Genomic DNA, 143401 nt, shown 5'->3' with positions numbered 1-143401 from the left:
AGGTGAATACAAAGCTGTTTCATAGTGTGAAAAAGGTAAAGAACAGTTTCAAAGTAAAGATTCTTCTTATAATGCATTCCCTTTTAGTCTAAAACACAATCTCTTGCCCTGCAACAGTGTTTAAGGTGATTACAAAGCTGTTTCATAGTGTGAAAAAGGTAAAGAACAGAGTTTCAAAGTAAAGATTCTTCTTATAATGCATTCCCTTTTAGTCTAAAATACAATCTCTTGCCCTGAAACAGTGTTTAAGGTGAATACAAAGCTGTTTCATAGTGTGAAAAAGGTAAAGAACAGAGTTTCTAAGTAAAGATTCTTCTAATAATGCATTCCGTTTTATTCTAAACACGATCTCTTGCCCTGCAACAGTGTTTAAGGTGAATACAAAGCTGTTTCATTGTGTGAAAAAGGTAAAGAACAGAGTTTCAAAGTAAAGATTCTTCTTATAATGCATTCCCTTTTAGTCTAAATCACAATATCTTGCCCTGCACCAGTGTTTAAGGTGAATACAAAGCTGTTTCATTGTGTGAAAAAGGTAAAGAACAGAGTTTCAAAGTAAAGATTCTTCTTATAACGCATTCCCTTTTAGTCTAAATCACAATCTGTTGCCCTGAAACAGTGTTTAAGGTGAATACAAAGCTGTTTCATAGTGTGAAAAAGGTAAAGAACAGAGTTTCAAAGTAAAGATTATTCCTATAATGCATTCCCTTTTAGTCTAAAATAAAATCTCTTGCCCTGAAACAGTGTTTAAGGTGAATACAAAGCTGTTTCATAGTGTGAAAAAGGTAAGGAACAGAGTTTCTAAGTAAAGATTCTTCTTATAATGCATTCCCTTTTAGTCTAAAACACATTCTCTTGCCCTGAAACAGAGATTAAGTTGAATATAAAGCTGTTTCATTGTTTGAAAAAGGTAAAGAACAGAGTTTCTAAGAAAAGATTCTTCTTATAATGCATTCCCTTTTAGTCTAAACACGATCTCTTGCCCTGCAACAGTGTTTAAGGTGACTACAAAGCTTTTCATTGTGTAAAAAAGGTAAAGAACAGAGTTTCTAAGAAAAGATTCTGCTTATAATGCATTCCCTTTTAGTCTAAAACACAATCTCTTGCCCTGAAACAGTGTTTAAGGTGAATACAAAGCTGTTTCATAGTGTGAAAAAGGTAAAGAACCGAGTTTCTAAGTAAAGATTCTTCTTATAATGCATTCCCTTTTAGTCTAAAACACAATCTCTTGCCCTGAAACAGTGTTTAAGGCGAATACAAAACTGTTTCATAATGTGAAAAAGGTAAAGAACAGAGTTTCAAAGTAAAGATTCTTCTTATAATGCATTCCCTTTTAGTCTAAAACACAATCTCTTGCCCTGAAACAGTGTTTAAGGTGAATACAAAGCTGTTTCATAGTTTGAAAAAGGTAAAGAACAGAGTTTCTAAGAAAAGATTCTTCTTATAATGCATTCCCTTTTAGTCTAAACACGATCTCTTGCCCTGCAACAGTGTTTAAGGTGAATACAAAGCTGTTTCATTGTGTAGAAAAGGTAAAGAACAGAGTTTCTAAGAAAAGATTCTTCTTATAATGCATTCCCTTTTAGTCTAAAACACAATCTCTTGCCCTGAAACAGTGTTTAAGGTGAATACAAAGCTGTTTCATAGTGTGAAAAAGGTAAAGAACAGATTTTCTAATTAAAGATTCTTCTTATAATGCATTCCCTTTTAGTCTAAAACACAATCTCTTGCCCTGAAACAGTGTTTAAGGTGAATACAAAGCTGTTTCATAGTGTGAAAAAGGTAAAGAACAGAGTTTCAAAGTAAAGATTCTTCTTATAATGCATTCCCTTTTAGTCTAAAACACAATCTCTTGCCCTGAAAAAGTGTTTAAGGTGAATACAAAGCTGTTTCATAGTGTGAAAAAGGTAAAGAACAGTTTCTAAGTAAAGATTATTCCTATAATGCATTCCCTTTTAGTCTAAAATACAATCTCTTGCCCTGAAACAGTGTTTAAGGTGAATACAAAGCTGTTTCATAGTGTGAAAAAGGTAAAGAAAAGAGTTTCTAAGTAAAGATTCTTTTTATAATGCATTCCCTTTTAGTCTAAAACACAATCTCTTGCCCTGAAACAGTGTTTAAGTTGAATATAAAGCTGTTTCATTGTTTGAAAAAGGTAAAGAACAGAGTTTCTAAGAAAAGATTCTTCTTATAATGCATTCCCTTTTAGTCTAAACACGATCTCTTGCCCTGCAACAGTGTTTAAGGTGAATACAAAGTTTTTCATTGTGTAAAAAAGGTAAAGAACAGAGTTTCTAAGAAAAAATTCTTCTTATAATGCATTCCCTTTTAGTCTAAAACACAATCTCTTGCCCTGCAACAGTGTTTAAGTTGAATACAAAGCTGTTTCATAGTGTGAAAAAGGTAAAGAAAAGAACAGTTTCTAAGTAAAGATTCTTCTTATAATGCATTCCCTTTTAGTCTAAAACACAATCTCTTGCCCTGAAACAGTGTTTAAGGTGAATACAAAGCTGTTTCATAGTGTGAAAAAGGTAAAGAACCGAGTTTCTAAGTAAAGATTCTTCTTATAATGCATTCCCTTTTAGTCTAAAACACAATCTCTTGCCCTGAAACAGTGTTTAAGGCGAATACAAAACTGTTTCATAATGTGAAAAAGGTAAAGAACAGAGTTTCAAAGTAAAGATTCTTCTTATAATGCATTCCCTTTTAGTCTAAAACACAATCTCTTGCCCTGAAACAGTGTTTAAGGTGAATACAAAGCTGTTTCATAGTTTGAAAAAGGTAAAGAACAGAGTTTCTAAGAAAAGATTCTTCTTATAATGCATTCCCTTTTAGTCTAAACACGATCTCTTGCCCTGCAACAGTGTTTAAGGTGAATACAAAGCTGTTTCATTGTGTAGAAAAGGTAAAGAACAGAGTTTCTAAGAAAAGATTCTTCTTATAATGCATTCCCTTTTAGTCTAAAACACAATCTCTTGCCCTGAAACAGTGTTTAAGGTGAATACAAAGCTGTTTCATAGTGTGAAAAAGGTAAAGAACAGATTTTCTAATTAAAGATTCTTCTTATAATGCATTCCCTTTTAGTCTAAAACACAATCTCTTGCCCTGAAACAGTGTTTAAGGTGAATACAAAGCTGTTTCATAGTGTGAAAAAGGTAAAGAACAGAGTTTCAAAGTAAAGATTCTTCTTATAATGCATTCCCTTTTAGTCTAAAACACAATCTCTTGCCCTGAAAAAGTGTTTAAGGTGAATACAAAGCTGTTTCATAGTGTGAAAAAGGTAAAGAACAGTTTCTAAGTAAAGATTATTCCTATAATGCATTCCCTTTTAGTCTAAAATACAATCTCTTGCCCTGAAACAGTGTTTAAGGTGAATACAAAGCTGTTTCATAGTGTGAAAAAGGTAAAGAAAAGAGTTTCTAAGTAAAGATTCTTTTTATAATGCATTCCCTTTTAGTCTAAAACACAATCTCTTGCCCTGAAACAGTGTTTAAGTTGAATATAAAGCTGTTTCATTGTTTGAAAAAGGTAAAGAACAGAGTTTCTAAGAAAAGATTCTTCTTATAATGCATTCCCTTTTAGTCTAAACACGATCTCTTGCCCTGCAACAGTGTTTAAGGTGAATACAAAGTTTTTCATTGTGTAAAAAAGGTAAAGAACAGAGTTTCTAAGAAAAAATTCTTCTTATAATGCATTCCCTTTTAGTCTAAAACACAATCTCTTGCCCTGCAACAGTGTTTAAGTTGAATACAAAGCTGTTTCATAGTGTGAAAAAGGTAAAGAAAAGAACAGTTTCTAAGTAAAGATTCTTCTTATAATGCATTCCCTTTTAGTCTAAAACACAATCTCTTGCCCTGAAACAGTGTTTAAGGTGAATACAAAGCTGTTTCATAGTGTGAAAAAGGTAAATAACAGTTTCTAAGTAAAGATTCTTCTTATAATGCATTCCCTGTTAGTTTAAAACACAATCTCTTGCCCTGCAACAGTGTTTAAGGTGAATACAAAGCTGTTTCATAGTGTGAAAAAAGGTAAAGAACAGAGTTTCTAAGTAAAGATTCTTCTAATAATGCATTCCCTTTTAGTCTAAAATACAATCTCTTGCCCTGAAACAGTGTTTAAGGTGAATACAAAGCTGTTTCATAGTGTGAAAAAGGTAAAGAACAGTTTCAAAGTAAAGATTCTTCTTATAATGCATTCCCTTTTAGTCTAAAACACAATCTCTTGCCCTGCAACAGTGTTTAAGGTGATTACAAAGCTGTTTCATAGTGTGAAAAAGGTAAAGAACAGAGTTTCAAAGTAAAGATTCTTCTTATAATGCATTCCCTTTTAGTCTAAAATACAATCTCTTGCCCTGAAACAGTGTTTAAGGTGAATACAAAGCTGTTTCATAGTGTGAAAAAGGTAAAGAACAGAGTTTCTAAGTAAAGATTCTTCTAATAATGCATTCCGTTTTATTCTAAACACGATCTCTTGCCCTGCAACAGTGTTTAAGGTGAATACAAAGCTGTTTCATTGTGTGAAAAAGGTAAAGAACAGAGTTTCAAAGTAAAGATTCTTCTTATAATGCATTCCCTTTTAGTCTAAATCACAATATCTTGCCCTGCACCAGTGTTTAAGGTGAATACAAAGCTGTTTCATTGTGTGAAAAAGGTAAAGAACAGAGTTTCAAAGTAAAGATTCTTCTTATAACGCATTCCCTTTTAGTCTAAATCACAATCTGTTGCCCTGAAACAGTGTTTAAGGTGAATACAAAGCTGTTTCATAGTGTGAAAAAGGTAAAGAACAGAGTTTCAAAGTAAAGATTATTCCTATAATGCATTCCCTTTTAGTCTAAAATAAAATCTCTTGCCCTGAAACAGTGTTTAAGGTGAATACAAAGCTGTTTCATAGTGTGAAAAAGGTAAGGAACAGAGTTTCTAAGTAAAGATTCTTCTTATAATGCATTCCCTTTTAGTCTAAAACACATTCTCTTGCCCTGAAACAGAGATTAAGTTGAATATAAAGCTGTTTCATTGTTTGAAAAAGGTAAAGAACAGAGTTTCTAAGAAAAGATTCTTCTTATAATGCATTCCCTTTTAGTCTAAACACGATCTCTTGCCCTGCAACAGTGTTTAAGGTGACTACAAAGCTTTTCATTGTGTAAAAAAGGTAAAGAACAGAGTTTCTAAGAAAAGATTCTGCTTATAATGCATTCCCTTTTAGTCTAAAACACAATCTCTTGCCCTGAAACAGTGTTTAAGGTGAATACAAAGCTGTTTCATAGTGTGAAAAAGGTAAAGAACCGAGTTTCTAAGTAAAGATTCTTCTTATAATGCATTCCCTTTTAGTCTAAAACACAATCTCTTGCCCTGAAACAGTGTTTAAGGCGAATACAAAACTGTTTCATAATGTGAAAAAGGTAAAGAACAGAGTTTCAAAGTAAAGATTCTTCTTATAATGCATTCCCTTTTAGTCTAAAACACAATCTCTTGCCCTGAAACAGTGTTTAAGGTGAATACAAAGCTGTTTCATAGTTTGAAAAAGGTAAAGAACAGAGTTTCTAAGAAAAGATTCTTCTTATAATGCATTCCCTTTTAGTCTAAACACGATCTCTTGCCCTGCAACAGTGTTTAAGGTGAATACAAAGCTGTTTCATTGTGTAGAAAAGGTAAAGAACAGAGTTTCTAAGAAAAGATTCTTCTTATAATGCATTCCCTTTTAGTCTAAAACACAATCTCTTGCCCTGAAACAGTGTTTAAGGTGAATACAAAGCTGTTTCATAGTGTGAAAAAGGTAAAGAACAGATTTTCTAATTAAAGATTCTTCTTATAATGCATTCCCTTTTAGTCTAAAACACAATCTCTTGCCCTGAAACAGTGTTTAAGGTGAATACAAAGCTGTTTCATAGTGTGAAAAAGGTAAAGAACAGAGTTTCAAAGTAAAGATTCTTCTTATAATGCATTCCCTTTTAGTCTAAAACACAATCTCTTGCCCTGAAAAAGTGTTTAAGGTGAATACAAAGCTGTTTCATAGTGTGAAAAAGGTAAAGAACAGTTTCTAAGTAAAGATTATTCCTATAATGCATTCCCTTTTAGTCTAAAATACAATCTCTTGCCCTGAAACAGTGTTTAAGGTGAATACAAAGCTGTTTCATAGTGTGAAAAAGGTAAAGAAAAGAGTTTCTAAGTAAAGATTCTTTTTATAATGCATTCCCTTTTAGTCTAAAACACAATCTCTTGCCCTGAAACAGTGTTTAAGTTGAATATAAAGCTGTTTCATTGTTTGAAAAAGGTAAAGAACAGAGTTTCTAAGAAAAGATTCTTCTTATAATGCATTCCCTTTTAGTCTAAACACGATCTCTTGCCCTGCAACAGTGTTTAAGGTGAATACAAAGTTTTTCATTGTGTAAAAAAGGTAAAGAACAGAGTTTCTAAGAAAAAATTCTTCTTATAATGCATTCCCTTTTAGTCTAAAACACAATCTCTTGCCCTGCAACAGTGTTTAAGTTGAATACAAAGCTGTTTCATAGTGTGAAAAAGGTAAAGAAAAGAACAGTTTCTAAGTAAAGATTCTTCTTATAATGCATTCCCTTTTAGTCTAAAACACAATCTCTTGCCCTGAAACAGTGTTTAAGGTGAATACAAAGCTGTTTCATAGTGTGAAAAAGGTAAATAACAGTTTCTAAGTAAAGATTCTTCTTATAATGCATTCCCTGTTAGTTTAAAACACAATCTCTTGCCCTGCAACAGTGTTTAAGGTGAATACAAAGCTGTTTCATAGTGTGAAAAAAGGTAAAGAACAGAGTTTCTAAGTAAAGATTCTTCTAATAATGCATTCCCTTTTAGTCTAAAATACAATCTCTTGCCCTGAAACAGTGTTTAAGGTGAATACAAAGCTGTTTCATAGTGTGAAAAAGGTAAAGAACAGTTTCAAAGTAAAGATTCTTCTTATAATGCATTCCCTTTTAGTCTAAAACACAATCTCTTGCCCTGCAACAGTGTTTAAGGTGATTACAAAGCTGTTTCATAGTGTGAAAAAGGTAAAGAACAGAGTTTCAAAGTAAAGATTCTTCTTATAATGCATTCCCTTTTAGTCTAAAATACAATCTCTTGCCCTGAAACAGTGTTTAAGGTGAATACAAAGCTGTTTCATAGTGTGAAAAAGGTAAAGAACAGAGTTTCTAAGTAAAGATTCTTCTAATAATGCATTCCGTTTTATTCTAAACACGATCTCTTGCCCTGCAACAGTGTTTAAGGTGAATACAAAGCTGTTTCATTGTGTGAAAAAGGTAAAGAACAGAGTTTCAAAGTAAAGATTCTTCTTATAATGCATTCCCTTTTAGTCTAAATCACAATATCTTGCCCTGCACCAGTGTTTAAGGTGAATACAAAGCTGTTTCATTGTGTGAAAAAGGTAAAGAACAGAGTTTCTAAGAAAAGATTCTTCTTATAATGCATTCCCTTTTAGTCTAAAACACGATCTCTTGCCCTGCAACAGTGTTTAAGGTGAATACAAAGTTTTTCATTGTGTAAAAAAGGTAAAGAACAGAGTTTCTAAGAAAAAATTCTTCTTATAATGCATTCCCTTTTAGTCTAAAACACAATCTCTTGCCCTGCAACAGTGTTTAAGTTGAATACAAAGCTGTTTCATAGTGTGAAAAAGGTAAAGAACAGTTTCTAAGTAAAGATTCTTCTTATAATGCATTCCCTTTTAGTCTAAAACACAATCTCTTGCCCTGAAACAGTGTTTAAGGTGAATACAAAGCTGTTTCATAGTGTGAAAAAAGGTAAAGAACAGAGTTTCTAAGTAAAGATTCTTCTAATAATGCATTCCCTTTTAGTCTAAAATACAATCTCTTGCCCTGAAACAGTGTTTAAGGTGAATACAAAGCTGTTTCATAGTGTGAAAAAGGTAAAGAACAGAGTTTCTAAGTAAAGATTCTTCTAATAATGCATTCCGTTTTATTCTAAACACGATCTCTTGCCCTGCAACAGTGTTTAAGGTGAATACAAAGCTGTTTCATTGTGTGAAAAAGGTAAAGAACAGAGTTTCAAAGTAAAGATTCTTCTTATAATGCATTCCCTTTTAGTCTAAATCACAATATCTTGCCCTGCACCAGTGTTTAAGGTGAATACAAAGCTGTTTCATTGTGTGAAAAAGGTAAAGAACAGAGTTTCAAAGTAAAGATTCTTCTTATAACGCATTCCCTTTTAGTCTAAATCACAATCTGTTGCCCTGAAACAGTGTTTAAGGTGAATACAAAGCTGTTTCATAGTGTGAAAAAGGTAAAGAACAGAGTTTCAAAGTAAAGATTATTCCTATAATGCATTCCCTTTTAGTCTAAAATAAAATCTCTTGCCCTGAAACAGTGTTTAAGGTGAATACAAAGCTGTTTCATAGTGTGAAAAAGGTAAGGAACAGAGTTTCTAAGTAAAGATTCTTCTTATAATGCATTCCCTTTTAGTCTAAAACACATTCTCTTGCCCTGAAACAGAGATTAAGTTGAATATAAAGCTGTTTCATTGTTTGAAAAAGGTAAAGAACAGAGTTTCTAAGTAAAGATTCTTCTTATAATGCATTCCCTTTTAGTCTAAACACGATCTCTTGCCCTGCAACAGTGTTTAAGGTGACTACAAAGCTTTTCATTGTGTAAAAAAGGTAAAGAACAGAGTTTCTAAGAAAAGATTCTGCTTATAATGCATTCCCTTTTAGTCTAAAACACAATCTCTTGCCCTGAAACAGTGTTTAAGGTGAATACAAAGCTGTTTCATAGTGTGAAAACGGTAAAGAACCGAGTTTCTAAGTAAAGATTCTTCTTATAATGCATTCCCTTTTAGTCTAAAACACAATCTCTTGCCCTGAAACAGTGTTTAAGGTGAATACAAAGCTGTTTCATAGTTTGAAAAAGGTAAAGAACAGAGTTTCTAAGAAAAGATTCTTCTTATAATGCATTCCCTTTTAGTCTAAACACGATCTCTTGCCCTGCAACAGTGTTTAAGGTGAATACAAAGCTGTTTCATTGTGTAGAAAAGGTAAAGAACAGAGTTTCTAAGAAAAGATTCTTCTTATAATGCATTCCCTTTTAGTCTAAAACACAATCTCTTGCCCTGAAACAGTGTTTAAGGTGAATACAAAGCTGTTTCATAGTGTGAAAAAGGTAAAGAACAGATTTTCTAATTAAAGATTCTTCTTATAATGCATTCCCTTTTAGTCTAAAACACAATCTCTTGCCCTGAAACAGTGTTTAAGGTGAATACAAAGCTGTTTCATAGTGTGAAAAAGGTAAAGAACAGAGTTTCAAAGTAAAGATTCTTCTTATAATGCATTCCCTTTTAGTCTAAAACACAATCTCTTGCCCTGAAAAAGTGTTTAAGGTGAATACAAAGCTGTTTCATAGTGTGAAAAAGGTAAAGAACAGTTTCTAAGTAAAGATTATTCCTATAATGCATTCCCTTTTAGTCTAAAATACAATCTCTTGCCCTGAAACAGTGTTTAAGGTGAATACAAAGCTGTTTCATAGTGTGAAAAAGGTAAAGAAAAGAGTTTCTAAGTAAAGATTCTTTTTATAATGCATTCCCTTTTAGTCTAAAACACAATCTCTTGCCCTGAAACAGTGTTTAAGTTGAATATAAAGCTGTTTCATTGTTTGAAAAAGGTAAAGAACAGAGTTTCTAAGAAAAGATTCTTCTTATAATGCATTCCCTTTTAGTCTAAACACGATCTCTTGCCCTGCAACAGTGTTTAAGGTGAATACAAAGTTTTTCATTGTGTAAAAAAGGTAAAGAACAGAGTTTCTAAGAAAAAATTCTTCTTATAATGCATTCCCTTTTAGTCTAAAACACAATCTCTTGCCCTGCAACAGTGTTTAAGTTGAATACAAAGCTGTTTCATAGTGTGAAAAAGGTAAAGAAAAGAACAGTTTCTAAGTAAAGATTCTTCTTATAATGCATTCCCTTTTAGTCTAAAACACAATCTCTTGCCCTGAAACAGTGTTTAAGGTGAATACAAAGCTGTTTCATAGTGTGAAAAAGGTAAATAACAGTTTCTAAGTAAAGATTCTTCTTATAATGCATTCCCTGTTAGTTTAAAACACAATCTCTTGCCCTGCAACAGTGTTTAAGGTGAATACAAAGCTGTTTCATAGTGTGAAAAAAGGTAAAGAACAGAGTTTCTAAGTAAAGATTCTTCTAATAATGCATTCCCTTTTAGTCTAAAATACAATCTCTTGCCCTGAAACAGTGTTTAAGGTGAATACAAAGCTGTTTCATAGTGTGAAAAAGGTAAAGAACAGTTTCAAAGTAAAGATTCTTCTTATAATGCATTCCCTTTTAGTCTAAAACACAATCTCTTGCCCTGCAACAGTGTTTAAGGTGATTACAAAGCTGTTTCATAGTGTGAAAAAGGTAAAGAACAGAGTTTCAAAGTAAAGATTCTTCTTATAATGCATTCCCTTTTAGTCTAAAATACAATCTCTTGCCCTGAAACAGTGTTTAAGGTGAATACAAAGCTGTTTCATAGTGTGAAAAAGGTAAAGAACAGAGTTTCTAAGTAAAGATTCTTCTAATAATGCATTCCGTTTTATTCTAAACACGATCTCTTGCCCTGCAACAGTGTTTAAGGTGAATACAAAGCTGTTTCATTGTGTGAAAAAGGTAAAGAACAGAGTTTCAAAGTAAAGATTCTTCTTATAATGCATTCCCTTTTAGTCTAAATCACAATATCTTGCCCTGAAACAGTGTTTAAGGTGAATACAAAGCTGTTTCATAGTGTGAAAACGGTAAAGAACCGAGTTTCTAAGTAAAGATTCTTCTTATAATGCATTCCCTTTTAGTCTAAAACACAATCTCTTGCCCTGAAACAGTGTTTAAGGCGAATACAAAACTGTTTCATAATGTGAAAAAGGTAAAGAACAGAGTTTCAAAGTAAAGATTCTTCTTATAATGCATTCCCTTTTAGTCTAAAACACAATCTCTTGCCCTGAAACAGTGTTTAAGGTGAATACAAAGCTGTTTCATAGTTTGAAAAAGGTAAAGAACAGAGTTTCTAAGAAAAGATTCTTCTTATAATGCATTCCCTTTTAGTCTAAACACGATCTCTTGCCCTGCAACAGTGTTTAAGGTGAATACAAAGCTGTTTCATTGTGTAGAAAAGGTAAAGAACAGAGTTTCTAAGAAAAGATTCTTCTTATAATGCATTCCCTTTTAGTCTAAAACACAATCTCTTGCCCTGAAACAGTGTTTAAGGTGAATACAAAGCTGTTTCATAGTGTGAAAAAGGTAAAGAACAGATTTTCTAATTAAAGATTCTTCTTATAATGCATTCCCTTTTAGTCTAAAACACAATCTCTTGCCCTGAAACAGTGTTTAAGGTGAATACAAAGCTGTTTCATAGTGTGAAAAAGGTAAAGAACAGAGTTTCAAAGTAAAGATTCTTCTTATAATGCATTCCCTTTTAGTCTAAAACACAATCTCTTGCCCTGAAAAAGTGTTTAAGGTGAATACAAAGCTGTTTCATAGTGTGAAAAAGGTAAAGAACAGTTTCTAAGTAAAGATTATTCCTATAATGCATTCCCTTTTAGTCTAAAATACAATCTCTTGCCCTGAAACAGTGTTTAAGGTGAATACAAAGCTGTTTCATAGTGTGAAAAAGGTAAAGAAAAGAGTTTCTAAGTAAAGATTCTTTTTATAATGCATTCCCTTTTAGTCTAAAACACAATCTCTTGCCCTGAAACAGTGTTTAAGTTGAATATAAAGCTGTTTCATTGTTTGAAAAAGGTAAAGAACAGAGTTTCTAAGAAAAGATTCTTCTTATAATGCATTCCCTTTTAGTCTAAACACGATCTCTTGCCCTGCAACAGTGTTTAAGGTGAATACAAAGTTTTTCATTGTGTAAAAAAGGTAAAGAACAGAGTTTCTAAGAAAAAATTCTTCTTATAATGCATTCCCTTTTAGTCTAAAACACAATCTCTTGCCCTGCAACAGTGTTTAAGTTGAATACAAAGCTGTTTCATAGTGTGAAAAAGGTAAAGAAAAGAACAGTTTCTAAGTAAAGATTCTTCTTATAATGCATTCCCTTTTAGTCTAAAACACAATCTCTTGCCCTGAAACAGTGTTTAAGGTGAATACAAAGCTGTTTCATAGTGTGAAAAAGGTAAATAACAGTTTCTAAGTAAAGATTCTTCTTATAATGCATTCCCTGTTAGTTTAAAACACAATCTCTTGCCCTGCAACAGTGTTTAAGGTGAATACAAAGCTGTTTCATAGTGTGAAAAAAGGTAAAGAACAGAGTTTCTAAGTAAAGATTCTTCTAATAATGCATTCCCTTTTAGTCTAAAATACAATCTCTTGCCCTGAAACAGTGTTTAAGGTGAATACAAAGCTGTTTCATAGTGTGAAAAAGGTAAAGAACAGTTTCAAAGTAAAGATTCTTCTTATAATGCATTCCCTTTTAGTCTAAAACACAATCTCTTGCCCTGCAACAGTGTTTAAGGTGATTACAAAGCTGTTTCATAGTGTGAAAAAGGTAAAGAACAGAGTTTCAAAGTAAAGATTCTTCTTATAATGCATTCCCTTTTAGTCTAAAATACAATCTCTTGCCCTGAAACAGTGTTTAAGGTGAATACAAAGCTGTTTCATAGTGTGAAAAAGGTAAAGAACAGAGTTTCTAAGTAAAGATTCTTCTAATAATGCATTCCGTTTTATTCTAAACACGATCTCTTGCCCTGCAACAGTGTTTAAGGTGAATACAAAGCTGTTTCATTGTGTGAAAAAGGTAAAGAACAGAGTTTCAAAGTAAAGATTCTTCTTATAATGCATTCCCTTTTAGTCTAAATCACAATATCTTGCCCTGCACCAGTGTTTAAGGTGAATACAAAGCTGTTTCATTGTGTGAAAAAGGTAAAGAACAGAGTTTCAAAGTAAAGATTCTTCTTATAACGCATTCCCTTTTAGTCTAAATCACAATCTGTTGCCCTGAAACAGTGTTTAAGGTGAATACAAAGCTGTTTCATAGTGTGAAAAAGGTAAAGAACAGAGTTTCAAAGTAAAGATTATTCCTATAATGCATTCCCTTTTAGTCTAAAATAAAATCTCTTGCCCTGAAACAGTGTTTAAGGTGAATACAAAGCTGTTTCATAGTGTGAAAAAGGTAAGGAACAGAGTTTCTAAGTAAAGATTCTTCTTATAATGCATTCCCTTTTAGTCTAAAACACATTCTCTTGCCCTGAAACAGAGATTAAGTTGAATATAAAGCTGTTTCATTGTTTGAAAAAGGTAAAGAACAGAGTTTCTAAGAAAAGATTCTTCTTATAATGCATTCCCTTTTAGTCTAAACACGATCTCTTGCCCTGCAACAGTGTTTAAGGTGACTACAAAGCTTTTCATTGTGTAAAAAAGGTAAAGAACAGAGTTTCTAAGAAAAGATTCTGCTTATAATGCATTCCCTTTTAGTCTAAAACACAATCTCTTGCCCTGAAACAGTGTTTAAGGTGAATACAAAGCTGTTTCATAGTGTGAAAAAGGTAAAGAACCGAGTTTCTAAGTAAAGATTCTTCTTATAATGCATTCCCTTTTAGTCTAAAACACAATCTCTTGCCCTGAAACAGTGTTTAAGGCGAATACAAAACTGTTTCATAATGTGAAAAAGGTAAAGAACAGAGTTTCAAAGTAAAGATTCTTCTTATAATGCATTCCCTTTTAGTCTAAAACACAATCTCTTGCCCTGAAACAGTGTTTAAGGTGAATACAAAGCTGTTTCATAGTTTGAAAAAGGTAAAGAACAGAGTTTCTAAGAAAAGATTCTTCTTATAATGCATTCCCTTTTAGTCTAAACACGATCTCTTGCCCTGCAACAGTGTTTAAGGTGATTACAAAGCTGTTTCATAGTGTGAAAAAGGTAAAGAACAGAGTTTCAAAGTAAAGATTCTTCTTATAATGCATTCCCTTTTAGTCTAAAATACAATCTCTTGCCCTGAAACAGTGTTTAAGGTGAATACAAAGCTGTTTCATAGTGTGAAAAAGGTAAAGAACAGAGTTTCTAAGTAAAGATTCTTCTAATAATGCATTCCGTTTTATTCTAAACACGATCTCTTGCCCTGCAACAGTGTTTAAGGTGAATACAAAGCTGTTTCATTGTGTGAAAAAGGTAAAGAACAGAGTTTCAAAGTAAAGATTCTTCTTATAATGCATTCCCTTTTAGTCTAAATCACAATATCTTGCCCTGCACCAGTGTTTAAGGTGAATACAAAGCTGTTTCATTGTGTGAAAAAGGTAAAGAACAGAGTTTCAAAGTAAAGATTCTTCTTATAACGCATTCCCTTTTAGTCTAAATCACAATCTGTTGCCCTGAAACAGTGTTTAAGGTGAATACAAAGCTGTTTCATAGTGTGAAAAAGGTAAAGAACAGAGTTTCAAAGTAAAGATTATTCCTATAATGCATTCCCTTTTAGTCTAAAATAAAATCTCTTGCCCTGAAACAGTGTTTAAGGTGAATACAAAGCTGTTTCATAGTGTGAAAAAGGTAAGGAACAGAGTTTCTAAGTAAAGATTCTTCTTATAATGCATTCCCTTTTAGTCTAAAACACATTCTCTTGCCCTGAAACAGAGATTAAGTTGAATATAAAGCTGTTTCATTGTTTGAAAAAGGTAAAGAACAGAGTTTCTAAGAAAAGATTCTTCTTATAATGCATTCCCTTTTAGTCTAAACACGATCTCTTGCCCTGCAACAGTGTTTAAGGTGACTACAAAGCTTTTCATTGTGTAAAAAAGGTAAAGAACAGAGTTTCTAAGAAAAGATTCTGCTTATAATGCATTCCCTTTTAGTCTAAAACACAATCTCTTGCCCTGAAACAGTGTTTAAGGTGAATACAAAGCTGTTTCATAGTGTGAAAAAGGTAAAGAACCGAGTTTCTAAGTAAAGATTCTTCTTATAATGCATTCCCTTTTAGTCTAAAACACAATCTCTTGCCCTGAAACAGTGTTTAAGGCGAATACAAAACTGTTTCATAATGTGAAAAAGGTAAAGAACAGAGTTTCAAAGTAAAGATTCTTCTTATAATGCATTCCCTTTTAGTCTAAAACACAATCTCTTGCCCTGAAACAGTGTTTAAGGTGAATACAAAGCTGTTTCATAGTTTGAAAAAGGTAAAGAACAGAGTTTCTAAGAAAAGATTCTTCTTATAATGCATTCCCTTTTAGTCTAAACACGATCTCTTGCCCTGCAACAGTGTTTAAGGTGAATACAAAGCTGTTTCATTGTGTAGAAAAGGTAAAGAACAGAGTTTCTAAGAAAAGATTCTTCTTATAATGCATTCCCTTTTAGTCTAAAACACAATCTCTTGCCCTGAAACAGTGTTTAAGGTGAATACAAAGCTGTTTCATAGTGTGAAAAAGGTAAAGAACAGATTTTCTAATTAAAGATTCTTCTTATAATGCATTCCCTTTTAGTCTAAAACACAATCTCTTGCCCTGAAACAGTGTTTAAGGTGAATACAAAGCTGTTTCATAGTGTGAAAAAGGTAAAGAACAGAGTTTCAAAGTAAAGATTCTTCTTATAATGCATTCCCTTTTAGTCTAAAACACAATCTCTTGCCCTGAAAAAGTGTTTAAGGTGAATACAAAGCTGTTTCATAGTGTGAAAAAGGTAAAGAACAGTTTCTAAGTAAAGATTATTCCTATAATGCATTCCCTTTTAGTCTAAAATACAATCTCTTGCCCTGAAACAGTGTTTAAGGTGAATACAAAGCTGTTTCATAGTGTGAAAAAGGTAAAGAAAAGAGTTTCTAAGTAAAGATTCTTTTTATAATGCATTCCCTTTTAGTCTAAAACACAATCTCTTGCCCTGAAACAGTGTTTAAGTTGAATATAAAGCTGTTTCATTGTTTGAAAAAGGTAAAGAACAGAGTTTCTAAGAAAAAATTCTTCTTATAATGCATTCCCTTTTAGTCTAAAACACAATCTCTTGCCCTGCAACAGTGTTTAAGTTGAATACAAAGCTGTTTCATAGTGTGAAAAAGGTAAAGAAAAGAACAGTTTCTAAGTAAAGATTCTTCTTATAATGCATTCCCTTTTAGTCTAAAACACAATCTCTTGCCCTGAAACAGTGTTTAAGGTGAATACAAAGCTGTTTCATAGTGTGAAAAAGGTAAATAACAGTTTCTAAGTAAAGATTCTTCTTATAATGCATTCCCTGTTAGTTTAAAACACAATCTCTTGCCCTGCAACAGTGTTTAAGGTGAATACAAAGCTGTTTCATAGTGTGAAAAAAGGTAAAGAACAGAGTTTCTAAGTAAAGATTCTTCTAATAATGCATTCCCTTTTAGTCTAAAATACAATCTCTTGCCCTGAAACAGTGTTTAAGGTGAATACAAAGCTGTTTCATAGTGTGAAAAAGGTAAAGAACAGTTTCAAAGTAAAGATTCTTCTTATAATGCATTCCCTTTTAGTCTAAAACACAATCTCTTGCCCTGCAACAGTGTTTAAGGTGATTACAAAGCTGTTTCATAGTGTGAAAAAGGTAAAGAACAGAGTTTCAAAGTAAAGATTCTTCTTATAATGCATTCCCTTTTAGTCTAAAATACAATCTCTTGCCCTGAAACAGTGTTTAAGGTGAATACAAAGCTGTTTCATAGTGTGAAAAAGGTAAAGAACAGAGTTTCTAAGTAAAGATTCTTCTAATAATGCATTCCGTTTTATTCTAAACACGATCTCTTGCCCTGCAACAGTGTTTAAGGTGAATACAAAGCTGTTTCATTGTGTGAAAAAGGTAAAGAACAGAGTTTCAAAGTAAAGATTCTTCTTATAATGCATTCCCTTTTAGTCTAAATCACAATATCTTGCCCTGCACCAGTGTTTAAGGTGAATACAAAGCTGTTTCATTGTGTGAAAAAGGTAAAGAACAGAGTTTCTAAGAAAAGATTCTGCTTATAATGCATTCCCTTTTAGTCTAAAACACAATCTCTTGCCCTGAAACAGTGTTTAAGGTGAATACAAAGCTGTTTCATAGTGTGAAAAAGGTAAAGAACCGAGTTTCTAAGTAAAGATTCTTCTTATAATGCATTCCCTTTTAGTCTAAAACACAATCTCTTGCCCTGAAACAGTGTTTAAGGCGAATACAAAACTGTTTCATAATGTGAAAAAGGTAAAGAACAGAGTTTCAAAGTAAAGATTCTTCTTATAATGCATTCCCTTTTAGTCTAAAACACAATCTCTTGCCCTGAAACTGTGTTTAAGGTGAATACAAAGCTGTTTCATAGTTTGAAAAAGGTAAAGAACAGAGTTTCTAAGAAAAGATTCTTCTTATAATGCATTCCCTTTTAGTCTAAACACGATCTCTTGCCCTGCAACAGTGTTTAAGGTGAATACAAAGCTGTTTCATTGTGTAGAAAAGGTAAAGAACAGAGTTTCTAAGAAAAGATTCTTCTTATAATGCATTCCCTTTTAGTCTAAAACACAATCTCTTGCCCTGAAACAGTGTTTAAGGTGAATACAAAGCTGTTTCATAGTGTGAAAAAGGTAAAGAACAGATTTTCTAATTAAAGATTCTTCTTATAATGCATTCCCTTTTAGTCTAAAACACAATCTCTTGCCCTGAAACAGTGTTTAAGGTGAATACAAAGCTGTTTCATAGTGTGAAAAAGGTAAAGAACAGAGTTTCAAAGTAAAGATTCTTCTTATAATGCATTCCCTTTTAGTCTAAAACACAATCTCTTGCCCTGAAAAAGTGTTTAAGGTGAATACAAAGCTGTTTCATAGTGTGAAAAAGGTAAAGAACAGTTTCTAAGTAAAGATTATTCCTATAATGCATTCCCTTTTAGTCTAAAATACAATCTCTTGCCCTGAAACAGTGTTTAAGGTGAATACAAAGCTGTTTCATAGTGTGAAAAAGGTAAAGAAAAGAGTTTCTAAGTAAAGATTCTTTTTATAATGCATTCCCTTTTAGTCTAAAACACAATCTCTTGCCCTGAAACAGTGTTTAAGTTGAATATAAAGCTGTTTCATTGTTTGAAAAAGGTAAAGAACAGAGTTTCTAAGAAAAGATTCTTCTTATAATGCATTCCCTTTTAGTCTAAACACGATCTCTTGCCCTGCAACAGTGTTTAAGGTGAATACAAAGTTTTTCATTGTGTAAAAAAGGTAAAGAACAGAGTTTCTAAGAAAAAATTCTTCTTATAATGCATTCCCTTTTAGTCTAAAACACAATCTCTTGCCCTGCAACAGTGTTTAAGTTGAATACAAAGCTGTTTCATAGTGTGAAAAAGGTAAAGAAAAGAACAGTTTCTAAGTAAAGATTCTTCTTATAATGCATTCCCTTTTAGTCTAAAACACAATCTCTTGCCCTGAAACAGTGTTTAAGGTGAATACAAAGCTGTTTCATAGTGTGAAAAAGGTAAATAACAGTTTCTAAGTAAAGATTCTTCTTATAATGCATTCCCTGTTAGTTTAAAACACAATCTCTTGCCCTGCAACAGTGTTTAAGGTGAATACAAAGCTGTTTCATAGTGTGAAAAAAGGTAAAGAACAGAGTTTCTAAGTAAAGATTCTTCTAATAATGCATTCCCTTTTAGTCTAAAATACAATCTCTTGCCCTGAAACAGTGTTTAAGGTGAATACAAAGCTGTTTCATAGTGTGAAAAAGGTAAAGAACAGTTTCAAAGTAAAGATTCTTCTTATAATGCATTCCCTTTTAGTCTAAAACACAATCTCTTGCCCTGCAACAGTGTTTAAGGTGATTACAAAGCTGTTTCATAGTGTGAAAAAGGTAAAGAACAGAGTTTCAAAGTAAAGATTCTTCTTATAATGCATTCCCTTTTAGTCTAAAATACAATCTCTTGCCCTGAAACAGTGTTTAAGGTGAATACAAAGCTGTTTCATAGTGTGAAAAAGGTAAAGAACAGAGTTTCTAAGAAAAAATTCTTCTTATAATGCATTCCCTTTTAGTCTAAAACACAATCTCTTGCCCTGCAACAGTGTTTAAGTTGAATACAAAGCTGTTTCATAGTGTGAAAAAGGTAAAGAACAGTTTCTAAGTAAAGATTCTTCTTATAATGCATTCCCTTTTAGTCTAAAACACAATCTCTTGCCCTGAAACAGTGTTTAAGGTGAATACAAAGCTGTTTCATAGTGTGAAAAAAGGTAAAGAACAGAGTTTCTAAGTAAAGATTCTTCTAATAATGCATTCCCTTTTAGTCTAAAATACAATCTCTTGCCCTGAAACAGTGTTTAAGGTGAATACAAAGCTGTTTCATAGTGTGAAAAAGGTAAAGAACAGAGTTTCTAAGTAAAGATTCTTCTAATAATGCATTCCGTTTTATTCTAAACACGATCTCTTGCCCTGCAACAGTGTTTAAGGTGAATACAAAGCTGTTTCATTGTGTGAAAAAGGTAAAGAACAGAGTTTCAAAGTAAAGATTCTTCTTATAATGCATTCCCTTTTAGTCTAAATCACAATATCTTGCCCTGCACCAGTGTTTAAGGTGAATACAAAGCTGTTTCATTGTGTGAAAAAGGTAAAGAACAGAGTTTCAAAGTAAAAATTCTTCTTATAACGCATTCCCTTTTAGTCTAAATCACAATCTGTTGCCCTGAAACAGTGTTTAAGGTGAATACAAAGCTGTTTCATAGTGTGAAAAAGGTAAAGAACAGAGTTTCAAAGTAAAGATTATTCCTATAATGCATTCCCTTTTAGTCTAAAATAAAATCACTTGCCCTGAAACAGTGTTTAAGGTGAATACAAAGCTGTTTCATAGTGTGAAAAAGGTAAGGAACAGAGTTTCTAAGAAAAGATTCTTCTTATAATGCATTCCCTTTTAGTCTAAAACACAATCTCTTGCCCTGAAACAGTGTTTAAGTTGAATATAAAGCTGTTTCATTGTTTGAAAAAGGTAAAGAACAGAGTTTCTAAGAAAAGATTCTTCTTATAATGCATTCCCTTTTAGTCTAAACACGATCTCTTGCCCTGCAACAGTGTTTAAGGTGAATACAAAGCTGTTTCATTGTGTAGAAAAGGTAAAGAACAGAGTTTCTAAGAAAAGATTCTTCTTATAATGCATTCCCTTTTAGTCTAAAACACAATCTCTTGCCCTGAAACAGTGTTTAAGGTGAATACAAAGCTGTTTCATAGTGTGAAAAAGGTAAAGAACAGATTTTCTAATTAAAGATTCTTCTTATAATGCATTCCCTTTTAGTCTAAAACACAATCTCTTGCCCTGCAACAGTGTTTAAGTTGAATACAAAGCTGTTTCATAGTGTGAAAAAGGTAAAGAAAAGAACAGTTTCTAAGTAAAGATTCTTCTTATAATGCATTCCCTTTTAGTCTAAAACACAATCTCTTGCCCTGAAACAGTGTTTAAGGTGAATACAAAGCTGTTTCATAGTGTGAAAAAGGTAAATAACAGTTTCTAAGTAAAGATTCTTCTTATAATGCATTCCCTGTTAGTCTAAAACACAATCTCTTGCCCTGCAACAGTGTTTAAGGTGAATACAAAGCTGTTTCATAGTGTGAAAAAAGGTAAAGAACACAGTTTCTAAGTAAAGATTCTTCTAATAATGCATTCCCTTTTAGTCTAAAATACAATCTCTTGCCCTGAAACAGTGTTTAAGGTGAATACAAAGCTGTTTCATAGTGTGAAAAAGGTAAAGAACAGTTTCAAAGTAAAGATTCTTCTTATAATGCATTCCCTTTTAGTCTAAAACACAATCTCTTGCCCTGCAACAGTGTTTAAGGTGATTACAAAGCTGTTTCATAGTGTGAAAAAGGTAAAGAACAGAGTTTCAAAGTAAAGATTCTTCTTATAATGCATTCCCTTTTAGTCTAAAATACAATCTCTTGCCCTGAAACAGTGTTTAAGGTGAATACAAAGCTGTTTCATAGTGTGAAAAAGGTAAAGAACAGAGTTTCTAAGAAAAAATTCTTCTTATAATGCATTCCCTTTTAGTCTAAAACACAATCTCTTGCCCTGAAACAGTGTTTAAGTTGAATACAAAGCTGTTTCATAGTGTGAAAAAGGTAAAGAACAGTTTCTAAGTAAAGATTCTTCTTATAATGCATTCCCTTTTAGTCTAAAACACAATCTCTTGCCCTGAAACAGTGTTTAAGGTGAATACAAAGCTGTTTCATAGTGTGAAAAAAGGTAAAGAACAGAGTTTCTAAGTAAAGATTCTTCTAATAATGCATTCCCTTTTAGTCTAAAATACAATCTCTTGCCCTGAAACAGTGTTTAAGGTGAATACAAAGCTGTTTCATAGTGTGAAAAAGGTAAAGAACAGAGTTTCTAAGTAAAGATTCTTCTAATAATGCATTCCGTTTTATTCTAAACACGATCTCTTGCCCTGAAACAGTGATTAAGTTGAATATAAAGCTGTTTCATTGTTTGAAAAAGGTAAAGAACAGAGTTTCTAAGAAAAGATTCTTCTTATAATGCATTCCCTTTTAGTCTAAACACGATCTCTTGCCCTGCAACAGTGTTTAAGGTGACTACAAAGCTTTTCATTGTGTAAAAAAGGTAAAGAACAGAGTTTCTAAGAAAAGATTCTGCTTATAATGCATTCCCTTTTAGTCTAAAACACAATCTCTTGCCCTGAAACAGTGTTTAAGGTGAATACAAAGCTGTTTCATAGTGTGAAAAAGGTAAAGAACCGAGTTTCTAAGTAAAGATTCTTCTTATAATGCATTCCCTTTTAGTCTAAAACACAATCTCTTGCCCTGAAACAGTGTTTAAGGCGAATACAAAACTGTTTCATAGTGTGAAAAAGGTAAAGAACAGAGTTTCAAAGTAAAGATTCTTCTTATAATGCATTCCCTTTTAGTCTAAAACACAATCTCTTGCCCTGAAACAGTGTTTAAGGTGAATACAAAGCTGTTTCATAGTTTGAAAAAGGTAAAGAACAGAGTTTCTAAGAAAAGATTCTTCTTATAATGCATTCCCTTTTAGTCTAAATCACAATCTCTTGCCCTGAAACAGTGTTTAAGGTGAATACAAAGCTGTTTCATAGTGTGAAAAGGGTAAAGAACAGTTTCAAAGTAAAGATTCTTCTTATAATGCATTCCCTTTTAGTCTAAAACACAATCTCTTGCCCTGCAACAGTGTTTAAGGTGATTACAAAGCTGTTTCATAGTGTGAAAAAGGTAAAGAACAGAGTTTCAAAGTAAAGATTCTTCTTATAATGCATTCCCTTTTAGTCTAAAACACAATCTCTTGCCCTGAAACAGTGTTTAAGGTGAATACAAAGCTGTTTCATAGTGTGAAAAAGGTAAAGAACAGAGTTTCTAAGTAAAGATTCTTCTTATAATGCATTCCCTTTTAGTCTAAAACACAATCTCTTGCCCTGAAAAAGTGTTTAAGGTGAATACAAAGCTGTTTCATAGTGTGAAAAAGGTAAAGAACAGTTTCTAAGTAAAGATTATTCCTATAATGCATTCCCTTTTAGTCTAAAATACAATCTCTTGCCCTGAAACAGTGTTTAAGGTGAATACAAAGCTGTTTCATAGTGTGAAAAAGGTAAAGAAAAGAGTTTCTAAGTAAAGATTCTTTTTATAATGCATTCCCTTTTAGTCTAAAACACAATCTCTTGCCCTGAAACAGTGTTTAAGTTGAATATAAAGCTGTTTCATTGTTTGAAAAAGGTAAAGAACAGAGTTTCTAAGAAAAAATTCTTCTTATAATGCATTCCCTTTTAGTCTAAAACACAATCTCTTGCCCTGCAACAGTGTTTAAGTTGAATACAAAGCTGTTTCATAGTGTGAAAAAGGTAAAGAACAGTTTCTAAGTAAAGATTCTTCTTATAATGCATTCCCTTTTAGTCTAAAACACAATCTCTTGCCCTGAAACAGTGTTTAAGGTGAATACAAAGCTGTTTCATAGTGTGAAAAAAGGTAAAGAACAGAGTTTCTAAGTAAAGATTCTTCTAATAATGCATTCCCTTTTAGTCTAAAATACAATCTCTTGCCCTGAAACAGTGTTTAAGGTGAATACAAAGCTGTTTCATAGTGTGAAAAAGGTAAAGAACAGAGTTTCTAAGTAAAGATTCTTCTAATAATGCATTCCGTTTTATTCTAAACACGATCTCTTGCCCTGCAACAGTGTTTAAGGTGAATACAAAGCTGTTTCATTGTGTGAAAAAGGTAAAGAACAGAGTTTCTAAGTAAAGATTCTTCTTATAACGCATTCCCTTTTAGTCTAAATCACAATCTGTTGCCCTGAAACAGTGTTTAAGGTGAATACAAAGCTGTTTCATAGTGTGAAAAAGGTAAAGAACAGAGTTTCAAAGTAAAGATTATTCCTATAATGCATTCCCTTTTAGTCTAAAATAAAATCTCTTGCCCTGAAACAGTGTTTAAGGTGAATACAAAGCTGTTTCATAGTGTGAAAAAGGTAAGGAACAGAGTTTCTAAGTAAAGATTCTTCTTATAATGCATTCCCTTTTAGTCTAAAACACATTCTCTTGCCCTGCAACAGTGTTTAAGGTGACTACAAAGCTTTTCATTGTGTAAAAAAGGTAAAGAACAGAGTTTCAAAGTAAAGATTCTTCTTATAATGCATTCCCTTTTAGTCTAAATCACAATCTCTTGCCCTGAAACAGTGTTTAAGGTGAATACAAAGCTGTTTCATAGTGTGAAAAAGGTAAAGAACAGTTTCAAAGTAAAGATTCTTCTTATAATGCATTCCCTTTTAGACTAAAACACAATCTCTTGCCCTGCAACAGTGTTTAAGGTGATTACAAAGCTGTTTCATAGTGTGAAAAAGGTAAAGAACAGAGTTTCAAAGTAAAGATTATTCCTATAATGCATTCCCTTTTAGTCTAAAATAAAATCTCTTGCCCTGAAACAGTGTTTAAGGTGAATACAAAGCTGTTTCATAGTGTGAAAAAGGTAAGGAACAGAGTTTCTAAGTAAAGATTCTTCTTATAATGCATTCCCTTTTAGTCTAAAACACATTCTCTTGCCCTGAAACAGTGATTAAGTTGAATATAAAGCTGTTTCATTGTTTGAAAAAGGTAAAGAACAGAGTTTCTAAGAAAAGATTCTTCTTATAATGCATTCCCTTTTAGTCTAAACACGATCTCTTGCCCTGCAACAGTGTTTAAGGTGACTACAAAGCTTTTCATTGTGTAAAAAAGGTAAAGAACAGAGTTTCTAAGAAAAGATTCTGCTTATAATGCATTCCCTTTTAGTCTAAAACACAATCTCTTGCCCTGAAACAGTGTTTAAGGTGAATACAAAGCTGTTTCATAGTGTGAAAAAGGTAAAGAACCGAGTTTCTAAGTAAAGATTCTTCTTATAATGCATTCCCTTTTAGTCTAAAACACAATCTCTTGCCCTGAAACAGTGTTTAAGGCGAATACAAAACTGTTTCATAGTGTGAAAAAGGTAAAGAACAGAGTTTCAAAGTAAAGATTCTTCTTATAATGCATTCCCTTTTAGTCTAAAACACAATCTCTTGCCCTGAAACAGTGTTTAAGGTGAATACAAAGCTGTTTCATAGTTTGAAAAAGGTAAAGAACAGAGTTTCTAAGAAAAGATTCTTCTTATAATGCATTCCCTTTTAGTCTAAACACGATCTCTTGCCCTGCAACAGTGTTTAAGGTGAATACAAAGCTGTTTCATTGTGTAGAAAAGGTAAAGAACAGAGTTTCTAAGAAAAGATTCTTCTTATAATGCATTCCCTTTTAGTCTAAAACACAATCTCTTGCCCTGAAACAGTGTTTAAGGTGAATACAAAGCTGTTTCATAGTGTGAAAAAGGTAAAGAACAGATTTTCTAATTAAAGATTCTTCTTATAATGCATTCCCTTTTAGTCTAAAACACAATCTCTTGCCCTGAAACAGTGTTTAAGGTGAATACAAAGCTGTTTCATAGTGTGAAAAAGGTAAAGAACAGAGTTTCAAAGTAAAGATTCTTCTTATAATGCATTCCCTTTTAGTCTAAACATGATCTCTAGCCCTGAAACAGTGTTTAAGGTGAATACAAAGCTGTTTCATAGTGTGAAAAAGGTAAAGAACAGAGTTTCTAAGTAAAGATTCTTCTTATAATGCATTCCCTTTTAGTCTAAAACACAATCTCTTGCCCTGAAACAGTGTTTAAGGTGAATACAAAGCTGTTTCATAGTGTGAAAAAGGTAAAGAACAGAGTTTCAAAGTAAAGATTCTTCTTATAATGCATTCCCTTTTAGTCTAAAACACAATCTCTTGCCCTGAAACAGTGTTTAAGGTGAATACAAAGCTGTTTCATAGTGTGAAAAAGGTAAAGAACAGAGTTTCTAAGTAAAGATTCTTCTAATAATGCATTCCCTTTTAGTCTAAACACGATATCTTGCCCTGCAACAGTGTTTAAGGTGAATACAAAGCTGTTTCATTGTGTGAAAAAGGTAAAGAACAGAGTTTCAAAGTAAAGATTCTTCTTATAATGCATTCCCTTTTAGTCTAAATCACAATCTCTTGCCCTGAAACAGTGTTTAAGGTGAATACAAAGCTGTTTCATAGTGTGAAAAAGGTAAAGAACAGTTTCAAAGTAAAGATTCTTCTTATAATGCATTCCCTTTTAGTCTAAAACACAATCTCTTGCCCTGCAACAGTGTTTAAGGTGATTACAAAGCTGTTTCATAGTGTGAAAAAGGTAAAGAACAGAGTTTCAAAGTAAAGATTCTTCTTATAATGCATTCCCTTTTAGTCTAAAACACAATCTCTTGCCCTGAAACAGTGTTTAAGGTGAATACAAAGCTGTTTCATAGTGTGAAAAAGGTAAAGAACAGAGTTTCTAAGTAAAGATTCTTCTTATAATGCATTCCCTTTTAGTCTAAACACGATCTCTTGCCCTGCAACAGTGTTTAAGGTGAATACAAAGTTTTTCATTGTGTAAAAAAGGTAAAGAACAGAGTTTCTAAGAAAAAAGTCTTCTTATAATGCATTCCCTTTTAGTCTAAAACACAATCTCTTGCCCTGCAACAGTGTTTAAGTTGAATACAAAGCTGTTTCATAGTGTGAAAAAGGTAAAGAAAAGAACAGTTTCTAAGTAAAGATTCTTCTTATAATGCATTCCCTTTTAGTCTAAAACACAATCTCTTGCCCTGAAACAGTGTTTAAGGTGAATACAAAGCTGTTTCATAGTGTGAAAAAGGTAAATAACAGTTTCTAAGTAAAGATTCTTCTTATAATGCATTCCCTGTTAGTCTAAAACACAATCTCTTGCCCTGCAACAGTGTTTAAGGTGAATACAAAGCTGTTTCATAGTGTGAAAAAAGGTAAAGAACAGAGTTTCTAAGTAAAGATTCTTCTAATAATGCATTCCCTTTTAGTCTAAAATACAATCTCTTGCCCTGAAACAGTGTTTAAGGTGAATACAAAGCTGTTTCATAGTGTGAAAAAGGTAAAGAACAGTTTCAAAGTAAAGATTCTTCTTATAATGCATTCCCTTTTAGTCTAAAACACAATCTCTTGCCCTGCAACAGTGTTTAAGGTGATTACAAAGCTGTTTCATAGTGTGAAAAAGGTAAAGAACAGAGTTTCAAAGTAAAGATTCTTCTTATAATGCATTCCCTTTTAGTCTAAAATACAATCTCTTGCCCTGAAACAGTGTTTAAGGTGAATACAAAGCTGTTTCATAGTGTGAAAAAGGTAAAGAACAGAGTTTCTAAGAAAAAATTCTTCTTATAATGCATTCCCTTTTAGTCTAAAACACAATCTCTTGCCCTGCAACAGTGTTTAAGGTGAATACAAAGCTGTTTCATAGTGTGAAAAAAGGTAAAGAACAGAGTTTCTAAGTAAAGATTCTTCTAATAATGCATTCCCTTTTAGTCTAAAATACAATCTCTTGCCCTGAAACAGTGTTTAAGGTGAATACAAAGCTGTTTCATAGTGTGAAAAAGGTAAAGAACAGAGTTTCAAAGTAAAGATTATTCCTATAATGCATTCCCTTTTAGTCTAAAATAAAATCTCTTGCCCTGAAACAGTGTTTAAGGTGAATACAAAGCTGTTTCATAGTGTGAAAAAGGTAAGGAACAGAGTTTCTAAGTAAAGATTCTTCTTATAATGCATTCCCTTTTAGTCTAAAACACATTCTCTTGCCCTGAAACAGTGATTAAGTTGAATATAAAGCTGTTTCATTGTTTGAAAAAGGTAAAGAACAGAGTTTCTAAGAAAAGATTCTTCTTATAATGCATTCCCTTTTAGTCTAAAACACAATCTCTTGCCCTGAAACAGTGTTTAAGGTGAATACAAAGCTGTTTCATAGTTTGAAAAAGGTAAAGAACAGAGTTTCTAAGAAAAGATTCTTCTTATAATGCATTCCCTTTTAGTCTAAACACGATCTCTTGCCCTGCAACAGTGTTTAAGGTGAATACAAAGCTGTTTCATTGTGTAGAAAAGGTAAAGAACAGAGTTTCTAAGAAAAGATTCTTCTTATAATGCATTCCCTTTTAGTCTAAAACACAATCTCTTGCCCTGAAACAGTGTTTAAGGTGAATACAAAGCTGTTTCATAGTGTGAAAAAGGTAAAGAACAGATTTTCTAATTAAAGATTCTTCTTATAATGCATTCCCTTTTAGTCTAAAACACAATCTCTTGCCCTGAAACAGTGTTTAAGGTGAATACAAAGCTGTTTCATAGTGTGAAAAAGGTAAAGAACAGAGTTTCAAAGTAAAGATTCTTCTTATAATGCATTCCCTTTTAGTCTAAACATGATCTCTAGCCCTGAAACAGTGTTTAAGTTGAATACAAAGCTGTTTCATAGTGTGAAAAAGGTAAAGAACAGAGTTTCTAAGTAAAGATTCTTCTTATAATGCATTCCCTTTTAGTCTAAACATGATCTCTAGCCCTGAAACAGTGTTTAAGTTGAATACAAAGCTGTTTCATAGTGTGAAAAAGGTAAAGAACAGAGTTTCTAAGTAAAGATTCTTCTTATAATGCATTCCCTTTTAGTCTAAAACACAATCTCTTGCCCTGAAACAGTGTTTAAGGTGAATACAAAGCTGTTTCATAGTGTGAAAAAGGTAAAGAACAGAGTTTCAAAGTAAAGATTCTTCTTATAATGCATTCCCTTTTAGTCTAAAACACAATCTCTTGCCCTGAAACAGTGTTTAAGGTGAATACAAAGCTGTTTCATAGTGTGAAAAAGGTAAAGAACAGAGTTTCTAAGTAAAGATTCTTCTAATAATGCATTCCCTTTTAGTATAAACACGATATCTTGCCCTGCAACAGTGTTTAAGGTGAAGACAAAGCTGTTTCATTGTGTGAAAAAGGTAAAGAACAGAGTTTCAAAGTAAAGATTCTTCTTATAATGCATTCCCTTTTAGTCTAAATCACAATCTCTTGCCCTGAAACAGTGTTTAAGGTGAATACAAAGCTGTTTCATAGTGTGAAAAAGGTAAAGAACAGTTTCAAAGTAAAGATTCTTCTTATAATGCATTCCCTTTTAGTCTAAAACACAATCTCTTGCCCTGCAACAGTGTTTAAGGTGATTACAAAGCTGTTTCATAGTGTGAAAAAGGTAAAGAACAGAGTTTCAAAGTAAAGATTATTCCTATAATGCATTCCCTTTTAGTCTAAAATAAAATCTCTTGCCCTGAAACAGTGTTTAAGGTGAATACAAAGCTGTTTCATAGTGTGAAAAAGGTAAGGAACAGAGTTTCTAAGTAAAGATTCTTCTTATAATGCATTCCCTTTTAGTCTAAAACACATTCTCTTGCCCTGAAACAGTGATTAAGTTGAATATAAAGCTGTTTCATTGTTTGAAAAAGGTAAAGAACAGAGTTTCTAAGAAAAGATTCTTCTTATAATGCATTCCCTTTTAGTCTAAACACGATCTCTTGCCCTGCAACAGTGTTTAAGGTGACTACAAAGCTTTTCATTGTGTAAAAAAGGTAAAGAACAGAGTTTCTAAGAAAAGATTCTGCTTATAATGCATTCCCTTTTAGTCTAAAACACAATCTCTTGCCCTGAAACAGTGTTTAAGGTGAATACAAAGCTGTTTCATAGTGTGAAAAAGGTAAAGAACCGAGTTTCTAAGTAAAGATTCTTCTTATAATGCATTCCCTTTTAGTCTAAAACACAATCTCTTGCCCTGAAACAGTGTTTAAGTTGAATATAAAGCTGTTTCATTGTTTGAAAAAGGTAAAGAACAGAGTTTCTAAGAAAAGATTCTTCTTATAATGCATTCCCTTTTAGTCTAAAACACATTCTCTTGCCCTGAAACAGTGATTAAGTTGAATATAAAGCTGTTTCATTGTTTGAAAAAGGTAAAGAACAGAGTTTCTAAGAAAAGATTCTTCTTATAATGCATTCCCTTTTAGTCTAAAACACAATCTCTTGCCCTGAAACAGTGTTTAAGGTGAATACAAAGCTGTTTCATAGTTTGAAAAAGGTAAAGAACAGAGTTTCTAAGAAAAGATTCTTCTTATAATGCATTCCCTTTTAGTCTAAACACGATCTCTTGCCCTGCAACAGTGTTTAAGGTGAATACAAAGCTGTTTCATTGTGTAGAAAAGGTAAAGAACAGAGTTTCTAAGAAAAGATTCTTCTTATAATGCATTCCCTTTTAGTCTAAAACACAATCTCTTGCCCTGAAACAGTGTTTAAGGTGAATACAAAGCTGTTTCATAGTGTGAAAAAGGTAAAGAACAGATTTTCTAATTAAAGATTCTTCTTATAATGCATTCCCTTTTAGTCTAAAACACAATCTCTTGCCCTGAAACAGTGTTTAAGGTGAATACAAAGCTGTTTCATAGTGTGAAAAAGGTAAAGAACAGAGTTTCAAAGTAAAGATTCTTCTTATAATGCATTCCCTTTTAGTCTAAACATGATCTCTAGCCCTGAAACAGTGTTTAAGTTGAATACAAAGCTGTTTCATAGTGTGAAAAAGGTAAAGAACAGAGTTTCTAAGTAAAGATTCTTCTTATAATGCATTCCCTTTTAGTCTAAACATGATCTCTAGCCCTGAAACAGTGTTTAAGTTGAATACAAAGCTGTTTCATAGTGTGAAAAAGGTAAAGAACAGAGTTTCTAAGTAAAGATTCTTCTTATAATGCATTCCCTTTTAGTCTAAAACACAATCTCTTGCCCTGAAACAGTGTTTAAGGTGAATACAAAGCTGTTTCATAGTGTGAAAAAGGTAAAGAACAGAGTTTCAAAGTAAAGATTCTTCTTATAATGCATTCCCTTTTAGTCTAAAACACAATCTCTTGCCCTGAAACAGTGTTTAAGGTGAATACAAAGCTGTTTCATAGTGTGAAAAAGGTAAAGAACAGAGTTTCTAAGTAAAGATTCTTCTAATAATGCATTCCCTTTTAGTCTAAACACGATATCTTGCCCTGCAACAGTGTTTAAGGTGAAGACAAAGCTGTTTCATTGTGTGAAAAAGGTAAAGAACAGAGTTTCAAAGTAAAGATTCTTCTTATAATGCATTCCCTTTTAGTCTAAATCACAATCTCTTGCCCTGAAACAGTGTTTAAGGTGAATACAAAGCTGTTTCATAGTGTGAAAAAGGTAAAGAACAGTTTCAAAGTAAAGATTCTTCTTATAATGCATTCCCTTTTAGTCTAAAACACAATCTCTTGCCCTGCAACAGTGTTTAAGGTGATTACAAAGCTGTTTCATAGTGTGAAAAAGGTAAAGAACAGAGTTTCAAAGTAAAGATTATTCCTATAATGCATTCCCTTTTAGTCTAAAATAAAATCTCTTGCCCTGAAACAGTGTTTAAGGTGAATACAAAGCTGTTTCATAGTGTGAAAAAGGTAAGGAACAGAGTTTCTAAGTAAAGATTCTTCTTATAATGCATTCCCTTTTAGTCTAAAACACATTCTCTTGCCCTGAAACAGTGATTAAGTTGAATATAAAGCTGTTTCATTGTTTGAAAAAGGTAAAGAACAGAGTTTCTAAGAAAAGATTCTTCTTATAATGCATTCCCTTTTAGTCTAAACACGATCTCTTGCCCTGCAACAGTGTTTAAGGTGACTACAAAGCTTTTCATTGTGTAAAAAAGGTAAAGAACAGAGTTTCTAAGAAAAGATTCTGCTTATAATGCATTCCCTTTTAGTCTAAAACACAATCTCTTGCCCTGAAACAGTGTTTAAGGTGAATACAAAGCTGTTTCATAGTGTGAAAAAGGTAAAGAACCGAGTTTCTAAGTAAAGATTCTTCTTATAATGCATTCCCTTTTAGTCTAAAACACAATCTCTTGCCCTGAAACAGTGTTTAAGGCGAATACAAAACTGTTTCATAGTGTGAAAAAGGTAAAGAACAGAGTTTCAAAGTAAAGATTCTTCTTATAATGCATTCCCTTTTAGTCTAAAACACAATCTCTTGCCCTGAAACAGTGTTTAAGGTGAATACAAAGCTGTTTCATAGTTTGAAAAAGGTAAAGAACAGAGTTTCTAAGAAAAGATTCTTCTTATAATGCATTCCCTTTTAGTCTAAACACGATCTCTTGCCCTGAAACAGTGTTTAAGGTGAATACAAAGCTGTTTCATTGTGTAGAAAAGGTAAAGAACAGAGTTTCTAAGAAAAGATTCTTCTTATAATGCATTCCCTTTTAGTCTAAAACACAATCTCTTGCCCTGAAACAGTGTTTAAGGTGAATACAAAGCTGTTTCATAGTGTGAAAAAGGTAAAGAACAGATTTTCTAATTAAAGATTCTTCTTATAATGCATTCCCTTTTAGTCTAAAACACAATCTCTTGCCCTGAAACAGTGTTTAAGGTGAATACAAAGCTGTTTCATAGTGTGAAAAAGGTAAAGAACAGAGTTTCAAAGTAAAGATTCTTCTTATAATGCATTCCCTTTTAGTCTAAACATGATCTCTAGCCCTGAAACAGTGTTTAAGGTGAATACAAAGCTGTTTCATAGTGTGAAAAAGGTAAAGAACAGAGTTTCTAAGTAAAGATTCTTCTTATAATGCATTCCCTTTTAGTCTAAAACACAATCTCTTGCCCTGAAACAGTGTTTAAGGTGAATACAAAGCTGTTTCATAGTGTGAAAAAGGTAAAGAACAGAGTTTCAAAGTAAAGATTCTTCTTATAATGCATTCCCTTTTAGTCTAAAACACAATCTCTTGCCCTGAAACAGTGTTTAAGGTGAATACAAAGCTGTTTCATAGTGTGAAAAAGGTAAAGAACAGAGTTTCTAAGTAAAGATTCTTCTAATAATGCATTCCCTTTTAGTCTAAACACGATATCTTGCCCTGCAACAGTGTTTAAGGTGAATACAAAGCTGTTTCATTGTGTGAAAAAGGTAAAGAACAGAGTTTCAAAGTAAAGATTCTTCTTATAATGCATTCCCTTTTAGTCTAAATCACAATCTCTTGCCCTGAAACAGTGTTTAAGGTGAATACAAAGCTGTTTCATAGTGTGAAAAAGGTAAAGAACAGTTTCAAAGTAAAGATTCTTCTTATAATGCATTCCCTTTTAGTCTAAAACACAATCTCTTGCCCTGCAACAGTGTTTAAGGTGATTACAAAGCTGTTTCATAGTGTGAAAAAGGTAAAGAACAGAGTTTCAAAGTAAAGATTCTTCTTATAATGCATTCCCTTTTAGTCTAAAACACAATCTCTTGCCCTGAAACAGTGTTTAAGGTGAATACAAAGCTGTTTCATAGTGTGAAAAAGGTAAAGAACAGAGTTTCTAAGTAAAGATTCTTCTTATAATGCATTCCCTTTTAGTCTAAAACACAATCTCTTGCCCTGAAACAGTGTTTAAGGTGAATACAAAGCTGTTTCATAGTGTGAAAAAGGTAAAGAACAGTTTCAAAGTAAAGATTCTTCTTATAATGCATTCCCTTTTAGTCTAAAACACAATCTCTTGCCCTGCAACAGTGTTTAAGGTGATTACAAAGCTGTTTCATAGTGTGAAAAAGGTAAAGAACAGAGTTTCAAAGTAAAGATTCTTCTTATAATGCATTCCCTTTTAGTCTAAAACACAATCTCTTGCCCTGAAACAGTGTTTAAGTTGAATATAAAGCTGTTTCATTGTTTGAAAAAGGTAAAGAACAGAGTTTCTAAGAAAAGATTCTTCTTATAATGCATTCCCTTTTAGTCTAAACACGATCTCTTGCCCTGCAACAGTGTTTAAGGTGAATACAAAGTTTTTCATTGTGTAAAAAAGGTAAAGAACAGAGTTTCTAAGAAAAAATTCTTCTTATAATGCATTCCCTTTTAGTCTAAAACACAATCTTTTGCCCTGCAACAGTGTTTAAGTTGAATACAAAGCTGTTTCATAGTGTGAAAAAGGTAAAGAAAAGAACAGTTTCTAAGTAAAGATTCTTCTTATAATGCATTCCCTTTTAGTCTAAAACACAATCTCTTGCCCTAAAACAGTGTTTAAGGTGAATACAAAGCTGTTTCATAGTGTGAAAAAGGTAAATAACAGTTTCTAAGTAAAGATTCTTCTTATAATGCATTCCCTGTTAGTCTAAAACACAATCTCTTGCCCTGCAACAGTGTTTAAGGTGAATACAAAGCTGTTTCATAGTGTGAAAAAAGGTAAAGAACAGAGTTTCTAAGTAAAGATTCTTCTAATAATGCATTCCCTTTTAGTCTAAAATACAATCTCTTGCCCTGAAACAGTGTTTAAGGTGAATACAAAGCTGTTTCATAGTGTGAAAAAGGTAAAGAACAGTTTCAAAGTAAAGATTCTTCTTATAATGCATTCCCTTTTAGTCTAAAACACAATCTCTTGCCCTGCAACAGTGTTTAAGGTGATTACAAAGCTGTTTCATAGTGTGAAAAAGGTAAAGAACAGAGTTTCAAAGTAAAGATTCTTCTTATAATGCATTCCCTTTTAGTCTAAAATACAATCTCTTGCCCTGAAACAGTGTTTAAGGTGAATACAAAGCTGTTTCATAGTGTGAAAAAGGTAAAGAACAGAGTTTCTAAGAAAAAATTCTTCTTATAATGCATTCCCTTTTAGTCTAAAACACAATCTCTTGCCCTGCAACAGTGTTTAAGTTGAATACAAAGCTGTTTCATAGTGTGAAAAAGGTAAAGAACAGTTTCTAAGTAAAGATTCTTCTTATAATGCATTCCCTTTTAGTCTAAAACACAATCTCTTGCCCTGAAACAGTGTTTAAGGTGAATACAAAGCTGTTTCATAGTGTGAAAAAAGGTAAAGAACAGAGTTTCTAAGTAAAGATTCTTCTAATAATGCATTCCCTTTTAGTCTAAAATACAATCTCTTGCCCTGAAACAGTGTTTAAGGTGAATACAAAGCTGTTTCATAGTGTGAAAAAGGTAAAGAACAGAGTTTCTAAGTAAAGATTCTTCTAATAATGCATTCCGTTTTATTCTAAACACGATCTCTTGCCCTGCAACAGTGTTTAAGGTGAATACAAAGCTGTTTCATTGTGTGAAAAAGGTAAAGAACAGAGTTTCAAAGTAAAGATTCTTCTTATAATGCATTCCCTTTTAGTCTAAATCACAATATCTTGCCCTGCACCAGTGTTTAAGGTGAATACAAAGCTGTTTCATTGTGTGAAAAAGGTAAAGAACAGAGTTTCAAAGTAAAGATTCTTCTTATAACGCATTCCCTTTTAGTCTAAATCACAATCTGTTGCCCTGAAACAGTGTTTAAGGTGAATACAAAGCTGTTTCATAGTGTGAAAAAGGTAAAGAACAGAGTTTCAAAGTAAAGATTATTCCTATAATGCATTCCCTTTTAGTGTAAAATAAAATCTCTTGCCCTGAAACAGTGTTTAAGGTGAATACAAAGCTGTTTCATAGTGTGAAAAAGGTAAGGAACAGAGTTTCTAAGTAAAGATTCTTCTTATAATGCATTCCCTTTTAGTCTAAAACACATTCTCTTGCCCTGAAACAGTGATTAAGTTGAATATAAAGCTGTTTCATTGTTTGAAAAAGGTAAAGAACAGAGTTTCTAAGAAAAGATTCTTCTTATAATGCATTCCCTTTTAGTCTAAACACGATCTCTTGCCCTGCAACAGTGTTTAAGGTGACTACAAAGCTTTTCATTGTGTAAAAAAGGTAAAGAACAGAGTTTCTAAGAAAAGATTCTGCTTATAATGCATTCCCTTTTAGTCTAAAACACAATCTCTTGCCCTGAAACAGTGTTTAAGGTGAATACAAAGCTGTTTCATAGTGTGAAAAAGGTAAAGAACAGAGTTTCAAAGTAAAGATTATTCCTATAATGCATTCCCTTTTAGTCTAAAATAAAATCTCTTGCCCTGAAACAGTGTTTAAGGTGAATACAAAGCTGTTTCATAGTGTGAAAAAGGTAAGGAACAGAGTTTCTAAGTAAAGATTCTTCTTATAATGCATTCCCTTTTAGTCTAAAACACATTCTCTTGCCCTGAAACAGTGATTAAGTTGAATATAAAGCTGTTTCATTGTTTGAAAAAGGTAAAGAACAGAGTTTCTAAGAAAAGATTCTTCTTATAATGCATTCCCTTTTAGTCTAAACACGATCTCTTGCCCTGCAACAGTGTTTAAGGTGACTACAAAGCTTTTCATTGTGTAAAAAAGGTAAAGAACAGAGTTTCTAAGAAAAAATTCTTCTTATAATGCATTCCCTTTTAGTCTAAAACACAATCTCTTGCCCTGCAACAGTGTTTAAGTTGAATACAAAGCTGTTTCATAGTGTGAAAAAGGTAAAGAACAGTTTCTAAGTAAAGATTCTTCTTATAATGCATTCCCTTTTAGTCTAAAACACAATCTCTTGCCCTGAAACAGTGTTTAAGGTGAATACAAAGCTGTTTCATAGTGTGAAAAAAGGTAAAGAACAGAGTTTCTAAGTAAAGATTCTTCTAATAATGCATTCCCTTTTAGTCTAAAATACAATCTCTTGCCCTGAAACAGTGTTTAAGGTGAATACAAAGCTGTTTCATAGTGTGAAAAAGGTAAAGAACAGAGTTTCTAAGTAAAGATTCTTCTAATAATGCATTCCGTTTTATTCTAAACACGATCTCTTGCCCTGCAACAGTGTTTAAGGTGAATACAAAGCTGTTTCATTGTGTGAAAAAGGTAAAGAACAGAGTTTCAAAGTAAAGATTCTTCTTATAATGCATTCCCTTTTAGTCTAAATCACAATATCTTGCCCTGCACCAGTGTTTAAGGTGAATACAAAGCTGTTTCATTGTGTGAAAAAGGTAAAGAACAGAGTTTCAAAGTAAAGATTCTTCTTATAACGCATTCCCTTTTAGTCTAAATCACAATCTGTTGCCCTGAAACAGTGTTTAAGGTGAATACAAAGCTGTTTCATAGTGTGAAAAAGGTAAAGAACAGAGTTTCAAAGTAAAGATTATTCCTATAATGCATTCCCTTTTAGTCTAAAATAAAATCTCTTGCCCTGAAACAGTGTTTAAGGTGAATACAAAGCTGTTTCATAGTGTGAAAAAGGTAAGGAACAGAGTTTCTAAGTAAAGATTCTTCTTATAATGCATTCCCTTTTAGTCTAAAACACATTCTCTTGCCCTGAAACAGTGATTAAGTTGAATATAAAGCTGTTTCATTGTTTGAAAAAGGTAAAGAACAGAGTTTCTAAGAAAAGATTCTTCTTATAATGCATTCCCTTTTAGTCTAAACACGATCTCTTGCCCTGCAACAGTGTTTAAGGTGACTACAAAGCTTTTCATTGTGTAAAAAAGGTAAAGAACAGAGTTTCTAAGAAAAGATTCTGCTTATAATGCATTCCCTTTTAGTCTAAAACACAATCTCTTGCCCTGAAACAGTGTTTAAGGTGAATACAAAGCTGTTTCATAGTGTGAAAAAGGTAAAGAACAGAGTTTCAAAGTAAAGATTATTCCTATAATGCATTCCCTTTTAGTCTAAAATAAAATCTCTTGCCCTGAAACAGTGTTTAAGGTGAATACAAAGCTGTTTCATAGTGTGAAAAAGGTAAGGAACAGAGTTTCTAAGTAAAGATTCTTCTTATAATGCATTCCCTTTTAGTCTAAAACACATTCTCTTGCCCTGAAACAGTGATTAAGTTGAATATAAAGCTGTTTCATTGTTTGAAAAAGGTAAAGAACAGAGTTTCTAAGAAAAGATTCTTCTTATAATGCATTCCCTTTTAGTCTAAACACGATCTCTTGCCCTGCAACAGTGTTTAAGGTGACTACAAAGCTTTTCATTGTGTAAAAAAGGTAAAGAACAGAGTTTCTAAGAAAAGATTCTGCTTATAATGCATTCCCTTTTAGTCTAAAACACAATCTCTTGCCCTGAAACAGTGTTTAAGGTGAATACAAAGCTGTTTCATAGTGTGAAAAAGGTAAAGAACCGAGTTTCTAAGTAAAGATTCTTCTTATAATGCATTCCCTTTTAGTCTAAAACACAATCTCTTGCCCTGAAACAGTGTTTAAGGCGAATACAAAACTGTTTCATAGTGTGAAAAAGGTAAAGAACAGTTTCTAAGTAAAGATTCTTCTTATAATGCATTCCCTTTTAGTCTAAAACACAATCTCTTGCCCTGAAACAGTGTTTAAGGTGAATACAAAGCTGTTTCATAGTGTGAAAAAGGTAAAGAACAGATTTTCTAATTAAAGATTCTTCTTATAATGCATTCCCTTTTAGTCTAAAACACTATCTCTTGCCCTGAAACAGTGTTTAAGGTGAATACAAAGCTGTTTCATAGTGTGAAAAAGGTAAAGAACAGAGTTTCTAAGTAAAGATTCTTCTAATAATGCATTCCCTTTTAGTCTAAACACGATATCTTGCCCTGCAACAGTGTTTAAGGTGAATACAAAGCTGTTTCATTGTGTGAAAAAGGTAAAGAACAGAGTTTCAAAGTAAAGATTCTTCTTATAATGCATTCCCTTTTAGTCTAAATCACATTCTCTTGCCCTGAAACAGTGATTAAGTTGAATATAAAGCTGTTTCATTGTTTGAAAAAGGTAAAGAACAGAGTTTCTAAGAAAAGATTCTTCTTATAATGCATTCCCTTTTAGTCTAAACACGATCTCTTGCCCTGCAACAGTGTTTAAGGTGACTACAAAGCTTTTCATTGTGTAAAAAAGGTAAAGAACAGAGTTTCTAAGAAAAAATTCTTCTTATAATGCATTCCCTTTTAGTCTAAAACACAATCTCTTGCCCTGCAACAGTGTTTAAGTTGAATACAAAGCTGTTTCATAGTGTGAAAAAGGTAAAGAACAGTTTCTAAGTAAAGATTCTTCTTATAATGCATTCCCTTTTAGTCTAAAACACAATCTCTTGCCCTGAAACAGTGTTTAAGGTGAATACAAAGCTGTTTCATAGTGTGAAAAAAGGTAAAGAACAGAGTTTCTAAGTAAAGATTCTTCTAATAATGCATTCCCTTTTAGTCTAAAATACAATCTCTTGCCCTGAAACAGTGTTTAAGGTGAATACAAAGCTGTTTCATAGTGTGAAAAAGGTAAAGAACAGAGTTTCTAAGTAAAGATTCTTCTAATAATGCATTCCGTTTTATTCTAAACACGATCTCTTGCCCTGCAACAGTGTTTAAGGTGAATACAAAGCTGTTTCATTGTGTGAAAAAGGTAAAGAACAGAGTTTCAAAGTAAAGATTCTTCTTATAATGCATTCCCTTTTAGTCTAAATCACAATATCTTGCCCTGCACCAGTGTTTAAGGTGAATACAAAGCTGTTTCATTGTGTGAAAAAGGTAAAGAACAGAGTTTCAAAGTAAAGATTCTTCTTATAACGCATTCCCTTTTAGTCTAAATCACAATCTGTTGCCCTGAAACAGTGTTTAAGGTGAATACAAAGCTGTTTCATAGTGTGAAAAAGGTAAAGAACAGAGTTTCAAAGTAAAGATTATTCCTATAATGCATTCCCTTTTAGTCTAAAATAAAATCTCTTGCCCTGAAACAGTGTTTAAGGTGAATACAAAGCTGTTTCATAGTGTGAAAAAGGTAAGGAACAGAGTTTCTAAGTAAAGATTCTTCTTATAATGCATTCCCTTTTAGTCTAAAACACATTCTCTTGCCCTGAAACAGTGATTAAGTTGAATATAAAGCTGTTTCATTGTTTGAAAAAGGTAAAGAACAGAGTTTCTAAGAAAAGATTCTTCTTATAATGCATTCCCTTTTAGTCTAAACACGATCTCTTGCCCTGCAACAGTGTTTAAGGTGACTACAAAGCTTTTCATTGTGTAAAAAAGGTAAAGAACAGAGTTTCTAAGAAAAGATTCTGCTTATAATGCATTCCCTTTTAGTCTAAAACACAATCTCTTGCCCTGAAACAGTGTTTAAGGTGAATACAAAGCTGTTTCATAGTGTGAAAAAGGTAAAGAACAGAGTTTCAAAGTAAAGATTATTCCTATAATGCATTCCCTTTTAGTCTAAAATAAAATCTCTTGCCCTGAAACAGTGTTTAAGGTGAATACAAAGCTGTTTCATAGTGTGAAAAAGGTAAGGAACAGAGTTTCTAAGTAAAGATTCTTCTTATAATGCATTCCCTTTTAGTCTAAAACACATTCTCTTGCCCTGAAACAGTGATTAAGTTGAATATAAAGCTGTTTCATTGTTTGAAAAAGGTAAAGAACAGAGTTTCTAAGAAAAGATTCTTCTTATAATGCATTCCCTTTTAGTCTAAACACGATCTCTTGCCCTGCAACAGTGTTTAAGGTGACTACAAAGCTTTTCATTGTGTAAAAAAGGTAAAGAACAGAGTTTCTAAGAAAAGATTCTGCTTATAATGCATTCCCTTTTAGTCTAAAACACAATCTCTTGCCCTGAAACAGTGTTTAAGGTGAATACAAAGCTGTTTCATAGTGTGAAAAAGGTAAAGAACCGAGTTTCTAAGTAAAGATTCTTCTTATAATGCATTCCCTTTTAGTCTAAAACACAATCTCTTGCCCTGAAACAGTGTTTAAGGCGAATACAAAACTGTTTCATAGTGTGAAAAAGGTAAAGAACAGTTTCTAAGTAAAGATTCTTCTTATAATGCATTCCCTTTTAGTCTAAAACACAATCTCTTGCCCTGAAACAGTGTTTAAGGTGAATACAAAGCTGTTTCATAGTGTGAAAAAGGTAAAGAACAGATTTTCTAATTAAAGATTCTTCTTATAATGCATTCCCTTTTAGTCTAAAACACTATCTCTTGCCCTGAAACAGTGTTTAAGGTGAATACAAAGCTGTTTCATAGTGTGAAAAAGGTAAAGAACAGAGTTTCTAAGTAAAGATTCTTCTAATAATGCATTCCCTTTTAGTCTAAACACGATATCTTGCCCTGCAACAGTGTTTAAGGTGAATACAAAGCTGTTTCATTGTGTGAAAAAGGTAAAGAACAGAGTTTCAAAGTAAAGATTCTTCTTATAATGCATTCCCTTTTAGTCTAAATCACAATCTCTTGCCCTGAAACAGTGTTTAAGGTGAATACAAAGCTGTTTCATAGTGTGAAAAAGGTAAAGAACAGTTTCAAAGTAAAGATTCTTCTTATAATGCATTCCCTTTTAGTCTAAAACACAATCTCTTGCCCTGCAACAGTGTTTAAGGTGATTACAAAGCTGTTTCATAGTGTGAAAAAGGTAAAGAACAGAGTTTCAAAGTAAAGATTCTTCTTATAATGCATTCCCTTTTAGTCTAAAACACAATCTCTTGCCCTGAAACAGTGTTTAAGGTGAATACAAAGCTGTTTCATAGTGTGAAAAAGGTAAAGAACAGAGTTTCTAAGTAAAGATTCTTCTTATAATGCATTCCCTTTTAGTCTAAAACACAATCTCTTGCCCTGAAAAAGTGTTTAAGGTGAATACAAAGCTGTTTCATAGTGTGAAAAAGGTAAAGAACAGTTTCTAAGTAAAGATTATTCCTATAATGCATTCCCTTTTAGTCTAAAATACAATCTCTTGCCCTGAAACAGTGTTTAAGGTGAATACAAAGCTGTTTCATAGTGTGAAAAAGGTAAAGAAAAGAGTTTCTAAGTAAAGATTCTTCTTATAATGCATTCCCTTTTAGTCTAAAACACAATCTCTTGCCCTGAAACAGTGTTTAAGTTGAATATAAAGCTGTTTCATTGTTTGAAAAAGGTAAAGAACAGAGTTTCTAAGAAAAGATTCTTCTTATAATGCATTCCCTTTTAGTGTAAACACGATCTCTTGCCCTGCAACAGTGTTTAAGGTGAATACAAAGTTTTTCATTGTGTAAAAAAGGTAAAGAACAGAGTTTCTAAGAAAAAATTCTTCTTATAATGCATTCCCTTTTAGTCTAAAACACAATCTCTTGCCCTGCAACAGTGTTTAAGTTGAATACAAAGCTGTTTCATAGTGTGAAAAAGGTAAAGAAAAGAACAGTTTCTAAGTAAAGATTCTTCTTATAATGCATTCCCTTTTAGTCTAAAACACAATCTCTTGCCCTGAAACAGTGTTTAAGGTGAATACAAAGCTGTTTCATAGTGTGAAAAAGGTAAATAACAGTTTCTAAGTAAAGATTCTTCTTATAATGCATTCCCTGTTAGTCTAAAACACAATCTCTTGCCCTGCAACAGTGTTTAAGGTGAATACAAAGCTGTTTCATAGTGTGAAAAAAGGTAAAGAACAGAGTTTCTAAGTAAAGATTCTTCTAATAATGCATTCCCTTTTAGTCTAAAATACAATCTCTTGCCCTGAAACAGTGTTTAAGGTGAATACAAAGCTGTTTAATAGTGTGAAAAAGGTAAAGAACAGTTTCAAAGTAAAGATTCTTCTTATAATGCATTCCCTTTTAGTCTAAAACACAATCTCTTGCCCTGCAACAGTGTTTAAGGTGATTACAAAGCTGTTTCATAGTGTGAAAAAGGTAAAGAACAGAGTTTCAAAGTAAAGATTCTTCTTATAATGCATTCCCTTTTAGTCTAAAACACAATCTCTTGCCCTGAAACAGTGTTTAAGTTGAATATAAAGCTGTTTCATTGTTTGAAAAAGGTAAAGAACAGAGTTTCTAAGAAAAGATTCTTCTTATAATGCATTCCCTTTTAGTCTAAACACGATCTCTTGCCCTGCAACAGTGTTTAAGGTGAATACAAAGTTTTTCATTGTGTAAAAAAGGTAAAGAACAGAGTTTCTAAGAAAAAATTCTTCTTATAATGCATTCCCTTTTAGTCTAAAACACAATCTTTTGCCCTGCAACAGTGTTTAAGTTGAATACAAAGCTGTTTCATAGTGTGAAAAAGGTAAAGAAAAGAACAGTTTCTAAGTAAAGATTCTTCTTATAATGCATTCCCTTTTAGTCTAAAACACAATCTCTTGCCCTAAAACAGTGTTTAAGGTGAATACAAAGCTGTTTCATAGTGTGAAAAAGGTAAATAACAGTTTCTAAGTAAAGATTCTTCTTATAATGCATTCCCTGTTAGTCTAAAACACAATCTCTTGCCCTGCAACAGTGTTTAAGGTGAATACAAAGCTGTTTCATAGTGTGAAAAAAGGTAAAGAACAGAGTTTCTAAGTAAAGATTCTTCTAATAATGCATTCCCTTTTAGTCTAAAATACAATCTCTTGCCCTGCAACAGTGTTTAAGGTGACTACAAAGCTTTTCATTGTGTAAAAAAGGTAAAGAACAGAGTTTCTAAGAAAAGATTCTGCTTATAATGCATTCCCTTTTAGTCTAAAACACAATCTCTTGCCCTGAAACAGTGTTTAAGGTGAATACAAAGCTGTTTCATAGTGTGAAAAAGGTAAAGAACCGAGTTTCTAAGTAAAGATTCTTCTTATAATGCATTCCCTTTTAGTCTAAAACACAATCTCTTGCCCTGAAACAGTGTTTAAGGCGAATACAAAACTGTTTCATAGTGTGAAAAAGGTAAAGAACAGTTTCTAAGTAAAGATTCTTCTTATAATGCATTCCCTTTTAGTCTAAAACACAATCTCTTGCCCTGAAACAGTGTTTAAGGTGAATACAAAGCTGTTTCATAGTGTGAAAAAGGTAAAGAACAGATTTTCTAATTAAAGATTCTTCTTATAATGCATTCCCTTTTAGTCTAAAACACTATCTCTTGCCCTGAAACAGTGTTTAAGGTGAATACAAAGCTGTTTCATAGTGTGAAAAAGGTAAAGAACAGAGTTTCTAAGTAAAGATTCTTCTAATAATGCATTCCCTTTTAGTCTAAACACGATATCTTGCCCTGCAACAGTGTTTAAGGTGAATACAAAGCTGTTTCATTGTGTGAAAAAGGTAAAGAACAGAGTTTCAAAGTAAAGATTCTTCTTATAATGCATTCCCTTTTAGTCTAAATCACAATCTCTTGCCCTGAAACAGTGTTTAAGGTGAATACAAAGCTGTTTCATAGTGTGAAAAAGGTAAAGAACAGTTTCAAAGTAAAGATTCTTCTTATAATGCATTCCCTTTTAGTCTAAAACACAATCTCTTGCCCTGCAACAGTGTTTAAGGTGATTACAAAGCTGTTTCATAGTGTGAAAAAGGTAAAGAACAGAGTTTCAAAGTAAAGATTCTTCTTATAATGCATTCCCTTTTAGTCTAAAACACAATCTCTTGCCCTGAAACAGTGTTTAAGGTGAATACAAAGCTGTTTCATAGTGTGAAAAAGGTAAAGAACAGAGTTTCTAAGTAAAGATTCTTCTTATAATGCATTCCCTTTTAGTCTAAAACACAATCTCTTGCCCTGAAAAAGTGTTTAAGGTGAATACAAAGCTGTTTCATAGTGTGAAAAAGGTAAAGAACAGTTTCTAAGTAAAGATTATTCCTATAATGCATTCCCTTTTAGTCTAAAATACAATCTCTTGCCCTGAAACAGTGTTTAAGGTGAATACAAAGCTGTTTCATAGTGTGAAAAAGGTAAAGAAAAGAGTTTCTAAGTAAAGATTCTTCTTATAATGCATTCCCTTTTAGTCTAAAACACAATCTCTTGCCCTGAAACAGTGTTTAAGTTGAATATAAAGCTGTTTCATTGTTTGAAAAAGGTAAAGAACAGAGTTTCTAAGAAAAGATTCTTCTTATAATGCATTCCCTTTTAGTGTAAACACGATCTCTTGCCCTGCAACAGTGTTTAAGGTGAATACAAAGTTTTTCATTGTGTAAAAAAGGTAAAGAACAGAGTTTCTAAGAAAAAATTCTTCTTATAATGCATTCCCTTTTAGTCTAAAACACAATCTCTTGCCCTGCAACAGTGTTTAAGTTGAATACAAAGCTGTTTCATAGTGTGAAAAAGGTAAAGAAAAGAACAGTTTCTAAGTAAAGATTCTTCTTATAATGCATTCCCTTTTAGTCTAAAACACAATCTCTTGCCCTGAAACAGTGTTTAAGGTGAATACAAAGCTGTTTCATAGTGTGAAAAAGGTAAATAACAGTTTCTAAGTAAAGATTCTTCTTATAATGCATTCCCTGTTAGTCTAAAACACAATCTCTTGCCCTGCAACAGTGTTTAAGGTGAATACAAAGCTGTTTCATAGTGTGAAAAAAGGTAAAGAACAGAGTTTCTAAGTAAAGATTCTTCTAATAATGCATTCCCTTTTAGTCTAAAATACAATCTCTTGCCCTGAAACAGTGTTTAAGGTGAATACAAAGCTGTTTCATAGTGTGAAAAAGGTAAAGAACAGTTTCATAGTAAAGATTCTTCTTATAATGCATTCCCTTTTAGTCTAAAACACAATCTCTTGCCCTGCAACAGTGTTTAAGGTGATTACAAAGCTGTTTCATAGTGTGAAAAAGGTAAAGAACAGAGTTTCAAAGTAAAGATTCTTCTTATAATGCATTCCCTTTTAGTCTAAAACACAATCTCTTGCCCTGAAACAGTGTTTAAGTTGAATATAAAGCTGTTTCATTGTTTGAAAAAGGTAAAGAACAGAGTTTCTAAGAAAAGATTCTTCTTATAATGCATTCCCTTTTAGTCTAAACACGATCTCTTGCCCTGCAACAGTGTTTAAGGTGAATACAAAGTTTTTCATTGTGTAAAAAAGGTAAAGAACAGAGTTTCTAAGAAAAAATTCTTCTTATAATGCATTCCCTTTTAGTCTAAAACACAATCTTTTGCCCTGCAACAGTGTTTAAGTTGAATACAAAGCTGTTTCATAGTGTGAAAAAGGTAAAGAAAAGAACAGTTTCTAAGTAAAGATTCTTCTTATAATGCATTCCCTTTTAGTCTAAAACACAATCTCTTGCCCTAAAACAGTGTTTAAGGTGAATACAAAGCTGTTTCATAGTGTGAAAAAGGTAAATAACAGTTTCTAAGTAAAGATTCTTCTTATAATGCATTCCCTGTTAGTCTAAAACACAATCTCTTGCCCTGCAACAGTGTTTAAGGTGAATACAAAGCTGTTTCATAGTGTGAAAAAAGGTAAAGAACAGAGTTTCTAAGTAAAGATTCTTCTAATAATGCATTCCCTTTTAGTCTAAAATACAATCTCTTGCCCTGAAACAGTGTTTAAGGTGAATACAAAGCTGTTTCATAGTGTGAAAAAGGTAAAGAACAGTTTCAAAGTAAAGATTCTTCTTATAATGCATTCCCTTTTAGTCTAAAACACAATCTCTTGCCCTGCAACAGTGTTTAAGGTGATTACAAAGCTGTTTCATAGTGTGAAAAAGGTAAAGAACAGAGTTTCAAAGTAAAGATTCTTCTTATAATGCATTCCCTTTTAGTCTAAAATACAATCTCTTGCCCTGAAACAGTGTTTAAGGTGAATACAAAGCTGTTTCATAGTGTGAAAAAGGTAAAGAACAGAGTTTCTAAGAAAAAATTCTTCTTATAATGCATTCCCTTTTAGTCTAAAACACAATCTCTTGCCCTGCAACAGTGTTTAAGTTGAATACAAAGCTGTTTCATAGTGTGAAAAAGGTAAAGAACAGTTTCTAAGTAAAGATTCTTCTTATAATGCATTCCCTTTTAGTCTAAAACACAATCTCTTGCCCTGAAACAGTGTTTAAGGTGAATACAAAGCTGTTTCATAGTGTGAAAAAAGGTAAAGAACAGAGTTTCTAAGTAAAGATTCTTCTAATAATGCATTCCCTTTTAGTCTAAAATACAATCTCTTGCCCTGAAACAGTGTTTAAGGTGAATACAAAGCTGTTTCATAGTGTGAAAAAGGTAAAGAACAGAGTTTCTAAGTAAAGATTCTTCTAATAATGCATTCCGTTTTATTCTAAACACGATCTCTTGCCCTGCAACAGTGTTTAAGGTGAATACAAAGCTGTTTCATTGTGTGAAAAAGGTAAAGAACAGAGTTTCAAAGTAAAGATTCTTCTTATAATGCATTCCCTTTTAGTCTAAATCACAATATCTTGCCCTGCACCAGTGTTTAAGGTGAATACAAAGCTGTGTCATTGTGTGAAAAAGGTAAAGAACAGAGTTTCAAAGTAAAGATTCTTCTTATAACGCATTCCCTTTTAGTCTAAATCACAATCTGTTGCCCTGAAACAGTGTTTAAGGTGAATACAAAGCTGTTTCATAGTGTGAAAAAGGTAAAGAACAGAGTTTCAAAGTAAAGATTATTCCTATAATGCATTCCCTTTTAGTCTAAAATAAAATCTCTTGCCCTGAAACAGTGTTTAAGGTGAATACAAAGCTGTTTCATAGTGTGAAAAAGGTAAGGAACAGAGTTTCTAAGTAAAGATTCTTCTTATAATGCATTCCCTTTTAGTCTAAAACACATTCTCTTGCCCTGAAACAGTGATTAAGTTGAATATAAAGCTGTTTCATTGTTTGAAAAAGGTAAAGAACAGAGTTTCTAAGAAAAGATTCTTCTTATAATGCATTCCCTTTTAGTCTAAACACGATCTCTTGCCCTGCAACAGTGTTTAAGGTGACTACAAAGCTTTTCATTGTGTAAAAAAGGTAAAGAACAGAGTTTCTAAGAAAAGATTCTGCTTATAATGCATTCCCTTTTAGTCTAAAACACAATCTCTTGCCCTGAAACAGTGTTTAAGGTGAATACAAAGCTGTTTCATAGTGTGAAAAAGGTAAAGAACCGAGTTTCTAAGTAAAGATTCTTCTTATAATGCATTCCCTTTTAGTCTAAAACACAATCTCTTGCCCTGAAACAGTGTTTAAGGCGAATACAAAGCTGTTTCATAGTGTGAAAAAGGTAAAGAAAAGAGTTTCTAAGTAAAGATTCTTCTTATAATGCATTCCCTTTTAGTCTAAAACACAATCTCTTGCCCTGAAACAGTGTTTAAGTTGAATATAAAGCTGTTTCATTGTTTGAAAAAGGTAAAGAACAGTTTCTAAGAAAAGATTCTTCTTATAATGCATTCCCTATTAGTCTAAAACACAATCTCTTGCCCTGCAACAGTGTTTAAGTTGAATACAAAGCTGTTTCATAGTGTGAAAAAGGTAAAGAACAGTTTCTAAGTAAAGATTCTTCTTATAATGCATTCCCTTTTAGTCTAAAACACAATCTCTTGCCCTGAAACAGTGTTTAAGGTGAATACAAAGCTGTTTCATAGTGTGAAAAAGGTAAGGAACAGAGTTTCTAAGTAAAGATTCTTCTTATAATGCATTCCCTTTTAGTCTAAAACACATTCTCTTACCCTGAAACAGTGATTAAGTTGAATATAAAGCTGTTTCATTGTTTGAAAAAGGTAAAGAACAGAGTTTCTAAGAAAAGATTCTTCTTATAATGCATTCCCTTTTAGTCTAAACACGATCTCTTGCCCTGCAACAGTGTTTAAGTTGAATACAAAGCTGTTTCATAGTGTGAAAAATGTAAAGAAAAGAACAGTTTCTAAGTAAAGATTCTTCTTATAATGCATTCCCTTTTAGTCTAAAACACAATCTCTTGCCCTGAAACAGTGTTTAAGGTGAATACAAAGCTGTTTCATAGTGTGAAAAAGGTAAATAACAGTTTCTAAGTAAAGATTCTTCTTATAATGCATTCCCTGTTAGTCTAAAACACAATCTCTTGCCCTGCAACAGTGTTTAAGGTGAATACAAATCTCTTTCATAGTGTGAAAAAAGGTAAAGAACAGAGTTTCTAAGTAAAGATTCTTCTAATAATGCATTCCCTTTTAGTCTAAAATACAATCTCTTGCCCTGAAACAGTGTTTAAGGTGAATACAAAGCTGTTTCATAGTGTGAAAAAGGTAAAGAACAGTTTCAAAGTAAAGATTCTTCTTATAATGCATTCCCTTTTAGTCTAAAACACAATCTCTTGCCCTGAAACAGTGTTTAAGGCGAATACAAAACTGTTTCATAGTGTGAAAAAGGTAAAGAACAGAGTTTCAAAGTAAAGATTCTTCTTATAATGCATTCCCTTTTAGTCTAAAACACAATCTCTTGCCCTGAAACAGTGTTTAAGGTGAATACAAAGCTGTTTCATAGTTTGAAAAAGGTAAAGAACAAAGTTTCTAAGAAAAGATTCTTCTTATAATGCATTCCCTTTTAGTCTAAACACGATCTCTTGCCCTGCAACAGTGTTTAAGGTGAATACAAAGCTGTTTCATTGTGTAGAAAAGGTAAAGAACAGAGTTTCTAAGAAAAGATTCTTCTTATAATGCATTCCCTTTTAGTCTAAAACACAATCTCTTGCCCTGAAACAGTGTTTAAGGTGAATACAAAGCTGTTTCATAGTGTGAAAAAGGTAAGGAACAGAGTTTCTAAGTAAAGATTCTTCTTATAATGCATTCCCTTTTAGTCTAAAACACATTCTCTTGCCCTGAAACAGTGATTAAGTTGAATATAAAGCTGTTTCATTGTTTGAAAAAGGTAAAGAACAGAGTTTCTAAGAAAAGATTCTTCTTATAATGCATTCCCTTTTAGTCTAAACACGATCTCTTGCCCTGCAACAGTGTTTAAGGTGACTACAAAGCTTTTCATTGTGTAAAAAAGGTAAAGAACAGAGTTTCTAAGAAAAGATTCTGCTTATAATGCATTCCCTTTTAGTCTAAAACACAATCTCTTGCCCTGAAACAGTGTTTAAGGTGAATACAAAGCTGTTTCATAGTGTGAAAAAGGTAAAGAACCGAGTTTCTAAGTAAAGATTCTTCTTATAATGCATTCCCTTTTAGTCTAAAACACAATCTCTTGCCCTGAAACAGTGTTTAAGGCGAATACAAAACTGTTTCATAGTGTGAAAAAGGTAAAGAACAGTTTCTAAGTAAAGATTCTTCTTATAATGCATTCCCTTTTAGTCTAAAACACAATCTCTTGCCCTGAAACAGTGTTTAAGGTGAATACAAAGCTGTTTCATAGTGTGAAAAAGGTAAAGAACAGATTTTCTAATTAAAGATTCTTCTTATAATGCATTCCCTTTTAGTCTAAAACACTATCTCTTGCCCTGAAACAGTGTTTAAGGTGAATACAAAGCTGTTTCATAGTGTGAAAAAGGTAAAGAACAGAGTTTCTAAGTAAAGATTCTTCTAATAATGCATTCCCTTTTAGTCTAAACACGATATCTTGCCCTGCAACAGTGTTTAAGGTGAATACAAAGCTGTTTCATTGTGTGAAAAAGGTAAAGAACAGAGTTTCAAAGTAAAGATTCTTCTTATAATGCATTCCCTTTTAGTCTAAATCACAATCTCTTGCCCTGAAACAGTGTTTAAGGTGAATACAAAGCTGTTTCATAGTGTGAAAAAGGTAAAGAACAGTTTCAAAGTAAAGATTCTTCTTATAATGCATTCCCTTTTAGTCTAAAACACAATCTCTTGCCCTGCAACAGTGTTTAAGGTGATTACAAAGCTGTTTCATAGTGTGAAAAAGGTAAAGAACAGAGTTTCAAAGTAAAGATTCTTCTTATAATGCATTCCCTTTTAGTCTAAAACACAATCTCTTGCCCTGAAACAGTGTTTAAGGTGAATACAAAGCTGTTTCATAGTGTGAAAAAGGTAAAGAACAGAGTTTCTAAGTAAAGATTCTTCTTATAATGCATTCCCTTTTAGTCTAAAACACAATCTCTTGCCCTGAAAAAGTGTTTAAGGTGAATACAAAGCTGTTTCATAGTGTGAAAAAGGTAAAGAACAGTTTCTAAGTAAAGATTATTCCTATAATGCATTCCCTTTTAGTCTAAAATACAATCTCTTGCCCTGAAACAGTGTTTAAGGTGAATACAAAGCTGTTTCATAGTGTGAAAAAGGTAAAGAAAAGAGTTTCTAAGTAAAGATTCTTCTTATAATGCATTCCCTTTTAGTCTAAAACACAATCTCTTGCCCTGAAACAGTGTTTAAGTTGAATATAAAGCTGTTTCATTGTTTGAAAAAGGTAAAGAACAGAGTTTCTAAGAAAAGATTCTTCTTATAATGCATTCCCTTTTAGTGTAAACACGATCTCTTGCCCTGCAACAGTGTTTAAGGTGAATACAAAGTTTTTCATTGTGTAAAAAAGGTAAAGAACAGAGTTTCTAAGAAAAAATTCTTCTTATAATGCATTCCCTTTTAGTCTAAAACACAATCTCTTGCCCTGCAACAGTGTTTAAGTTGAATACAAAGCTGTTTCATAGTGTGAAAAAGGTAAAGAAAAGAACAGTTTCTAAGTAAAGATTCTTCTTATAATGCATTCCCTTTTAGTCTAAAACACAATCTCTTGCCCTGAAACAGTGTTTAAGGTGAATACAAAGCTGTTTCATAGTGTGAAAAAGGTAAATAACAGTTTCTAAGTAAAGATTCTTCTTATAATGCATTCCCTGTTAGTCTAAAACACAATCTCTTGCCCTGCAACAGTGTTTAAGGTGAATACAAAGCTGTTTCATAGTGTGAAAAAAGGTAAAGAACAGAGTTTCTAAGTAAAGATTCTTCTAATAATGCATTCCCTTTTAGTCTAAAATACAATCTCTTGCCCTGAAACAGTGTTTAAGGTGAATACAAAGCTGTTTCATAGTGTGAAAAAGGTAAAGAACAGTTTCATAGTAAAGATTCTTCTTATAATGCATTCCCTTTTAGTCTAAAACACAATCTCTTGCCCTGCAACAGTGTTTAAGGTGATTACAAAGCTGTTTCATAGTGTGAAAAAGGTAAAGAACAGAGTTTCAAAGTAAAGATTCTTCTTATAATGCATTCCCTTTTAGTCTAAAACACAATCTCTTGCCCTGAAACAGTGTTTAAGTTGAATATAAAGCTGTTTCATTGTTTGAAAAAGGTAAAGAACAGAGTTTCTAAGAAAAGATTCTTCTTATAATGCATTCCCTTTTAGTCTAAACACGATCTCTTGCCCTGCAACAGTGTTTAAGGTGAATACAAAGTTTTTCATTGTGTAAAAAAGGTAAAGAACAGAGTTTCTAAGAAAAAATTCTTCTTATAATGCATTCCCTTTTAGTCTAAAACACAATCTTTTGCCCTGCAACAGTGTTTAAGTTGAATACAAAGCTGTTTCATAGTGTGAAAAAGGTAAAGAAAAGAACAGTTTCTAAGTAAAGATTCTTCTTATAATGCATTCCCTTTTAGTCTAAAACACAATCTCTTGCCCTAAAACAGTGTTTAAGGTGAATACAAAGCTGTTTCATAGTGTGAAAAAGGTAAATAACAGTTTCTAAGTAAAGATTCTTCTTATAATGCATTCCCTGTTAGTCTAAAACACAATCTCTTGCCCTGCAACAGTGTTTAAGGTGAATACAAAGCTGTTTCATAGTGTGAAAAAAGGTAAAGAACAGAGTTTCTAAGTAAAGATTCTTCTAATAATGCATTCCCTTTTAGTCTAAAATACAATCTCTTGCCCTGAAACAGTGTTTAAGGTGAATACAAAGCTGTTTCATAGTGTGAAAAAGGTAAAGAACAGTTTCAAAGTAAAGATTCTTCTTATAATGCATTCCCTTTTAGTCTAAAACACAATCTCTTGCCCTGCAACAGTGTTTAAGGTGATTACAAAGCTGTTTCATAGTGTGAAAAAGGTAAAGAACAGAGTTTCAAAGTAAAGATTCTTCTTATAATGCATTCCCTTTTAGTCTAAAATACAATCTCTTGCCCTGAAACAGTGTTTAAGGTGAATACAAAGCTGTTTCATAGTGTGAAAAAGGTAAAGAACAGAGTTTCTAAGAAAAAATTCTTCTTATAATGCATTCCCTTTTAGTCTAAAACACAATCTCTTGCCCTGCAACAGTGTTTAAGTTGAATACAAAGCTGTTTCATAGTGTGAAAAAGGTAAAGAACAGTTTCTAAGTAAAGATTCTTCTTATAATGCATTCCCTTTTAGTCTAAAACACAATCTCTTGCCCTGAAACAGTGTTTAAGGTGAATACAAAGCTGTTTCATAGTGTGAAAAAAGGTAAAGAACAGAGTTTCTAAGTAAAGATTCTTCTAATAATGCATTCCCTTTTAGTCTAAAATACAATCTCTTGCCCTGAAACAGTGTTTAAGGTGAATACAAAGCTGTTTCATAGTGTGAAAAAGGTAAAGAACAGAGTTTCTAAGTAAAGATTCTTCTAATAATGCATTCCGTTTTATTCTAAACACGATCTCTTGCCCTGCAACAGTGTTTAAGGTGAATACAAAGCTGTTTCATTGTGTGAAAAAGGTAAAGAACAGAGTTTCAAAGTAAAGATTCTTCTTATAATGCATTCCCTTTTAGTCTAAATCACAATATCTTGCCCTGCACCAGTGTTTAAGGTGAATACAAAGCTGTTTCATTGTGTGAAAAAGGTAAAGAACAGAGTTTCAAAGTAAAGATTCTTCTTATAACGCATTCCCTTTTAGTCTAAATCACAATCTGTTGCCCTGAAACAGTGTTTAAGGTGAATACAAAGCTGTTTCATAGTGTGAAAAAGGTAAAGAACAGAGTTTCAAAGTAAAGATTATTCCTATAATGCATTCCCTTTTAGTCTAAAACACAATCTCTTGCCCTGAAACAGTGTTTAAGTTGAATATAAAGCTGTTTCATTGTTTGAAAAAGGTAAAGAACAGAGTTTCTAAGAAAAGATTCTTCTTATAATGCATTCCCTTTTAGTCTAAACACGATCTCTTGCCCTGCAACAGTGTTTAAGGTGAATACAAAGTTTTTCATTGTGTAAAAAAGGTAAAGAACAGAGTTTCTAAGAAAAAATTCTTCTTATAATGCATTCCCTTTTAGTCTAAAACACAATCTTTTGCCCTGCAACAGTGTTTAAGTTGAATACAAAGCTGTTTCATAGTGTGAAAAAGGTAAAGAAAAGAACAGTTTCTAAGTAAAGATTCTTCTTATAATGCATTCCCTTTTAGTCTAAAACACAATCTCTTGCCCTAAAACAGTGTTTAAGGTGAATACAAAGCTGTTTCATAGTGTGAAAAAGGTAAATAACAGTTTCTAAGTAAAGATTCTTCTTATAATGCATTCCCTGTTAGTCTAAAACACAATCTCTTGCCCTGCAACAGTGTTTAAGGTGAATACAAAGCTGTTTCATAGTGTGAAAAAAGGTAAAGAACAGAGTTTCTAAGTAAAGATTCTTCTAATAATGCATTCCCTTTTAGTCTAAAATACAATCTCTTGCCCTGAAACAGTGTTTAAGGTGAATACAAAGCTGTTTCATAGTGTGAAAAAGGTAAAGAACAGTTTCAAAGTAAAGATTCTTCTTATAATGCATTCCCTTTTAGTCTAAAACACAATCTCTTGCCCTGCAACAGTGTTTAAGGTGATTACAAAGCTGTTTCATAGTGTGAAAAAGGTAAAGAACAGAGTTTCAAAGTAAAGATTCTTCTTATAATGCATTCCCTTTTAGTCTAAAATACAATCTCTTGCCCTGAAACAGTGTTTAAGGTGAATACAAAGCTGTTTCATAGTGTGAAAAAGGTAAAGAACAGAGTTTCTAAGAAAAAATTCTTCTTATAATGCATTCCCTTTTAGTCTAAAACACAATCTCTTGCCCTGCAACAGTGTTTAAGTTGAATACAAAGCTGTTTCATAGTGTGAAAAAGGTAAAGAACAGTTTCTAAGTAAAGATTCTTCTTATAATGCATTCCCTTTTAGTCTAAAACACAATCTCTTGCCCTGAAACAGTGTTTAAGGTGAATACAAAGCTGTTTCATAGTGTGAAAAAAGGTAAAGAACAGAGTTTCTAAGTAAAGATTCTTCTAATAATGCATTCCCTTTTAGTCTAAAATACAATCTCTTGCCCTGAAACAGTGTTTAAGGTGAATACAAAGCTGTTTCATAGTGTGAAAAAGGTAAAGAACAGAGTTTCTAAGTAAAGATTCTTCTAATAATGCATTCCGTTTTATTCTAAACACGATCTCTTGCCCTGCAACAGTGTTTAAGGTGAATACAAAGCTGTTTCATTGTGTGAAAAAGGTAAAGAACAGAGTTTCAAAGTAAAGATTCTTCTTATAATGCATTCCCTTTTAGTCTAAATCACAATATCTTGCCCTGCACCAGTGTTTAAGGTGAATACAAAGCTGTTTCATTGTGTGAAAAAGGTAAAGAACAGAGTTTCAAAGTAAAGATTCTTCTTATAACGCATTCCCTTTTAGTCTAAATCACAATCTGTTGCCCTGAAACAGTGTTTAAGGTGAATACAAAGCTGTTTCATAGTGTGAAAAAGGTAAAGAACAGAGTTTCAAAGTAAAGATTATTCCTATAATGCATTCCCTTTTAGTCTAAAATAAAATCTCTTGCCCTGAAACAGTGTTTAAGGTGAATACAAAGCTGTTTCATAGTGTGAAAAAGGTAAGGAACAGAGTTTCTAAGTAAAGATTCTTCTTATAATGCATTCCCTTTTAGTCTAAAACACATTCTCTTGCCCTGAAACAGTGATTAAGTTGAATATAAAGCTGTTTCATTGTTTGAAAAAGGTAAAGAACAGAGTTTCTAAGAAAAGATTCTTCTTATAATGCATTCCCTTTTAGTCTAAACACGATCTCTTGCCCTGCAACAGTGTTTAAGGTGACTACAAAGCTTTTCATTGTGTAAAAAAGGTAAAGAACAGAGTTTCTAAGAAAAGATTCTGCTTATAATGCATTCCCTTTTAGTCTAAAACACAATCTCTTGCCCTGAAACAGTGTTTAAGGTGAATACAAAGCTGTTTCATAGTGTGAAAAAGGTAAAGAACCGAGTTTCTAAGTAAAGATTCTTCTTATAATGCATTCCCTTTTAGTCTAAAACACAATCTCTTGCCCTGAAACAGTGTTTAAGTTGAATATAAAGCTGTTTCATTGTTTGAAAAAGGTAAAGAACAGAGTTTCTAAGAAAAGATTCTTCTTATAATGCATTCCCTTTTAGTCTAAAACACAATCTCTTGCCCTGCAACAGTGTTTAAGTTGAATACAAAGCTGTTTCATAGTGTGAAAAAGGTAAAGAACAGTTTCTAAGTAAAGATTCTTCTTATAATGCATTCCCTTTTAGTCTAAAACACAATCTCTTGCCCTGAAACAGTGTTTAAGGTGAATACAAAGCTGTTTCATAGTGTGAAAAAGGTAAGGAACAGAGTTTCTAAGTAAAGATTCTTCTTATAATGCATTCCCTTTTAGTCTAAAACACAATCTCTTGCCCTGCAACAGTGTTTAAGTTGAATACAAAGCTGTTTCATAGTGTGAAAAAGGTAAAGAACAGTTTCTAAGTAAAGATTCTTCTTATAATGCATTCCCTTTTAGTCTAAAACACAATCTCTTGCCCTGAAACAGTGTTTAAGGTGAATACAAAGCTGTTTCATAGTGTGAAAAAAGGTAAAGAACAGAGTTTCTAAGTAAAGATTCTTCTAATAATGCATTCCCTTTTAGTCTAAAATACAATCTCTTGCCCTGAAACAGTGTTTAAGGTGAATACAAAGCTGTTTCATAGTGTGAAAAAGGTAAAGAACAGAGTTTCTAAGTAAAGATTCTTCTAATAATGCATTCCGTTTTATTCTAAACACGATCTCTTGCCCTGCAACAGTGTTTAAGGTGAATACAAAGCTGTTTCATTGTGTGAAAAAGGTAAAGAACAGAGTTTCAAAGTAAAGATTCTTCTTATAATGCATTCCCTTTTAGTCTAAATCACAATATCTTGCCCTGCACCAGTGTTTAAGGTGAATACAAAGCTGTGTCATTGTGTGAAAAAGGTAAAGAACAGAGTTTCAAAGTAAAGATTCTTCTTATAACGCATTCCCTTTTAGTCTAAATCACAATCTGTTGCCCTGAAACAGTGTTTAAGGTGAATACAAAGCTGTTTCATAGTGTGAAAAAGGTAAAGAACAGAGTTTCAAAGTAAAGATTATTCCTATAATGCATTCCCTTTTAGTCTAAAATAAAATCTCTTGCCCTGAAACAGTGTTTAAGGTGAATACAAAGCTGTTTCATAGTGTGAAAAAGGTAAGGAACAGAGTTTCTAAGTAAAGATTCTTCTTATAATGCATTCCCTTTTAGTCTAAAACACATTCTCTTGCCCTGAAACAGTGATTAAGTTGAATATAAAGCTGTTTCATTGTTTGAAAAAGGTAAAGAACAGAGTTTCTAAGAAAAGATTCTTCTTATAATGCATTCCCTTTTAGTCTAAACACGATCTCTTGCCCTGCAACAGTGTTTAAGGTGACTACAAAGCTTTTCATTGTGTAAAAAAGGTAAAGAACAGAGTTTCTAAGAAAAGATTCTGCTTATAATGCATTCCCTTTTAGTCTAAAACACAATCTCTTGCCCTGAAACAGTGTTTAAGGTGAATACAAAGCTGTTTCATAGTGTGAAAAAGGTAAAGAACCGAGTTTCTAAGTAAAGATTCTTCTTATAATGCATTCCCTTTTAGTCTAAAACACAATCTCTTGCCCTGAAACAGTGTTTAAGGCGAATACAAAGCTGTTTCATAGTGTGAAAAAGGTAAAGAAAAGAGTTTCTAAGTAAAGATTCTTCTTATAATGCATTCCCTTTTAGTCTAAAACACAATCTCTTGCCCTGAAACAGTGTTTAAGTTGAATATAAAGCTGTTTCATTGTTTGAAAAAGGTAAAGAACAGAGTTTCTAAGAAAAGATTCTTCTTATAATGCATTCCCTTTTAGTCTAAAACACAATCTCTTGCCCTGCAACAGTGTTTAAGTTGAATACAAAGCTGTTTCATAGTGTGAAAAAGGTAAAGAACAGTTTCTAAGTAAAGATTCTTCTTATAATGCATTCCCTTTTAGTCTAAAACACAATCTCTTGCCCTGAAACAGTGTTTAAGGTGAATACAAAGCTGTTTCATAGTGTGAAAAAGGTAAGGAACAGAGTTTCTAAGTAAAGATTCTTCTTATAATGCATTCCCTTTTAGTCTAAAACACATTCTCTTGCCCTGAAACAGTGATTAAGTTGAATATAAAGCTGTTTCATTGTTTGAAAAAGGTAAAGAACAGAGTTTCTAAGAAAAGATTCTTCTTATAATGCATTCCCTTTTAGTCTAAACACGATCTCTTGCCCTGCAACAGTGTTTAAGTTGAATACAAAGCTGTTTCATAGTGTGAAAAAGGTAAAGAAAAGAACAGTTTCTAAGTAAAGATTCTTCTTATAATGCATTCCCTTTTAGTCTAAAACACAATCTCTTGCCCTGAAACAGTGTTTAAGGTGAATACAAAGCTGTTTCATAGTGTGAAAAAGGTAAATAACAGTTTCTAAGTAAAGATTCTTCTTATAATGCATTCCCTGTTAGTCTAAAACACAATCTCTTGCCCTGCAACAGTGTTTAAGGTGAATACAAATCTCTTTCATAGTGTGAAAAAAGGTAAAGAACAGAGTTTCTAAGTAAAGATTCTTCTAATAATGCATTCCCTTTTAGTCTAAAATACAATCTCTTGCCCTGAAACAGTGTTTAAGGTGAATACAAAGCTGTTTCATAGTGTGAAAAAGGTAAAGAACAGAGTTTCAAAGTAAAGATTATTCCTATAATGCATTCCCTTTTAGTCTAAAATAAAATCTCTTGCCCTGAAACAGTGTTTAAGGTGAATACAAAGCTGTTTCATAGTGTGAAAAAGGTAAGGAACAGAGTTTCTAAGTAAAGATTCTTCTTATAATGCATTCCCTTTTAGTCTAAAACACATTCTCTTGCCCTGAAACAGTGATTAAGTTGAATATAAAGCTGTTTCATTGTTTGAAAAAGGTAAAGAACAGAGTTTCTAAGAAAAGATTCTTCTTATAATGCATTCCCTTTTAGTCTAAACACGATCTCTTGCCCTGCAACAGTGTTTAAGGTGACTACAAAGCTTTTCATTGTGTAAAAAAGGTAAAGAACAGAGTTTCTAAGAAAAGATTCTGCTTATAATGCATTCCCTTTTAGTCTAAAACACAATCTCTTGCCCTGAAACAGTGTTTAAGGTGAATACAAAGCTGTTTCATAGTGTGAAAAAGGTAAAGAACCGAGTTTCTAAGTAAAGATTCTTCTTATAATGCATTCCCTTTTAGTCTAAAATACAATCTCTTGCCCTGAAACAGTGTTTAAGGTGAATACAAAGCTGTTTCATAGTGTGAAAAAGGTAAAGAACAGAGTTTCTAAGTAAAGATTCTTCTAATAATGCATTCCGTTTTATTCTAAACACGATCTCTTGCCCTGCAACAGTGTTTAAGGTGAATACAAAGCTGTTTCATTGTGTGAAAAAGGTAAAGAACAGAGTTTCAAAGTAAAGATTCTTCTTATAATGCATTCCCTTTTAGTCTAAATCACAATATCTTGCCCTGCACCAGTGTTTAAGGTGAATACAAAGCTGTGTCATTGTGTGAAAAAGGTAAAGAACAGAGTTTCAAAGTAAAGATTCTTCTTATAACGCATTCCCTTTTAGTCTAGATCACAATCTGTTGCCCTGAAACAGTGTTTAAGGTGAATACAAAGCTGTTTCATAGTGTGAAAAAGGTAAAGAACAGAGTTTCAAAGTAAAGATTATTCCTATAATGCATTCCCTTTTAGTCTAAAATAAAATCTCTTGCCCTGAAACAGTGTTTAAGGTGAATACAAAGCTGTTTCATAGTGTGAAAAAGGTAAGGAACAGAGTTTCTAAGTAAAGATTCTTCTTATAATGCATTCCCTTTTAGTCTAAAACACATTCTCTTGCCCTGAAACAGTGATTAAGTTGAATATAAAGCTGTTTCATTGTTTGAAAAAGGTAAAGAACAGAGTTTCTAAGAAAAGATTCTTCTTATAATGCATTCCCTTTTAGTCTAAACACGATCTCTTGCCCTGCAACAGTGTTTAAGGTGACTACAAAGCTTTTCATTGTGTAAAAAAGGTAAAGAACAGAGTTTCTAAGAAAAGATTCTGCTTATAATGCATTCCCTTTTAGTCTAAAACACAATCTCTTGCCCTGAAACAGTGTTTAAGGTGAATACAAAGCTGTTTCATAGTGTGAAAAAGGTAAAGAACCGAGTTTCTAAGTAAAGATTCTTCTTATAATGCATTCCCTTTTAGTCTAAAACACAATCTCTTGCCCTGAAACAGTGTTTAAGGCGAATACAAAGCTGTTTCATAGTGTGAAAAAGGTAAAGAAAAGAGTTTCTATGTAAAGATTCTTCTTATAATGCATTCCCTTTTAGTCTAAAACACAATCTCTTGCCCTGAAACAGTGTTTAAGTTGAATATAAAGCTGTTTCATTGTTTGAAAAAGGTAAAGAACAGAGTTTCTAAGAAAAGATTCTTCTTATAATGCATTCCCTTTTAGTCTAAAACACAATCTCTTGCCCTGCAACAGTGTTTAAGTTGAATACAAAGCTGTTTCATAGTGTGAAAAAGGTAAAGAACAGTTTCTAAGTAAAGATTCTTCTTATAATGCATTCCCTTTTAGTCTAAAACACAATCTCTTGCCCTGAAACAGTGTTTAAGGTGAATACAAAGCTGTTTCATAGTGTGAAAAAGGTAAGGAACAGAGTTTCTAAGTAAAGATTCTTCTTATAATGCATTCCCTTTTAGTCTAAAACACATTCTCTTGCCCTGAAACAGTGATTAAGTTGAATATAAAGCTGTTTCATTGTTTGAAAAAGGTAAAGAACAGAGTTTCTAAGAAAAGATTCTTCTTATAATGCATTCCCTTTTAGTCTAAACACGATCTCTTGCCCTGCAACAGTGTTTAAGTTGAATACAAAGCTGTTTCATAGTGTGAAAAAGGTAAAGAAAAGAACAGTTTCTAAGTAAAGATTCTTCTAATAATGCATTCCCTTTTAGTCTAAAATACAATCTCTTGCCCTGAAACAGTGTTTAAGGTGAATACAAAGCTGTTTCATAGTGTGAAAAAGGTAAAGAACAGTTTCAAAGTAAAGATTCTTCTTATAATGCATTCCCTTTTAGTCTAAAACACAATCTCTTGCCCTGCAACAGTGTTTAAGGTGATTACAAAGCTGTTTCATAGTGTGAAAAAGGTAAAGAACAGAGTTTCAAAGTAAAGATTCTTCTTATAATGCATTCCCTTTTAGTCTAAAATACAATCTCTTGCCCTGAAACAGTGTTTAAGGTGAATACAAAGCTGTTTCATAGTGTGAAAAAGGTAAAGAACAGAGTTTCTAAGAAAAAATTCTTCTTATAATGCATTCCCTTTTAGTCTAAAACACAATCTCTTGCCCTGCAACAGTGTTTAAGTTGAATACAAAGCTGTTTCATAGTGTGAAAAAGGTAAAGAACAGTTTCTAAGTAAAGATTCTTCTTATAATGCATTCCCTTTTAGTCTAAAACACAATCTCTTGCCCTGAAACAGTGTTTAAGGTGAATACAAAGCTGTTTCATAGTGTGAAAAAAGGTAAAGAACAGAGTTTCTAAGTAAAGATTCTTCTAATAATGCATTCCCTTTTAGTCTAAAATACAATCTCTTGCCCTGAAACAGTGTTTAAGGTGAATACAAAGCTGTTTCATAGTGTGAAAAAGGTAAAGAACAGAGTTTCTAAGTAAAGATTCTTCTAATAATGCATTCCGTTTTATTCTAAACACGATCTCTTGCCCTGCAACAGTGTTTAAGGTGAATACAAAGCTGTTTCATTGTGTGAAAAAGGTAAAGAACAGAGTTTCAAAGTAAAGATTCTTCTTATAATGCATTCCCTTTTAGTCTAAATCACAATATCTTGCCCTGCACCAGTGTTTAAGGTGAATACAAAGCTGTTTCATTGTGTGAAAAAGGTAAAGAACAGAGTTTCAAAGTAAAGATTCTTCTTATAACGCATTCCCTTTTAGTCTAAATCACAATCTGTTGCCCTGAAACAGTGTTTAAGGTGAATACAAAGCTGTTTCATAGTGTGAAAAAGGTAAAGAACAGAGTTTCAAAGTAAAGATTATTCCTATAATGCATTCCCTTTTAGTCTAAAATAAAATCTCTTGCCCTGAAACAGTGTTTAAGGTGAATACAAAGCTGTTTCATAGTGTGAAAAAGGTAAGGAACAGAGTTTCTAAGTAAAGATTCTTCTTATAATGCATTCCCTTTTAGTCTAAAACACATTCTCTTGCCCTGAAACAGTGATTAAGTTGAATATAAAGCTGTTTCATTGTTTGAAAAAGGTAAAGAACAGAGTTTCTAAGAAAAGATTCTTCTTATAATGCATTCCCTTTTAGTCTAAACACGATCTCTTGCCCTGCAACAGTGTTTAAGGTGACTACAAAGCTGTTTCATAGTGTGAAAAAGGTAAAGAACAGTTTCTAAGTAAAGATTCTTCTTATAATGCATTCCCTTTTAGTCTAAAACACAATCTCTTGCCCTGAAACAGTGTTTAAGGTCAATACAAAGCTGTTTCATAGTGTGAAAAAGGTAAGGAACAGAGTTTCTAAGTAAAGATTCTTCTTATAATGCATTCCCTTTTAGTCTAAAACACAATCTCTTGCCCTGCAACAGTGTTTAAGTTGAATACAAAGCTGTTTCATAGTGTGAAAAAGGTAAAGAACAGTTTCTAAGTAAAGATTCTTCTTATAATGCATTCCCTTTTAGTCTAAAACACAATCTCTTGCCCTGAAACAGTGTTTAAGGTGAATACAAAGCTGTTTCATAGTGTGAAAAAAGGTAAAGAACAGAGTTTCTAAGTAAAGATTCTTCTAATAATGCATTCCCTTTTAGTCTAAAATACAATCTCTTGCCCTGAAACAGTGTTTAAGGTGAATACAAAGCTGTTTCATAGTGTGAAAAAGGTAAAGAACAGAGTTTCTAAGTAAAGATTCTTCTAATAATGCATTCCGTTTTATTCTAAACACGATCTCTTGCCCTGCAACAGTGTTTAAGGTGAATACAAAGCTGTTTCATTGTGTGAAAAAGGTAAAGAACAGAGTTTCAAAGTAAAGATTCTTCTTATAATGCATTCCCTTTTAGTCTAAATCACAATATCTTGCCCTGCACCAGTGTTTAAGGTGAATACAAAGCTGTGTCATTGTGTTAAAAAGGTAAAGAACAGAGTTTCAAAGTAAAGATTCTTCTTATAACGCATTCCCTTTTAGTCTAAATCACAATCTGTTGCCCTGAAACAGTGTTTAAGGTGAATACAAAGCTGTTTCATAGTGTGAAAAAGGTAAAGAACAGAGTTTCAAAGTAAAGATTATTCCTATAATGCATTCCCTTTTAGTCTAAAATAAAATCTCTTGCCCTGAAACAGTGTTTAAGGTGAATACAAAGCTGTTTCATAGTGTGAAAAAGGTAAGGAACAGAGTTTCTAAGTAAAGATTCTTCTTATAATGCATTCCCTTTTAGTCTAAAACACATTCTCTTGCCCTGAAACAGTGATTAAGTTGAATATAAAGCTGTTTCATTGTTTGAAAAAGGTAAAGAACAGAGTTTCTAAGAAAAGATTCTTCTTATAATGCATTCCCTTTTAGTCTAAACACGATCTCTTGCCCTGCAACAGTGTTTAAGGTGACTACAAAGCTTTTCATTGTGTAAAAAAGGTAAAGAACAGAGTTTCTAAGAAAAGATTCTGCTTATAATGCATTCCCTTTTAGTCTAAAACACAATCTCTTGCCCTGAAACAGTGTTTAAGGTGAATACAAAGCTGTTTCATAGTGTGAAAAAGGTAAAGAACCGAGTTTCTAAGTAAAGATTCTTCTTATAATGCATTCCCTTTTAGTCTAAAACACAATCTCTTGCCCTGAAACAGTGTTTAAGGCGAATACAAAGCTGTTTCATAGTGTGAAAAAGGTAAAGAAAAGAGTTTCTAAGTAAAGATTCTTCTTATAATGCATTCCCTTTTAGTCTAAAACACAATCTCTTGCCCTGAAACAGTGTTTAAGGTGATTACAAAGCTGTTTCATAGTGTGAAAAAGGTAAAGAACAGAGTTTCAAAGTAAAGATTCTTCTTATAATGCATTCCCTTTTAGTCTAAAATACAATCTCTTGCCCTGAAACAGTGTTTAAGGTGAATACAAAGCTGTTTCATAGTGTGAAAAAGGTAAAGAACAGAGTTTCTAAGAAAAAATTCTTCTTATAATGCATTCCCTTTTAGTCTAAAACACAATCTCTTGCCCTGCAACAGTGTTTAAGTTGAATACAAAGCTGTTTCATAGTGTGAAAAAGGTAAAGAACAGTTTCTAAGTAAAGATTCTTCTTATAATGCATTCCCTTTTAGTCTAAAACACAATCTCTTGCCCTGAAACAGTGTTTAAGGTGAATACAAAGCTGTTTCATAGTGTGAAAAAAGGTAAAGAACAGAGTTTCTAAGTAAAGATTCTTCTAATAATGCATTCCCTTTTAGTCTAAAATACAATCTCTTGCCCTGAAACAGTGTTTAAGGTGAATACAAAGCTGTTTCATAGTGTGAAAAAGGTAAAGAACAGAGTTTCTAAGTAAAGATTCTTCTAATAATGCATTCCGTTTTATTCTAAACACGATCTCTTGCCCTGCAACAGTGTTTAAGGTGAATACAAAGCTGTTTCATTGTGTGAAAAAGGTAAAGAACAGAGTTTCAAAGTAAAGATTCTTCTTATAATGCATTCCCTTTTAGTCTAAATCACAATATCTTGCCCTGCACCAGTGTTTAAGGTGAATACAAAGCTGTTTCATTGTGTGAAAAAGGTAAAGAACAGAGTTTCAAAGTAAAGATTCTTCTTATAACGCATTCCCTTTTAGTCTAAATCACAATCTGTTGCCCTGAAACAGTGTTTAAGGTGAATACAAAGCTGTTTCATAGTGTGAAAAAGGTAAAGAACAGAGTTTCAAAGTAAAGATTATTCCTATAATGCATTCCCTTTTAGTCTAAAATAAAATCTCTTGCCCTGAAACAGTGTTTAAGGTGAATACAAAGCTGTTTCATAGTGTGAAAAAGGTAAGGAACAGAGTTTCTAAGTAAAGATTCTTCTTATAATGCATTCCCTTTTAGTCTAAAACACATTCTCTTGCCCTGAAACAGTGATTAAGTTGAATATAAAGCTGTTTCATTGTTTGAAAAAGGTAAAGAACAGAGTTTCTAAGAAAAGATTCTTCTTATAATGCATTCCCTTTTAGTCTAAACACGATCTCTTGCCCTGCAACAGTGTTTAAGGTGACTACAAAGCTTTTCATTGTGTAAAAAAGGTAAAGAACAGAGTTTCTAAGAAAAGATTCTGCTTATAATGCATTCCCTTTTAGTCTAAAACACAATCTCTTGCCCTGAAACAGTGTTTAAGGTGAATACAAAGCTGTTTCATAGTGTGAAAAAGGTAAAGAACCGAGTTTCTAAGTAAAGATTCTTCTTATAATGCATTCCCTTTTAGTCTAAAACACAATCTCTTGCCCTGAAACAGTGTTTAAGTTGAATATAAAGCTGTTTCATTGTTTGAAAAAGGTAAAGAACAGAGTTTCTAAGAAAAGATTCTTCTTATAATGCATTCCCTTTTAGTCTAAAACACAATCTCTTGCCCTGCAACAGTGTTTAAGTTGAATACAAAGCTGTTTCATAGTGTGAAAAAGGTAAAGAACAGTTTCTAAGTAAAGATTCTTCTTATAATGCATTCCCTTTTAGTCTAAAACACAATCTCTTGCCCTGAAACAGTGTTTAAGGTCAATACAAAGCTGTTTCATAGTGTGAAAAAGGTAAGGAACAGAGTTTCTAAGTAAAGATTCTTCTTATAATGCATTCCCTTTTAGTCTAAAACACAATCTCTTGCCCTGCAACAGTGTTTAAGTTGAATACAAAGCTGTTTCATAGTGTGAAAAAGGTAAAGAACAGTTTCTAAGTAAAGATTCTTCTTATAATGCATTCCCTTTTAGTCTAAAACACAATCTCTTGCCCTGAAACAGTGTTTAAGGTGAATACAAAGCTGTTTCATAGTGTGAAAAAAGGTAAAGAACAGAGTTTCTAAGTAAAGATTCTTCTAATAATGCATTCCCTTTTAGTCTAAAATACAATCTCTTGCCCTGAAACAGTGTTTAAGGTGAATACAAAGCTGTTTCATAGTGTGAAAAAGGTAAAGAACAGAGTTTCTAAGTAAAGATTCTTCTAATAATGCATTCCGTTTTATTCTAAACACGATCTCTTGCCCTGCAACAGTGTTTAAGGTGAATACAAAGCTGTTTCATTGTGTGAAAAAGGTAAAGAACAGAGTTTCAAAGTAAAGATTCTTCTTATAATGCATTCCCTTTTAGTCTAAATCACAATATCTTGCCCTGCACCAGTGTTTAAGGTGAATACAAAGCTGTGTCATTGTGTTAAAAAGGTAAAGAACAGAGTTTCAAAGTAAAGATTCTTCTTATAACGCATTCCCTTTTAGTCTAAATCACAATCTGTTGCCCTGAAACAGTGTTTAAGGTGAATACAAAGCTGTTTCATAGTGTGAAAAAGGTAAAGAACAGAGTTTCAAAGTAAAGATTATTCCTATAATGCATTCCCTTTTAGTCTAAAATAAAATCTCTTGCCCTGAAACAGTGTTTAAGGTGAATACAAAGCTGTTTCATAGTGTGAAAAAGGTAAGGAACAGAGTTTCTAAGTAAAGATTCTTCTTATAATGCATTCCCTTTTAGTCTAAAACACATTCTCTTGCCCTGAAACAGTGATTAAGTTGAATATAAAGCTGTTTCATTGTTTGAAAAAGGTAAAGAACAGAGTTTCTAAGAAAAGATTCTTCTTATAATGCATTCCCTTTTAGTCTAAACACGATCTCTTGCCCTGCAACAGTGTTTAAGGTGACTACAAAGCTTTTCATTGTGTAAAAAAGGTAAAGAACAGAGTTTCTAAGAAAAGATTCTGCTTATAATGCATTCCCTTTTAGTCTAAAACACAATCTCTTGCCCTGAAACAGTGTTTAAGGTGAATACAAAGCTGTTTCATAGTGTGAAAAAGGTAAAGAACCGAGTTTCTAAGTAAAGATTCTTCTTATAATGCATTCCCTTTTAGTCTAAAACACAATCTCTTGCCCTGAAACAGTGTTTAAGGCGAATACAAAGCTGTTTCATAGTGTGAAAAAGGTAAAGAAAAGAGTTTCTAAGTAAAGATTCTTCTTATAATGCATTCCCTTTTAGTCTAAAACACAATCTCTTGCCCTGAAACAGTGTTTAAGTTGAATATAAAGCTGTTTCATTGTTTGAAAAAGGTAAAGAACAGAGTTTCTAAGAAAAGATTCTTCTTATAATGCATTCCCTTTTAGTCTAAAACACAATCTCTTGCCCTGCAACAGTGTTTAAGTTGAATACAAAGCTGTTTCATAGTGTGAAAAAGGTAAAGAACAGTTTCTAAGTAAAGATTCTTCTTATAATGCATTCCCTTTTAGTCTAAAACACAATCTCTTGCCCTGAAACAGTGTTTAAGGTGAATACAAAGCTGTTTCATAGTGTGAAAAAGGTAAGGAACAGAGTTTCTAAGTAAAGATTCTTCTTATAATGCATTCCCTTTTAGTCTAAAACACATTCTCTTGCCCTGAAACAGTGATTAAGTTGAATATAAAGCTGTTTCATTGTTTGAAAAAGGTAAAGAACAGAGTTTCTAAGAAAAGATTCTTCTTATAATGCATTCCCTTTTAGTCTAAACACGATCTCTTGCCCTGCAACAGTGTTTAAGTTGAATACAAAGCTGTTTCATAGTGTGAAAAAGGTAAAGAAAAGAACAGTTTCTAAGTAAAGATTCTTCTTATAATGCATTCCCTTTTAGTCTAAAACACAATCTCTTGCCCTGAAACAGTGTTTAAGGTGAATACAAAGCTGTTTCATAGTGTGAAAAAGGTAAATAACAGTTTCTAAGTAAAGATTCTTCTTATAATGCATTCCCTTTTAGTCTAAAACACATTCTCTTGCCCTGAAACAGTGATTAAGTTGAATATAAAGCTGTTTCATTGTTTGAAAAAGGTAAAGAACAGAGTTTCTAAGAAAAGATTCTTCTTATAATGCATTCCCTTTTAGTCTAAACACGATCTCTTGCCCTGCAACAGTGTTTAAGGTGACTACAAAGCTTTTCATTGTGTAAAAAAGGTAAAGAACAGAGTTTCTAAGAAAAGATTCTGCTTATAATGCATTCCCTTTTAGTCTAAAACACAATCTCTTGCCCTGAAACAGTGTTTAAGGTGAATACAAAGCTGTTTCATAGTGTGAAAAAGGTAAAGAACCGAGTTTCTAAGTAAAGATTCTTCTTATAATGCATTCCCTTTTAGTCTAAAATACAATCTCTTGCCCTGAAACAGTGTTTAAGGTGAATACAAAGCTGTTTCATAGTGTGAAAAAGGTAAAGAACAGAGTTTCTAAGTAAAGATTCTTCTAATAATGCATTCCGTTTTATTCTAAACACGATCTCTTGCCCTGCAACAGTGTTTAAGGTGAATACAAAGCTGTTTCATTGTGTGAAAAAGGTAAAGAACAGAGTTTCAAAGTAAAGATTCTTCTTATAATGCATTCCCTTTTAGTCTAAATCACAATATCTTGCCCTGCACCAGTGTTTAAGGTGAATACAAAGCTGTGTCATTGTGTGAAAAAGGTAAAGAACAGAGTTTCAAAGTAAAGATTCTTCTTATAACGCATTCCCTTTTAGTCTAAATCACAATCTGTTGCCCTGAAACAGTGTTTAAGGTGAATACAAAGCTGTTTCATAGTGTGAAAAAGGTAAAGAACAGAGTTTCAAAGTAAAGATTATTCCTATAATGCATTCCCTTTTAGTCTAAAATAAAATCTCTTGCCCTGAAACAGTGTTTAAGGTGAATACAAAGCTGTTTCATAGTGTGAAAAAGGTAAGGAACAGAGTTTCTAAGTAAAGATTCTTCTTATAATGCATTCCCTTTTAGTCTAAAACACATTCTCTTGCCCTGAAACAGTGATTAAGTTGAATATAAAGCTGTTTCATTGTTTGAAAAAGGTAAAGAACAGAGTTTCTAAGAAAAGATTCTTCTTATAATGCATTCCCTTTTAGTCTAAACACGATCTCTTGCCCTGCAACAGTGTTTAAGGTGACTACAAAGCTTTTCATTGTGTAAAAAAGGTAAAGAACAGAGTTTCTAAGAAAAGATTCTGCTTATAATGCATTCCCTTTTAGTCTAAAACACAATCTCTTGCCCTGAAACAGTGTTTAAGGTGAATACAAAGCTGTTTCATAGTGTGAAAAAGGTAAAGAACCGAGTTTCTAAGTAAAGATTCTTCTTATAATGCATTCCCTTTTAGTCTAAAACACAATCTCTTGCCCTGAAACAGTGTTTAAGGCGAATACAAAGCTGTTTCATAGTGTGAAAAAGGTAAAGAAAAGAGTTTCTAAGTAAAGATTCTTCTTATAATGCATTCCCTTTTAGTCTAAAACACAATCTCTTGCCCTGAAACAGTGTTTAAGTTGAATATAAAGCTGTTTCATTGTTTGAAAAAGGTAAAGAACAGAGTTTCTAAGAAAAGATTCTTCTTATAATGCATTCCCTTTTAGTCTAAAACACAATCTCTTGCCCTGCAACAGTGTTTAAGTTGAATACAAAGCTGTTTCATAGTGTGAAAAAGGTAAAGAACAGTTTCTAAGTAAAGATTCTTCTTATAATGCATTCCCTTTTAGTCTAAAACACAATCTCTTGCCCTGAAACAGTGTTTAAGGTGAATACAAAGCTGTTTCATAGTGTGAAAAAGGTAAGGAACAGAGTTTCTAAGTAAAGATTCTTCTTATAATGCATTCCCTTTTAGTCTAAAACACATTCTCTTGCCCTGAAACAGTGATTAAGTTGAATATAAAGCTGTTTCATTGTTTGAAAAAGGTAAAGAACAGAGTTTCTAAGAAAAGATTCTTCTTATAATGCATTCCCTTTTAGTCTAAACACGATCTCTTGCCCTGCAACAGTGTTTAAGTTGAATACAAAGCTGTTTCATAGTGTGAAAAAGGTAAAGAAAAGAACAGTTTCTAAGTAAAGATTCTTCTTATAATGCATTCCCTTTTAGTCTAAAACACAATCTCTTGCCCTGAAACAGTGTTTAAGGTGAATACAAAGCTGTTTCATAGTGTGAAAAAGGTAAATAACAGTTTCTAAGTAAAGATTCTTCTTATAATGCATTCCCTGTTAGTCTAAAACACAATCTCTTGCCCTGCAACAGTGTTTAAGGTGAATACAAATCTCTTTCATAGTGTGAAAAAAGGTAAAGAACAGAGTTTCTAAGTAAAGATTCTTCTAATAATGCATTCCCTTTTAGTCTAAAATACAATCTCTTGCCCTGAAACAGTGTTTAAGGTGAATACAAAGCTGTTTCATAGTGTGAAAAAGGTAAAGAACAGAGTTTCAAAGTAAAGATTATTCCTATAATGCATTCCCTTTTAGTCTAAAATAAAATCTCTTGCCCTGAAACAGTGTTTAAGGTGAATACAAAGCTGTTTCATAGTGTGAAAAAGGTAAGGAACAGAGTTTCTAAGTAAAGATTCTTCTTATAATGCATTCCCTTTTAGTCTAAAACACAATCTCTTGCCCTGAAACAGTGTTTAAGGCGAATACAAAGCTGTTTCATAGTGTGAAAAAGGTAAAGAAAAGAGTTTCTAAGTAAAGATTCTTCTTATAATGCATTCCCTTTTAGTCTAAAACACAATCTCTTGCCCTGAAACAGTGTTTAAGTTGAATATAAAGCTGTTTCATTGTTTGAAAAAGGTAAAGAACAGAGTTTCTAAGAAAAGATTCTTCTTATAATGCATTCCCTTTTAGTCTAAAACACAATCTCTTGCCCTGCAACAGTGTTTAAGTTGAATACAAAGCTGTTTCATAGTGTGAAAAAGGTAAAGAACAGTTTCTAAGTAAAGATTCTTCTTATAATGCATTCCCTTTTAGTCTAAAACACAATCTCTTGCCCTGAAACAGTGTTTAAGGTGAATACAAAGCTGTTTCATAGTGTGAAAAAGGTAAGGAACAGAGTTTCTAAGTAAAGATTCTTCTTATAATGCATTCCCTTTTAGTCTAAAACACATTCTCTTGCCCTGAAACAGTGATTAAGTTGAATATAAAGCTGTTTCATTGTTTGAAAAAGGTAAAGAACAGAGTTTCTAAGAAAAGATTCTTCTTATAATGCATTCCCTTTTAGTCTAAACACGATCTCTTGCCCTGCAACAGTGTTTAAGTTGAATACAAAGCTGTTTCATAGTGTGAAAAAGGTAAAGAAAAGAACAGTTTCTAAGTAAAGATTCTTCTTATAATGCATTCCCTTTTAGTCTAAAACACAATCTCTTGCCCTGAAACAGTGTTTAAGGTGAATACAAAGCTGTTTCATAGTGTGAAAAAGGTAAATAACAGTTTCTAAGTAAAGATTCTTCTTATAATGCATTCCCTGTTAGTCTAAAACACAATCTCTTGCCCTGCAACAGTGTTTAAGGTGAATACAAATCTCTTTCATAGTGTGAAAAAAGGTAAAGAACAGAGTTTCTAAGTAAAGATTCTTCTAATAATGCATTCCCTTTTAGTCTAAAATACAATCTCTTGCCCTGAAACAGTGTTTAAGGTGAATACAAAGCTGTTTCATAGTGTGAAAAAGGTAAAGAACAGAGTTTCAAAGTAAAGATTATTCCTATAATGCATTCCCTTTTAGTCTAAAATAAAATCTCTTGCCCTGAAACAGTGTTTAAGGTGAATACAAAGCTGTTTCATAGTGTGAAAAAGGTAAGGAACAGAGTTTCTAAGTAAAGATTCTTCTTATAATGCATTCCCTTTTAGTCTAAAACACATTCTCTTGCCCTGAAACAGTGATTAAGTTGAATATAAAGCTGTTTCATTGTTTGAAAAAGGTAAAGAACAGAGTTTCTAAGAAAAGATTCTTCTTATAATGCATTCCCTTTTAGTCTAAACACGATCTCTTGCCCTGCAACAGTGTTTAAGGTGACTACAAAGCTTTTCATTGTGTAAAAAAGGTAAAGAACAGAGTTTCTAAGAAAAGATTCTGCTTATAATGCATTCCCTTTTAGTCTAAAACACAATCTCTTGCCCTGAAACAGTGTTTAAGGTGAATACAAAGCTGTTTCATAGTGTGAAAAAGGTAAAGAACCGAGTTTCTAAGTAAAGATTCTTCTTATAATGCATTCCCTTTTAGTCTAAAATACAATCTCTTGCCCTGAAACAGTGTTTAAGGTGAATACAAAGCTGTTTCATAGTGTGAAAAAGGTAAAGAACAGAGTTTCTAAGTAAAGATTCTTCTAATAATGCATTCCGTTTTATTCTAAACACGATCTCTTGCCCTGCAACAGTGTTTAAGGTGAATACAAAGCTGTTTCATTGTGTGAAAAAGGTAAAGAACAGAGTTTCAAAGTAAAGATTCTTCTTATAATGCATTCCCTTTTAGTCTAAATCACAATATCTTGCCCTGCACCAGTGTTTAAGGTGAATACAAAGCTGTGTCATTGTGTGAAAAAGGTAAAGAACAGAGTTTCAAAGTAAAGATTCTTCTTATAACGCATTCCCTTTTAGTCTAAATCACAATCTGTTGCCCTGAAACAGTGTTTAAGGTGAATACAAAGCTGTTTCATAGTGTGAAAAAGGTAAAGAACAGAGTTTCAAAGTAAAGATTATTCCTATAATGCATTCCCTTTTAGTCTAAAATAAAATCTCTTGCCCTGAAACAGTGTTTAAGGTGAATACAAAGCTGTTTCATAGTGTGAAAAAGGTAAGGAACAGAGTTTCTAAGTAAAGATTCTTCTTATAATGCATTCCCTTTTAGTCTAAAACACATTCTCTTGCCCTGAAACAGTGATTAAGTTGAATATAAAGCTGTTTCATTGTTTGAAAAAGGTAAAGAACAGAGTTTCTAAGAAAAGATTCTTCTTATAATGCATTCCCTTTTAGTCTAAACACGATCTCTTGCCCTGCAACAGTGTTTAAGGTGACTACAAAGCTTTTCATTGTGTAAAAAAGGTAAAGAACAGAGTTTCTAAGAAAAGATTCTGCTTATAATGCATTCCCTTTTAGTCTAAAACACAATCTCTTGCCCTGAAACAGTGTTTAAGGTGAATACAAAGCTGTTTCATAGTGTGAAAAAGGTAAAGAACCGAGTTTCTAAGTAAAGATTCTTCTTATAATGCATTCCCTTTTAGTCTAAAACACAATCTCTTGCCCTGAAACAGTGTTTAAGGCGAATACAAAGCTGTTTCATAGTGTGAAAAAGGTAAATAACAGTTTCTAAGTAAAGATTCTTCTTATAATGCATTCCCTGTTAGTCTAAAACACAATCTCTTGCCCTGCAACAGTGTTTAAGTTGAATACAAAGCTGTTTCATAGTGTGAAAAAGGTAAAGAAAAGAACAGTTTCTAAGTAAAGATTCTTCTTATAATGCATTCCCTTTTAGTCTAAAACACAATCTCTTGCCCTGAAACAGTGTTTAAGGTGAATACAAAGCTGTTTCATAGTGTGAAAAAGGTAAATAACAGTTTCTAAGTAAAGATTCTTCTTATAATGCATTCCCTGTTAGTCTAAAACACAATCTCTTGCCCTGCAACAGTGTTTAAGGTGAATACAAAGCTGTTTCATAGTGTGAAAAAAGGTAAAGAACAGAGTTTCTAAGTAAAGATTCTTCTAATAATGCATTCCCTTTTAGTCTAAAATACAATCTCTTGCCCTGAAACAGTGTTTAAGGTGAATACAAAGCTGTTTCATAGTGTGATAAAGGTAAAGAACAGTTTCAAAGTAAAGATTCTTCTTATAATGCATTCCCTTTTAGTCTAAAACACAATCTCTTGCCCTGCAACAGTGTTTAAGGTGATTACAAAGCTGTTTCATAGTGTGAAAAAGGTAAAGAACAGAGTTTCAAAGTAAAGATTCTTCTTATAATGCATTCCCTTTTAGTCTAAAATACAATCTCTTGCCCTGAAACAGTGTTTAAGGTGAATACAAAGCTGTTTCATAGTGTGAAAAAGGTAAAGAACAGAGTTTCTAAGTAAAGATTCTTCTTATAATGCATTCCCTTTTAGTCTAAAACACAATCTCTTGCCCTGAAAAAGTGTTTAAGGTGAATACAAAGCTGTTTCATAGTCTGAAAAAGGTAAAGAACAGTTTCTAAGTAAAGATTATTCCTATAATGCATTCCCTTTTAGTCTAAAATACAATCTCTTGCCCTGAAACAGTGTTTAAGGTGAATACAAAGCTGTTTCATAGTGTGAAAAAGGTAAAGAAAAGAGTTTCTAAGTAAAGATTCTTCTTATAATGCATTCCCTTTTAGTCTAAAACACAATCTCTTGCCCTGAAACAGTGTTTAAGTTGAATATAAAGCTGTTTCATTGTTTGAAAAAGGTAAAGAACAGAGTTTCTAAGAAAAGATTCTTCTTATAATGCATTCCCTTTTAGTCTAAACACGATCTCTTGCCCTGCAACAGTGTTTAAGGTGAATACAAAGTTCTTCATTGTGTAAAAAAGGTAAAGAACAGAGTTTCTAAGAAAAAATTCTTCTTATAATGCATTCCCTTTTAGTCTAAAACACAATCTCTTGCCCTGCAACAGTGTTTAAGTTGAATACAAAGCTGTTTCATAGTGTGAAAAAGGTAAAGAAAAGAACAGTTTCTAAGTAAAGATTCTTCTTATAATGCATTCCCTTTTAGTCTAAAACACAATCTCTTGCCCTGAAACAGTGTTTAAGGTGAATACAAAGCTGTTTCATAGTGTGAAAAAGGTAAATAACAGTTTCTAAGTAAAGATTCTTCTTATAATGCATTCCCTGTTAGTCTAAAACACAATCTCTTGCCCTGCAACAGTGTTTAAGGTGAATACAAAGCTGTTTCATAGTGTGAAAAAAGGTAAAGAACAGAGTTTCTAAGTAAAGATTCTTCTAATAATGCATTCCCTTTTAGTCTAAAATACAATCTCTTGCCCTGAAACAGTGTTTAAGGTGAATACAAAGCTGTTTCATAGTGTGATAAAGGTAAAGAACAGTTTCAAAGTAAAGATTCTTCTTATAATGCATTCCCTTTTAGTCTAAAACACAATCTCTTGCCCTGCAACAGTGTTTAAGGTGATTACAAAGCTGTTTCATAGTGTGAAAAAGGTAAAGAACAGAGTTTCAAAGTAAAGATTCTTCTTATAATGCATTCCCTTTTAGTCTAAAATACAATCTCTTGCCCTGAAACAGTGTTTAAGGTGAATACAAAGCTGTTTCATAGTGTGAAAAAGGTAAAGAACAGAGTTTCTAAGTAAAGATTCTTCTTATAATGCATTCCCTTTTAGTCTAAAACACAATCTCTTGCCCTGAAAAAGTGTTTAAGGTGAATACAAAGCTGTTTCATAGTCTGAAAAAGGTAAAGAACAGTTTCTAAGTAAAGATTATTCCTATAATGCATTCCCTTTTAGTCTAAAATACAATCTCTTGCCCTGAAACAGTGTTTAAGGTGAATACAAAGCTGTTTCATAGTGTGAAAAAGGTAAAGAAAAGAGTTTCTAAGTAAAGATTCTTCTTATAATGCATTCCCTTTTAGTCTAAAACACAATCTCTTGCCCTGAAACAGTGTTTAAGTTGAATATAAAGCTGTTTCATTGTTTGAAAAAGGTAAAGAACAGAGTTTCTAAGAAAAGATTCTTCTTATAATGCATTCCCTTTTAGTCTAAAACACGATCTCTTGCCCTGAAACAGTGTTTAAGGTGAATATAAAGCTGTTTCATTGTTTGAAAAAGGTAAAGAACAGAGTTTCTAAGAAAAGATTCTTCTTATAATGCATTCCCTTTTAGTCTAAACACGATCTCTTGCCCTGCAACAGTGTTTAAGGTGAATACAAAGTTTTTCATTGTGTAAAAAAGGTAAAGAACAGAGTTTCTAAGAAAAAATTCTTCTTATAATGCATTCCCTTTTAGTCTAAAACACAATCTCTTGCCCTGCAACAGTGTTTAAGTTGAATACAAAGCTGTTTCATAGTGTGAAAAAGGTAAAGAACAGTTTCTAAGTAAAGATTCTTCTTATAATGCATTCCCTTTTAGTCTAAAACACAATCTCTTGCCCTGAAACAGTGTTTAAGGTGAATACAAAGCTGTTTCATAGTGTGAAAAAGGTAAATAACAGTTTCTAAGTAAAGATTCTTCTTATAATGCATTCCCTGTTAGTCTAAAACACAATCTCTTGCCCTGCAACAGTGTTTAAGGTGAATACAAAGCTGTTTCATAGTGTGAAAAAAGGTAAAGAACAGAGTTTCTAAGTAAAGATTCTTCTAATAATGCATTCCCTTTTAGTCTAAAATACAATCTCTTGCCCTGAAACAGTGTTTAAGGTGAATACAAAGCTGTTTCATAGTGTGAAAAAGGTAAATAACAGTTTCTAAGTAAAGATTGTTCTTATAATGCATTCCCTGTTAGTCTAAAACACAATCTCTTGCCCTGCAACAGTGTTTAAGGTGAATACAAAGCTGTTTCATAGTGTGAAAAAAGGTAAAGAACAGAGTTTCTAAGTAAAGATTCTTCTAATAATGCATTCCCTTTTAGTCTAAAATACAATCTCTTGCCCTGAAACAGTGTTTAAGGTGAATACAAAGCTGTTTCATAGTGTGAAAAAGGTAAAGAACAGAGTTTCTAAGTAAAGATTCTTCTAATAATGCATTCCCTTTTATTCTAAACACGATCTCTTGCCCTGCAACAGTGTTTAAGGTGAATACAAAGCTGTTTCATTGTGTGAAAAAGGTAAAGAACAGAGTTTCAAAGTAAAGATTCTTCTTATAATGCATTCCCTTTTAGTCTAAATCACAATATCTTGCCCTGCAACAGTGTTTAAGGTGAATACAAAGCTGTTTCATTGTGTGAAAAAGGTAAAGAACAGAGTTTCAAAGTAAAGATTCTTCTTATAACGCATTCCCTTTTAGTCTAAATCACAATCTGTTGCCCTGAAACAGTGTTTAAGGTGAATACAAAGCTGTTTCATAGTGTGAAAAAGGTAAAGAACAGAGTTTCAAAGTAAAGATTATTCCTATAATGCATTCCCTTTTAGTCTAAAATAAAATCTCTTGCCCTGAAACAGTGTTTAAGGTGAATACAAAGCTGTTTCATAGTGTGAAAAAGGTAAGGAACAGAGTTTCTAAGTAAAGATTCTTCTTATAATGCATTCCCTTTTAGTCTAAAACACATTCTCTTGCCCTGAAACAGTGATTAAGTTGAATATAAAGCTGTTTCATTGTTTGAAAAAGGTAAAGAACAGAGTTTCTAAGAAAAGATTCTTCTTATAATGCATTCCCTTTTAGTCTAAACACGATCTCTTGCCCTGAAACAGTGTTTAAGGCGAATACAAAACTGTTTCATAGTGTGAAAAAGGTAAAGAACAGAGTTTCAAAGTAAAGATTCTTCTTATAATGCATTCCCTTTTAGTCTAAAACACAATCTCTTGCCCTGAAACAGTGTTTAAGGTGAATACAAAGCTGTTTCATAGTGTGAAAAAGGTAAAGAACAGAGTTTCTAATTAAAGATTCTTCTTATAATGCATTCCCTTTTAGTCTAAAACACAATCTCTTGCCCTGAAACAGTGTTTAAGTTGAATATAAAGCTGTTTCATTGTTTGAAAAAGGTAAAGAACAGAGTTTCTAAGAAAAGATTCTTCTTATAATGCATTCCCTTTTAGTCTAAACACGATCTCTTGCCCTGCAACAGTGTTTAAGGTGAATACAAAGTTTTTCATTGTGTAAAAAAGGTAAAGAACAGAGTTTCTAAGAAAAAATTCTTCTTATAATGCATTCCCTTTTAGTCTAAAACACAATCTCTTGCCCTGCAACAGTGTTTAAGTTGAATACAAAGCTGTTTCATAGTGTGAAAAAGGTAAAGAACAGTTTCTAAGTAAAGATTCTTCTTATAATGCATTCCCTTTTAGTCTAAAACACAATCTCTTGCCCTGAAACAGTGTTTAAGGTGAATACAAAGCTGTTTCATAGTGTGAAAAAGGTAAATAACAGTTTCTAAGTAAAGATTCTTCTTATAATGCATTCCCTGTTAGTCTAAAACACAATCTCTTGCCCTGCAACAGTGTTTAAGGTGAATACAAAGCTGTTTCATAGTGTGAAAAAAGGTAAAGAACAGAGTTTCAAAGTAAAGATTCTTCTTATAATGCATTCCCTTTTAGTCTAAAACACAATCTCTTGCCCTGAAACAGTGTTTAAGGTGAATACAAAGCTGTTTCATAGTTTGAAAAAGGTAAAGAACAGAGTTTCTAAGAAAAGATTCTTCTTATAATGCATTCCCTTTTAGTCTAAACACGATCTCTTGCCCTGCAACAGTGTTTAAGGTGAATACAAAGCTGTTTCATTGTGTAAAAAAGGTAAAGAACAGAGTTTCTAAGAAAAGATTCTTCTTATAATGCATTCCCTTTTAGTCTAAAACACAATCTCTTGCCCTGATACAATGTTTAAGGTGAATACAAAGCTGTTTCATAGTGTGAAAAAGGTAAAGAACAGTTTCTAAGTAAAGATTATTCCTATACTGCATTCCCTTTTAGTCTAAAATACAATCTCTTGCCCTGAAACAGTGTTTAAGGTGAATACAAAGCTGTTTCATAGTGTGAAAAAGGTAAAGAACAGAGTTTCTAATTAAAGATTCTTCTTATAATGCATTCCCTTTTATTCTAAAACACAATCTCTTGCCCTGAAAGTTTTTAAGTTGAATATAAAGCTGTTTCATAGTGTGAAAAAGGTAAAGAACAGAGTTTCTAAGTAAAGATTCTTCTTATAATGCATTCCCTTTTAGTCTAAAACACAATCTCTTGCCCTGAAACAGTGTTTAAGTTGAATATAAAGCTGTTTCATAGTTTGAAAAAGGTAAAGAACAGAGTTTCTAAGAAAAGATTCTTCTTATAATGCATTCCCTTTTAGTCTAAAACACAATCTCTTGCCCTGAAACAGTGTTTAAGGTGAATACAAAGCTGTTTCATAGTGTGAAAAAGGTAAAGAACAGAGTTTCTAAGTAAAGATTCTTCTAATAATGCATTCCCTTTTAGTCTAAACACGATCTCTTGCCCTGCAACAGTGTTTAAGGTGAATACAAAGCTGTTTCATAGTGTGAAAAAGGTAAAGAACCGAGTTTCTAAGTAAAGATTCTTCTTATAATGCATTCCCTTATAGTCTAAAACACAATCTCTTGCCCTGAAACAGTGTTTAAGGCGAATACAAAACTGTTTCATAGTGTGAAAAAGGTAAAGAACAGAGTTTCAAAGTAAAAATTCTTCTTATAATGCATTCCCTTTTAGTCTAAAACACAATCTCTTGCCCTGAAACAGTGTTTAAGGTGAATACAAAGCTGTTTCATTGTTTGAAAAAGGTAAAGAACAGAGTTTCTAAGAAAAGATTCTTCTTATAATGCATTCCCTTTTAGTCTAAACACGATCTCTTGCCCTGAAACAGTGTTTAAGGCGAATACAAAACTGTTTCATAGTGTGAAAAAGGTAAAGAACAGAGTTTCAAAGTAAAGATTCTTCTTATAATGCATTCCCTTTTAGTCTAAAACACAATCTCTTGCCCTGAAACAGTGTTTAAGGTGAATACAAAGCTGTTTCATAGTGTGAAAAAGGTAAAGAACAGAGTTTCTAATTAAAGATTCTTCTTATAATGCATTCCCTTTTAGTCTAAAACACAATCTCTTGCCCTGAAACAGTGTTTAAGTTGAATATAAAGCTGTTTCATTGTTTGAAAAAGGTAAAGAACAGAGTTTCTAAGAAAAGATTCTTCTTATAATGCATTCCCTTTTAGTCTAAACACGATCTCTTGCCCTGCAACAGTGTTTAAGGTGAATACAAAGTTTTTCATTGTGTAAAAAAGGTAAAGAACAGAGTTTCTAAGAAAAAATTCTTCTTATAATGCATTCCCTTTTAGTCTAAAACACAATCTCTTGCCCTGCAACAGTGTTTAAGTTGAATACAAAGCTGTTTCATAGTGTGAAAAAGGTAAAGAACAGTTTCTAAGTAAAGATTCTTCTTATAATGCATTCCCTTTTAGTCTAAAACACAATCTCTTGCCCTGAAACAGTGTTTAAGGTGAATACAAAGCTGTTTCATAGTGTGAAAAAGGTAAATAACAGTTTCTAAGTAAAGATTCTTCTTATAATGCATTCCCTGTTAGTCTAAAACACAATCTCTTGCCCTGCAACAGTGTTTAAGGTGAATACAAAGCTGTTTCATAGTGTGAAAAAAGGTAAAGAACAGAGTTTCAAAGTAAAGATTCTTCTTATAATGCATTCCCTTTTAGTCTAAAACACAATCTCTTGCCCTGAAACAGTGTTTAAGGTGAATACAAAGCTGTTTCATAGTTTGAAAAAGGTAAAGAACAGAGTTTCTAAGAAAAGATTCTTCTTATAATGCATTCCCTTTTAGTCTAAACACGATCTCTTGCCCTGCAACAGTGTTTAAGGTGAATACAAAGCTGTTTCATTGTGTAAAAAAGGTAAAGAACAGAGTTTCTAAGAAAAGATTCTTCTTATAATGCATTCCCTTTTAGTCTAAAACACAATCTCTTGCCCTGATACAATGTTTAAGGTGAATACAAAGCTGTTTCATAGTGTGAAAAAGGTAAAGAACAGTTTCTAAGTAAAGATTATTCCTATAATGCATTCCCTTTTAGTCTAAAATACAATCTCTTGCCCTGAAACAGTGTTTAAGGTGAATACAAAGCTGTTTCATAGTGTGAAAAAGGTAAAGAACAGAGTTTCTAATTAAAGATTCTTCTTATAATGCATTCCCTTTTATTCTAAAACACAATCTCTTGCCCTGAAAGTTTTTAAGTTGAATATAAAGCTGTTTCATAGTGTGAAAAAGGTAAAGAACAGAGTTTCTAAGTAAAGATTCTTCTTATAATGCATTCCCTTTTAGTCTAAAACACAATCTCTTGCCCTGAAACAGTGTTTAAGTTGAATATAAAGCTGTTTCATAGTTTGAAAAAGGTAAAGAACAGAGTTTCTAAGAAAAGATTCTTCTTATAATGCATTCCCTTTTAGTCTAAAACACAATCTCTTGCCCTGAAAGTTTTTAAGTTGAATACAAAGCTGTTTCATAGTGTGAAAAAGGTAAATAACAGAGTTTCTAAGTAAAGATTCTTCTAATAATGCATTCCCTTTTAGTCTAAAATACAATCTCTTGCCCTGAAACAGTGTTTAAGGTGAATACAAAGCTGTTTCATAGTGTGAAAAAGGTAAAGAACAGAGTTTCTAAGTAAAGATTCTTCTAATAATGCATTCCCTTTTAGTCTAAACACGATCTCTTGCCCTGCAACAGTGTTTAAGGTGAATACAAAGCTGTTTCATAGTGTGAAAAAGGTAAAGAACCGAGTTTCTAAGTAAAGATTCTTCTTATAATGCATTCCCTTATAGTCTAAAACACAATCTCTTGCCCTGAAACAGTGTTTAAGGCGAATACAAAACTGTTTCATAGTGTGAAAAAGGTAAAGAACAGAGTTTCAAAGTAAAAATTCTTCTTATAATGCATTCCCTTTTAGTCTAAAACACAATCTCTTGCCCTGAAACAGTGTTTAAGGTGAATACAAAGCTGTTTCATAGTTTGAAAAAGGTAAAGAACAGAGTTTCTAAGAAAAGATTCTTCTTATAATGCATTCCCTTTTAGTCTAAACACGATCTCTTGCCCTGCAACAGTGTTTAAGGTGAATACAAAGCTGTTTCATTGTGTAAAAAAGGTAAAGAACAGAGTTTCTAAGAAAAGATTCTTCTTATAATGCATTCCCTTTTAGTCTAAAACACAATCTCTTGCCCTGAAACAGTGTTTAAGGTGAATACAAAGCTGTTTCATAGTGTGAAAAAGGTAAAGAACAGTTTCTAAGTAAAGATTATTCCTATAATGCATTCCCTTTTAGTCTAAAATACAATCTCTTGCCCTGAAACAGTGTTTAAGGTGAATACAAAGCTGTTTCATAGTGTGAAAAAGGTAAAGAACAGAGTTTCTAATTAAAGATTCTTCTTATAATGCATTCCCTTTTAGTCTAAAACACAATCTCTTGCCCTGAAAGTTTTTAAGTTGAATATAAAGCTGTTTCATAGTGTGAAAAAGGTAAAGAACAGAGTTTCTAAGAAAAGATTCTTCTTATAATGCATTCCCTTTTAGTCTAAACACGATCTCTTGCCCTGAAACTGTGATTAAGTTGAATATAAAGCTGTTTCATTGTTTGAAAAAGGTAAAGAACAGAGTTTCTAAGAAAAGATTCTTCTTATAATGCATTCCCTTTTAGTCTAAACACGATCTCTTGCCCTGCAACAGGGTTTAAGGTGAATACAAAGCTTTTCATTGTGTAAAAAAGGTAAAGAACAGTTTCTAAGAAAAGATTCTTCTTATAATGCATTCCCTTTTAGTCTAAAACACGATCTCTTGCCCTGAAACAGTGTTTAAGGTGAATACAAAGCTGTTTCATAGTGTGAAAAAGGTAAAGAACCGAGTTTCTAAGTAAAGATTCTTCTTATAATGCATTCCCTTTTAGTCTAAAACACAATCTCTTGCCCTGCAACAGTGTTTAAGTTGAATACAAAGCTGTTTCATAGTGTGAAAAAGGTAAAGAACAGTTTCTAAGTAAAGATTCTTCTTATAATGCATTCCCTTTTAGTCTAAAACACAATCTGTTGCCCTGAAACAGTGTTTAAGGTGAATACAAAGCTGTTTCATAGTGTGAAAAAGGTAAAGAACAGAGTTTCAAAGTAAAGATTATTCCTATAATGCATTCCCTTTTAGTCTAAAATAAAATCTCTTGCCCTGAAACAGTGTTTAAGGTGAATACAAAGCTGTTTCATAGTGTGAAAAAGGTAAGGAACAGAGTTTCTAAGTAAAGATTCTTCTTATAATGCATTCCCTTTTAGTCTAAAACACATTCTCTTGCCCTGAAACAGTGATTAAGTTGAATATAAAGCTGTTTCATTGTTTGAAAAAGGTAAAGAACAGAGTTTCTAAGAAAAGATTCTTCTTATAATGCATTCCCTTTTAGTCTAAACACGATCTCTTGCCCTGAAACAGTGTTTAAGGCGAATACAAAACTGTTTCATAGTGTGAAAAAGGTAAAGAACAGAGTTTCAAAGTAAAGATTCTTCTTATAATGCATTCCCTTTTAGTCTAAAACACAATCTCTTGCCCTGAAACAGTGTTTAAGGTGAATACAAAGCTGTTTCATAGTTTGAAAAAGGTAAAGAACAGAGTTTCTAAGAAAAGATTCTTCTTATAATGCATTCCCTTTTAGTCTAAACACGATCTCTTGCCCTGCAACAGTGTTTAAGGTGAATACAAAGCTGTTTCATTGTGTAAAAAAGGTAAAGAACAGAGTTTCTAAGAAAAGATTCTTCTTATAATGCATTCCCTTTTAGTCTAAAACACAATCTCTTGCCCTGAAACAGTGTTTAAGGTGAATACAAAGCTGTTTCACAGTGTGAAAAAGGTAAAGAACAGAGTTTCTAATTAAAGATTCTTCTTATAATGCATTCCCTTTTAGTCTAAAACACAATCTCTTGCCCTGAAACAGTGTTTAAGTTGAATATAAAGCTGTTTCATTGTTTGAAAAAGGTAAAGAACAGAGTTTCTAAGAAAAGATTCTTCTTATAATGCATTCCCTTTTAGTCTAAACACGATCTCTTGCCCTGCAACAGTGTTTAAGGTGAATACAAAGTTTTTCATTGTGTAAAAAAGGTAAAGAACAGAGTTTCTAAGAAAAAATTCTTCTTATAATGCATTCCCTTTTAGTCTAAAACACAATCTCTTGCCCTGCAACAGTGTTTAAGTTGAATACAAAGCTGTTTCATAGTGTGAAAAAGGTAAAGAACAGTTTCTAAGTAAAGATTCTTCTTATAATGCATTCCCTTTTAGTCTAAAACACAATCTCTTGCCCTGAAACAGTGTTTAAGGTGAATACAAAGCTGTTTCATAGTGTGAAAAAGGTAAATAACAGTTTCTAAGTAAAGATTCTTCTTATAATGCATTCCCTGTTAGTCTAAAACACAATCTCTTGCCCTGCAACAGTGTTTAAGGTGAATACAAAGCTGTTTCATAGTGTGAAAAAAGGTAAAGAACAGAGTTTCAAAGTAAAGATTCTTCTTATAATGCATTCCCTTTTAGTCTAAAACACAATCTCTTGCCCTGAAACAGTGTTTAAGGTGAATACAAAGCTGTTTCATAGTATGAAAAAGGTAAAGAACAGAGTTTCTAAGAAAAGATTCTTCTTATAATGCATTCCCTTTTAGTCTAAACACGATCTCTTGCCCTGCAACAGTGTTTAAGGTGAATACAAAGCTGTTTCATTGTGTAAAAAAGGTAAAGAACAGAGTTTCTAAGAAAAGATTCTTCTTATAATGCATTCCCTTTTAGTCTAAAACACAATCTCTTGCCCTGATACAATGTTTAAGGTGAATACAAAGCTGTTTCATAGTGTGAAAAAGGTAAAGAACAGTTTCTAAGTAAAGATTATTCCTATAATGCATTCCCTTTTAGTCTAAAATACAATCTCTTGCCCTGAAACAGTGTTTAAGGTGAATACAAAGCTGTTTCATAGTGTGAAAAAGGTAAAGAACAGAGTTTCTAATTAAAGATTCTTCTTATAATGCATTCCCTTTTATTCTAAAACACAATCTCTTGCCCTGAAAGTTTTTAAGTTGAATATAAAGCTGTTTCATAGTGTGAAAAAGGTAAAGAACAGAGTTTCTAAGTAAAGATTCTTCTTATAATGCATTCCCTTTTAGTCTAAAACACAATCTCTTGCCCTGAAACAGTGTTTAAGTTGAATATAAAGCTGTTTCATAGTTTGAAAAAGGTAAAGAACAGAGTTTCTAAGAAAAGATTCTTCTTATAATGCATTCCCTTTTAGTCTAAAACACAATCTCTTGCCCTGAAAGTTTTTAAGTTGAATACAAAGCTGTTTCATAGTGTGAAAAAGGTAAATAACAGAGTTTCTAAGTAAAGATTCTTCTAATAATGCATTCCCTTTTAGTCTAAAATACAATCTCTTGCCCTGAAACATTGTTTAAGGTGAATACAAAGCTGTTTCATAGTGTGAAAAAGGTAAAGAACAGAGTTTCTAAGTAAAGATTCTTCTAATAATGCATTCCCTTTTAGTCTAAACACGATCTCTTGCCCTGCAACAGTGTTTAAGGTGAATACAAAGCTGTTTCATAGTGTGAAAAAGGTAAAGAACCGAGTTTCTAAGTATAGATTCTTCTTATAATGCATTCCCTTTTAGTCTAAAACATAATCTCTTGCCCTGAAACAGTGTTTAAGGCGAATACAAAACTGTTTCATAGTGTGAAAAAGGTAAAGAACAGAGTTTCAAAGTAAAAATTCTTCTTATAATGCATTCCCTTTTAGTCTAAAACACAATCTCTTGCCCTGAAACAGTGTTTAAGGTGAATACAAAGCTGTTTCATAGTTTGAAAAAGGTAAAGAACAGAGTTTCTAAGAAAAGATTCTTCTTATAATGCATTCCCTTTTAGTCTAAACACGATCTCTTGCCCTGCAACAGTGTTTAAGGTGAATACAAAGCTGTTTCATTGTGTAAAAAAGGTAAAGAACAGAGTTTCTAAGAAAAGATTCTTCTTATAATGCATTCCCTTTTAGTCTAAAACACAATCTCTTGCCCTGAAACAGTGTTTAAGGTGAATACAAAGCTGTTTCATAGTGTGAAAAAGGTAAAGAACAGTTTCTAAGTAAAGATTATTCCTATAATGCATTCCCTTTTAGTCTAAAATACAATCTCTTGCCCTGAAACAGTGTTTAAGGTGAATACAAAGCTGTTTCATAGTGTGAAAAAGGTAAAGAACAGAGTTTCTAATTAAAGATTCTTCTTATAATGCATTCCCTTTTAGTCTAAAACACAATCTCTTGCCCTGAAAGTTTTTAAGTTGAATATAAAGCTGTTTCATAGTGTGAAAAAGGTAAAGAACAGAGTTTCTAAGAAAAGATTCTTCTTATAATGCATTCCCTTTTAGTCTAAACACGATCTCTTGCCCTGAAACTGTGATTAAGTTGAATATAAAGCTGTTTCATTGTTTGAAAAAGGTAAAGAACAGAGTTTCTAAGAAAAGATTCTTCTTATAATGCATTCCCTTTTAGTCTAAACACGATCTCTTGCCCTGCAACAGGGTTTAAGGTGAATACAAAGCTTTTCATTGTGTAAAAAAGGTAAAGAACAGTTTCTAAGAAAAGATTCTTCTTATAATGCATTCCCTTTTAGTCTAAAACACGATCTCTTGCCCTGAAACAGTGTTTAAGGTGAATACAAAGCTGTTTCATAGTGTGAAAAAGGTAAAGAACCGAGTTTCTAAGTAAAGATTCTTCTTATAATGCATTCCCTTTTAGTCTAAAACACAATCTCTTGCCCTGCAACAGTGTTTAAGTTGAATACAAAGCTGTTTCATAGTGTGAAAAAGGTAAAGAACAGTTTCTAAGTAAAGATTCTTCTTATAATGCATTCCCTTTTAGTCTAAAACACAATCTCTTGCCCTGAAACAGTGTTTAAGGTGAATACAAAGCTGTTTCATAGTGTGAAAAAGGTAAATAACAGTTTCTAAGTAAAGATTCTTCTTATAATGCATTCCCTGTTAGTCTAAAACACAATCTCTTGCCCTGCAACAGTGTTTAAGGTGAATACAAAGCTGTTTCATAGTGTGAAAAAAGGTAAAGAACAGAGTTTCAAAGTAAAGATTCTTCTTATAATGCATTCCCTTTTAGTCTAAATCACAATATCTTGCCCTGCAACAGTGTTTAAGGTGAATACAAAGCTGTTTCATTGTGTGAAAAAGGTAAAGAACAGAGTTTCAAAGTAAAGATTCTTCTTATAACGCATTCCCTTTTAGTCTAAATCACAATCTGTTGCCCTGAAACAGTGTTTAAGGTGAATACAAAGCTGTTTCATAGTGTGAAAAAGGTAAAGAACAGGGTTTCAAAGTAAAGATTATTCCTATAATGCATTCCCTTTTAGTCTAAAATAAAATCTCTTGCCCTGAAACAGTGTTTAAGGTGAATACAAAGCTGTTTCATAGTCTGAAAAAGGTAAGGAACAGAGTTTCTAAGTAAAGATTCTTCTTATAATGCATTCCCTTTTAGTCTAAAACACATTCTCTTGCCCTGAAACAGTGATTAAGGTGAATACAAAGCTTTTGATTGTGTAAAAAAGGTAAAGAACAGAGTTTCTAAGAAAAGATTCTTCTTATAATGCATTCCCTTTTAGTCTAAAACACAATCTCTTGCCCTGAAACAGTGTTTAAGGTGAATACAAAGCTGTTTCATAGTGTGAAAAAGGTAAAGAACCGAGTTTCTAAGTAAAGATTCTTCTTATAATGCATTCCCTTTTAGTCTAAAACACAATCTCTTGCCCTGAAACAGTGTTTAAGGCGAATACAAAACTGTTTCATAGTGTGAAAAAGGTAAAGAACAGAGTTTCAAAGTAAAGATTCTTCTTATAATGCATTCCCTTTTAGTCTAAAACACAATCTCTTGCCCTGAAACAGTGTTTAAGGTGAATACAAAGCTGTTTCATAGTTTGAAAAAGGTAAAGAACAGAGTTTCTAAGAAAAGATTCTTCTTATAATGCATTCCCTTTTAGTATAAACACGATCTCTTGCCCTGCAACAGTGTTTAAGGTGAATACAAAGCTGTTTCATTGTGTAAAAAAGGTAAAGAACAGAGTTTCTAAGAAAAGATTCTTCTTATAATGCATTCCCTTTTATTCTAAAACACAATCTCTTGCCCTGAAACAGTGTTTAAGGTGAATACAAAGCTGTTTCATAGTGTGAAAAAGGTAAAGAACAGTTTCTAAGTAAAGATTATTCCTATAATGCATTCCCTTTTAGTCTAAAATACAATCTCTTGCCCTGAAACAGTGTTTAAGGTGAATACAAAGCTGTTTCATAGTGTGAAAAAGGTAAAGAACAGAGTTTCTAATTAAAGATTCTTCTTATAATGCATTCCCTTTTAGTCTAAAACACAATCTCTTGCCCTGAAAGTTTTTAAGTTGAATATAAAGCTGTTTCATAGTGTGAAAAAGGTAAAGAACAGAGTTTCTAAGAAAAGATTCTTCTTATAATGCATTCCCTTTTAGTCTAAACACGATCTCTTGCCCTGAAACTGTGATTAAGTTGAATATAAAGCTGTTTCATTGTTTGAAAAAGGTAAAGAACAGAGTTTCTAAGAAAAGATTCTTCTTATAATGCATTCCCTTTTAGTCTAAACACGATCTCTTGCCCTGCAACAGGGTTTAAGGTGAATACAAAGCTTTTCATTGTGTAAAAAAGGTAAAGAACAGTTTCTAAGAAAAGATTCTTCTTATAATGCATTCCCTTTTAGTCTAAAACACGATCTCTTGCCCTGAAACAGTGTTTAAGGTGAATACAAAGCTGTTTCATAGTGTGAAAAAGGTAAAGAACCGAGTTTCTAAGTAAAGATTCTTCTTATAATGCATTCCCTCTTAGTCTAAAACACAATCTCTTGCCCTGCAACAGTGTTTAAGTTGAATACAAAGCTGTTTCATAGTGTGAAAAAGGTAAAGAACAGTTTCTAAGTAAAGATTCTTCTTATAATGCATTCCCTTTTAGTCTAAAACACAATCTCTTGCCCTGAAACAGTGTTTAAGGTGAATACAAAGCTGTTTCATAGTGTGAAAAAGGTAAATAACAGTTTCTAAGTAAAGATTCTTCTTATAATGCATTCCCTGTTAGTCTAAAACACAATCTCTTGCCCTGCAACAGTGTTTAAGGTGAATACAAAGCTGTTTCATAGTGTGAAAAAAGGTAAAGAACAGAGTTTCAAAGTAAAGATTCTTCTTATAATGCATTCCCTTTTAGTCTAAATCACAATATCTTGCCCTGCAACAGTGTTTAAGGTGAATACAAAGCTGTTTCATTGTGTGAAAAAGGTAAAGAACAGAGTTTCAAAGTAAAGATTCTTCTTATAACGCATTCCCTTTTAGTCTAAATCACAATCTGTTGCCCTGAAACAGTGTTTAAGGTGAATACAAAGCTGTTTCATAGTGTGAAAAAGGTAAAGAACAGAGTTTCAAAGTAAAGATTATTCCTATAATGCATTCCCTTTTAGTCTAAAATAAAATCTCTTGCCCTGAAACAGTGTTTAAGGTGAATACAAAGCTGTTTCATAGTGTGAAAAAGGTAAGGAACAGAGTTTCTAAGTAAAGATTCTTCTTATAATGCATTCCCTTTTAGTCTAAAACACATTCTCTTGCCCTGAAACAGTGATTAAGGTGAATACAAAGCTTTTCATTGTGTAAAAAAGGTAAAGAACAGAGTTTCTAAGAAAAGATTCTTCTTATAATGCATTCCCTTTTAGTCTAAAACACAATCTCTTGCCCTGAAACAGTGTTTAAGGTGAATACAAAGCTGTTTCATAGTGTGAAAAAGGTAAAGAACCGAGTTTCTAAGTAAAGATTCTTCTTATAATGCATTCCCTTTTAGTCTAAAACACAATCTCTTGCCCTGAAACAGTGTTTAAGGCGAATACAAAACTGTTTCATAGTGTGAAAAAGGTAAAGAACAGAGTTTCAAAGTAAAGATTCTTCTTATAATGCATTCCCTTTTAGTCTAAAACACAATCTCTTGCCCTGAAACAGTGTTTAAGGTGAATACAAAGCTGTTTCATAGTTTGAAAAAGGTAAAGAACAGAGTTTCTAAGAAAAGATTCTTCTTATAATGCATTCCCTTTTAGTCTAAACACGATCTCTTGCCCTGCAACAGTGTTTAAGGTGAATACAAAGCTGTTTCATTGTGTAAAAAAGGTAAAGAACAGAGTTTCTAAGAAAAGATTCTTCTTATAATGCATTCCCTTTTAGTCTAAAACACAATCTCTTGCCCTGAAACAGTGTTTAAGGTGAATACAAAGCTGTTTCATAGTGTGAAAAAGGTAAAGAACAGTTTCTAAGTAAAGATTATTCCTATAATGCATTCCCTTTTAGTCTAAAATACAATCTCTTGCCCTGAAACAGTGTTTAAGGTGAATACAAAGCTGTTTCATAGTGTGAAAAAGGTAAAGAACAGAGTTTCTAAGAAAAGATTCTTCTTATAATGCATTCCCTTTTAGTCTAAAACACAATCTTGCCCTGAAAGTTTTTAAGTTGAATATAAAGCTGTTTCATAGTGTGAAAAAGGTAAATAACAGTTTCTAAGTAAAGATTCTTCTTATAATGCATTCCCTTTTAGTCTAAAACACTATCTCTAGCCCTGAAACAGTGTTTAAGGCGAATACAAAACTGTTTCAAAGTGTGAAAAAGGTAAAGAACAGAGATTCTAAGTAAAGATTCTTCTTATAATGCATTCCCTTTTAGTCTAAAACACAATCTCTTGCCCTGAAACAGTGTTTAAGGTGAATACAAAGCTGTTTCATAGTGTGAAAAAGGTAAAGAACAGAGTTTCAAAGTAAAGATTCTTCTTATAATGTATTCCCTTTTAGTCTAAAACACAATCTCTTGCCCTGAAACAGTGTTTAAGGTGAATACAAAGCTGTTTCATAGTGAGAAAAAGGTAAAGAACAGAGTTTCTAAGTAAAGATTCTTCTAATAATGCATTCCCTTTTAGTCTAAACACGATATCTTGCACTGCAACAGTGTTTAAGGTGAATACAAAGCTGTTTCATAGTGTGAAAAAGGTAAAGAACAGTTTCTAAGTAAAGATTCTTCTTATAATGCATTCCCTTTTAGTCTAAAACACAATCTCTTGCCCTGAAATAGTGTTTAAGGTGAATACAAAGCTGTTTCATAGTGTGAAAAAGGTAAAGAACCGAGTTTCTAAGTAAAGATTCTTCTTATAATGCATTCCCTTTTAGTCTAAAACACAATCTCTTGCCCTGAAACAGTGTTTAAGGCGAATACAAAACTGTTTCATAGTGTGAAAAAGGTAAAGAACAGAGTTTCAAAGTAAAGATTCTTCTTATAATGCATTCCCTTTTAGTCTAAAACACAATCTCTTGCCCTGAAACAGTGTTTAAGGTGAATACAAAGCTGTTTCATAGTGTGAAAAAGGTAAAGAACAGAGTTTCTAAGTAAAGATTCTTCTTATAATGCATTCCCTTTTAGTCTAAAACACAATCTCTTGCCCTGAAACAGTGTTTAAGGTGAATACAAAGCTGTTTCATAGTGTGAAAAAGGTAAAGAACAGAGTTTCAAAGTAAAGATTCTTCTTATAATGCATTCCCTTTTAGTCTAAAACACAATCTCTTGCCCTGAAACAGTGTTTAAGGTGAATACAAAGCTGTTTCATAGTGTGAAAAAGGTAAAGAACAGAGTTTCTAAGTAAAGATTCTTCTAATAATGCATTCCCTTTTAGTCTAAACACGATATCTTGCCCTGCAACAGTGTTTAAGGTGAATACAAAGCTGTTTCATTGTGTGAAAAAGGTAAAGAACAGAGTTTCAAAGTAAAGATTCTTCTTATAATGCATTCCCTTTTAGTCTAAATCACAATCTCTTGCCCTGAAACAGTGTTTAAGGTGAATACAAAGCTGTTTCATAGTGTGAAAAAGGTAAAGAACAGTTTCAAAGTAAAGATTCTTCTTATAATGCATTCCCTTTTAGTCTAAAACACAATCTCTTGCCCTGCAACAGTGTTTAAGGTGATTACAAAGCTGTTTCATAGTGTGAAAAAGGTAAAGAACAGAGTTTCAAAGTAAAGATTCTTCTTATAATGCATTCCCTTTTAGTCTAAAACACAATCTCTTGCCCTGAAACAGTGTTTAAGGTGAATACAAAGCTGTTTCATAGTGTGAAAAAGGTAAAGAACAGAGTTTCTAAGTAAAGATTCTTCTTATAATGCATTCCCTTTTAGTCTAAAACACAATCTCTTGCCCTGAAAAAGTGTTTAAGGTGAATACAAAGCTGTTTCATAGTCTGAAAAAGGTAAAGAACAGTTTCTAAGTAAAGTTTATTCCTATAATGCATTCCCTTTTAGTCTAAAACACAATCTCTTGCCCTGAAACAGTGTTTAAGTTGAATATAAAGCTGTTTCATTGTTTGAAAAAGGTAAAGAACAGAGTTTCTAAGAAAAGATTCTTCTTATAATGCATTCCCTTTTAGTCTAAACACGATCTCTTGCCCTGCAACAGTGTTTAAGGTGAATACAAAGTTTTTCATTGTGTAAAAAAGGTAAAGAACAGAGTTTCTAAGAAAAAAATCTTCTTATAATGCATTCCCTTTTAGTCTAAAACACAATCTCTTGCCCTGCAACAGTGTTTAAGTTGAATACAAAGCTGTTTCATAGTGTGAAAATGGTAAAGAAAAGAACAGTTTCTAAGTAAAGATTCTTCTTATAATGCATTCCCTTTTAGTCTAAAACACAATCTCTTGCCCTGAAACAGTGTTTAAGGTGAATACAAAGCTGTTTCATAGTGTGAAAAAGGTAAATAACAGTTTCTAAGTAAAGATTCTTCTTATAATGCATTCCCTGTTAGTCTAAAACACAATCTCTTGCCCTGCAACAGTGTTTAAGGTGAATACAAAGCTGTTTCATAGTGTGAAAAAAGGTAAAGAACAGAGTTTCTAAGTAAAGATTCTTCTAATAATGCATTCCCTTTTAGTCTAAAATACAATCTCTTGCCCTGAAACAGTGTTTAAGGTGAATACAAAGCTGTTTCATAGTGTGAAAAAGGTAAAGAACAGTTTCAAAGTAAAGATTCTTCTTATAATGCATTCCCTTTTAGTCTAAAACACAATCTCTTGCCCTGCAACAGTGTTTAAGGTGATTACAAAGCTGTTTCATAGTGTGAAAAAGGTAAAGAACAGAGTTTCAAAGTAAAGATTCTTCTTATAATGCATTCCCTTTTAGTCTAAAATACAATCTCTTGCCCTGAAACAGTGTTTAAGGTGAATACAAAGCTGTTTCATAGTGTGAAAAAGGTAAAGAACAGAGTTTCTAAGTAAAGATTCTTCATATAATGCATTCCCTTTTAGTCTAAAACACAATCTCTTGCCCTGAAAAAGTGTTTAAGGTGAATACAAAGCTGTTTCATAGTCTGAAAAAGGTAAAGAACAGTTTCTAAGTAAAGATTATTCCTATAATGCATTCCCTTTTAGTCTAAAATACAATCTCTTGCCCTGAAACAGTGTTTAAGGTGAATACAAAGCTGTTTCATAGTGTGAAAAAGGTAAAGAACAGAGTTTCTAAGAAAAGATTCTTCTTATAATGCATTCCCTTTTAGTCTAAACACGATCTCTTGCCCTGCAACAGTGTTTAAGGTGAATACAAAGTTTTTCATTGTGTAAAAAAGGTAAAGAACAGAGTTTCTAAGAAAAAAATCTTCTTATAATGCATTCCCTTTTAGTCTAAAACACAATCTCTTGCCCTGCAACAGTGTTTAAGTTGAATACAAAGCTGTTTCATAGTGTGAAAATGGTAAAGAAAAGAACAGTTTCTAAGTAAAGATTCTTCTTATAATGCATTCCCTTTTAGTCTAAAACACAATCTCTTGCCCTGAAACAGTGTTTAAGGTGAATACAAAGCTGTTTCATAGTGTGAAAAAGGTAAATAACAGTTTCTAAGTAAAGATTCTTCTTATAATGCATTCCCTGTTAGTCTAAAACACAATCTCTTGCCCTGCAACAGTGTTTAAGGTGAATACAAAGCTGTTTCATAGTGTGAAAAAAGGTAAAGAACAGAGTTTCTAAGTAAAGATTCTTCTAATAATGCATTCCCTTTTAGTCTAAAATACAATATCTTGCCCTGAAACAGTGTTTAAGGTGAATACAAAGCTGTTTCATAGTGTGAAAAAGGTAAAGAACAGTTTCAAAGTAAAGATTCTTCTTATAATGCATTCCCTTTTAGTCTAAAACACAATCTCTTGCCCTGCAACAGTGTTTAAGGTGATTACAAAGCTGTTTCATAGTGTGAAAAAGGTAAAGAACAGAGTTTCAAAGTAAAGATTCTTCTTATAATGCATTCCCTTTTAGTCTAAAATACAATCTCTTGCCCTGAAACAGTGTTTAAGGTGAATACAAAGCTGTTTCATAGTGTGAAAAAGGTAAAGAACAGAGTTTCTAAGTAAAGATTCTTCTTATAATGCATTCCCTTTTAGTCTAAAACACAATCTCTTGCCCTGAAAAAGTGTTTAAGGTGAATACAAAGCTGTTTCATAGTCTGAAAAAGGTAAAGAACAGTTTCTAAGTAAAGATTATTCCTATAATGCATTCCCTTTTAGTCTAAAATACAATCTCTTGCCCTGAAACAGTGTTTAAGGTGAATACAAAGCTGTTTCATAGTGTGAAAAAGGTAAAGAAAAGAGTTTCTAAGTAAAGATTCTTCTTATAATGCATTCCCTTTTAGTCTAAAACACAATCTCTTGCCCTGAAACAGTGTTTAAGTTGAATATACAGCTGTTTCATTGTTTGAAAAAGGTAAAGAACAGAGTTTCTAAGAAAAGATTATTCTTATAATGCATTCCCTTTTAGTCTAAAACACGATCTCTTGCCCTGAAACAGTGTTTAAGGTGAATACAAAGCTGTTTCATAGTGTGAAAAAGGTAAAGAACCGAGTTTCTAAGTAAAGATTCTTCTTATAATGCATTCCCTTTTAGTCTAAAACACAATCTCTTGCCCTGCAACAGTGTTTAAGTTGAATACAAAGCTGTTTCATAGTGTGAAAAAGGTAAAGAACAGTTTCTAAGTAAAGATTCTTCTTATAATGCATTCCCTTTTAGTCTAAAACACAATCTCTTGCCCTGAAACAGTGTTTAAGGTGAATACAAAGCTGTTTCATAGTGTGAAAAAGGTAAATAACAGTTTCTAAGTAAAGATTCTTCTTATAATGCATTCCCTGTTAGTCTAAAACACAATCTCTTGCCCTGCAACAGTGTTTAAGGTGAATACAAAGCTGTTTCATAGTGTGAAAAAAGGTAAAGAACAGAGTTTCAAAGTAAAGATTCTTCTTATAATGCATTCCCTTTTAGTCTAAATCACAATATCTTGCCCTGCAACAGTGTTTAAGGTGAATACAAAGCTGTTTCATAGTGTGAAAAAGGTAAAGAACAGAGTTTCTAAGTAAAGATTCTTCTTATAACGCATTCCCTTTTAGTCTAAATCACAATCTGTTGCCCTGAAACAGTGTTTAAGGTGAATACAAAGCTGTTTCATAGTGTGAAAAAGGTAAAGAACAGAGTTTCAAAGTAAAGATTATTCCTATAATGCATTCCCTTTTAGTCTAAAATAAAATCTCTTGCCCTGAAACAGTGTTTAAGGTGAATACAAAGCTGTTTCATAGTGTGAAAAAGGTAAGGAACAGAGTTTCTAAGTAAAGATTCTTCTTATAATGCATTCCCTTTTAGTCTAAAACACATTCTCTTGCCCTGAAACAGTGATTAAGGTGAATACAAAGCTTTTCATTGTGTAAAAAAGGTAAAGAACAGAGTTTCTAAGAAAAGATTCTTCTTATAATGCATTCCCTTTTAGTCTAAAATACAATCTCTTGCCCTGAAACAGTGTTTAAGGTGAATACAAAGCTGTTTCATAGTGTGAAAAAGGTAAAGAACAGAGTTTCTAAGTAAAGATTCTTCTTATAATGCATTCCCTTTTAGTCTAAAACACAATCTCTTGCCCTGAAAAAGTGTTTAAGGTGAATACAAAGCTGTTTCATAGTCTGAAAAAGGTAAAGAACAGTTTCTAAGTAAAGATTATTCCTATAATGCATTCCCTTTTAGTCTAAAATACAATCTCTTGCCCTGAAACAGTGTTTAAGGTGAATACAAAGCTGTTTCATAGTGTGAAAAAGGTAAAGAAAAGAGTTTCTAAGTAAAGATTCTTCTTATAATGCATTCCCTTTTAGTCTAAAACACAATCTCTTGCCCTGAAACAGTTTTTAAGTTGAATATAAAGCTGTTTCATTGTTTGAAAAAGGTAAAGAACAGAGTTTCTAAGAAAAGATTCTTCTTATAATGCATTCCCTTTTAGTCTAAAACACGATCTCTTGCCCTGAAACAGTGTTTAAGGTGAATACAAAGCTGTTTCATAGTGTGAAAAAGGTAAAGAACCGAGTTTCTAAGTAAAGATTCTTCTTATAATGCATTCCCTTTTAGTCTAAAACACAATCTCTTGCCCTGCAACAGTGTTTAAGTTGAATACAAAGCTGTTTCATAGTGTGAAAAAGGTAAAGAACAGTTTCTAAGTAAAGATTCTTCTTATAATGCATTCCCTTTTAGTCTAAAACACAATCTCTTGCCCTGAAACAGTGTTTAAGGTGAATACAAAGCTGTTTCATAGTGTGAAAAAGGTAAATAACAGTTTCTAAGTAAAGATTCTTCTTATAATGCATTCCCTGTTAGTCTAAAACACAATCTCTTGCCCTGCAACAGTGTTTAAGTTGAATATAAAGCTGTTTCATTGTTTGAAAAAGGTAAAGAACAGAGTTTCTAAGAAAAGATTCTTCTTATAATGCATTCCCTTTTAGTGTAAACACGATCTCTTGCCCTGCAACAGTGTTTAAGGTGAATACAAAGTTTTTCATTGTGTAAAAAAGGTAAAGAACAGAGTTTCAAAGTAAAGATTCTTCTTATAATACATTCCCTTTTAGTCTAAAACACAATCTCTTGCCCTGAAACAGTGTTTAAGGTGAATACAAAGCTGTTTCATAGTGTGAAAAAGGTAAAGAACAGTTTCTAAGTAAAGATTATTCCTATAATGCATTCCCTTTTAGTCTAAAATACAATCTCTTGCCCTGAAACAGTGTTTAAGGTGAATACAAAGCTGTTTCATAGTGTGAAAAAGGTAAAGAACAGAGTTTCTAAGAAAAGATTCTTCTTATAATGCATTCCCTTTTAGTCTAAAACACAATCTTGCCCTGAAAGTTTTTAAGTTGAATATAAAGCTGTTTCATAGTGTGAAAAAGGTAAATAACAGTTTCTAAGTAAAGATTCTTCTTATAATGCATTCCCTTTTAGTCTAAAACACTATCTCTAGCCCTGAAACAGTGTTTAAGGCGAATACAAAACTGTTTCAAAGTGTGAAAAAGGTAAAGAACAGAGATTCTAAGTAAAGATTCTTCTTATAATGCATTCCCTTTTAGTCTAAAACACAATCTCTTGCCCTGAAACAGTGTTTAAGGTGAATACAAAGCTGTTTCATAGTGTGAAAAAGGTAAAGAACAGAGTTTCAAAGTAAAGATTCTTCTTATAATGTATTCCCTTTTAGTCTAAAACACAATCTCTTGCCCTGAAACAGTGTTTAAGGTGAATACAAAGCTGTTTCATAGTGAGAAAAAGGTAAAGAACAGAGTTTCTAAGTAAAGATTCTTCTAATAATGCATTCCCTTTTAGTCTAAACACGATATCTTGCACTGCAACAGTGTTTAAGGTGAATACAAAGCTGTTTCATAGTGTGAAAAAGGTAAAGAACAGTTTCTAAGTAAAGATTCTTCTTATAATGCATTCCCTTTTAGTCTAAAACACAATCTCTTGCCCTGAAACAGTGTTTAAGGTGAATACAAAGCTGTTTCATAGTGTGAAAAAGGTAAAGAACCGAGTTTCTAAGTAAAGATTCTTCTTATAATGCATTCCCTTTTAGTCTAAAACACAATATCTTGCCCTGAAACAGTGTTTAAGGCGAATACAAAACTGTTTCATAGTGTGAAAAAGGTAAAGAACAGAGTTTCAAAGTAAAGATTCTTCTTATAATGCATTCCCTTTTAGTCTAAAACACAATCTCTTGCCCTGAAACAGTGTTTAAGGTGAATACAAAGCTGTTTCATAGTGTGAAAAAGGTAAAGAACAGAGTTTCTAAGTAAAGATTCTTCTTATAATGCATTCCCTTTTAGTCTAAAACACAATCTCTTGCCCTGAAACAGTGTTTAAGGTGAATACAAAGCTGTTTCATAGTGTGAAAAAGGTAAAGAACAGAGTTTCAAAGTAAAGATTCTTCTTATAATGCATTCCCTTTTAGTCTAAAACACAATCTCTTGCCCTGAAACAGTGTTTAAGGTGAATACAAAGCTGTTTCATAGTGTGAAAAAGGTAAAGAACAGAGTTTCTAAGTAAAGATTCTTCTAATAATGCATTCCCTTTTAGTCTAAACACGATATCTTGCCCTGCAACAGTGTTTAAGGTGAATACAAAGCTGTTTCATTGTGTGAAAAAGGTAAAGAACAGAGTTTCAAAGTAAAGATTCTTCTTATAATGCATTCCCTTTTAGTCTAAATCACAATCTCTTGCCCTGAAACAGTGTTTAAGGTGAATACAAAGCTGTTTCATAGTGTGAAAAAGGTAAAGAACAGTTTCAAAGTAAAGATTCTTCTTATAATGCATTCCCTTTTAGTCTAAAACACAATCTCTTGCCCTGCAACAGTGTTTAAGGTGATTACAAAGCTGTTTCATAGTGTGAAAAAGGTAAAGAACAGAGTTTCAAAGTAAAGATTCTTCTTATAATGCATTCCCTTTTAGTCTAAACACGATCTCTTGCCCTGAAACAGTGTTTAAGGTGAATACAAAGCTGTTTCATAGTGTGAAAAAGGTAAAGAACAGTTTCTAAGTAAAGATTCTTCTTATAATGCATTCCCTTTTAGTCTAAAACACAATCTCTTGCCCTGAAAAAGTGTTTAAGGTGAATACAAAGCTGTTTCATAGTCTGAAAAAGGTAAAGAACAGTTTCTAAGTAAAGATTATTCCTATAATGCATTCCCTTTTAGTCTAAAATACAATCTCTTGCCCTGAAACAGTGTTTAAGGTGAATACAAAGCTGTTTCATAGTGTGAAAAAGGTAAAGAAAAGAGTTTCTAAGTAAAGATTCTTCTTATAATGCATTCCCTTTTAGTCTAAAACACAATCTCTTGCCCTGAAACAGTGTTTAAGTTGAAAATAAAGCTGTTTCATTGTTTGAAAAAGGTAAACAACAGAGTTTCTAAGAAAAGATTCTTCTTATAATGCATTCCCTTTTAGTGTAAACACGATCTCTTGCCCTGCAACAGTGTTTAAGGTGAATACAAAGTTTTTCATTGTGTAAAAAAGGTAAAGAACAGAGTTTCTAAGAAAAAATTCTTCTTATAATGCATTCCCTTTTAGTCTAAAACACAATCTCTTGCCCTGCAACAGTGTTTAAGTTGAATACAAAGCTGTTTCATAGTGTGAAAAAGGTAAAGAACAGTTTCTAAGTAAAGATTCTTCTTATAATGCATTCCCTTTTAGTCTAAAACACAATCTCTTGCCCTGAAACAGTGTTTAAGGTGAATACAAAGCTGTTTCATAGTGTGAAAAAGGTAAAGAACAGAGTTTCAAAGTAAAGATTCTTCTTATAATGTATTCCCTTTTAGTCTAAAACACAATCTCTTGCCCTGAAACAGTGTTTAAGGTGAATACAAAGCTGTTTCATAGTGAGAAAAAGGTAAAGAACAGAGTTTCTAAGTAAAGATTCTTCTAATAATGCATTCCCTTTTAGTCTAAACACGATATCTTGCACTGCAACAGTGTTTAAGGTGAATACAAAGCTGTTTCATTGTGTGAAAAAGGTAAAGAACAGAGTTTCAAAGTAAAGATTCTTCTTATAATGCATTCCCTTTTAGTCTAAATCACAATCTCTTGCCCTGAAACAGTGTTTAAGGTGAATACAAAGCTGTTTCATAGTGTGAAAAAGGTAAAGAACAGTTTCAAAGTAAAGATTCTTCTTATAATGCATTCCCTTTTAGTCTAAAACACAATCTCTTGCCCTGAAACAGTGTTTAAGGTGAATACAAAGCTGTTTCATAGTGTGAAAAAGGTAAAGAACAGAGTTTCTAAGTAAAGATTCTTCTAATAATGCATTCCCTTTTAGTCTAAACACGATATCTTGCCCTGCAACAGTGTTTAAGGTGAATACAAAGCTGTTTCATTGTGTGAAAAAGGTAAAGAACAGAGTTTCAAAGTAAAGATTCTTCTTATAATGCATTCCCTTTTAGTCTAAATCACAATCTCTTGCCCTGAAACAGTGTTTAAGGTGAATACAAAGCTGTTTCATAGTGTGAAAAAGGTAAAGAACAGAGTTTCTAAGTAAAGATTCTTCTAATAATGCATTCCCTTTTAGTCTAAAACACAATCTCTTGCCCTGCAACAGTGTTTAAGGTGATTACAAAGCTGTTTCATAGTGTGAAAAAGGTAAAGAACAGAGTTTCAAAGTAAAGATTCTTCTTATAATGCATTCCCTTTTAGTCTAAACACGATCTCTTGCCCTGAAACAGTGTTTAAGGTGAATACAAATCTGTTTCATAGTGTGAAAAAGGTAAAGAACAGTTTCTAAGTAAAGATTCTTCTTATAATGCATTCCCTTTTAGTCTAAAACACAATCTCTTGCCCTGAAAAAGTGTTTAAGGTGAATACAAAGCTGTTTCATAGTGTGAAAAAGGTAAAGAACAGTTTCTAAGTAAAGATTATTCCTATAATGCATTCCCTTTTAGTCTAAAATACAATCTCTTGCCCTGAAACAGTGTTTAAGGTGAATACAAAGCTGTTTCATAGTGTGAAAAAGGTAAAGAAAAGAGTTTCTAAGTAAAGATTCTTCTTATAATGCATTCCCTTTTAGTCTAAAACACAATCTCTTGCCCTGAAACAGTGTTTAAGTTGAATATAAAGCTGTTTCATTGTTTGAAAAAGGTAAAGAACAGAGTTTCTAAGAAAAGATTCTTCTTATAATGCATTCCCTTTTAGTGTAAACACGATCTCTTGCCCTGCAACAGTGTTTAAGGTGAATACAAAGTTTTTCATTGTGTAAAAAAGGTAAAGAACAGAGTTTCTAAGAAAAAATTCTTCTTATAATGCATTACCTTTTAGTCTAAAACACAATCTCTTGCCCTGCAACAGTGTTTAAGGTGAATACAAAGCTGTTTCATAGTGTGAAAAAGGTAAAGAACAGAGTTTCAAAGTAAAGATTCTTCTTATAATGCATTCCCTTTTAGTCTAAACATGATCTCTAGCCCTGAAACAGTGTTTAAGGTGAATACAAAGCTGTTTCATAGTGTGAAAAAGGTAAAGAACAGAGTTTCTAAGTAAAGATTCTTCTTATAATGCATTCCCTTTTAGTCTAAAACACAATCTCTTGCCCTGAAACAGTGTTTAAGGTGAATACAAAGCTGTTTCATAGTGTGAAAAAGGTAAAGAACAGAGTTTCAAAGTAAAGATTCTTCTTATAATGCATTCCCTTTTAGTCTAAAACACAATCTCTTGCCCTGAAACAGTGTTTAAGGTGAATACAAAGCTGTTTCATAGTGTGAAAAAGGTAAAGAACAGAGTTTCTAAGTAAAGATTCTTCTAATAATGCATTCCCTTTTAGTCTAAACACGATATCTTGCCCTGCAACAGTGTTTAAGGTGAATACAAAGCTGTTTCATTGTGTGAAAAAGGTAAAGAACAGAGTTTCAAAGTAAAGATTCTTCTTATAATGCATTCCCTTTTAGTCTAAATCACAATCTCTTGCCCTGAAACAGTGTTTAAGGTGAATACAAAGCTGTTTCATAGTGTGAAAAAGGTAAAGAACAGAGTTTCTAAGTAAAGATTCTTCTAATAATGCATTCCCTTTTAGTCTAAAACACAATCTCTTGCCCTGCAACAGTGTTTAAGGTGATTACAAAGCTGTTTCATAGTGTGAAAAAGGTAAAGAACAGAGTTTCAAAGTAAAGATTCTTCTTATAATGCATTCCCTTTTAGTCTAAACACGATCTCTTGCCCTGAAACAGTGTTTAAGGTGAATACAAATCTGTTTCATAGTGTGAAAAAGGTAAAGAACAGTTTCTAAGTAAAGATTCTTCTTATAATGCATTCCCTTTTAGTCTAAAACACAATCTCTTGCCCTGAAAAAGTGTTTAAGGTGAATACAAAGCTGTTTCATAGTGTGAAAAAGGTAAAGAACAGTTTCTAAGTAAAGATTATTCCTATAATGCATTCCCTTTTAGTCTAAAATACAATCTCTTGCCCTGAAACAGTGTTTAAGGTGAATACAAAGCTGTTTCATAGTGTGAAAAAGGTAAAGAAAAGAGTTTCTAAGTAAAGATTCTTCTTATAATGCATTCCCTTTTAGTCTAAAACACAATCTCTTGCCCTGAAACAGTGTTTAAGTTGAATATAAAGCTGTTTCATTGTTTGAAAAAGGTAAAGAACAGAGTTTCTAAGAAAAGATTCTTCTTATAATGCATTCCCTTTTAGTGTAAACACGATCTCTTGCCCTGCAACAGTGTTTAAGGTGAATACAAAGTTTTTCATTGTGTAAAAAAGGTAAAGAACAGAGTTTCTAAGAAAAAATTCTTCTTATAATGCATTACCTTTTAGTCTAAAACACAATCTCTTGCCCTGCAACAGTGTTTAAGGTGAATACAAAGCTGTTTCATAGTGTGAAAAAGGTAAAGAACAGAGTTTCAAAGTAAAGATTCTTCTTATAATGCATTCCCTTTTAGTCTAAACATGATCTCTAGCCCTGAAACAGTGTTTAAGGTGAATACAAAGCTGTTTCATAGTGTGAAAAAGGTAAAGAACAGAGTTTCTAAGTAAAGATTCTTCTTATAATGCATTCCCTTTTAGTCTAAAACACAATCTCTTGCCCTGAAACAGTGTTTAAGGTGAATACAAAGCTGTTTCATAGTGTGAAAAAGGTAAAGAACAGAGTTTCAAAGTAAAGATTCTTCTTATAATGCATTCCCTTTTAGTCTAAAACACAATCTCTTGCCCTGAAACAGTGTTTAAGGTGAATACAAAGCTGTTTCATAGTGTGAAAAAGGTAAAGAACAGAGTTTCTAAGTAAAGATTCTTCTAATAATGCATTCCCTTTTAGTCTAAACACGATATCTTGCCCTGCAACAGTGTTTAAGGTGAATACAAAGCTGTTTCATTGTGTGAAAAAGGTAAAGAACAGAGTTTCAAAGTAAAGATTCTTCTTATAATGCATTCCCTTTTAGTCTAAATCACAATCTCTTGCCCTGAAACAGTGTTTAAGGTGAATACAAAGCTGTTTCATAGTGTGAAAAAGGTAAAGAACAGTTTCAAAGTAAAGATTCTTCTTATAATGCATTCCCTTTTAGTCTAAAACACAATCTCTTGCCCTGCAACAGTGTTTAAGCTGATTACAAAGCTGTTTCATAGTGTGAAAAAGGTAAAGAACAGAGTTTCAAAGTAAAGATTCTTCTTATAATGCATTCCCTTTTAGTCTAAACACGATCTCTTGCCCTGAAACAGTGTTTAAGGTGAATACAACGCTGTTTCATAGTGTGAAAAAGGTAAAGAACAGAGTTTCAAAGTAAAGATTCTTCTTATAATGCATTCCCTTTTAGTCTAAATCACAATCTCTTGCCCTGAAACAGTGTTTAAGGTGAATACAAAGCTGTTTCATAGTGTGAAAAAGGTAAAGAACAGTTTCAAAGTAAAGATTCTTCTTATAATGCATTCCCTTTTAGTCTAAAACACAATCTCTTGCCCTGAAACAGTGTTTAAGGTGAATACAAAGCTGTTTCATAGTGTGAAAAAGGTAAAGAACAGAGTTTCAAAGTAAAGATTCTTCTTATAATGCATTCCCTTTTAGTCTAAACATGATCTCTAGCCCTGAAACAGTGTTTAAGGTGAATACAAAGCTGTTTCATAGTGTGAAAAAGGTAAAGAACAGAGTTTCTAAGTAAAGATTCTTCTTATAATGCATTCCCTTTTAGTCTAAAACACAATCTCTTGCCCTGAAACAGTGTTTAAGGTGAATACAAAGCTGTTTCATAGTGTGAAAAAGGTAAAGAACAGAGTTTCAAAGTAAAGATTCTTCTTATAATGCATTCCCTTTTAGTCTAAAACACAATCTCTTGCCCTGAAACAGTGTTTAAGGTGAATACAAAGCTGTTTCATAGTGTGAAAAAGGTAAAGAACAGAGTTTCTAAGTAAAGATTCTTCTAATAATGCATTCCCTTTTAGTCTAAACACGATATCTTGCCCTGCAACAGTGTTTAAGGTGAATACAAAGCTGTTTCATTGTGTGAAAAAGGTAAAGAACAGAGTTTCAAAGTAAAGATTCTTCTTATAATGCATTCCCTTTTAGTCTAAATCACAATCTCTTGCCCTGAAACAGTGTTTAAGGTGAATACAAAGCTGTTTCATAGTGTGAAAAAGGTAAAGAACAGTTTCAAAGTAAAGATTCTTCTTATAATGCATTCCCTTTTAGTCTAAAACACAATCTCTTGCCCTGCAACAGTGTTTAAGGTGATTACAAAGCTGTTTCATAGTGTGAAAAAGGTAAAGAACAGAGTTTCAAAGTAAAGATTCTTCTTATAATGCATTCCCTTTTAGTCTAAACACGATCTCTTGCCCTGAAACAGTGTTTAAGGTGAATACAAAGCTGTTTCATAGTGTGAAAAAGGTAAAGAACAGTTTCTAAGTAAAGATTCTTCTTATAATGCATTCCCTTTTAGTCTAAAACACAATCTCTTGCCCTGAAAAAGTGTTTAAGGTGAATACAAAGCTGTTTCATAGTGTGAAAAAGGTAAAGAACAGTTTCTAAGTAAAGATTATTCCTATAATGCATTCCCTTTTAGTCTAAAATACAATCTCTTGCCCTGAAACAGTGTTTAAGGTGAATACAAAGCTGTTTCATAGTGTGAAAAAGGTAAAGAAAAGAGTTTCTAAGTAAAGATTCTTCTTATAATGCATTCCCTTTTAGTCTAAAACACAATCTCTTGCCCTGAAACAGTGTTTAAGTTGAAAATAAAGCTGTTTCATTGTTTGAAAAAGGTAAACAACAGAGTTTCTAAGAAAAGATTCTTCTTATAATGCATTCCCTTTTAGTGTAAACACGATCTCTTGCCCTGCAACAGTGTTTAAGGTGAATACAAAGTTTTTCATTGTGTAAAAAAGGTAAAGAACAGAGTTTCTAAGAAAAAATTCTTCTTATAATGCATTCCCCTTTAGTCTAAAACACAATCTCTTGCCCTGCAACAGTGTTTAAGTTGAATACAAAGCTGTTTCATAGTGTGAAAAAGGTAAAGAACAGTTTCTAAGTAAAGATTCTTCTTATAATGCATTCCCTTTTAGTCTAAAACACAATCTCTTGCCCTGAAACAGTGTTTAAGGTGAATACAAAGCTGTTTCATAGTGTGAAAAAGGTAAATAACAGTTTCTAAGTAAAGATTCTTCTTATAATGCATTCCCTGTTAGTCTAAAACACAAACTCTTGCCCTGCAACAGTGTTTAAGGTGAATACAAAGCTGTTTCATAGTGTGAAAAAAGGTAAAGAACAGAGTTTCTAAGTAAAGATTCTTCTAATAATGCATTCCCTTTTAGTCTAAAATACAATCTCTTGCCCTGAAACAGTGTTTAAGGTGAATACAAAGCTGTTTCATAGTGTGAAAAAGGTAAAGAACAGAGTTTCTAAGTAAAGATTCTTCTAATAATGCATTCCCTTTTAGTCTAAACACGATCTCTTGCCCTGCAACAGTGTTTAAGTTGAATACAAAGCTGTTTCATAGTGTGAAAAAGGTAAAGAACAGTTTCTAAGTAAAGATTCTTCTTATAATGCATTCCCTTTTAGTCTAAAACACAATCTCTTGCCCTGAAACAGTGTTTAAGGTGAATACAAAGCTTTTCATTGTGTAAAAAAGGTAAAGAACAGAGTTTCTAAGAAAAGATTCTTCTTATAATGCATTCCCTTTTAGTCTAAAACACAATCTCTTGCCCTGAAACAGTGTTTAAGGTGAATACAAAGCTGTTTCATAGTGTGAAAAAGGTAAAGAACAGTTTCAAAGTAAAGATTCTTCTTATAATGCATTCCCTTTTAGTCTAAAACACAATCTCTTGCCCTGAAACAGTGTTTAAGGTGAATACAAAGCTGTTTCATAGTGTGAAAAAGGTAAAGAACAGTTTCAAAGTAAAGATTCTTCTTATAATGCATTCCCTTTTAGTCTAAAACACAATCTCTTGCCCTGAAACAGTGTTTAAGGTGAATACAAAGCTGTTTCATAGTGTGAAAAAGGTAAAGAACAGAGTTTCAAAGTAAAGATTCTTCTTATAATGCATTCCCTTTTAGTCTAAACATGATCTCTAGCCCTGAAACAGTGTTTAAGGTGAATACAAAGCTGTTTCATAGTGTGAAAAAGGTAAAGAACAGAGTTTCTAAGTAAAGATTCTTCTAATAATGCATTCCCTTTTAGTCTAAACACGATATCTTGCCCTGCAACAGTGTTTAAGGTGAATACAAAGCTGTTTCATTGTGTGAAAAAGGTAAAGAACAGAGTTTCAAAGTAAAGATTCTTCTTATAATGCATTCCCTTTTAGTCTAAATCACAATCTCTTGCCCTGAAACAGTGTTTAAGGTGAATACAAAGCTGTTTCATAGTGTGAAAAAGGTAAAGAACAGTTTCAAAGTAAAGATTCTTCTTATAATGCATTCCCTTTTAGTCTAAAACACAATCTCTTGCCCTGCAACAGTGTTTAAGCTGATTACAAAGCTGTTTCATAGTGTGAAAAAGGTAAAGAACAGAGTTTCAAAGTAAAGATTCTTCTTATAATGCATTCCCTTTTAGTCTAAACACGATCTCTTGCCCTGAAACAGTGTTTAAGGTGAATACAAAGCTGTTTCATAGTGTGAAAAAGGTAAAGAACAGAGTTTCAAAGTAAAGATTCTTCTTATAATGCATTCCCTTTTAGTCTAAATCACAATCTCTTGCCCTGAAACAGTGTTTAAGGTGAATACAAAGCTGTTTCATAGTGTGAAAAAGGTAAAGAACAGTTTCAAAGTAAAGATTCTTCTTATAATGCATTCCCTTTTAGTCTAAAACACAATCTCTTGCCCTGAAACAGTGTTTAAGGTGAATACAAAGCTGTTTCATAGTGTGAAAAAGGTAAAGAACAGAGTTTCAAAGTAAAGATTCTTCTTATAATGCATTCCCTTTTAGTCTAAACATGATCTCTAGCCCTGAAACAGTGTTTAAGGTGAATACAAAGCTGTTTCATAGTGTGAAAAAGGTAAAGAACAGAGTTTCTAAGTAAAGATTCTTCTTATAATGCATTCCCTTTTAGTCTAAAACACAATCTCTTGCCCTGAAACAGTGTTTAAGGTGAATACAAAGCTGTTTCATAGTGTGAAAAAGGTAAAGAACAGAGTTTCAAAGTAAAGATTCTTCTTATAATGCATTCCCTTTTAGTCTAAAACACAATCTCTTGCCCTGAAACAGTGTTTAAGGTGAATACAAAGCTGTTTCATAGTGTGAAAAAGGTAAAGAACAGAGTTTCTAAGTAAAGATTCTTCTAATAATGCATTCCCTTTTAGTCTAAACACGATATCTTGCCCTGCAACAGTGTTTAAGGTGAATACAAAGCTGTTTCATTGTGTGAAAAAGGTAAAGAACAGAGTTTCAAAGTAAAGATTCTTCTTATAATGCATTCCCTTTTAGTCTAAATCACAATCTCTTGCCCTGAAACAGTGTTTAAGGTGAATACAAAGCTGTTTCATAGTGTGAAAAAGGTAAAGAACAGTTTCAAAGTAAAGATTCTTCTTATAATGCATTCCCTTTTAGTCTAAAACACAATCTCTTGCCCTGCAACAGTGTTTAAGGTGATTACAAAGCTGTTTCATAGTGTGAAAAAGGTAAAGAACAGAGTTTCAAAGTAAAGATTCTTCTTATAATGCATTCCCTTTTAGTCTAAACACGATCTCTTGCCCTGAAACAGTGTTTAAGGTGAATACAAAGCTGTTTCATAGTGTGAAAAAGGTAAAGAACAGTTTCTAAGTAAAGATTCTTCTTATAATGCATTCCCTTTTAGTCTAAAACACAATCTCTTGCCCTGAAAAAGTGTTTAAGGTGAATACAAAGCTGTTTCATAGTGTGAAAAAGGTAAAGAACAGTTTCTAAGTAAAGATTATTCCTATAATGCATTCCCTTTTAGTCTAAAATACAATCTCTTGCCCTGAAACAGTGTTTAAGGTGAATACAAAGCTGTTTCATAGTGTGAAAAAGGTAAAGAAAAGAGTTTCTAAGTAAAGATTCTTCTTATAATGCATTCCCTTTTAGTCTAAAACACAATCTCTTGCCCTGAAACAGTGTTTAAGTTGAATATAAAGCTGTTTCATTGTTTGAAAAAGGTAAAGAACAGAGTTTCTAAGAAAAGATTCTTCTTATAATGCATTCCCTTTTAGTGTAAACACGATCTCTTGCCCTGCAACAGTGTTTAAGGTGAATACAAAGTTTTTCATTGTGTAAAAAAGGTAAAGAACAGAGTTTCTAAGAAAAAATTCTTCTTATAATGCATTCCCTTTTAGTCTAAAACACAATCTCTTGCCCTGCAACAGTGTTTAAGTTGAATACAAAGCTGTTTCATAGTGTGAAAAAGGTAAAGAACAGTTTCTAAGTAAAGATTCTTCTTATAATGCATTCCCTTTTAGTCTAAAACACAATCTCTTGCCCTGAAACAGTGTTTAAGGTGAATACAAAGCTGTTTCATAGTGTGAAAAAGGTAAATAACAGTTTCTAAGTAAAGATTCTTCTTATAATGCATTCCCTGTTAGTCTAAAACACAAACTCTTGCCCTGCAACAGTGTTTAAGGTGAATACAAAGCTGTTTCATAGTGTGAAAAAAGGTAAAGAACAGAGTTTCTAAGTAAAGATTCTTCTAATAATGCATTCCCTTTTAGTCTAAAATACAATCTCTTGCCCTGAAACAGTGTTTAAGGTGAATACAAAGCTGTTTCATAGTGTGAAAAAGGTAAAGAACAGAGTTTCTAAGTAAAGATTCTTCTAATAATGCATTCCCTTTTAGTCTAAACACGATCTCTTGCCCTGCAACAGTGTTTAAGGTGAATACAAAGCTTTTCATTGTGTAAAAAAGGTAAAGAACAGAGTTTCTAAGAAAAGATTCTTCTTATAATGCATTCCCTTTTAGTCTAAAACACAATCTCTTGCCCTGAAACAGTGTTTAAGGTGAATACAAAGCTGTTTCATAGTGTGAAAAAGGTAAAGAACAGTTTCAAAGTAAAGAATCTTCTTATAATGCATTCCCTTTTAGTCTAAAACACAATCTCTTGCCCTGAAACAGTGTTTAAGGTGAATACAAAGCTGTTTCATAGTGTGAAAAAGGTAAAGAACAGAGTTTCAAAGTAAAGATTCTTCTTATAATGCATTCCCTTTTAGTCTAAACATGATCTCTAGCCCTGAAACAGTGTTTAAGGTGAATACAAAGCTGTTTCATAGTGTGAAAAAGGTAAAGAACAGAGTTTCTAAGTAAAGATTCTTCTTATAATGCATTCCCTTTTAGTCTAAAACACAATCTCTTGCCCTGCAACAGTGTTTAAGTTGAATACAAAGCTGTTTCATAGTGTGAAAAAGGTAAAGAACAGTTTCTAAGTAAAGATTCTTCTTATAATGCATTCCCTTTTAGTCTAAAACACAATCTCTTGCCCTGAAACAGTGTTTAAGGTGAATACAAAGCTGTTTCATAGTGTGAAAAAGGTAAAGAACAGAGTTTCAAAGTAAAGATTCTTCTTATAATGTATTCCCTTTTAGTCTAAAACACAATCTCTTGCCCTGAAACAGTGTTTAAGGTGAATACAAAGCTGTTTCATAGTGAGAAAAAGGTAAAGAACAGAGTTTCTAAGTAAAGATTCTTCTAATAATGCATTCCCTTTTAGTCTAAACACGATATCTTGCACTGCAACAGTGTTTAAGGTGAATACAAAGCTGTTTCATTGTGTGAAAAAGGTAAAGAACAGAGTTTCAAAGTAAAGATTCTTCTTATAATGCATTCCCTTTTAGTCTAAATCACAATCTCTTGCCCTGAAACAGTGTTTAAGGTGAATACAAAGCTGTTTCATAGTGTGAAAAAGGTAAAGAACAGTTTCAAAGTAAAGATTCTTCTTATAATGCATTCCCTTTTAGTCTAAAACACAATCTCTTGCCCTGAAACAGTGTTTAAGGTGAATACAAAGCTGTTTCATAGTGTGAAAAAGGTAAAGAACAGAGTTTCAAAGTAAAGATTCTTCTTATAATGCATTCCCTTTTAGTCTAAAACACAATCTCTTGCCCTGAAACAGTGTTTAAGGTGAATACAAAGCTGTTTCATAGTGTGAAAAAGGTAAAGAACAGAGTTTCTAAGTAAAGATTCTTCTAATAATGCATTCCCTTTTAGTCTAAACACGATATCTTGCCCTGCAACAGTGTTTAAGGTGAATACAAAGCTGTTTCATTGTGTGAAAAAGGTAAAGAACAGAGTTTCAAAGTAAAGATTCTTCTTATAATGCATTCCCTTTTAGTCTAAATCACAATCTCTTGCCCTGAAACAGTGTTTAAGGTGAATACAAAGCTGTTTCATAGTGTGAAAAAGGTAAAGAACAGTTTCAAAGTAAAGATTCTTCTTATAATGCATTCCCTTTTAGTCTAAAACACAATCTCTTGCCCTGCAACAGTGTTTAAGGTGATTACAAAGCTGTTTCATAGTGTGAAAAAGGTAAAGAACAGAGTTTCAAAGTAAAGATTCTTCTTATAATGCATTCCCTTTTAGTCTAAACACGATCTCTTGCCCTGAAACAGTGTTTAAGGTGAATACAAAGCTGTTTCATAGTGTGAAAAAGGTAAAGAACAGTTTCTAAGTAAAGATTCTTCTTATAATGCATTCCCTTTTAGTCTAAAACACAATCTCTTGCCCTGAAAAAGTGTTTAAGGTGAATACAAAGCTGTTTCATAGTGTGAAAAAGGTAAAGAACAGTTTCTAAGTAAAGATTATTCCTATAATGCATTCCCTTTTAGTCTAAAATACAATCTCTTGCCCTGAAACAGTGTTTAAGGTGAATACAAAGCTGTTTCATAGTGTGAAAAAGGTAAAGAAAAGAGTTTCTAAGTAAAGATTCTTCTTATAATGCATTCCCTTTTAGTCTAAAACACAATCTCTTGCCCTGAAACAGTGTTTAAGTTGAATATAAAGCTGTTTCATTGTTTGAAAAAGGTAAAGAACAGAGTTTCTAAGAAAAGATTCTTCTTATAATGCATTCCCTTTTAGTGTAAACACGATCTCTTGCCCTGCAACAGTGTTTAAGGTGAATACAAAGTTTTTCATTGTGTAAAAAAGGTAAAGAACAGAGTTTCTAAGAAAAAATTCTTCTTATAATGCATTCCCTTTTAGTCTAAAACACAATCTCTTGCCCTGCAACAGTGTTTAAGTTGAATACAAAGCTGTTTCATAGTGTGAAAAAGGTAAAGAACAGTTTCTAAGTAAAGATTCTTCTTATAATGCATTCCCTTTTAGTCTAAAACACAATCTCTTGCCCTGAAACAGTGTTTAAGGTGAATACAAAGCTTTTCATTGTGTAAAAAAGGTAAAGAACAGAGTTTCTAAGAAAAGATTCTTCTTATAATGCATTCCCTTTTAGTCTAAAACACAATCTCTTGCCCTGAAACAGTGTTTAAGGTGAATACAAAGCTGTTTCATAGTGTGAAAAAGGTAAAGAACAGTTTCAAAGTAAAGATTCTTCTTATAATGCATTCCCTTTTAGTCTAAAACACAATCTCTTGCCCTGAAACAGTGTTTAAGGTGAATACAAAGCTGTTTCATAGTGTGAAAAAGGTAAAGAACAGAGTTTCAAAGTAAAGATTCTTCTTATAATGCATTCCCTTTTAGTCTAAACATGATCTCTAGCCCTGAAACAGTGTTTAAGGTGAATACAAAGCTGTTTCATAGTGTGAAAAAGGTAAAGAACAGAGTTTCTAAGTAAAGATTCTTCTTATAATGCATTCCCTTTTAGTCTAAAACACAATCTCTTGCCCTGAAACAGTGTTTAAGGTGAATACAAAGCTGTTTCATAGTGTGAAAAAGGTAAAGAACAGAGTTTCAAAGTAAAGATTCTTCTTATAATGCATTCCCTTTTAGTCTAAAACACAATCTCTTGCCCTGAAACAGTGTTTAAGGTGAATACAAAGCTGTTTCATAGTGTGAAAAAGGTAAAGAACAGAGTTTCTAAGTAAAGATTCTTCTAATAATGCATTCCCTTTTAGTCTAAACACGATATCTTGCCCTGCAACAGTGTTTAAGGTGAATACAAAGCTGTTTCATTGTGTGAAAAAGGTAAAGAACAGAGTTTCAAAGTAAAGATTCTTCTTATAATGCATTCCCTTTTAGTCTAAATCACAATCTCTTGCCCTGAAACAGTGTTTAAGGTGAATACAAAGCTGTTTCATAGTGTGAAAAAGGTAAAGAACAGAGTTTCTAAGTAAAGATTCTTCTAATAATGCATTCCCTTTTAGTCTAAAACACAATCTCTTGCCCTGCAACAGTGTTTAAGGTGATTACAAAGCTGTTTCATAGTGTGAAAAAGGTAAAGAACAGAGTTTCAAAGTAAAGATTCTTCTTATAATGCATTCCCTTTTAGTCTAAACACGATCTCTTGCCCTGAAACAGTGTTTAAGGTGAATACAAATCTGTTTCATAGTGTGAAAAAGGTAAAGAACAGTTTCTAAGTAAAGATTCTTCTTATAATGCATTCCCTTTTAGTCTAAAACACAATCTCTTGCCCTGAAAAAGTGTTTAAGGTGAATACAAAGCTGTTTCATAGTGTGAAAAAGGTAAAGAACAGTTTCTAAGTAAAGATTATTCCTATAATGCATTCCCTTTTAGTCTAAAATACAATCTCTTGCCCTGAAACAGTGTTTAAGGTGAATACAAAGCTGTTTCATAGTGTGAAAAAGGTAAAGAAAAGAGTTTCTAAGTAAAGATTCTTCTTATAATGCATTCCCTTTTAGTCTAAAACACAATCTCTTGCCCTGAAACAGTGTTTAAGTTGAATATAAAGCTGTTTCATTGTTTGAAAAAGGTAAAGAACAGAGTTTCTAAGAAAAGATTCTTCTTATAATGCATTCCCTTTTAGTGTAAACACGATCTCTTGCCCTGCAACAGTGTTTAAGGTGAATACAAAGTTTTTCATTGTGTAAAAAAGGTAAAGAACAGAGTTTCTAAGAAAAAATTCTTCTTATAATGCATTACCTTTTAGTCTAAAACACAATCTCTTGCCCTGCAACAGTGTTTAAGGTGAATACAAAGCTGTTTCATAGTGTGAAAAAGGTAAAGAACAGAGTTTCAAAGTAAAGATTCTTCTTATAATGCATTCCCTTTTAGTCTAAACATGATCTCTAGCCCTGAAACAGTGTTTAAGGTGAATACAAAGCTGTTTCATAGTGTGAAAAAGGTAAAGAACAGAGTTTCTAAGTAAAGATTCTTCTTATAATGCATTCCCTTTTAGTCTAAAACACAATCTCTTGCCCTGAAACAGTGTTTAAGGTGAATACAAAGCTGTTTCATAGTGTGAAAAAGGTAAAGAACAGAGTTTCAAAGTAAAGATTCTTCTTATAATGCATTCCCTTTTAGTCTAAAACACAATCTCTTGCCCTGAAACAGTGTTTAAGGTGAATACAAAGCTGTTTCATAGTGTGAAAAAGGTAAAGAACAGAGTTTCTAAGTAAAGATTCTTCTAATAATGCATTCCCTTTTAGTCTAAACACGATATCTTGCCCTGCAACAGTGTTTAAGGTGAATACAAAGCTGTTTCATTGTGTGAAAAAGGTAAAGAACAGAGTTTCAAAGTAAAGATTCTTCTTATAATGCATTCCCTTTTAGTCTAAATCACAATCTCTTGCCCTGAAACAGTGTTTAAGGTGAATACAAAGCTGTTTCATAGTGTGAAAAAGGTAAAGAACAGAGTTTCTAAGTAAAGATTCTTCTAATAATGCATTCCCTTTTAGTCTAAAACACAATCTCTTGCCCTGCAACAGTGTTTAAGGTGATTACAAAGCTGTTTCATAGTGTGAAAAAGGTAAAGAACAGAGTTTCAAAGTAAAGATTCTTCTTATAATGCATTCCCTTTTAGTCTAAACACGATCTCTTGCCCTGAAACAGTGTTTAAGGTGAATACAAATCTGTTTCATAGTGTGAAAAAGGTAAAGAACAGTTTCTAAGTAAAGATTCTTCTTATAATGCATTCCCTTTTAGTCTAAAACACAATCTCTTGCCCTGAAAAAGTGTTTAAGGTGAATACAAAGCTGTTTCATAGTGTGAAAAAGGTAAAGAACAGTTTCTAAGTAAAGATTATTCCTATAATGCATTCCCTTTTAGTCTAAAATACAATCTCTTGCCCTGAAACAGTGTTTAAGGTGAATACAAAGCTGTTTCATAGTGTGAAAAAGGTAAAGAAAAGAGTTTCTAAGTAAAGATTCTTCTTATAATGCATTCCCTTTTAGTCTAAAACACAATCTCTTGCCCTGAAACAGTGTTTAAGTTGAATATAAAGCTGTTTCATTGTTTGAAAAAGGTAAAGAACAGAGTTTCTAAGAAAAGATTCTTCTTATAATGCATTCCCTTTTAGTGTAAACACGATCTCTTGCCCTGCAACAGTGTTTAAGGTGAATACAAAGTTTTTCATTGTGTAAAAAAGGTAAAGAACAGAGTTTCTAAGAAAAAATTCTTCTTATAATGCATTACCTTTTAGTCTAAAACACAATCTCTTGCCCTGCAACAGTGTTTAAGGTGAATACAAAGCTGTTTCATAGTGTGAAAAAGGTAAAGAACAGAGTTTCTAAGTAAAGATTCTTCTTATAATGCATTCCCTTTTAGTCTAAAACACAATCTCTTGCCCTGAAACAGTGTTTAAGGTGAATACAAAGCTGTTTCATAGTGTGAAAAAGGTAAAGAACAGAGTTTCAAAGTAAAGATTCTTCTTATAATGCATTCCCTTTTAGTCTAAAACACAATCTCTTGCCCTGAAACAGTGTTTAAGGTGAATACAAAGCTGTTTCATAGTGTGAAAAAGGTAAAGAACAGAGTTTCTAAGTAAAGATTCTTCTAATAATGCATTCCCTTTTAGTCTAAACACGATATCTTGCCCTGCAACAGTGTTTAAGGTGAATACAAAGCTGTTTCATTGTGTGAAAAAGGTAAAGAACAGAGTTTCAAAGTAAAGATTCTTCTTATAATGCATTCCCTTTTAGTCTAAATCACAATCTCTTGCCCTGAAACAGTGTTTAAGGTGAATACAAAGCTGTTTCATAGTGTGAAAAAGGTAAAGAACAGTTTCAAAGTAAAGATTCTTCTTATAATGCATTCCCTTTTAGTCTAAAACACAATCTCTTGCCCTGCAACAGTGTTTAAGCTGATTACAAAGCTGTTTCATAGTGTGAAAAAGGTAAAGAACAGAGTTTCAAAGTAAAGATTCTTCTTATAATGCATTCCCTTTTAGTCTAAACACGATCTCTTGCCCTGAAACAGTGTTTAAGGTGAATACAACGCTGTTTCATAGTGTGAAAAAGGTAAAGAACAGAGTTTCAAAGTAAAGATTCTTCTTATAATGCATTCCCTTTTAGTCTAAATCACAATCTCTTGCCCTGAAACAGTGTTTAAGGTGAATACAAAGCTGTTTCATAGTGTGAAAAAGGTAAAGAACAGTTTCAAAGTAAAGATTCTTCTTATAATGCATTCCCTTTTAGTCTAAAACACAATCTCTTGCCCTGAAACAGTGTTTAAGGTGAATACAAAGCTGTTTCATAGTGTGAAAAAGGTAAAGAACAGAGTTTCAAAGTAAAGATTCTTCTTATAATGCATTCCCTTTTAGTCTAAACATGATCTCTAGCCCTGAAACAGTGTTTAAGGTGAATACAAAGCTGTTTCATAGTGTGAAAAAGGTAAAGAACAGAGTTTCTAAGTAAAGATTCTTCTTATAATGCATTCCCTTTTAGTCTAAAACACAATCTCTTGCCCTGAAACAGTGTTTAAGGTGAATACAAAGCTGTTTCATAGTGTGAAAAAGGTAAAGAACAGAGTTTCAAAGTAAAGATTCTTCTTATAATGCATTCCCTTTTAGTCTAAAACACAATCTCTTGCCCTGAAACAGTGTTTAAGGTGAATACAAAGCTGTTTCATAGTGTGAAAAAGGTAAAGAACAGAGTTTCTAAGTAAAGATTCTTCTAATAATGCATTCCCTTTTAGTCTAAACACGATATCTTGCCCTGCAACAGTGTTTAAGGTGAATACAAAGCTGTTTCATTGTGTGAAAAAGGTAAAGAACAGAGTTTCAAAGTAAAGATTCTTCTTATAATGCATTCCCTTTTAGTCTAAATCACAATCTCTTGCCCTGAAACAGTGTTTAAGGTGAATACAAAGCTGTTTCATAGTGTGAAAAAGGTAAAGAACAGTTTCAAAGTAAAGATTCTTCTTATAATGCATTCCCTTTTAGTCTAAAACACAATCTCTTGCCCTGCAACAGTGTTTAAGGTGATTACAAAGCTGTTTCATAGTGTGAAAAAGGTAAAGAACAGAGTTTCAAAGTAAAGATTCTTCTTATAATGCATTCCCTTTTAGTCTAAACACGATCTCTTGCCCTGAAACAGTGTTTAAGGTGAATACAAAGCTGTTTCATAGTGTGAAAAAGGTAAAGAACAGTTTCTAAGTAAAGATTCTTCTTATAATGCATTCCCTTTTAGTCTAAAACACAATCTCTTGCCCTGAAAAAGTGTTTAAGGTGAATACAAAGCTGTTTCATAGTGTGAAAAAGGTAAAGAACAGTTTCTAAGTAAAGATTATTCCTATAATGCATTCCCTTTTAGTCTAAAATACAATCTCTTGCCCTGAAACAGTGTTTAAGGTGAATACAAAGCTGTTTCATAGTGTGAAAAAGGTAAAGAAAAGAGTTTCTAAGTAAAGATTCTTCTTATAATGCATTCCCTTTTAGTCTAAAACACAATCTCTTGCCCTGAAACAGTGTTTAAGTTGAAAATAAAGCTGTTTCATTGTTTGAAAAAGGTAAACAACAGAGTTTCTAAGAAAAGATTCTTCTTATAATGCATTCCCTTTTAGTGTAAACACGATCTCTTGCCCTGCAACAGTGTTTAAGGTGAATACAAAGTTTTTCATTGTGTAAAAAAGGTAAAGAACAGAGTTTCTAAGAAAAAATTCTTCTTATAATGCATTCCCTTTTAGTCTAAAACACAATCTCTTGCCCTGCAACAGTGTTTAAGTTGAATACAAAGCTGTTTCATAGTGTGAAAAAGGTAAAGAACAGTTTCTAAGTAAAGATTCTTCTTATAATGCATTCCCTTTTAGTCTAAAACACAATCTCTTGCCCTGAAACAGTGTTTAAGGTGAATACAAAGCTGTTTCATAGTGTGAAAAAGGTAAATAACAGTTTCTAAGTAAAGATTCTTCTTATAATGCATTCCCTGTTAGTCTAAAACACAAACTCTTGCCCTGCAACAGTGTTTAAGGTGAATACAAAGCTGTTTCATAGTGTGAAAAAAGGTAAAGAACAGAGTTTCTAAGTAAAGATTCTTCTAATAATGCATTCCCTTTTAGTCTAAAATACAATCTCTTGCCCTGAAACAGTGTTTAAGGTGAATACAAAGCTGTTTCATAGTGTGAAAAAGGTAAAGAACAGAGTTTCTAAGTAAAGATTCTTCTAATAATGCATTCCCTTTTAGTCTAAACACGATCTCTTGCCCTGCAACAGTGTTTAAGTTGAATACAAAGCTGTTTCATAGTGTGAAAAAGGTAAAGAACAGTTTCTAAGTAAAGATTCTTCTTATAATGCATTCCCTTTTAGTCTAAAACACAATCTCTTGCCCTGAAACAGTGTTTAAGGTGAATACAAAGCTTTTCATTGTGTAAAAAAGGTAAAGAACAGAGTTTCTAAGAAAAGATTCTTCTTATAATGCATTCCCTTTTAGTCTAAAACACAATCTCTTGCCCTGAAACAGTGTTTAAGGTGAATACAAAGCTGTTTCATAGTGTGAAAAAGGTAAAGAACAGTTTCAAAGTAAAGATTCTTCTTATAATGCATTCCCTTTTAGTCTAAAACACAATCTCTTGCCCTGAAACAGTGTTTAAGGTGAATACAAAGCTGTTTCATAGTGTGAAAAAGGTAAAGAACAGTTTCAAAGTAAAGATTCTTCTTATAATGCATTCCCTTTTAGTCTAAAACACAATCTCTTGCCCTGAAACAGTGTTTAAGGTGAATACAAAGCTGTTTCATAGTGTGAAAAAGGTAAAGAACAGAGTTTCAAAGTAAAGATTCTTCTTATAATGCATTCCCTTTTAGTCTAAACATGATCTCTAGCCCTGAAACAGTGTTTAAGGTGAATACAAAGCTGTTTCATAGTGTGAAAAAGGTAAAGAACAGAGTTTCTAAGTAAAGATTCTTCTAATAATGCATTCCCTTTTAGTCTAAACACGATATCTTGCCCTGCAACAGTGTTTAAGGTGAATACAAAGCTGTTTCATTGTGTGAAAAAGGTAAAGAACAGAGTTTCAAAGTAAAGATTCTTCTTATAATGCATTCCCTTTTAGTCTAAATCACAATCTCTTGCCCTGAAACAGTGTTTAAGGTGAATACAAAGCTGTTTCATAGTGTGAAAAAGGTAAAGAACAGTTTCAAAGTAAAGATTCTTCTTATAATGCATTCCCTTTTAGTCTAAAACACAATCTCTTGCCCTGCAACAGTGTTTAAGCTGATTACAAAGCTGTTTCATAGTGTGAAAAAGGTAAAGAACAGAGTTTCAAAGTAAAGATTCTTCTTATAATGCATTCCCTTTTAGTCTAAACACGATCTCTTGCCCTGAAACAGTGTTTAAGGTGAATACAAAGCTGTTTCATAGTGTGAAAAAGGTAAAGAACAGAGTTTCAAAGTAAAGATTCTTCTTATAATGCATTCCCTTTTAGTCTAAATCACAATCTCTTGCCCTGAAACAGTGTTTAAGGTGAATACAAAGCTGTTTCATAGTGTGAAAAAGGTAAAGAACAGTTTCAAAGTAAAGATTCTTCTTATAATGCATTCCCTTTTAGTCTAAAACACAATCTCTTGCCCTGAAACAGTGTTTAAGGTGAATACAAAGCTGTTTCATAGTGTGAAAAAGGTAAAGAACAGAGTTTCAAAGTAAAGATTCTTCTTATAATGCATTCCCTTTTAGTCTAAACATGATCTCTAGCCCTGAAACAGTGTTTAAGGTGAATACAAAGCTGTTTCATAGTGTGAAAAAGGTAAAGAACAGAGTTTCTAAGTAAAGATTCTTCTTATAATGCATTCCCTTTTAGTCTAAAACACAATCTCTTGCCCTGAAACAGTGTTTAAGGTGAATACAAAGCTGTTTCATAGTGTGAAAAAGGTAAAGAACAGAGTTTCAAAGTAAAGATTCTTCTTATAATGCATTCCCTTTTAGTCTAAAACACAATCTCTTGCCCTGAAACAGTGTTTAAGGTGAATACAAAGCTGTTTCATAGTGTGAAAAAGGTAAAGAACAGAGTTTCTAAGTAAAGATTCTTCTAATAATGCATTCCCTTTTAGTCTAAACACGATATCTTGCCCTGCAACAGTGTTTAAGGTGAATACAAAGCTGTTTCATTGTGTGAAAAAGGTAAAGAACAGAGTTTCAAAGTAAAGATTCTTCTTATAATGCATTCCCTTTTAGTCTAAATCACAATCTCTTGCCCTGAAACAGTGTTTAAGGTGAATACAAAGCTGTTTCATAGTGTGAAAAAGGTAAAGAACAGTTTCAAAGTAAAGATTCTTCTTATAATGCATTCCCTTTTAGTCTAAAACACAATCTCTTGCCCTGCAACAGTGTTTAAGGTGATTACAAAGCTGTTTCATAGTGTGAAAAAGGTAAAGAACAGAGTTTCAAAGTAAAGATTCTTCTTATAATGCATTCCCTTTTAGTCTAAACACGATCTCTTGCCCTGAAACAGTGTTTAAGGTGAATACAAAGCTGTTTCATAGTGTGAAAAAGGTAAAGAACAGTTTCTAAGTAAAGATTCTTCTTATAATGCATTCCCTTTTAGTCTAAAACACAATCTCTTGCCCTGAAAAAGTGTTTAAGGTGAATACAAAGCTGTTTCATAGTGTGAAAAAGGTAAAGAACAGTTTCTAAGTAAAGATTATTCCTATAATGCATTCCCTTTTAGTCTAAAATACAATCTCTTGCCCTGAAACAGTGTTTAAGGTGAATACAAAGCTGTTTCATAGTGTGAAAAAGGTAAAGAAAAGAGTTTCTAAGTAAAGATTCTTCTTATAATGCATTCCCTTTTAGTCTAAAACACAATCTCTTGCCCTGAAACAGTGTTTAAGTTGAATATAAAGCTGTTTCATTGTTTGAAAAAGGTAAAGAACAGAGTTTCTAAGAAAAGATTCTTCTTATAATGCATTCCCTTTTAGTGTAAACACGATCTCTTGCCCTGCAACAGTGTTTAAGGTGAATACAAAGTTTTTCATTGTGTAAAAAAGGTAAAGAACAGAGTTTCTAAGAAAAAATTCTTCTTATAATGCATTCCCTTTTAGTCTAAAACACAATCTCTTGCCCTGCAACAGTGTTTAAGTTGAATACAAAGCTGTTTCATAGTGTGAAAAAGGTAAAGAACAGTTTCTAAGTAAAGATTCTTCTTATAATGCATTCCCTTTTAGTCTAAAACACAATCTCTTGCCCTGAAACAGTGTTTAAGGTGAATACAAAGCTGTTTCATAGTGTGAAAAAGGTAAATAACAGTTTCTAAGTAAAGATTCTTCTTATAATGCATTCCCTGTTAGTCTAAAACACAAACTCTTGCCCTGCAACAGTGTTTAAGGTGAATACAAAGCTGTTTCATAGTGTGAAAAAAGGTAAAGAACAGAGTTTCTAAGTAAAGATTCTTCTAATAATGCATTCCCTTTTAGTCTAAAATACAATCTCTTGCCCTGAAACAGTGTTTAAGGTGAATACAAAGCTGTTTCATAGTGTGAAAAAGGTAAAGAACAGAGTTTCTAAGTAAAGATTCTTCTAATAATGCATTCCCTTTTAGTCTAAACACGATCTCTTGCCCTGCAACAGTGTTTAAGGTGAATACAAAGCTTTTCATTGTGTAAAAAAGGTAAAGAACAGAGTTTCTAAGAAAAGATTCTTCTTATAATGCATTCCCTTTTAGTCTAAAACACAATCTCTTGCCCTGAAACAGTGTTTAAGGTGAATACAAAGCTGTTTCATAGTGTGAAAAAGGTAAAGAACAGTTTCAAAGTAAAGAATCTTCTTATAATGCATTCCCTTTTAGTCTAAAACACAATCTCTTGCCCTGAAACAGTGTTTAAGGTGAATACAAAGCTGTTTCATAGTGTGAAAAAGGTAAAGAACAGAGTTTCAAAGTAAAGATTCTTCTTATAATGCATTCCCTTTTAGTCTAAACATGATCTCTAGCCCTGAAACAGTGTTTAAGGTGAATACAAAGCTGTTTCATAGTGTGAAAAAGGTAAAGAACAGAGTTTCTAAGTAAAGATTCTTCTTATAATGCATTCCCTTTTAGTCTAAAACACAATCTCTTGCCCTGCAACAGTGTTTAAGTTGAATACAAAGCTGTTTCATAGTGTGAAAAAGGTAAAGAACAGTTTCTAAGTAAAGATTCTTCTTATAATGCATTCCCTTTTAGTCTAAAACACAATCTCTTGCCCTGAAACAGTGTTTAAGGTGAATACAAAGCTGTTTCATAGTGTGAAAAAGGTAAAGAACAGAGTTTCAAAGTAAAGATTCTTCTTATAATGTATTCCCTTTTAGTCTAAAACACAATCTCTTGCCCTGAAACAGTGTTTAAGGTGAATACAAAGCTGTTTCATAGTGAGAAAAAGGTAAAGAACAGAGTTTCTAAGTAAAGATTCTTCTAATAATGCATTCCCTTTTAGTCTAAACACGATATCTTGCACTGCAACAGTGTTTAAGGTGAATACAAAGCTGTTTCATTGTGTGAAAAAGGTAAAGAACAGAGTTTCAAAGTAAAGATTCTTCTTATAATGCATTCCCTTTTAGTCTAAATCACAATCTCTTGCCCTGAAACAGTGTTTAAGGTGAATACAAAGCTGTTTCATAGTGTGAAAAAGGTAAAGAACAGTTTCAAAGTAAAGATTCTTCTTATAATGCATTCCCTTTTAGTCTAAAACACAATCTCTTGCCCTGAAACAGTGTTTAAGGTGAATACAAAGCTGTTTCATAGTGTGAAAAAGGTAAAGAACAGAGTTTCAAAGTAAAGATTCTTCTTATAATGCATTCCCTTTTAGTCTAAAACACAATCTCTTGCCCTGAAACAGTGTTTAAGGTGAATACAAAGCTGTTTCATAGTGTGAAAAAGGTAAAGAACAGAGTTTCTAAGTAAAGATTCTTCTAATAATGCATTCCCTTTTAGTCTAAACACGATATCTTGCCCTGCAACAGTGTTTAAGGTGAATACAAAGCTGTTTCATTGTGTGAAAAAGGTAAAGAACAGAGTTTCAAAGTAAAGATTCTTCTTATAATGCATTCCCTTTTAGTCTAAATCACAATCTCTTGCCCTGAAACAGTGTTTAAGGTGAATACAAAGCTGTTTCATAGTGTGAAAAAGGTAAAGAACAGTTTCAAAGTAAAGATTCTTCTTATAATGCATTCCCTTTTAGTCTAAAACACAATCTCTTGCCCTGCAACAGTGTTTAAGGTGATTACAAAGCTGTTTCATAGTGTGAAAAAGGTAAAGAACAGAGTTTCAAAGTAAAGATTCTTCTTATAATGCATTCCCTTTTAGTCTAAACACGATCTCTTGCCCTGAAACAGTGTTTAAGGTGAATACAAAGCTGTTTCATAGTGTGAAAAAGGTAAAGAACAGTTTCTAAGTAAAGATTCTTCTTATAATGCATTCCCTTTTAGTCTAAAACACAATCTCTTGCCCTGAAAAAGTGTTTAAGGTGAATACAAAGCTGTTTCATAGTGTGAAAAAGGTAAAGAACAGTTTCTAAGTAAAGATTATTCCTATAATGCATTCCCTTTTAGTCTAAAATACAATCTCTTGCCCTGAAACAGTGTTTAAGGTGAATACAAAGCTGTTTCATAGTGTGAAAAAGGTAAAGAAAAGAGTTTCTAAGTAAAGATTCTTCTTATAATGCATTCCCTTTTAGTCTAAAACACAATCTCTTGCCCTGAAACAGTGTTTAAGTTGAATATAAAGCTGTTTCATTGTTTGAAAAAGGTAAAGAACAGAGTTTCTAAGAAAAGATTCTTCTTATAATGCATTCCCTTTTAGTGTAAACACGATCTCTTGCCCTGCAACAGTGTTTAAGGTGAATACAAAGTTTTTCATTGTGTAAAAAAGGTAAAGAACAGAGTTTCTAAGAAAAAATTCTTCTTATAATGCATTCCCTTTTAGTCTAAAACACAATCTCTTGCCCTGCAACAGTGTTTAAGTTGAATACAAAGCTGTTTCATAGTGTGAAAAAGGTAAAGAACAGTTTCTAAGTAAAGATTCTTCTTATAATGCATTCCCTTTTAGTCTAAAACACAATCTCTTGCCCTGAAACAGTGTTTAAGGTGAATACAAAGCTTTTCATTGTGTAAAAAAGGTAAAGAACAGAGTTTCTAAGAAAAGATTCTTCTTATAATGCATTCCCTTTTAGTCTAAAACACAATCTCTTGCCCTGAAACAGTGTTTAAGGTGAATACAAAGCTGTTTCATAGTGTGAAAAAGGTAAAGAACAGTTTCAAAGTAAAGATTCTTCTTATAATGCATTCCCTTTTAGTCTAAAACACAATCTCTTGCCCTGAAACAGTGTTTAAGGTGAATACAAAGCTGTTTCATAGTGTGAAAAAGGTAAAGAACAGAGTTTCAAAGTAAAGATTCTTCTTATAATGCATTCCCTTTTAGTCTAAACATGATCTCTAGCCCTGAAACAGTGTTTAAGGTGAATACAAAGCTGTTTCATAGTGTGAAAAAGGTAAAGAACAGAGTTTCTAAGTAAAGATTCTTCTTATAATGCATTCCCTTTTAGTCTAAAACACAATCTCTTGCCCTGAAACAGTGTTTAAGGTGAATACAAAGCTGTTTCATAGTGTGAAAAAGGTAAAGAACAGAGTTTCAAAGTAAAGATTCTTCTTATAATGCATTCCCTTTTAGTCTAAAACACAATCTCTTGCCCTGAAACAGTGTTTAAGGTGAATACAAAGCTGTTTCATAGTGTGAAAAAGGTAAAGAACAGAGTTTCTAAGTAAAGATTCTTCTAATAATGCATTCCCTTTTAGTCTAAACACGATATCTTGCCCTGCAACAGTGTTTAAGGTGAATACAAAGCTGTTTCATTGTGTGAAAAAGGTAAAGAACAGAGTTTCAAAGTAAAGATTCTTCTTATAATGCATTCCCTTTTAGTCTAAATCACAATCTCTTGCCCTGAAACAGTGTTTAAGGTGAATACAAAGCTGTTTCATAGTGTGAAAAAGGTAAAGAACAGTTTCAAAGTAAAGATTCTTCTTATAATGCATTCCCTTTTAGTCTAAAACACAATCTCTTGCCCTGCAACAGTGTTTAAGCTGATTACAAAGCTGTTTCATAGTGTGAAAAAGGTAAAGAACAGAGTTTCAAAGTAAAGATTCTTCTTATAATGCATTCCCTTTTAGTCTAAACACGATCTCTTGCCCTGAAACAGTGTTTAAGGTGAATACAAAGCTGTTTCATAGTGTGAAAAAGGTAAAGAACAGAGTTTCAAAGTAAAGATTCTTCTTATAATGCATTCCCTTTTAGTCTAAATCACAATCTCTTGCCCTGAAACAGTGTTTAAGGTGAATACAAAGCTGTTTCATAGTGTGAAAAAGGTAAAGAACAGTTTCAAAGTAAAGATTCTTCTTATAATGCATTCCCTTTTAGTCTAAAACACAATCTCTTGCCCTGAAACAGTGTTTAAGGTGAATACAAAGCTGTTTCATAGTGTGAAAAAGGTAAAGAACAGAGTTTCAAAGTAAAGATTCTTCTTATAATGCATTCCCTTTTAGTCTAAACATGATCTCTAGCCCTGAAACAGTGTTTAAGGTGAATACAAAGCTGTTTCATAGTGTGAAAAAGGTAAAGAACAGAGTTTCTAAGTAAAGATTCTTCTTATAATGCATTCACTTTTAGTCTAAAACACAATCTCTTGCCCTGAAACAGTGTTTAAGGTGAATACAAAGCTGTTTCATAGTGTGAAAAAGGTAAAGAACAGAGTTTCAAAGTAAAGATTCTTCTTATAATGCATTCCCTTTTAGTCTAAAACACAATCTCTTGCCCTGAAACAGTGTTTAAGGTGAATACAAAGCTGTTTCATAGTGTGAAAAAGGTAAAGAACAGAGTTTCTAAGTAAAGATTCTTCTAATAATGCATTCCCTTTTAGTCTAAACACGATATCTTGCCCTGCAACAGTGTTTAAGGTGAATACAAAGCTGTTTCATAGTGTGAAAAAGGTAAAGAACAGAGTTTCAAAGTAAAGATTCTTCTTATAATGCATTCCCTTTTAGTCTAAATCACAATCTCTTGCCCTGAAACAGTGTTTAAGGTGAATACAAAGCTGTTTCATAGTGTGAAAAAGGTAAAGAACAGTTTCAAAGTAAAGATTCTTCTTATAATGCATTCCCTTTTAGTCTAAAACACAATCTCTTGCCCTGCAACAGTGTTTAAGGTGATTACAAAGCTGTTTCATAGTGTGAAAAAGGTAAAGAACAGAGTTTCAAAGTAAAGATTCTTCTTATAATGCATTCCCTTTTAGTCTAAACACGATCTCTTGCCCTGAAACAGTGTTTAAGGTGAATACAAAGCTGTTTCATAGTGTGAAAAAGGTAAAGAACAGTTTCTAAGTAAAGATTCTTCTTATAATGCATTCCCTTTTAGTCTAAAACACAATCTCTTGCCCTGAAAAAGTGTTTAAGGTGAATACAAAGCTGTTTCATAGTGTGAAAAAGGTAAAGAACAGTTTCTAAGTAAAGATTATTCCTATAATGCATTCCCTTTTAGTCTAAAATACAATCTCTTGCCCTGAAACAGTGTTTAAGGTGAATACAAAGCTGTTTCATAGTGTGAAAAAGGTAAAGAAAAGAGTTTCTAAGTAAAGATTCTTCTTATAATGCATTCCCTTTTAGTCTAAAACACAATCTCTTGCCCTGAAACAGTGTTTAAGTTGAATATAAAGCTGTTTCATTGTTTGAAAAAGGTAAAGAACAGAGTTTCTAAGAAAAGATTCTTCTTATAATGCATTCCCTTTTAGTGTAAACACGATCTCTTGCCCTGCAACAGTGTTTAAGGTGAATACAAAGTTTTTCATTGTGTAAAAAAGGTAAAGAACAGAGTTTCTAAGAAAAAATTCTTCTTATAATGCATTCCCTTTTAGTCTAAAACACAATCTCTTGCCCTGCAACAGTGTTTAAGTTGAATACAAAGCTGTTTCATAGTGTGAAAAAGGTAAAGAACAGTTTCTAAGTAAAGATTCTTCTTATAATGCATTCCCTTTTAGTCTAAAACACAATCTCTTGCCCTGAAACAGTGTTTAAGGTGAATACAAAGCTGTTTCATAGTGTGAAAAAGGTAAATAACAGTTTCTAAGTAAAGATTCTTCTTATAATGCATTCCCTGTTAGTCTAAAACACAAACTCTTGCCCTGCAACAGTGTTTAAGGTGAATACAAAGCTGTTTCATAGTGTGAAAAAAGGTAAAGAACAGAGTTTCTAAGTAAAGATTCTTCTAATAATGCATTCCCTTTTAGTCTAAAATACAATCTCTTGCCCTGAAACAGTGTTTAAGGTGAATACAAAGCTGTTTCATAGTGTGAAAAAGGTAAAGAACAGAGTTTCTAAGTAAAGATTCTTCTAATAATGCATTCCCTTTTAGTCTAAACACGATCTCTTGCCCTGCAACAGTGTTTAAGGTGAATAGAAAGCTTTTCATTGTGTAAAAAAGGTAAAGAACAGAGTTTCTAAGAAAAGATTCTTCTTATAATGCATTCCCTTTTAGTCTAAAACACAATCTCTTGCCCTGAAACAGTGTTTAAGGTGAATACAAAGCTGTTTCATAGTGTGAAAAAGGTAAAGAACAGTTTCAAAGTAAAGAATCTTCTTATAATGCATTCCCTTTTAGTCTAAAACACAATCTCTTGCCCTGAAACAGTGTTTAAGGTGAATACAAAGCTGTTTCATAGTGTGAAAAAGGTAAAGAACAGAGTTTCAAAGTAAAGATTCTTCTTATAATGCATTCCCTTTTAGTCTAAACATGATCTCTAGCCCTGAAACAGTGTTTAAGGTGAATACAAAGCTGTTTCATAGTGTGAAAAAGGTAAAGAACAGAGTTTCTAAGTAAAGATTCTTCTTATAATGCATTCCCTTTTAGTCTAAAACACAATCTCTTGCCCTGAAACAGTGTTTAAGGTGAATACAAAGCTGTTTCATAGTGTGAAAAAGGTAAAGAACAGAGTTTCAAAGTAAAGATTCTTCTTATAATGCATTCCCTTTTAGTCTAAAACACAATCTCTTGCCCTGAAACAGTGTTTAAGGTGAATACAAAGCTGTTTCATAGTGTGAAAAAGGTAAAGAACAGAGTTTCTAAGTAAAGATTCTTCTAATAATGCATTCCCTTTTAGTCTAAACACGATATCTTGCCCTGCAACAGTGTTTAAGGTGAATACAAAGCTGTTTCATTGTGTGAAAAAGGTAAAGAACAGAGTTTCAAAGTAAAGATTCTTCTTATAATGCATTCCCTTTTAGTCTAAATCACAATCTCTTGCCCTGAAACAGTGTTTAAGGTGAATACAAAGCTGTTTCATAGTGTGAAAAAGGTAAAGAACAGTTTCAAAGTAAAGATTCTTCTTATAATGCATTCCCTTTTAGTCTAAAACACAATCTCTTGCCCTGCAACAGTGTTTAAGGTGAATACAAAGCTGTTTCATAGTGTGAAAAAGGTAAAGAACAGAGTTTCAAAGTAAAGATTCTTCTTATAATGCATTCCCTTTTAGTCTAAACACGATCTCTTGCCCTGAAACAGTGTTTAAGGTGAATACAAAGCTGTTTCATAGTGTGAAAAAGGTAAAGAACAGTTTCTAAGTAAAGATTCTTCTTATAATGCATTCCCTTTTAGTCTAAAACACAATCTCTTGCCCTGAAAAAGTGTTTAAGGTGAATACAAAGCTGTTTCATAGTGTGAAAAAGGTAAAGAACAGTTTCTAAGTAAAGATTATTCCTATAATGCATTCCCTTTTAGTCTAAAATACAATCTCTTGCCCTGAAACAGTGTTTAAGGTGAATACAAAGCTGTTTCATAGTGTGAAAAAGGTAAAGAAAAGAGTTTCTAAGTAAAGATTCTTCTTATAATGCATTCCCTTTTAGTCTAAAACACAATCTCTTGCCCTGAAACAGTGTTTAAGTTGAATATAAAGCTGTTTCATTGTTTGAAAAAGGTAAAGAACAGAGTTTCTAAGAAAAGATTCTTCTTATAATGCATTCCCTTTTAGTGTAAACACGATCTCTTGCCCTGCAACAGTGTTTAAGGTGAATACAAAGTTTTTCATTGTGTAAAAAAGGTAAAGAACAGAGTTTCTAAGAAAAAATTCTTCTTATAATGCATTCCCTTTTAGTCTAAAACACAATCTCTTGCCCTGCAACAGTGTTTAAGTTGAATACAAAGCTGTTTCATAGTGTGAAAAAGGTAAAGAACAGTTTCTAAGTAAAGATTCTTCTTATAATGCATTCCCTTTTAGTCTAAAACACAATCTCTTGCCCTGAAACAGTGTTTAAGGTGAATACAAAGCTGTTTCATAGTGTGAAAAAGGTAAATAACAGTTTCTAAGTAAAGATTCTTCTTATAATGCATTCCCTGTTAGTCTAAAACACAAACTCTTGCCCTGCAACAGTGTTTAAGGTGAATACAAAGCTGTTTCATAGTGTGAAAAAAGGTAAAGAACAGAGTTTCTAAGTAAAGATTCTTCTAATAATGCATTCCCTTTTAGTCTAAAATACAATCTCTTGCCCTGAAACAGTGTTTAAGGTGAATACAAAGCTGTTTCATAGTGTGAAAAAGGTAAAGAACAGAGTTTCTAAGTAAAGATTCTTCTAATAATGCATTCCCTTTTAGTCTAAACACGATCTCTTGCCCTGCAACAGTGTTTAAGGTGAATACAAAGCTTTTCATTGTGTAAAAAAGGTAAAGAACAGAGTTTCTAAGAAAAGATTCTTCTTATAATGCATTCCCTTTTAGTCTAAAACACAATCTCTTGCCCTGAAACAGTGTTTAAGGTGAATACAAAGCTGTTTCATAGTGTGAAAAAGGTAAAGAACCGAGTTTCTAAGTAAAGATTCTTCTTATAATGCATTCCCTTTTAGTCTAAAACACAATCTTGCCCTGAAAGTTTTTAAGTTGAATATAAAGCTGTTTCATAGTGTGAAAAAGGTAAATAACAGTTTCTAAGTAAAGATTCTTCTTATAATGCATTCCCTTTTAGTCTAAAACACTATCTCTAGCCATGAAACAGTGTTTAAGGCGAATACAAAACTGTTTCAAAGTGTGAAAAAGGTAAAGAACAGTTTCAAAGTAAAGATTCTTCTTATAATGCATTCCCTTTTAGTCTAAAACACAATCTCTTGCCCTGAAACAGTGTTTAAGGTGAATACAAAGCTGTTTCATAGTGTGAAAAAGGTAAAGAACAGAGTTTCTAAGTAAAGATTCTTCTTATAATGCATTCCCTTTTAGTCTAAAACACAATCTCTTGCCCTGAAACAGTGTTTAAGGTGAATACAAAGCTGTTTCATAGTGTGAAAAAGGTAAAGAACAGAGTTTCAAAGTAAAGATTCTTCTTATAATGTATTCCCTTTTAGTCTAAAACACAATCTCTTGCCCTGAAACAGTGTTTAAGGTGAATACAAAGCTGTTTCATAGTGAGAAAAAGGTAAAGAACAGAGTTTCTAAGTAAAGATTCTTCTAATAATGCATTCCCTTTTAGTCTAAACACGATATGTTGCACTGCAACAGTGTTTAAGGTGAATACAAAGCTGTTTCATTGTGTGAAAAAGGTAAAGAACAGAGTTTCAAAGTAAAGATTCTTCTTATAATGCATTCCCTTTTAGTCTAAATCACAATCTCTTGCCCTGAAACAGTGTTTAAGGTGAATACAAAGCTGTTTCATAGTGTGAAAAAGGTAAAGAACAGTTTCAAAGTAAAGATTCTTCTTATAATGCATTCCCTTTTAGTCTAAAACACAATCTCTTGCCCTGAAACAGTGTTTAAGGTGAATACAAAGCTGTTTCATAGTGTGAAAAAGGTAAAGAACAGAGTTTCAAAGTAAAGATTCTTCTTATAATGCATTCCCTTTTAGTCTAAACATGATCTCTAGCCCTGAAACAGTGTTTAAGGTGAATACAAAGCTGTTTCATAGTGTGAAAAAGGTAAAGAACAGAGTTTCTAAGTAAAGATTCTTCTTATAATGCATTCCCTTTTAGTCTAAAACACAATCTCTTGCCCTGAAACAGTGTTTAAGGTGAATACAAAGCTGTTTCATAGTGTGAAAAAGGTAAAGAACAGAGTTTCAAAGTAAAGATTCTTCTTATAATGCATTCCCTTTTAGTCTAAACACGATCTCTTGCCCTGAAACAGTGTTTAAGGTGAATACAAAGCTGTTTCATAGTGTGAAAAAGGTAAAGAACAGAGTTTCAAAGTAAAGATTCTTCTTATAATGTATTCCCTTTTAGTCTAAAACACAATCTCTTGCCCTGAAACAGTGTTTAAGGTGAATACAAAGCTGTTTCATAGTGAGAAAAAGGTAAAGAACAGAGTTTCTAAGTAAAGATTCTTCTAATAATGCATTCCCTTTTAGTCTAAACACGATATCTTGCACTGCAACAGTGTTTAAGTTGAATACAAAGCTGTTTCATAGTGTGAAAAAGGTAAAGAACAGAATTTCAAAGTAAAGATTCTTCTTATAATGCATTCCCTTTTAGTCTAAAACACAATCTCTTGCCCTGAAACAGTGTTTAAGTTGAATATAAAGCTGTTTCATTGTTTGAAAAAGGTAAAGAACAGAGTTTCTAAGAAAAGATTCTTCTTATAATGCATGCCCTTTTAGTGTAAACACGATCTCTTGCCCTGCAACAGTGTTTAAGGTGAATACAAAGTTTTTCATTGTGTAAAAAAGGTAAAGAACAGAGTTTCTATGAAAAAATTCTTCTTATAATGCATTCCCTTTTAGTCTAAAACACAATCTCTTGCCCTGCAACAGTGTTTAAGTTGAATACAAAGCTGTTTCATAGTGTGAAAAAGGTAAAGAACAGAGTTTCAAAGTAAAGATTCTTCTTATAATGCATTCCCTTTTAGTCTAAACATCATCTCTAGCCCTGAAACAGTGTTTAAGGTGAATACAAAGCTGTTTCATAGTGTGAAAAAGATAAAGAACAGAATTTCTAAGTAAAGATTCTTCTTATAATGCATTCCCTTTTAGTCTAAAACACAATCTCTTGCCCTGAAACAGTGTTTAAGGTGAATACAAAGCTGTTTCATAGTGTGAAAAAGGTAAAGAACAGAGTTTCAAAGTAAAGATTCTTCTTATAATGCATTCCCTTTTAGTCTAAAACACAATCTCTTGCCATGAAACAGTGTTTAAGGTGAATACAAAGCTGTTTCATAGTGTGAAAAAGGTAAAGAACAGAGTTTCTAAGTAAAGATTCTTCTAATAATGCATTCCCTTTTAGTCTAAACACGATATCTTGCCCTGCAACAGTGTTTAAGGTGAATACATAGCTGTTTCATTGTGTGAAAAAGGTAAAGAACAGAGTTTCAAAGTAAAGATTCTTCTTATAATGCATTCCCTTTTAGTCTAAATCACAATCTCTTGCCCTGAAACAGTGTTTAAGGTGAATACAAAGCTGTTTCATAGTGTGAAAAAGGTAAAGAACAGTTTCAAAGTAAAGATTCTTCTTATAATGCATTCCCTTTTAGTCTAAAACACAATCTCTTGCCCTGCAACAGTGTTTAAGGTGATTACAAAGCTGTTTCATAGTGTGAAAAAGGTAAAGAACAGAGTTTCAAAGTAAAGATTCTTCTTATAATGCATTCCCTTTTAGTCTAAACACGATCTCTTGCCCTGAAACAGTGTTTAAGGTGAATACAAAGCTGTTTCATAGTGTGAAAAAGGTAAAGAACAGTTTCTAAGTAAAGATTCTTCTTAGAATGCATTCCCTTTTAGTCTAAATCACAATCTCTTGCCCTGAAACAGTGTTTAAGGTGAATACAAAGCTGTTTCATAGTGTGAAAAAGGTAAAGAACAGTTTCAAAGTAAAGATTCTTCTTATAATGCATTCCCTTTTAGTCTAAAACACAATCTCTTGCCCTGCAACAGTGTTTAAGGTGATTACAAAGCTGTTTCATAGTGTGAAAAAGGTAAAGAACAGAGTTTCAAAGTAAAGATTCTTCTTATAATGCATTCCCTTTTAGTCTAAACACGATCTCTTGCCCTGAAACAGTGTTTAAGGTGAATACAAAGCTGTTTCATAGTGTGAAAAAGGTAAATAACAGTTTCTAAGTAAAGATTATTCCTATAATGCATTCCCTTTTAGTCTAAAATACAATCTCTTGCCCTGAAACAGTGTTTAAGGTGAATACAAAGCTGTTTCATAGTGTGAAAAAGGTAAAGAAAAGAGTTTCTAAGTAAAGATTCTTCTTATAATGCATTCCCTTTTAGTCTAAAACACAATCTCTTGCCCTGAAACAGTGTTTAAGTTGAATATAAAGCTGTTTCATTGTTTGAAAAAGGTAAAGAACAGAGTTTCTAAGAAAAGATTCTTCTTATAATGCATTCCCTTTTAGTGTAAACACGATCTCTTGCCCTGCAACAGTGTTTAAGGTGAATACAAAGTTTTTCATTGTGTAAAAAAGGTAAAGAACAGAGTTTCTAAGAAAAAATTCTTCTTATAATGCATTCCCTTTTAGTCTAAAACACAATCTCTTGCCCTGCAACAGTGTTTAAGTTGAATACAAAGCTGTTTCATAGTGTGAAAAAGGTAAAGAACAGTTTCTAAGTAAAGATTCTTCTTATAATGCATTCCCTTTTAGTCTAAAACACAATCTCTTGCCCTGAAACAGTGTTTAAGGTGAATAAAAAGCTGTTTCATAGTGTGAAAAAGGTAAAGAACAGAGTTTCAAAGTAAAGATTCTTCTTATAATGTATTCCCTTTTAGTCTAAAACACAATCTCTTGCCCTGAAACAGTGTTTAAGGTGAATACAAAGCTGTTTCATAGTGAGAAAAAGGTAAAGAACAGAGTTTCTAAGTAAAGATTCTTCTAATAATGCATTCCCTTTTAGTCTAAACACGATATCTTGCACTGCAACAGTGTTTAAGGTGAATACAAAGCTGTTTCATAGTGTGAAAAAGGTAAAGAACAGAGTTTCTAAGTAAAGATTCTTCTTATAATGCATTCCCTTTTAGTCTAAAACACAATCTCTTGCCCTGAAACAGTGTTTAAGGTGAATACAAAGCTGTTTCATAGTGTGAAAAAGGTAAAGAACAGAGTTTCAAAGTAAAGATTCTTCTTATAATGCATTCCCTTTTAGTCTAAAACACAATCTCTTGCCCTGAAACAGTGTTTAAGGTGAATACAAAGCTGTTTCATAGTGTGAAAAAGGTAAAGAACAGAGTTTCTAAGAAAAGATTCTTCTTATAATGCATTCCCTTTTAGTCTAAACATGATCTCTTGCCCTGCAACAGTGTTTAAGGTGAATACAAAGCTGTTTCATTGTGTGAAAAAGGTAAAGAACAGTTTCTAAGTAAAGATTCTTCTTATAATGCATTCCCTGTTAGTCTAAAACACAAACTCTTGCCCTGCAACAGTGTTTAAGGTGAATACAAAGCTGTTTCATAGTGTGAAAAAAGGTAAAGAACAGAGTTTCTAAGTAAAGATTCTTCAAATAATGCATTCCCTTTTAGTCTAAAATACAATCTCTTGCCCTGAAACAGTGTTTAAGGTGAATACAAAGCTGTTTCATAGTGTGAAAAAGGTAAAGAACAGAGTTTCTAAGTAAAGATTCTTCTAATAATGCATTCCCTTTTAGTCTAAACACGATCTCTTGCCCTGCAACAGTGTTTAAGGTGAATACAAAGCTGTTTCATAGTGTGAAAAAGGTAAAGAACAGTTTCTAAGTAAAGATTCTTCTTATAATGCATTCCCTTTTAGTCTAAAACACAATCTCTTGCCCTGAAACAGTGTTTAAGGTGAATAAAAAGCTGTTTCATAGTGTGAAAAAGGTAAAGAACAGAGTTTCAAAGTAAAGATTCTTCTTATAATGTATTCCCTTTTAGTCTAAAACACAATCTCTTGCCCTGAAACAGTGTTTAAGGTGAATACAAAGCTGTTTCATAGTGAGAAAAAGGTAAAGAACAGAGTTTCTAAGTAAAGATTCTTCTAATAATGCATTCCCTTTTAGTCTAAACACGATATCTTGCACTGCAACAGTGTTTAAGGTGAATACAAAGCTGTTTCATAGTGTGAAAAAGGTAAAGAACAGAGTTTCTAAGTAAAGATTCTTCTTATAATGCATTCCCTTTTAGTCTAAAACACAATCTCTTGCCCTGAAACAGTGTTTAAGGTGAATACAAAGCTGTTTCATAGTGTGAAAAAGGTAAAGAACAGAGTTTCAAAGTAAAGATTCTTCTTATAATGCATTCCCTTTTAGTCTAAAACACAATCTCTTGCCCTGAAACAGTGTTTAAGGTGAATACAAAGCTGTTTCATAGTGTGAAAAAGGTAAAGAACAGAGTTTCTAAGTAAAGATTCTTCTAATAATGCATTCCCTTTTAGTCTAAACACGATATCTTGCCCTGCAACAGTGTTTAAGGTGAATACAAAGCTGTTTCATTGTGTGAAAAAGGTAAAGAACAGTTTCTAAGTAAAGATTCTTCTTATAATGCATTCCCTGTTAGTCTAAAACACAAACTCTTGCCCTGCAACAGTGTTTAAGGTGAATACAAAGCTGTTTCATAGTGTGAAAAAAGGTAAAGAACAGAGTTTCTAAGTAAAGATTCTTCAAATAATGCATTCCCTTTTAGTCTAAAATACAATCTCTTGCCCTGAAACAGTGTTTAAGGTGAATACAAAGCTGTTTCATAGTGTGAAAAAGGTAAAGAACAGAGTTTCTAAGTAAAGATTCTTCTAATAATGCATTCCCTTTTAGTCTAAACACGATCTCTTGCCCTGCAACAGTGTTTAAGGTGAATACAAAGCTGTTTCATAGTGTGAAAAAGGTAAAGAACAGTTTCTAAGTAAAGATTCTTCTTATAATGCATTCCCTTTTAGTCTAAAACACAATCTCTTGCCCTGAAACAGTGTTTAAGGTGAATAAAAAGCTGTTTCATAGTGTGAAAAAGGTAAAGAACAGAGTTTCAAAGTAAAGATTCTTCTTATAATGTATTCCCTTTTAGTCTAAAACACAATCTCTTGCCCTGAAACAGTGTTTAAGGTGAATACAAAGCTGTTTCATAGTGAGAAAAAGGTAAAGAACAGAGTTTCTAAGTAAAGATTCTTCTAATAATGCATTCCCTTTTAGTCTAAACACGATATCTTGCACTGCAACAGTGTTTAAGGTGAATACAAAGCTGTTTCATAGTGTGAAAAAGGTAAAGAACAGAGTTTCTAAGTAAAGATTCTTCTTATAATGCATTCCCTTTTAGTCTAAAACACAATCTCTTGCCCTGAAACAGTGTTTAAGGTGAATACAAAGCTGTTTCATAGTGTGAAAAAGGTAAAGAACAGAGTTTCAAAGTAAAGATTCTTCTTATAATGCATTCCCTTTTAGTCTAAAACACAATCTCTTGCCCTGAAACAGTGTTTAAGGTGAATACAAAGCTGTTTCATAGTGTGAAAAAGGTAAAGAACAGAGTTTCTAAGTAAAGATTCTTCTAATAATGCATTCCCTTTTAGTCTAAACACGATATCTTGCCCTGCAACAGTGTTTAAGGTGAATACAAAGCTGTTTCATTGTGTGAAAAAGGTAAAGAACAGAGTTTCAAAGTAAAGATTCTTCTTATAATGCATTCCCTTTTAGTCTAAAACACAATCTCTTGCCCTGCAACAGTGTTTAAGGTGATTACAAAGCTGTTTCATAGTGTGAAAAAGGTAAAGAACAGAGTTTCAAAGTAAAGATTCTTCTTATAATGCATTCCCTTTTAGTCTAAACACGATCTCTTGCCCTGAAACAGTGTTTAAGGTGAATACAAAGCTGTTTCATAGTGTGAAAAAGGTAAAGAACAGTTTCTAAGTAAAGATTCTTCTTATAATGCATTCCCTTTTAGTCTAAAACACAATCTCTTGCCCTGAAAAAGTGTTTAAGGTGAATACAAAGCTGTTTCATAGTCTGAAAAAGGTAAAGAACAGTTTCTAAGTAAAGATTATTCCTATAATGCATTCCCTTTTAGTCTAAAATACAATCTCTTGCCCTGAAACAGTGTTTAAGGTGAATACAAAGCTGTTTCATAGTGTGAAAAAGGTAAAGAAAAGAGTTTCTAAGTAAAGATTCTTCTTATAATGCATTCCCTTTTAGTCTAAAACACAATCTCTTGCCCTGAAACAGTGTTTAAGTTGAATATAAAGCTGTTTCATTGTTTGAAAAAGGTAAAGAACAGAGTTTCTAAGAAAAGATTCTTCTTATAATGCATTCCCTTTTAGTGTAAACACGATCTCTTGCCCTGCAACAGTGTTTAAGGTGAATACAAAGTTTTTCATTGTGTAAAAAAGGTAAAGAACAGAGTTTCTATGAAAAAATTCTTCTTATAATGCATTCCCTTTTAGTCTAAAACACAATCTCTTGCCCTGCAACAGTGTTTAAGTTGAATACAAAGCTGTTTCATAGTGTGAAAAAGGTAAAGAACAGAGTTTCAAAGTAAAGATTCTTCTTATAATGCATTCCCTTTTAGTCTAAACATGATCTCTAGCCCTGAAACAGTGTTTAAGGTGAATACAAAGCTGTTTCATAGTGTGAAAAAGATAAAGAACAGAATTTCTAAGAAAAGATTCTTCTTATAATGCATTCCCTTTTAGTCTAAAACACAATCTCTTGCCCTGAAACAGTGTTTAAGGTGAATACAAAGCTGTTTCATAGTGTGAAAAAGGTAAAGAACAGAGTTTCAAAGTAAAGATTCTTCTTATAATGCATTCCCTTTTAGTCTAAAACACAATCTCTTGCCATGAAACAGTGTTTAAGGTGAATACAAAGCTGTTTCATAGTGTGAAAAAGGTAAAGAACAGAGTTTCTAAGTAAAGATTCTTCTAATAATGCATTCCCTTTTAGTCTAAACACGATATCTTGCCCTGCAACAGTGTTTAAGGTGAATACATAGCTGTTTCATTGTGTGAAAAAGGTAAAGAACAGAGTTTCAAAGTAAAGATTCTTCTTATAATGCATTCCCTTTTAGTCTAAATCACAATCTCTTGCCCTGAAACAGTGTTTAAGGTGAATACAAAGCTGTTTCATAGTGTGAAAAAGGTAAAGAACAGAGTTTCAAAGTAAAGATTCTTCTTATAATGCATTCCCTTTTAGTCTAAAACACAATCTCTTGCCCTGAAACAGTGTTTAAGGTGAATACAAAGCTGTTTCATAGTGTGAAAAAGGTAAAGAACAGAGTTTCTAAGTAAAGATTCTTCTAATAATGCATTCCCTTTTAGTCTAAACACGATATCTTGCCCTGCAACAGTGTTTAAGGTGAATACAAAGCTGTTTCATTGTGTGAAAAAGGTAAAGAACAGAGTTTCAAAGTAAAGATTCTTCTTATAATGCATTCCCTTTTAGTCTAAAACACAATCTCTTGCCCTGCAACAGTGTTTAAGGTGATTACAAAGCTGTTTCATAGTGTGAAAAAGGTAAAGAACAGAGTTTCAAAGTAAAGATTCTTCTTATAATGCATTCCCTTTTAGTCTAAACACGATCTCTTGCCCTGAAACAGTGTTTAAGGTGAATACAAAGCTGTTTCATAGTGTGAAAAAGGTAAAGAACAGTTTCTAAGTAAAGATTCTTCTTATAATGCATTCCCTTTTAGTCTAAAACACAATCTCTTGCCCTGAAAAAGTGTTTAAGGTGAATACAAAGCTGTTTCATAGTCTGAAAAAGGTAAAGAACAGTTTCTAAGTAAAGATTATTCCTATAATGCATTCCCTTTTAGTCTAAAATACAATCTCTTGCCCTGAAACAGTGTTTAAGGTGAATACAAAGCTGTTTCATAGTGTGAAAAAGGTAAAGAAAAGAGTTTCTAAGTAAAGATTCTTCTTATAATGCATTCCCTTTTAGTCTAAAACACAATCTCTTGCCCTGAAACAGTGTTTAAGTTGAATATAAAGCTGTTTCATTGTTTGAAAAAGGTAAAGAACAGAGTTTCTAAGAAAAGATTCTTCTTATAATGCATTCCCTTTTAGTGTAAACACGATCTCTTGCCCTGCAACAGTGTTTAAGGTGAATACAAAGTTTTTCATTGTGTAAAAAAGGTAAAGAACAGAGTTTCTATGAAAAAATTCTTCTTATAATGCATTCCCTTTTAGTCTAAAACACAATCTCTTGCCCTGCAACAGTGTTTAAGTTGAATACAAAGCTGTTTCATAGTGTGAAAAAGGTAAAGAACAGAGTTTCAAAGTAAAGATTCTTCTTATAATGCATTCCCTTTTAGTCTAAACATGATCTCTAGCCCTGAAACAGTGTTTAAGGTGAATACAAAGCTGTTTCATAGTGTGAAAAAGATAAAGAACAGAATTTCTAAGAAAAGATTCTTCTTATAATGCATTCCCTTTTAGTCTAAAACACAATCTCTTGCCCTGAAACAGTGTTTAAGGTGAATACAAAGCTGTTTCATAGTGTGAAAAAGGTAAAGAACAGAGTTTCAAAGTAAAGATTCTTCTTATAATGCATTCCCTTTTAGTCTAAAACACAATCTCTTGCCATGAAACAGTGTTTAAGGTGAATACAAAGCTGTTTCATAGTGTGAAAAAGGTAAAGAACAGAGTTTCTAAGTAAAGATTCTTCTAATAATGCATTCCCTTTTAGTCTAAACACGATATCTTGCCCTGCAACAGTGTTTAAGGTGAATACATAGCTGTTTCATTGTGTGAAAAAGGTAAAGAACAGAGTTTCAAAGTAAAGATTCTTCTTATAATGCATTCCCTTTTAGTCTAAATCACAATCTCTTGCCCTGAAACAGTGTTTAAGGTGAATACAAAGCTGTTTCATAGTGTGAAAAAGGTAAAGAACAGTTTCAAAGTAAAGATTCTTCTTATAATGCATTCCCTTTTAGTCTAAAACACAATCTCTTGCCCTGCAACAGTGTTTAAGGTGATTACAAAGCTGTTTCATAGTGTGAAAAAGGTAAAGAACAGAGTTTCAAAGTAAAGATTCTTCTTATAATGCATTCCCTTTTAGTCTAAACACGATCTCTTGCCCTGAAACAGTGTTTAAGGTGAATACAAAGCTGTTTCATAGTGTGAAAAAGGTAAAGAACAGTTTCTAAGTAAAGATTCTTCTTATAATGCATTCCCTTTTAGTCTAAAACACAATCTCTTGCCCTGAAAAAGTGTTTAAGGTGAATACAAAGCTGTTTCATAGTGTGAAAAAGGTAAAGAACAGTTTCTAAGTAAAGATTCTTCTTATAATGCATTCCCTGTTAGTCTAAAACACAAACTCTTGCCCTGCAACAGTGTTTAAGGTGAATACAAAGCTGTTTCATAGTGTGAAAAAAGGTAAAGAACAGAGTTTCTAAGTAAAGATTCTTCAAATAATGCATTCCCTTTTAGTCTAAAATACAATCTCTTGCCCTGAAACAGTGTTTAAGGTGAATACAAAGCTGTTTCATAGTGTGAAAAAGGTAAAGAACAGAGTTTCTAAGTAAAGATTCTTCTAATAATGCATTCCCTTTTAGTCTAAACACGATCTCTTGCCCTGCAACAGTGTTTAAGGTGAATACAAAGCTGTTTCATTGTGTGAAAAAGGTAAAGAACAGAGTTTCTAAGAAAAGATTCTTCTTATAATGCATTCCCTTTTAGTGTAAACACGATCTCTTGCCCTGCAACAGTGTTTAAGGTGAATACAAAGTTTTTCATTGTGTAAAAAAGGTAAAGAACAGAGTTTCTATGAAAAAATTCTTCTTATAATGCATTCCCTTTTAGTCTAAAACACAATCTCTTGCCCTGCAACAGTGTTTAAGTTGAATACAAAGCTGTTTCATAGTGTGAAAAAGGTAAAGAACAGAGTTTCAAAGTAAAGATTCTTCTTATAATGCATTCCCTTTTAGTCTAAACATGATCTCTAGCCCTGAAACAGTGTTTAAGGTGAATACAAAGCTGTTTCATAGTGTGAAAAAGATAAAGAACAGAATTTCTAAGAAAAGATTCTTCTTATAATGCATTCCCTTTTAGTCTAAAACACAATCTCTTGCCCTGAAACAGTGTTTAAGGTGAATACAAAGCTGTTTCATAGTGTGAAAAAGGTAAAGAACAGAGTTTCAAAGTAAAGATTCTTCTTATAATGCATTCCCTTTTAGTCTAAAACACAATCTCTTGCCATGAAACAGTGTTTAAGGTGAATACAAAGCTGTTTCATAGTGTGAAAAAGGTAAAGAACAGAGTTTCTAAGTAAAGATTCTTCTAATAATGCATTCCCTTTTAGTCTAAACACGATATCTTGCCCTGCAACAGTGTTTAAGGTGAATACATAGCTGTTTCATTGTGTGAAAAAGGTAAAGAACAGAGTTTCAAAGTAAAGATTCTTCTTATAATGCATTCCCTTTTAGTCTAAATCACAATCTCTTGCCCTGAAACAGTGTTTAAGGTGAATACAAAGCTGTTTCATAGTGTGAAAAAGGTAAAGAACAGTTTCAAAGTAAAGATTCTTCTTATAATGCATTCCCTTTTAGTCTAAAACACAATCTCTTGCCCTGCAACAGTGTTTAAGGTGATTACAAAGCTGTTTCATAGTGTGAAAAAGGTAAAGAACAGAGTTTCAAAGTAAAGATTCTTCTTATAATGCATTCCCTTTTAGTCTAAACACGATCTCTTGCCCTGAAACAGTGTTTAAGGTGAATACAAAGCTGTTTCATAGTGTGAAAAAGGTAAAGAACAGTTTCTAAGTAAAGATTCTTCTTATAATGCATTCCCTTTTAGTCTAAAACACAATCTCTTGCCCTGAAAAAGTGTTTAAGGTGAATACAAAGCTGTTTCATAGTGTGAAAAAGGTAAAGAACAGTTTCTAAGTAAAGATTCTTCTTATAATGCATTCCCTGTTAGTCTAAAACACAAACTCTTGCCCTGCAACAGTGTTTAAGGTGAATACAAAGCTGTTTCATAGTGTGAAAAAAGGTAAAGAACAGAGTTTCTAAGTAAAGATTCTTCAAATAATGCATTCCCTTTTAGTCTAAAATACAATCTCTTGCCCTGAAACAGTGTTTAAGGTGAATACAAAGCTGTTTCATAGTGTGAAAAAGGTAAAGAACAGAGTTTCTAAGTAAAGATTCTTCTAATAATGCATTCCCTTTTAGTCTAAACACGATCTCTTGCCCTGCAACAGTGTTTAAGGTGAATACAAAGCTGTTTCATTGTGTGAAAAAGGTAAAGAACAGAGTTTCAAAGTAAAGATTCTTCTTATAATGCATTCCCTTTTAGTCTAAATCACAATCTCTTGCCCTGAAACAGTGTTTAAGGTGAATACAAAGCTGTTTCATAGTGTGAAAAAGGTAAAGAACAGTTTCAAAGTAAAGATTCTTCTTATAATGCATTCCCTTTTAGTCTAAAACACAATCTCTTGCCCTGCAACAGTGTTTAAGGTGATTACAAAGCTGTTTCATAGTGTGAAAAAGGTAAAGAACAGAGTTTCAAAGTAAAGATTCTTCTTATAATGCATTCCCTTTTAGTCTAAACACGATCTCTTGCCCTGAAACAGTGTTTAAGGTGAATACAAAGCTGTTTCATAGTGTGAAAAAGGTAAATAACAGTTTCTAAGTAAAGATTATTCCTATAATGCATTCCCTTTTAGTCTAAAATACAATCTCTTGCCCTGAAACAGTGTTTAAGGTGAATACAAAGCTGTTTCATAGTGTGAAAAAGGTAAAGAAAAGAGTTTCTAAGTAAAGATTCTTCTTATAATGCATTCCCTTTTAGTCTAAAACACAATCTCTTGCCCTGAAACAGTGTTTAAGTTGAATATAAAGCTGTTTCATTGTTTGAAAAAGGTAAAGAACAGAGTTTCTAAGAAAAGATTCTTCTTATAATGCATTCCCTTTTAGTGTAAACACGATCTCTTGCCCTGCAACAGTGTTTAAGGTGAATACAAAGTTTTTCATTGTGTAAAAAAGGTAAAGAACAGAGTTTCTAAGAAAAAATTCTTCTTATAATGCATTCCCTTTTAGTCTAAATCACAATCTCTTGCCCTGAAACAGTGTTTAAGGTGAATACAAAGCTGTTTCATAGTGTGAAAAAGGTAAAGAACAGTTTCAAAGTAAAGATTCTTCTTATAATGCATTCCCTTTTAGTCTAAAACACAATCTCTTGCCCTGCAACAGTGTTTAAGGTGATTACAAAGCTGTTTCATAGTGTGAAAAAGGTAAAGAACAGAGTTTCAAAGTAAAGATTCTTCTTATAATGCATTCCCTTTTAGTCTAAACACGATCTCTTGCCCTGAAACAGTGTTTAAGGTGAATACAAAGCTGTTTCATAGTGTGAAAAAGGTAAAGAACAGTTTCTAAGTAAAGATTCTTCTTATAATGCATTCCCTTTTAGTCTAAAACACAATCTCTTGCCCTGAAAAAGTGTTTAAGGTGAATACAAAGCTGTTTCATAGTGTGAAAAAGGTAAAGAACAGTTTCTAAGTAAAGATTATTCCTATAATGCATTCCCTTTTAGTCTAAAATACAATCTCTTGCCCTGAAACAGTGTTTAAGGTGAATACAAAGCTGTTTCATAGTGTGAAAAAGGTAAAGAAAAGAGTTTCTAAGTAAAGATTCTTCTTATAATGCATTCCCTTTTAGTCTAAAACACAATCTCTTGCCCTGAAACAGTGTTTAAGTTGAATATAAAGCTGTTTCATTGTTTGAAAAAGGTAAAGAACAGAGTTTCTAAGAAAAGATTCTTCTTATAATGCATTCCCTTTTAGTGTAAACACGATCTCTTGCCCTGCAACAGTGTTTAAGGTGAATACAAAGTTTTTCATTGTGTAAAAAAGGTAAAGAACAGAGTTTCTAAGAAAAAATTCTTCTTATAATGCATTCCCTTTTAGTCTAAAACACAATCTCTTGCCCTGCAACAGTGTTTAAGTTGAATACAAAGCTGTTTCATAGTGTGAAAAAGGTAAAGAACAGTTTCTAAGTAAAGATTCTTCTTATAATGCATTCCCTTTTAGTCTAAAACACAATCTCTTGCCCTGAAACAGTGTTTAAGGTGAATACAAAGCTGTTTCATAGTGTGAAAAAGGTAAATAACAGTTTCTAAGTAAAGATTCTTCTTATAATGCATTCCCTGTTAGTCTAAAACACAAACTCTTGCCCTGCAACAGTGTTTAAGGTGAATACAAAGCTGTTTCATAGTGTGAAAAAAGGTAAAGAACAGAGTTTCTAAGTAAAGATTCTTCTAATAATGCATTCCCTTTTAGTCTAAAATACAATCTCTTGCCCTGAAACAGTGTTTAAGGTGAATACAAAGCTGTTTCATAGTGTGAAAAAGGTAAAGAACAGAGTTTCTAAGTAAAGATTCTTCTAATAATGCATTCCCTTTTAGTCTAAACACGATCTCTTGCCCTGCAACAGTGTTTAAGGTGAATACAAAGCTTTTCATTGTGTAAAAAAGGTAAAGAACAGAGTTTCTAAGAAAAGATTCTTCTTATAATGCATTCCCTTTTAGTCTAAAACACAATCTCTTGCCCTGAAACAGTGTTTAAGGTGAATACAAAGCTGTTTCATAGTGTGAAAAAGGTAAAGAACCGAGTTTCTAAGTAAAGATTCTTCTTATAATGCATTCCCTTTTAGTCTAAAACACAATCTTGCCCTGAAAGTTTTTAAGTTGAATATAAAGCTGTTTCATAGTGTGAAAAAGGTAAATAACAGTTTCTAAGTAAAGATTCTTCTTATAATGCATTCCCTTTTAGTCTAAAACACTATCTCTAGCCATGAAACAGTGTTTAAGGCGAATACAAAACTGTTTCAAAGTGTGAAAAAGGTAAAGAACAGAGTTTCAAAGTAAAGATTCTTCTTATAATGCATTCCCTTTTAGTCTAAAACACAATCTCTTGCCCTGAAACAGTGTTTAAGGTGAATACAAAGCTGTTTCATAGTGTGAAAAAGGTAAAGAACAGAGTTTCTAAGTAAAGATTCTTCTTATAATGCATTCCCTTTTAGTCTAAAACACAATCTCTTGCCCTGAAACAGTGTTTAAGGTGAATACAAAGCTGTTTCATAGTGTGAAAAAGGTAAAGAACAGAGTTTCAAAGTAAAGATTCTTCTTATAATGTATTCCCTTTTAGTCTAAAACACAATCTCTTGCCCTGAAACAGTGTTTAAGGTGAATACAAAGCTGTTTCATAGTGAGAAAAAGGTAAAGAACAGAGTTTCTAAGTAAAGATTCTTCTAATAATGCATTCCCTTTTAGTCTAAACACGATATGTTGCACTGCAACAGTGTTTAAGGTGAATACAAAGCTGTTTCATTGTGTGAAAAAGGTAAAGAACAGAGTTTCAAAGTAAAGATTCTTCTTATAATGCATTCCCTTTTAGTCTAAATCACAATCTCTTGCCCTGAAACAGTGTTTAAGGTGAATACAAAGCTGTTTCGTAGTGTGAAAAAGGTAAAGAACAGTTTCAAAGTAAAGATTCTTCTTATAATGCATTCCCTTTTAGTCTAAAACACAATCTCTTGCCCTGAAACAGTGT

This window comes from Electrophorus electricus, chromosome 12 (assembly GCF_041902795.1).
Source record: "Electrophorus electricus isolate QZ-2024a chromosome 12, ASM4190279v1, whole genome shotgun sequence".
Classification (NCBI taxonomy): domain Eukaryota; kingdom Metazoa; phylum Chordata; class Actinopteri; order Gymnotiformes; family Gymnotidae; genus Electrophorus; species Electrophorus electricus.
Note: the sequence above shows the minus strand (reverse complement) of the source record.